Source organism: Lepus europaeus, chromosome 14, assembly GCF_033115175.1.
Source record: "Lepus europaeus isolate LE1 chromosome 14, mLepTim1.pri, whole genome shotgun sequence".
In the NCBI taxonomy this organism is placed as follows: Eukaryota; Metazoa; Chordata; class Mammalia; order Lagomorpha; family Leporidae; genus Lepus; species Lepus europaeus.
Genome location: NC_084840.1, coordinates 73,858,750 through 74,002,928, shown reverse-complemented (window position 1 = coordinate 74,002,928; position 144,179 = coordinate 73,858,750). Strand labels below are relative to the sequence as shown.

The 144,179-nt window shown below is 43.4% G+C and overlaps 3 protein-coding genes across 5 annotated transcripts; 2 read left to right on the top strand and 1 right to left on the bottom strand.

Annotated features, from left to right (window-relative positions):
- The first annotated feature begins 22,269 nt into the window (after positions 1-22,269).
- ITIH2 (inter-alpha-trypsin inhibitor heavy chain 2) lies at positions 22,270-64,515 on the top strand. Its single transcript, XM_062210946.1, has 21 exons — positions 22,270-22,494; positions 23,766-23,840; positions 26,716-26,748; positions 28,118-28,287; positions 33,568-33,672; positions 36,221-36,383; positions 40,820-40,927; positions 41,478-41,606; positions 42,940-43,056; positions 47,864-48,032; positions 48,954-49,079; positions 50,734-50,915; positions 51,773-51,958; positions 52,296-52,435; positions 54,319-54,488; positions 56,325-56,462; positions 59,755-59,868; positions 60,257-60,455; positions 61,013-61,185; positions 62,623-62,734; positions 64,210-64,515. The coding sequence occupies exons 1-21, from the start codon at positions 22,411-22,413 to the stop codon at positions 64,355-64,357; spliced, it is 2,841 nt and encodes a 946-aa protein (XP_062066930.1). The 5' UTR covers positions 22,270-22,410; the 3' UTR covers positions 64,358-64,515.
- A 9,576-nt stretch (positions 64,516-74,091) lies between these two features.
- On the bottom strand, positions 74,092-117,064 carry KIN (Kin17 DNA and RNA binding protein). The gene is made up of 13 exons (XM_062210941.1): positions 116,843-117,064; positions 110,155-110,249; positions 103,123-103,166; positions 102,916-103,038; positions 101,376-101,557; positions 98,379-98,427; positions 97,026-97,086; positions 89,060-89,189; positions 85,750-85,800; positions 82,698-82,766; positions 81,580-81,679; positions 79,095-79,195; positions 74,092-76,356 (listed from the first exon to the last, which is right to left on the bottom strand). The coding sequence occupies exons 1-13, from the start codon at positions 116,954-116,956 to the stop codon at positions 76,294-76,296; spliced, it is 1,182 nt and encodes a 393-aa protein (XP_062066925.1). The 5' UTR covers positions 116,957-117,064; the 3' UTR covers positions 74,092-76,293.
- Positions 117,065-117,164: 100 nt separating this feature from the next.
- ATP5F1C (ATP synthase F1 subunit gamma) lies at positions 117,165-140,304 on the top strand. Of its 3 annotated transcripts, XM_062210942.1 has the most exons (10): positions 117,165-117,273; positions 125,923-125,957; positions 126,476-126,607; positions 130,559-130,763; positions 132,113-132,256; positions 132,368-132,432; positions 133,391-133,546; positions 134,561-134,657; positions 139,468-139,504; positions 140,147-140,304. In XM_062210942.1, exons 1-9 carry the CDS (start codon positions 117,218-117,220, stop codon positions 139,472-139,474), a joined length of 897 nt encoding a protein of 298 aa, XP_062066926.1. In that variant the 5' UTR covers positions 117,165-117,217; the 3' UTR covers positions 139,475-139,504; positions 140,147-140,304. The 3 variants fall into 3 exon arrangements, with proteins under 3 accessions (XP_062066926.1, XP_062066928.1, XP_062066929.1); XM_062210944.1 differs by lacking the exon at positions 139,468-139,504; XM_062210945.1 differs by lacking the exons at positions 139,468-139,504; positions 140,147-140,304 and having other exon boundaries at positions 134,561-134,661.
- Positions 140,305-144,179: the final 3,875 nt, after the last annotated feature.

Here is a 144,179-nt window from a genome sequence, read left to right as displayed (position 1 = left end):
AACCCATGGCAAAGCAGACATGGAGCTGGCGCTGTGGCATAGCAGGTAAAGTGGCCGCCTGCAGTGCTGGCAACCCCTATGTGCACCAGTTCGAATCTCGGCTGCTTCACTTCCAATCCAGCTCTCTGCTGTGGCCTGGGAAAGCAGTAGAAGATGGCCCAAATGCTTGGCCCCTGCACCTGTATGGGAGACCCAGAAGAAGCTCCTGGCTCCTGGCTCCTTGCTTCAGATTGGCACAGCTCCAGCTGTTACGGCCAACTGGGGAGTGAACCAGAGGATGGAAGATCTCTCTCTCTCTCTCTCTCTCTCTGCCTCTCCTTCTCTCTCTGTGTAACTCTAACTTTCAAATACATAAATAAATAAATCTTTAAAAAAATTACCATGACAGGTATTGGCCATGTATGACTCTGTCGGAACCTCGCCAGCGAGGGTCCAACGTAGTCACGACACGGTCACTGTTCATCGGTTCTCAAGGAACTTTCATTTGTGGGGGCAGAAGGAAAGTGGGGAGAGGAGAAAAGAGGAGGGGCGGCGGCCCGCCCAGATCCCAATGTCCCTTTATGCTGATATCGTCCAATCAGATGAAAGGGCGCGTATAGCCTCAGGTCGAAAGTTCATCTGTTTCACCTGGTTCCTTCTAGTTGTTTATGCAGAGTCCGTCCTGCCTCAACTTCATCTGTTTCACCTGGTTCTTCCTAGTTGTTTACGCAGAGTCCATTCTGTTTTATCTGTTTCACCTGGTTGTTTTCGTAGGCCTTGTGGTCGACCGATTGCTGTAAGCTATGTAGATACAAAAATGAGGAGGTTCCCACAGGTGGCCAGCCTGCGGTTCCCCAGACTCATTACATAGAAGTGGGCACACTGCTTCCTTGAATGCAGCTGGTGCAATGGCTGTTGAGGAACTGTTTCTGCCACGCCCCGTTTTGCTTGTGGAATACACCAGTAGGACTTTGATGGGCCTGCACACTGGGCCCACACTCTCTCTCCAATCATATTTTACCATCATCTCCATACTGTATTCATTCTGGCACCCGTAGACCCCACCGGCATGCCCACGCAGCCCTGCTCAGGGTCTTTTGTTTATGCTGTTCCTACCGCAGAGAATTCTTCCTCCACTCCCACTCGTTGAGCCTTTCCTATCTGGGGAAGCTCTAGTCACGTGCTCCTTCCTCCTTTCCAGAGTACCACAGTCATTAGCATCACCTGCTGTGCTTCTTCATGGTTTAATTGTGTGATCCTACACCCTCCATGGAACTCCTAGGTTCCATAAGGCAGGAGCCACACCTTACCCATTGTCATCACCCTCTAAGTTGCCCACAGGGACCAACACGGTACCCAGCACACGATAGGTCCTTGAAACATTTTTGTGCAACTGACCCCTATGGTGAGTTCATAGCAATGTGAAGGATCGTATCATAGTGATAATGACTACTAGTACTTGTATAGCAATAATTATGTTCCATGCAATGTTTGAAATGCTTGGCCAAGAGTGAATTTTCAGAATAACTCTGTGAGGGGGATATCATCATTCCTATTTGACGTACAGATAAGGGAACCAAGGCACAGCAGTTGAGTAGCTTGCCCAAAGTCATAGCCAAGAGAGGATAAAACTCAAGGGACAACTCAGGCGGGCAGACCCGGAGACCATGCTGTTAACCACTCTTCTCTGCTGCTTCAGGGGCAGTATAAAGTCTAACAATGCATCTTGCTCATGGAAGTATTCAACAGTATTGATTGGGGGCCGGCGCTGTGGCGCAGCGGGTTAACACCTTGGCCTGAAGTGCCGGCATCCCATATGGCCACCAGTTCAAGACCCGGCTGCTTGCCGGCGCCACGGCTCAATAGGCTGATCCTCCGCCTGCGGCGCTGGCACACCGGGTTCTAGTCCCGGTCGGGGCGCCGGATTCTGTCCCGGTTGCTCCTCTTCCAGGCCAGCTCTCTGCTATGGCCCGGGAGTGCAGTGGAGGATGGCCCAGGTCCTTGGGCCCTGCACCTGCATGGGAGACCAGGAGAAGTACCTGGCTCCTGGCTTCAGATCAGTGCGGTGCGCCAGCCACAGCGGCCATTGGGGGGTGAACCAACGGAAAAGGAAGACCTTTTTCTCTGTCTCTCTCACTGTCCACTCTGCCTGTCAAAAAAAAAAAAGGAAAGAGAGAAAGAAAAGACCCGGCTGCTCCACTTCTGATCCAGCTCTCTGCTGTGGCCTGGGAAAGCAGTAGAAGATGCCCCAAGTCCTTGGGCCCCTGAACCCATGTGGGAGACCCAGAGGAAGCTCCTGGATCCTGGCTTCAGATCGGCGTAGCTCTGACCGTTGCGGCCAACTGGGGAGTGAACCATTGGATGGAAGACCTCTCTCTCTCTCTCTCTCTGTCTCTCTCTCTCTGCCTCTCCTCTCTCTGTGTAACTCTTTCTTTTTTATTTCTTTTCTTTTTCTTTTTTTTCTTTTTATTTTTGACAGGAAGAATGGACAGTGAGAGAGAGAGACAGAGAGAAAGGTCTTCCTTTTTTCTTTTGGTTCACCCCCCAATGGCCGCTTCGGCCTGCACGCTGTGGCAGGCACACCGCGCTGATCTGAAGCCAAGAGCCAGGTGCTTCTCCTGGTCTCCCATGTGGGTACAGGGCCCAAGGACTTGGGTCATCCTCCACTGCCTTCCCGGGCCATAGCAGAGAGCTGGCCTGGAAGAGGAGCAACCGGGACAGAATCCGGCGCCCCGACCAGGACTAGAACCCGGTGTGCCAGCGCCGCAGGTGGAGGATCAGCCTATTGAGCCGTGGCGCCAGCCAATGAACTCTGACTTTCAAATAAATAAAAATAAATCTTTAAAAAAAAAGTATTGCTTAATTCATTTACTGTGAATGATTATCTACATCTCATGTTTTATAATTACAGCGGGTTAAGCCGCTGTGTGTGATGTCTCATATCGGATGCATCTCATATCGGAGCTCTGGTTTGGGTCCTGGCTGCTCCGCTTCTGATCCAGCTCCCTGTTCATCCACCTGGGAACGCAGCTGAAGATGGTCCAGGCACTTGGGCTCCTGCCATCCACATGTGAGAAGACCAGATGAAGTTCCAGGCTCCTGGCTTCAGCCTGACCCAGCCCCAGCCATTGCAGGCATTTGGGTTGTGAACCAACAAATGAAAGATCTCTCCTTCTCTCTCTGAAACACTGCCTTTCAAAAAATACAATAAATCTTCAATAAAATATGTATAACCACAATTTCTTTCTTTCTTTCTTTTTTTTTTACAGGCAGAGTGGATAGTGAGAGAGAGAGACAGAGAGAAAGGTCTTCCTTTTCCGTTGGTTCACCCTCCAATGGCCGCTGCAGCCGGCGCATCGTGCTGATCCGAAGCCAGGAGCCAGGTTCTTTTCCTTAACCACAATTTCTGAATAATACTTCATACATTAATTATCCTTGTATATTTGTATATTTTGAGTCAGAACCAATCCATAGTAATAGTTGTAATATGTGCATTTGTCCATTTTTTTGGACAGAAAAAAGTACATAACTGGTGCTAGTGATATTGGGTGCGTATCTGGTAATGCCGCTGCAATAAAGCACCTTGTGCTATCACTATTCTAGTCACTACGCTGACAAAATTCTTTGTGTCACCAGCTGCATGGCCTCACCAGTTGCCGGCGCTACTTTGCTTGATCCCTTCCTCAGCACAAATCCTCTGCACCTGCCGGAAAAGGCGAACTCTTTACGCCACCTAGTGGACACACATTCGGGAAAGCCTTTCAAGCGCTTTTTTCTTCACTATCAGAATACCAATATCAACACCATGCTAAAGCCACAGATTGACCCATGAATGAAACTAGCAACAGAAGCTTTGAATAAACCTGGAGTATTTTCCCCTCAATAAGTGGCTGCTCTCAAATTATTCTTCCAACTTTCCCACATTGTTACTTCTTGTTCCTGATTCCACACGGCCATTTCCTACTAAAAAAAAAACCTCTGTTTCTAGACGTACTCTTCAACCCATCGACCACCAGAACTTATTTTCTTTACAACATGATGAAGCAGATCCTGGAAGAGCCAGTGTTTTCACTTGGCTGCTGGGGAAGAGGGGGGTGAGCTGACATGGAAAGTGCAAATTCATGATGTGTAGTATTTTTTTCAGCTAAAGACACTCCTCTTTGCTATTTGCATCAATTCTATTTGTGTTATTCTGTGCTTGATGGCAAGTCCAAGGGCCTTCCCAAGGTTCTTAGAAATATTAAGGCTTATTTATTCACACAGTCACACTTTAAACTTTTTTATTTATTTATTTGAGAGACACAGAGAGAGAAATCTTCCATCCGCTGACTCACTCCCCCAACTGCCCACCATACGCCTAGCAAGGCCAGGACAAAGCCAAGAAGAGTCAGACTCAATCTGGGTCTCCCATGTGGGTGGCAGGAACGGAACTACCTGAGCCAACACAGCTGCCTGCTGGGGTTTGCATTGGCAGGGAACTCGAGTCAGGAGCCAGGGCCAGCCATCAAATCCAAGCTAGGACGTGGGCGTCTTACCCGGCATCTTACCTGCTATACCAAACATCCGTCCCACACTGACTTTTCTTTATGTTCACCTCCAAATCTCAAAGCTTTCGTCCAGCAGTAGACACTACCAGACATCACGATCCAGTTTCCTTCCACTCCCAGGCAGAAGAAAAGGCTGCAATTCCCTCACCAGCAATGGCTTCACTGCTTTGCTGGGACCAATGAGCAACGAATAGAAATAGATGCTTCTTCCAGGGGGAAACAATGAGTCAATGCACATCTCCCATTCTTCCTCTCTCTCTCTCCTCTCTCTCTCTCTCTACCATGTTCTCATCTCTCAGCCTGGGCCTCCAAGCAAGGCCCACATAGAGCAGAGATCTCTCTAAGTCTAAAAAGCCAGCAAATTTGGGGGGTTTGAAGCCACTGGGATTTGGAGATTGTTCGTTACCTAAACATAGCCTAGCCAGTACTGACTAATACACCTCCCAAAGTACTTCATTCCATCCTGTCTCATGCCTGACTTGATACAGCCATGGAATATGAGCCTTCTTTGCTTAATTCACCAAAATACTACTCACTAAAGTATTTGATGATGGCAGGAAAACGTTTTTAAATTAACCCCTATACATTCTTGCTCTTGAAGCTTCTTTGCTCACCATCCCATTGCTAGAACAACCCTCCTTTTATCTCTTCGGCCCTCAAATCCTGCTACAGAGAGAGCATTGTAGCAATTTCTTTGTCATCTTGTCTCATTCTAAACCAGTTATTCTCAACTCTGTTAGATTTCATGTTCTATTTTTTTAGAATATTTTCATACTCCCTCTGCTACTCCAAAATAAAATGCACAGATTATGTGATTTACCAACACACATGATTTTAAAAACTCAATATAAATTCATATTTGTAACCTAAAGAAGGAAATAAGTGCTAATAAAATATGATTTTCAAGGGTGGGCATTTGCTACAGTGGTTAAGTTGCTGCTTGCGATGCCAACATCCCAAGTTCAAGTGCCAGGTACCCTGCTTCCAATCTAGCTCCCTGCTGATGCACACCCTGGGAAGCACAAGATGACAGCTCAAGTACTTGGATTCCTTCCACCCATGTGGGTGACCCAGATTGAGTTCCCAACTTGTAGATTCGGCCTCGCACAGCTCTGCTGTTGCAGGCATTTGGGGAGTACACCAATGGATGGAAGATCACTCTGTGTCTCTCTGCTTTTCAAATAAAAAATGAAAATAATTCATTTAATATTATTTTAATAGGTACATGCTCAGACACAACCACACAAGAAGACATTTTGAAGGAGTCAGATACTCACATTCAAATACAGGTTATGTGCCTATGACACTATGAATTCAGACTGATATTGGTGACTTTGAAACACTAACAACAGCTTTGTCATCAATGATACTGATTTTCAAAACATCAAACTACAATTATACCTTAGCTTACTCAATTGTATGCCCTCAGAATTCTTTGTTTATGTTATAGATTGCATGTTTGTATATGCCCTCAAATTTCTATGTTGAAAGTCTACCCTCCTTGGGGCCGGTGTTGTGCCGTAGTGGGTGAAGCCACCACATGCAGTGCCGGCATCCCATATGGGCACCAGTTCAAGTCCCAGCTGCTCCATTTCCAATCCAGCTCTCTGCTATGGCCTGGGAAAGCAGTGGAAGATGGCCCAAGTGCTTGGGCCCCTGCACCCATATGGGAGACCCAAAAGAAGTTCCTGATACCTGGCTTCAGATCAGCGCAGCTCTGGCTGTTGAGGCCATCTGGGGAGTGAACCAGTGGATGGAGGACCTCTCTCTCTCTATCTCTCTCTGTCTCTCTCTCTCTACCTCTCCTTCTCTGTGTAACTCTGATTTTCAAAATAAATAAATCTTAAAAAAAAAAAAAGAAAGTCTACCCTCCTTGGGATGGCGCTAGAAGTTGAGGTCTTTGAAAGATGACGAATTTTAAATGATTTCCTGAAGGTGTAGTCCTCATTTGGGGATTAGCATCCTTATACAAATAGAAAGGCACAGGGCTTGGCACAGAGTTAAGCCACTGCTTGGGACATACACACCCATATAGATGAAGTGCCTGGGTTCGAGTCCCAGCTCCACTTATGATCCCAGCCTCCTTCTCCTGCAAGGCAGCAGGGATGGCTCCAGTACTGCGGGGCCCCTGCCACCCCTGTGCAGAAGCTGGGTTGACTTCAGCCTGGTGTAGCCCAGCTGTTGTGAGCATTTGGGTGTGAATCGGTGAATGTGCGTGTGTGTCTTTAAAATTTTTAAATGGCAATTTAAAAAAATGAAAGAACAAGAGAACACCAGAACGGCCTCATCGTGTGGAGACTGAACAAGCAGGTAGCTGTCTACAAGCCAGGAGAGGAGCCCTCACCAGACAGTGAATCTGCCGCTGGCCTCATCTTGAACTTGCAGCTTCCGGAGACACGAAAAATAAATGAGAGTTGTTCAAGCCAATAACTTAAAGAATGTTGTGTGAAGCAGAATTAGGTTGTAGGACCGAAGAGTTACAAGCCTGTTTTGGTTTCCACAAATGTCTGGCAAGGCCCTCAAATAACCTGTGGTACCCAAGACAATGCTTTATTTCTGGGCCTCTCCTGTGCATAGCAGGACGGTTAACGCTCCTGGCATTTCACTCCTCACATAATTGATTTTCATTTCCTCATCTTTATTGTCCGCCCTTTCTTTCTAGTATCCATTGTTGTAAGGTGCCATGTGAATGCGTCACGGGGAGGCAGAAGCACTCGGCCGCCTCAGAGTGACCCAGAGAACGCATGCGTAGAGATGAATGGCGGAAACACTGGGAAGCAAGTGATATTGTTGATCGGAAGACACTGTTATGTTTCAGCGGTCCGTGGTCTACAGAACTGCTGGCTAGGTATGCCTTGTGCATATCCTCACACTGTTAGGCTATGCTAACTGGAATTTGAACCATGCTGGTGGGCAGCTATTGTGATCTAACTAACAATGAGATCTGAAATCTATGCTTCTCAGAGCCACAAGAAACAAGCAATGTTTGTTCCATGATATTCTTTATATATATATATATATATATATATATATATATATATATATATACTTGCATTTCCTGGAAAGTATACCACTCTCTTAGAGAAAAAACTATCTTCAATTGGTTGTGATTTTTTGTATCATTTCCCCCATTGACATTGACATAGAATACTCAGGAAGTAGGGGCCTACTATGTAGTTGCATGTACTGACAACTTAGTGTCCACTAAGTAGAAATAAAACTACAGTAAATTTATTTACATAGATCAGGTCCTACACAAAGTCAGGCCATACATGTATATTTACATATTTTACATAAATTTTTACATAAATATTGTCACATAAATATTTTGCACAAATATTTACATATTTAATGGGTCCAATTATTTGTATGTCTGCTGTAATTTAAAGAGTACCATGGAACCACACTGACTGAGACACTTCTCTTTGAGGTTCACATTTTTATGCTGCTCTCCCTTTTTTATTTTTATTTTTTAAAGACTTATTCTCCTGGAGCTTGCAATGTGGCTTAGTAGGTAAAGCCTTCACCTGTAGCACTGGAATCCCATATAGGCACGGGTTCAAGGCCTAGCTGTTCCACTTCCAATGCAGCTCCCTGCTAATGCACCTGCGAAAGCAGCGGAGGATAGTCTAAGTGTTTGGGACCCTGCACCCATGTAGGAGACCCAGAGGAAGTTCCTGGCTCCTGGCTTTAGCTTGGCCCAGCCCCAGCCACTGTGGCCATTTGGGGAGTAAACCAGAAGATAGAAAATCTCTGTGTGTGTCTCTCCCTCTCTTTCTCTCTTTGTAACTCTGCCTTTCAAGTAAAATAAATAAATCTTTTTTTTTAAAGACCTATTATTGTATTTGAAAAGCAGAGAGAGAGAGAGAAAGAGATCTTCCATCATCTGGTCCATTCCCCGAATGGCTGAACTGGCCAGGGCTGGGTCAGGCCAAAGCCAGGAGACAGGAATACCATGAGAGTCTCTCATGTGGGTGGCAGGGGCCATCTTCTGCTGCCTTCCCAGGTGCATTAGCAGGGGTCCGGGCCAGAAGAGGAGCAGTTGGGACTTGAACTGGCACTCTGATATGGAATGCCGGCATTGCAGGCAGTAACTTAACCCACTGTGCCACAACACCAACCCAGCCCTCTTTTTATAAGTTAGCCCAAATATCCTCTCTTCTCAATAGAGCAGGAAAGAAACAATATTGGAGGGGTATGTGTTTTGAGGCCAGTGAGAAATGGGAGGAATCTGTTTTCTAGCTTTCCATTAGATCATAGAATCTTTATATTCCCTGAGAGTTAATTCTTCAACACTTTATATCTCCAATGCAAGCATATATTCTAATTCTCCTTCTAAAATCTGGTCTTGTAGCCTCTGCTGGAGTTTAAACACTCTACTGACAGATACACCCCATTTTCCTTCTAAGAGACACATTTTTTTTTTTTTTTTTGACAGGCAGAGTGGACAGTGAGAGAGAGAGACAGAGAGGAAGGTCTTCCTTTGCCATTGGTTCACCCTCCAATGGCCGCCGTGGCCGGCGCACCGCGCTGATCCGAAGGCGGGAGCCAGGTGCTCATCTGGTCTCCCATGGGGTGCAGGGCCCAAGCACTTGGGCCATCCTCCACTGCACTTCCTGGCCACAGCAGAGAGCTGGCCTGGAAGAGGGGCAACCGGGACAGAATCCAGTGCCCCGACCGGGACTAGAACCCAGTGTGCCAGCACCGCAAAGCGGAGGATTAGCCTGTTGAGCCACGGCGCCGGCCGGAGACACGTTCTTTTTCACTCTTCCAATCAGAGGCGGAATCAGAGCTATCCCTGAGCTCTGACTTGTCCACAATGACACAACAGAAACTCCAAGCATGGACTTAGGAGATCTACGCTTCTATTTTCCCACACTAGAAATGCCCCTTCTTAAAACTCAGGGAGATGGGGCCGGCACTGTGATGCAGCAGGTTAAAGCCCTGGCCTGAAGCGCCAGCATCCCATATGGGCGCCGGTTCTAGTCCCAGCTGCTCCTCTTCTGATCCAACTCTCTGCTATGGCCTGGGATAGCCGTAGAAGATGGCCCAAGTGTTTGGGCCCCTGCACCCACATGGGAGACCCGGAAGAAGCTCCTGCCTCCTGGCTTCGAATCGGCACAGCTCTAACCGTTGTGGCCATCTGGGGAGTGAACCAGCAGATGAAAGACCTCTCTCTCTGTCTCTACCTCTCTCTGTAACTCTGACTTTCAAATAAATAAAATAAATCTTTAAAAAAGAAAAAACCTCAGGGAGAAGCCCGAGTCACACGGGGAGGCTTTTACAGAGGCCAGACGCTCCTGGCAGCATCCAGCCCCACCCACCAGCCTTTGATGAACTGTTTGGATGTTATAAACCAGCTGAGCCTCTAGCTAACCACAGCCCCAGCCAACAGCACATGGAGCAATTGACTGAAGCCAGTCCATCTACAGACTCAGGAGAGAAATTAAGTGGTCGTCTTGAAATACAAAGTTATGCAGCAGGAGACAACCAGAACATTCCAGGTACGACCTTCTGGAAACAGAATGATTAAGCCCACCTCACAAGGCAGTTTGGCTCAACCACTACCGTGAGAACATTGTGCTGGCCCAATTAGTCCTGCCCAATTGCACCTCAAAGGAATGTTCTGGCTGTTGGTCACTGCTCAGGAGGAGAGTCCCAGGATGGCCTAGTTTTATTCACTTGAACTCCCTCTGCTCTCAGCCTTCTGGGTGCAGTACTGACCCTGCTCATTCTTCCACCGCATAGACTGGCCACCTGCCCAGTCTCCTCTAAAGTCCGATTTCTTTGCCTGGATTCTGACTTTGTTCCATCATTCTGGCATGGAGTTGCCAGAGAAAAACAAGCCCACAATGAACCTCCTCTTGGGCCTCATGCTTGGATAGTTGTCGTAGCCACCTCAGCATCTCACTGTCATGCAGCTTTTTCTTGCACTGTGTCTTAATATCATGTCCTCATGTGACCCTGTTCAAATCTAAGTATCCTAATCAGCCACCTGTGGTTTATATTAATTATTAAAGTCCTTCTTAATATTTCATTCAGAATTAGATGGTATATTCCAAAGTATAGTCTACAGTGAGGAAGGCATTGAGAATTTACTATATTACTCCTAGAATTTACGGTCAGCCTAACATCTTTACATCATTCAACTTTATTTCAATTATATTGTATTTGAAAAAGTTTAGTGAATTACATGGCCTTGTTTCTTAAAGTTATTCCTTCAAGTTAATATCAATCTATTAGTCAAAGCTTTCTTGGCTGGATGTGTTCAAAGAACTGGCTCTATAATTAACCAGATAGAAGTCTATTCCATAGTTTTCCAGCAGTTTCCACATTGCAGTCAATCTGTGCTTATCACAAATCTGAGTCATCTGGTTTTGAAATGCCATGACAAAAAAGAAGCAGAATTAGCTCAACTTAACATGGAATCAGCGCTGTCTAATCACTGATACTTTGAGCCATAAATGACTTTTGCCATCTGCATGTTCAATGATCAAGGGAAATAATTTGTGCATGGCACATGGGACATGCTTATTTGTTTGTGTGCCTGTGTGTGTGTGATCAGCTACCAGGTCTACTAACAAATTGGTTGGCCTGGCAATGCCTAGCTGGGATCAGGCCTCCATCTCTGCGTCTGACTAGGGTTGGGCCTAGCATCACCAGTACCTCAGTACGGTTTGACATTTCCTGCTTCCTGATCCTTAAGCACGCCTTGACAGTATTCTCTCTGCATGGCTTGCTTCCCCCGTCTGCTTCCTTGCACTCACCTCTTAGGCTTCAGGGCCCAGACTGACCTCCTCTGCCTTCCACGGTCTATCAACCTCCAGTCTCAGTTTGATTCTCACCACTCAGCAGGCTTCCCACTTCATCCCCATCCCTTAGTCATCAACCCTTCCCACATTCAACGTTATCCAATTGCTTCTCTTTAAAAGGGTCCTCAAACCATCTTGTCAATAATTTAATATATATTTTTTTTTAAATCAAGCCGGCCAGCGCCGCGGCTCACTAGGCTAATCCTCCGCCTTGCGGCGCCGGCACATCAGGTTCTAATCCCGGTCGGGGCGCCGGATTCTGTCCCGGTTGCCCCTCTTCCAGGCCAGCTCTCTGCTGTGGCCAGGGAGTGCAGTGGAGGATGGCCCAAGTGCTTGGGCCCTGCACCCCACGGGAGACCAGGAGAAGCACCTGGCTCCTGGCTTTGGATCAGTGCGGTGCGCCGTCCGCAGCGCACCGGCCGCGGCGGCCATTGGAGGGTGAACCAACGGCAAAGGAAGACCTTTCTCTCTGTCTCTCTCTCTCACTGTCCACTCTGCCTGTCAAAAAAATAAAAATAATAAAATAAAAATCAAGCCAACTTCTGACTTCCCAAGCTATAATTTACAGAATCTAAATTTTGTCTATTTTCTTCCTTTTTTAAAAAAATATTTATTTATTTTATTTGAAAGTCAAAGTTACACAGGCAGAGAAGGAGACGCAGAGAGAGAGAGGTCTCCCATCCGCTGGTTCACTCCCCAGTTGGCCACAACAGACAGAGCTGCGCTGATCTGAAGCCAGGAGCCAGGAGCCAGGAGCATTTTTCAAGTTCCTACGTGGGTGCAGGGGCTCAAGGACTTGGGCCATCTTCTACTGCTTCCCCAGGCCATAGCAGAGAGCTGGATCTGAAGTGGAGCATCCAGGACTTGAACCAGTGTGCATATGGGATGCCGGCCCTGCAGGCGGCGGCTTTACCCGCTACACCACAGTGCTGGCCCCTTCCTCATTTTCAATATTGAAGTAGCCTAATAGCAATAATTCACAAATTCTTCCAATTCGAAACTTCCTTCAGCGCTGCAGGGCATAATAAATATGGTTTATGATTTGCTTGTGCTAGTTCAGGTCAGTCTTACCATCCACATTTCTCTTGGGCTTCAGCTCCCCTTTATCCATCACGTGTGCTGTTCTTTCCAGGTCATACTCCAAGGAAAACCCAAGCGAGGTACATTTTTTTATGATTTATTTATTTGAAAGAGTTACACAGAGAGAAAAGGAGAGGCAGAGAGAGAGGTCCCCCATCTGATGGTTCACTCTCCAATTGGCCACAACAGCCAGAGCTGTGCCAATCCAAAGCCAGGAGCCAGGAGCTTCCTCCAAGTCTCCCGTGAAGGTGCAGGGGCCCAAGGACCTGGGCCATCCTCCACTGCTTTCCCAGGCCACAGCAGAGAGCTGGATCAGAAGTAGAGCAGCCGGGTCTCGAACCAGCACCCACATGAGATGCCAGGACTGCAGGCACCAGCCTAACCCGCTACGCCACAGCATCGGCTCCTGCGAAGTAATTAATTGATAGCAACCCACACACCACTGGTCAATTTTCTGAAATTTTTACCTTGCAATCCAAACACAGTTTTTTAAAAGATTTTTGTTTATTTAGAGTTACAGACAGACAGTGACAGAGAGAGACAGAGAGAAAGGTCTTCCTTCCGTTGGTTTACTCCCCAAATGGCCACAACGGACGGCGCTGTGCTGATCCGAAGCCAGGAGCCAGATGCCTCCTCCTGCTCTCCCATGCAGGTGCAGGGACCCAAGCACCTGGGCCATCCTCCACTGCCTTCCCAGGCCACAGCAGAGAGCTGGACTGGAAGAGGAGCAACTGGGACTAGAACCCGGTGCCCATATGGGATGCCGGCGTCGCAGGCAGAGGATTAACCTAGTGTACCACGGAGCTGGTCCCCCAAATACAATTTTAAAAGTGCAGTTGGTTGTCTGTGTCACAAGTCTCAGATGATTTTCCTCCAGACTTTCTAGCACTGTTCTTTTTTTTTTTTTAAGATGTTTTTATTTATTTGAAAGGCAGAGTTACAGAGAGGCAGAGAGAGATCTTCCATCCACTGATCCACTCCCCAAGTGGCCGCAACAGGTAGAGCTAACCTGATCCAAAGCCAGGAGCCAGCAGATCCCTCCAGGTCTCCAACAGGGATGCAGGGGCCCAAGGACCATCCTCTGCTGCTTTCTCAGTCCATCAGCAGGGAGCTGGATCGGAAGAGGAGCATCTGGAACATGAACCAGCGCCCATATGGGATGCGGGCACCGCAGGCGGATGCTCAGCCTACCATGCCTCCACACCTGCCCCTCTAGCACTGTTCTTACAAGTGGTGCTGCCCCTCTTGGTTATGATCTCTGTTCCAACTCTCACTACTCACCCATGTCAACTTCCATCTCACTGGAAAGGAGGGGTAGGAGTGTGCTCTTTTGCCCTGATGCTGAACTAGAAGGAGTTCAGTAGGTGTGAGAGTGAGGGACTGCTGTCATTCATTCTGCTTGAAGCACCCTTGAGACAGCCTGAGGAGACAAGAGAAGCAGCACCAAGTGAGAAAAGCACAAAGAATTTACCTGGAGAGCAGAACGCCTTGAACTGAACATGCTTTAACACTAATAATTGTAACTAATGTTTACTGAGCACAGGAGTGTTCCAGGTCCTGTTCTCTCTCTCTCTCTCTCTCTCTCTCTCTCTCTCTCTCTCTCTCTCTCTCTCGTTTAATAATTCATTTTAATTAATATAAAGAAAACAGATTTTATGTAGTTCATAGATACAATTCTAAGAATATAATGATACTTCCCTCCCTCTTACCCCCCTCCTTTCTTTTTAAATTTTTGTGATAACATATTGGAGGGGGTTTATTATTTTTAAAGGAATACAAATTTCCTAAGTATAACTTTAGGAATATAGTGATTCTTCCCACCATACCCACCTGCCCTCCCACCCATACTCCCACCCCTCCTCCTCCTCCCTCTCTCCTTACCAGTCCCTTGTCCACTAAGATTCATTTTCAATGAACTTTGTACACAGAAGACCAATTCTATATAAGTAAAGATTTCAACAATTTGCACACATACACACACACACACACAAAAAAACAACTCCTTGAAAACTAGTTTTACAGTTAACTCTCATAATACAACTCATTGAGTACAGAGGTCCTGCATGGGAAGTTAGTGCACAGTGACTCCTTGTGCTAATTTAACAATTAACACTCTTATTTATGACATCAGTGATCACCCCAGGCTCTTGCCACATGAGCTGCCTTTTGAGTCCACAAACTCCATCAGTATTTGGACAAGGCCACAAGCAAAGTGGAAGTTCTCTCCTCTCTTCAGAGAAAGGGACCTCCTTCTTTGATGGTTCATTCCTTCCGCTGGGGTCTCACCCACAGAGATCCTTCATGTAGAACATTTTTGCCACAATGTCTTGGCTTTCCATCTCAGGTCCTGTCCTCAGTGTCCTATAGCATCATGTGCTCATAGGTGGGTACCGCTTGTTATGCCCACTTTTCAGATGAGGATGTTGAAGCATAGAGAGATTTTGCCAACATCATGAAGCTGGCTGGTGAACTCGAGAGGCAGGCTGAGGAGGCAATTGACAGTAGGGCTCTGGAACAAGACGGCTCACTTCAGATGCCATTGGCACTACCAGCCTATTCCCTCCCCCTTTCCTGCCCCCTATACCCGTTCAACATCCAACATCTAGCTGTGTGACTCTGGCCACATGACAATCCTCTGGCCCTCCCTTTCATCATCTTTTCAATTAGAGGCTCCAGCTAGATAACTTGAACATCATCTGTGTCTCAGATATCCAAGTATATATATGCCTTGGAGATAGCCACAGTAACTCCTGAAGGGCTTCTCAGCAATGCCAGGTGTTTTTTTATTTATTTATTTATTTATTTATTTATTTATTTGAAAGGCAGAGATACAGAGAGACAGAGAGAGAGGAAGAGAGAGAGAGAGAGATCTTCCATCCACTGGTTCACTCCAAAAGACCACAACAGCCAGAGCTGGGCTGATCCAAAGCCAGGAGTTTCTTCTAAATCTCCCACATGGGTAGCAGGGGCCCAAGCACTTGGGCCATCTTCCACTGCTTTCCCAGGCGCGTTAGCAGGGAGCTGGATCGGAAGTGGAGCAGCCAGGACTGGGATGCCAGCACCACAGGTGGTGGCTTTACCTGCTACACCACAGCACCGGCCCCCAGATTTTCATGTTATGGTGAAACAGTTTCCAGATACGGCACCTTCCAGATCAGAAATACCCAGACTGCAATGCTGAGGAACAGGGTTTTGTCTTTGTTTTATTTTTCGTCTTTTTTCTTCTTTAAAGTGCTAAACTCGTTACCTAGAATAGAGTTAATCCTCTGTATATAAAGTTAAATGCAAATAGATCTTTGTAAAAAACAGGACGGAGAATGGGAGGGGGAGGGGTGGAGAAGTGGGGGAGAGTAGGTGGGAAGGCAAGTGCAGTGGGAAAAGTCACTATGTTCCTAATGTTGTATTTATGAAATGCATGCAAATAAATAAAAAGAAAGAAAAAATAAATGCCCAGTCTGCCAAGAGCTGTCACACTGGAACTGACCTATCCTGGCTGGTCACTTGGCACCCCTGGGCCTGACTCTGGCTTCTGGGACAGAGAACACAGCAGAGGAAAGAAATTAAATGACTTAACAGCAAAGCCAAGTTTTCATGGCTGAAGAACCAATGAGAAAATCAACTCCACACGCTTTAATTTCACATTTAGAACTTGCAGAAGCTCTATTGAATTGTGAGCATTTTTCTTCTGAAACATGTTAATGTTCTAGCCTGAAATGACACTAACACACACTTGTGCATAAGAGAGGAGAAAAGTATGGCAAAAATAATAGAATATCATGTTGAACAATTCAAATGGATAATCTTTAATGAACATGTAACAAAATATCTTGACTAAGGGTAGGAAGACCTCAAATTTTTGGAGAAAACAGACCTTCTCCAAATGGTGCCTCATCTGACCTAACGAGCAAGCAGATGAGGGCCAGAGAGAGCTATCTGTAAGTTATCCTAGCTTTGACTTTGGACTTCTAAAAATATGCGGATTCATAATTGATAGCTAGGATGAGAGCTGAGTTTTATGAATGAGTGATTGCCATACGGTTAGCTAAATCATAAAGACATGTTCAGATCACAAATCCAGTTCACTGATCGTTCTCAGAATTCTCTGTCAGTGCTACATGAGTTGTTCATTTGTTTAAACATTATAAAAAAAGTTATCTCACATATTTCCTACTGATTTTCATACACACGAAAATGAACATTCCAGTGGCATCTGCGTAGTGATTTCAAACATCAAGAACATTTAAGTAACATCAGATATTTTTCAGTTCACCACATTACAGTAGTCTGGGCACTGGGGGGTGGGGGAAGGTCGTGGGTTCAGGACCCAGTGACCTGAACACACAGCCTAACCCCAACAGGAGCCGTCATGATTCTGAACATCAAGAGAGGACAAACAGGGTGTTTTTTCCCCAAGACCTTGGGATTTGGAGACAGGTTATCAGCATGAAAAGAGAAGGGTGACCCAGGCTGCCCTAAGTTTGGTTTGTTCCAAAGCAATCCTGAAGATCAGATTAAATCGTCAGAGATGAAGTGATCAATGATGTTGCACATCAGAATTACTGTTTAAAAACATCATGGGGTCTTCATCTCGAGAAGCATTATCTCAGCAGAGGATGCAAAATGTTGACGTGATTACGGGGTTCAGCTGAGGCGCCCACCTGGCTTGGGTGGGAGCTTACCCAGTCCATCCTAGACACAGCAAGGGCAGATTCTCTCCCTTCCAGGATTCCAAAAGTTGTGGTCCCCCGGTAGACTTACTGCCCTGCAACTCCAAGGGCTGAGGGAACTCCTACCCAGGAAGGTAGAGACGTTGCTCTGTTTGATACCACGTGACTCGGCCTTGAAACAGAGCAAGGAGCTCAGGGCCCAGAAAGGCAGCCCGGGGGTCGCTGAGTGTGAGCGTTTCCTCCCGGAGCCTGTTTCTGCCCAGAGCTGGAGCTGCCTGTGTCAATGCTGTGTCCAAAGGGACACACGGAAAAGAAAATTCCACCAGGATCGGTGACTATGTCAACTTTCCTCCCGGAGTCAGGCTCCTCATTCTGAAACATGGGAACAGCCTAGCAGCTAATCTTACAAGGGAGGAGAAGCACAAAAATCAAAGAGATATTTAAAAAAAAATCGAACTCGTGAACTGTTTAGAAGCAGCAGAACACTGTAAGAAGGTAGCAGCAATAAAAACGACCTGAGGAAAAGCTGAGTGGGTCGTTCCGCCGGCGCGGATTCACCCTCCGAGCGCAGGGAAGTGTGCCGGGGGGAACTAAACTCACACTGTCACGAATCCGGAACATAGAAGTCACTTTACGGACAAAAATGGCTAATAGGTACTAAACTCGATTCTTTTGTGCCCTAAGTCTTTTCTTCTTTTTTTTTTTTTTTTTTCATTTGACAGGTAGAGTTACAGTCAGTGAGAGAGAGAGACAGAGAGAAAGGTCTTCCTTCCGTTGGTTCACTCCCCAAATGGCCGCCACAGCCAGCGCTGCACCCATCCAAAGCCAGGAGCCAGGTGCCTCCTCCTGGTCTCCCATACGGGCGCAGGTGCCCAAGCACTTGGGCCATCCTCCACTGCCCTCCCGGGCCACAGCAGAGAGCTGGACTGGAAGAGGAGCAACCAGGACTAGAACCCAGCGCTCATATGGTGGAGGATTAACCAAGTGAGCCACGGTGCTGGCTCCCTCCCTAAATCTTTTCACACAGCAATCAACATCCTCCTCTAGTGATTAGTTTGGATCTCTTGTCTATTGAGCATTTAATATGTGTCAAAAACTTTATATCTTGGGGCCAGTGCTGTGGTGTAGTGGGTAAAGCCACCATCTGCAGTGCCAGCATTACACATGGGCGCTGGTTCAAGTCCCAGCTGCTCCACTTCCAATCCAGCTCTCCGCTATGGCCTGGGATAGCAGTGGAAGATGGCCCAAGTTCTTGGGCCCCTGCACCGGCATTGGAGACCTACAGTAAGCTCCTGGTTCCTGGCTTGGGATAGGATCAGCTCTGGCCATTATGGCCAATTGGAGAGTGAACCAGCAGATGGAAGACCTCTCTCTCTCTGCCTCTCCTTCTCTCTGTGTGTAATTCTGACTTTCAGATAAATAAATAAATAAATCTTTTAAAAAAACTTTTTGTGCATTGTCACAACATAGTTAATGCTCACAAACACACACAGACCTTATAGGTGTCTTATCTCAGGCTGCTATAACAAAATACCGTAGACTGGCGGCTTCAATAACAGAAATGTCTTTCTCCCAATCCTGGAGGTTGGGAAGGCTAAGGAAAAGATGCCAGCCAGTTTTGTTTCTAGTAAGGCCCCTATTCTTGCTTATATATGCTGTCTTCTTGTTGTGCCCTAACGGGACAGAGAGAAGAAGGAGGGGAGAGCACGGAGGAGGAAGAGAGACAGGGCCATGAGTATGCTCTGGTCACTCTGTCCTCTCTTGACAAGGACACTACTCCCATGGGCTCAGGGTCCTACCATCATAACCTCATTTGACCTTAACGACATCCTTTCTCCCAACATGGTCAGCCTGGGAGTTAGGGCTTCACAGGAAGCCTCTGAATTCGGAGGAGAAGGGGCACAATTCCACAGCAGTGGGAGATGGTTTTTGTGTGACAAATAAGGCCCCGAGAGGTCCCGGAATCCACCTAAGTTCTCACAACTGCTAAGTGGAGAGAGCAGGCTTATCAATCTACGAAGACAGACCCAGCAAGCCCATGATCTAACTCCCCTAAAGAAGACAGCACAAATTGCCCATAAACCACGATCTAGGGGCTGGTGCTATGGCACAGTGGGTTAATGCCTTGGCCTGAAGCTCCGGCATCCCATATGGGCACAGGTTCTTGTACCAGCTGCTCCACTTCTGATCCAGCTCTCTGCTATGGCCTGAAAAAGCAGTGGAAGATGGCCCACGTGCTTGGGCCCCTGCACCTGCATGGGAGACGCAGAAGAAGCTCCCGGCTCCTGGCTTGGGATCAGCCCGGCTCTGGACATTGCAGCCATTTGAGGAATGAACCAGCAGATGGAAGCTCTCTCTTTCTCTCAACGCCTCTGCCTCTTTCTGTCTGTAACCCTACCTCTCAAATAAATAAATAAATCTTTTAAAAAAAAATACTATTAAAAAAGTGAATGTTGCCATGCTTCTTCCTTCCAACAGTCCTCCATTGAATCCCCATGGCCTGGAGCACAGAGTCCAGCCTCTATACCTTTTTTGTTTTCTTTTTTAAAGAGATATTTTATTTATTTAAAAGTCAGAGTTACAGAGAGAGTTAGAGACAGAGAGATAGGACTTTTGTATCCACTGGTTCACCCCTAAAATGGCCACAACAACCAGAGTTGGGCCAATCCAAAGCCAGGAGCCAGGAGCTTCTTTTGAGTCTCCCACGTGGGTGCAGGGGCCAAAGCACTTAGGCTGTCCTCCGCTGATTTCCCAGGCATATTACCAGGGCTCTGGATCAGAAGTGGAGCAGCCAGGACTCGAATAGGCGCCTATTTGGGATGCCAGCCTTGAAGGTCCAGGATTCAACTCGCTGCACCACAGCCTCCATACCTTTATCATGGTATATCCAGGTCTCCATCCTTCCTCTCTACCGTGCTGAGCCACTGAAAGGCAAGGACTGCCTGTGGCTTATTTTCATGTATTCATATGAGCTTCTTTTTTAATTTATTTTTATTTATTTAAAAGACAGAGAGAGACAAAGGAGGCATCTTTCATCCATTCATCCATTGTACATGTAAATAAAATCTTCATCATAGTATTAATTACTTAATTACATATTTAAAGAAATAACATTTTTAATGAAAAAGATATTTTCTGCATAAATAAACATGAATTATTTTGTATTTCTGCATATCTCTCCTTTTGAAAAAGGGAATTATTAATTTATTTGAAAGGCAGAGTTACAGAGAAGCAGAGGCACAGAGAGAGAGGTCTTCCATCTACTGGCTCACTCTCCAGATGGCTGCAATGGCCAGAGCTGCACCAATGCCAATCCAAAGCCAAGAGCCAGGAGCTTCTTTCAGGTCTCTCATGCAGGTGCAGGGGCCCAAGGACTTGGGCCATCTTCCACTGCTTTCCCAGGCCATAACAGAGAGCTGGATCAGAAGTGGAGCAGCAGAGACTTGAACCAGTTCCTATATGAGATGCCGGCACTACAGGTGGCAGCTTTACCTACTATGCCACAGCACTGGCACCAAGTTTTTTGGTTTTTTTTCTCAATTGCCCCCTAAAACTAACATTTTTAAGCACTTTGAAACAACTTTCTGCATAGCTTTTTTATATCTACTGAGATCATGAAATAATTTTTAGTATTTTTCTTGGTGGTGTTTTATTATCAACTTGCTAGACTAATCCACTTTTAATTATAAAGGATTATAATTTTAGGTATCAAAATGTCCAGAGTTATATTTATTAATTTTACATCTTATTTGTAAGTTAAATTGATCCTAACTTGTTTTTAAATGCTATATTTCTCAGGTTGGAGAATATTGGCCCAATATCTGCCTCATTAAATGAATCAGGAAACACACAGTCACTTTCTGTATATCATATAGGTTTTATATATCCTCTGAAATTAAAAAAAACAGGACATACTGTCTTTTGTATATACATTTTTCTATTTCTGTGTTTTTTGGTAGGTTTATCTCTATATTATGGATATTTTTAATAATAGATTTATTTGTTTGTTTGTTTAGCAGAGTTAGAGAGAGAGAGAGAGAGATCTTCCATCTGTTGGTTCACTCTCCAAATAACCACAATGGCCAGGATTGGACCAGGCCAAAACCAGGAGCCTGGAACTCCATCCAGGTCTCCCACGTGGGTGGCAGTGGCCCAAACACTCGGGCCATCTTCTACAGCTTTTCCCAGGAGCATTAATTCGCAGGGAGCTGGATTGGAAGCACAGCAGCCAGGACTTAAACTGGTGCTCACATGGAATGCTGGGGGTACAGGTGGCAGCTTAACCCACTGCTCTGTAACAGCTACTCCTATAGGACATTTTTAATGTTTTGCATCTCCAGAAGATGTCTTACAAATTTGACATGTTGGTAAATTTAAAAGCAGACCATGGAGCCTAATATTTCAATTTAGTATGAAATATTTTGCACATTAGTCACTGTATGTCTCCTCTTCATTCCTAACTTACTATAAGCTTTAAACCATTTCCCTTTAACATAGACAGCTGATCCACATGCAATGCAAATAAAAGGACCTGACACCAGTGATAAGCTCAGTGAACCTGAATTAATGTTATCGTGAAGCTGGACCATGGATGGGAAGGACCGAGGTGATATGCTTCCATATGGGGCTTTCCCTAATTTCTGAGCCAGTGGGATAGCAGCAACAGACACCATGGCTTTAATCAAAGACACTCCTGAATCACCTCCCGGGAGAGCTCACTTTGTCTCCTGCGCAGCCGCTCGCCGTTCTTTGCATGCAGTACACCCTCCGTTATCAGAGACAGAGAAAAAACAGCAATGAATTCTTGGCTCAGAAAACCATCGTGTTTTGTCTCCCACTTTTTGAAAATTCCCTCCGCTCTCATTTAAATCAAACGATTTTGTCTCCGGAAACTTTTCACCTTAACTTTTCTCTTTCCAGCTCTCTTTCTTGGTGTAGCTCTTCCCTGGGGTCCTTTTAAAAAGATGACAATTATCTTCAGGTCTCTGATTTTTAAGATCAATAGAAATTAACAAAAGCAAAAAGAAAAAAAAAAAAAGCGCAACCACCTGACCCTGATTTGTCCTCACAACCCAGCGACTGCTTTGCCTCTGCTGTTTGAATAACCTCTGGGTGTCCGATCCGCCCCCACAGCTCAAGTTTGAGCTCCAGAACAAATATTTGTCCCGATTCTGAACAAAATTAGAGAGCCTTCTTCGTCGTGGTCTTCTTTTTTCAAAACGCAATGTGCTTCTCTGGTGTTCTTTTGAACGTGGTTCAGTAGGAAGGAGTGGAATTCCCAGACCAACTGCTCCAGGGGGAACTTGGCAAAGCTGTCCAGAAAAAATGAAAGGACTCACGTGTTTTCTTGCCTGGTTACTTCTTTTGGGAGCACAAGCCTTCGAAATCCCCACAAATGGACTTTCGGAAGTAAGTACTTGCCGAGGATGCCAGTGTTGTCCTATGCTCAGAAAATTGCCTATTACAATTGCCTATTATATAAATTACCCATTACAATTGCTATTTAAGGACTTTATTCCGTGTAGGAGGGGAACTTGGGACAGTACGCATCTGAGCACAGGTGTTTGCTGTTACAATCCATGAGCTGTGTATTTCCTCTTCGAACTATTAACAGGCATTGCATGATAATTAAGTCAAGTTAAATGGGCAGGGACCATAGGGCAGAATTTATGGAGCCCAGCTGCTTCCTCCTTTAACTAGAAAATGAGAGTGCTAATGATTTTGTTATGAGGATTAAATAATGCATGTGAACTACCTAGCGTGGTTCAGGGACTAGGATGCACTTATTAGCTATTATTATTTTTAAGAACTATCATTATCACTGTTTTACTGAGAGTATAAAGTCATCATCAAAGCACCATTGTTTTTCACACCTAAGAGAACAATGATTTGAATAAAAAGCACACTGTAAATGCTCCTGTTAAAGGGGCAGATGGCAAGTGGGCTGCCCAAGTGCCGGAATAATTCTCATAGAGCTCCAGTTCTCCAACTGGGACCCTTAGCCACTCTCAACGCAGGAGCTTATTTTATGCCAGAAAAGCAAAGTGCTTTATGAGACTAGCTTAGTAAATGCAGAGTCTTGTAATGTTTGAAGTGTGATTATGTACAAAAATACCCCCCAAAAAAATATGACATGTTTTCAGAGGGAAAAAAATCACTCTTCCTTAGAAACTATCATATTTTCCAACACTTTAAAAGTCATCAGAGCATCTTAGAGATCTCAAACTGAAACCAAGACATCCACATCTGTTTGCCCTTTCTCAGTCATTTCTAACCGCTCTTTCCCTCACACCTGTTTTTAACTCAGGGAGAGATATGGCTCTCATCTTGCCATTCTGACACTGTTGTGCCCCTAAGATCCACCCAAATATTTCCCCAGGCACCTGCCTAATCGCTGGGTCTCTTTGACCCCTACCTGTGTGTCCCATCATGGTCTGGAAAACCACAAAGTGAATTCTTACCTCCAACAAACTTGAAGGTGTTAATTTTCCTTCACTCACCTCTGAAACATCACTGGCAAACATAAAATGTATGACCAAAATAAATCACTGCATTAAAAACAATAAGATAGCCCAGAGGCAGAGGACAGAACACAAACTAAGATATTGAATAATACTAGCTGCCTTGGTTTGCTTTAATTTCTAAAAAACAGAAATAATCATCCTACATTTTTCTTTAAGTTTGCAGAATATGGCGATCTTGTAGAACTGGCCCCAGGCAAATTTCAATTTGTTCCAGACAACGGGAGATACCAGGTACAGTAAGCTTTCCTTCCAAAAGGGAAAACAAATTAAAGAAATCATGATTGAAGATGTAAGAGAAGTGTGAAGATGCCCTTTTGCTAGAGGCCTTTTTTTTTTTTTTTTTTTTTAGCAGTGGAGAGTTTGACATTGTTACACTGGAATGAAAGCATTGTCAAGGTGAAATAAGGGAAGACCTCCAAACAGCTGTCCAGAATATATGATCGTGTATTTTCTTATAAATTTTAGGTTGAGGACTGTTTTCATTAGCTTGTAAGGAAGGATTTACTGTTAGGAGGACTTTTCCTATTCCAGGAGTGGCTGACGCTTCCCTCTGTGGCCACACATTTTCCTTCCTTCAGTCATTCCGTCTTGGGGAGAAGTCCAAAGAAAGAGAACTGGCCATCAAAGGCAACGTAGATAAAAATCCCTTAATCAATGGGCTTCTCCCACAAAGGCTCCAGAGGCTGAGAAAAGGTATTGATGGGAAAAAATGCTAACCTGAACAGTGACTTATTCCATATAAGTATGAATTTTTTTAAGATTTATTTATTTTACTTGAAAGCCAGAGTTACACAGAGAGAGAAGGAGATGCAAAGAGAGAGAGAAATGTCTTCTATCTGCTGGTTCACTCCAAAATTGGCTGCAATGGCTGGAGCTGCACCAATCTGAAGCCAGGAGGCAGGAGCTTCTTCCGGATTTCCCACGTGGGTGCAGGGGCCCAAGGGCTTGGGTCATCTTCTACTGCTTTCCCATTCCGTAGCACAGAGCTGGATAGGAAGTGGAGCAGCCGGGACTTGAACCATTGCCCATATGCTGGTACTGCAGGTGGCGGCTTTACCCGGGTATGAATTTTTATTTTCTAAAAATCCAAGTTTTTTGTAGACCAATAATATTAAAATCCAGTAGGCAAGATCTTAGGTCAGTGTCTTCGTCTAGCCACAAAGAGAGAAAACTTAATCATTCGATGGGGCCGACGCCGTGGCTCACTTGGTTAATCCTCCGCCTGCAGCACCGGCATCCTATATGGGCACCGGGGTTCTAGTCCTGGTTGCTCTTCTTCCAGTCCAGCTCTCTGCTGTGGCCTGGGAAGGCAGTGAAGGATGGCCCAAGTGTTTGGGCCCCTGCACCCGCATGGAAGACCAGGAAGAAACACCTGGCTCCTGGCTTCGGATAGGCGCAGCACTGGCTGTGGTGGCCATTTAGGGAGTGAACCAACAGAAGGGAAAAAAAAAAACTTAATCATTCGATATTGACTTTAAAAGTCTAAAATAGGGAACGAACATTTAGCTCAGTGATTGAGACACCGAAATCCCAGAATTCCTGACTCCAGCTTCCTGCCTACGTAGGTCCTAAGAGGCAACAGTGACAAGTCAAGTAATTGGATTCCTATTACCCACATGAGAGACCTCGATTGATTTCCTAGATCCTAATTTTGACCTCTAACCTAGCCTAAGTTATTGTGGATTTTGGAGAGTGAACCAATGGATGGGCTCACTCTTGCTCTCCCTCTCCCTCTCTTGCTATTTCCCTATCTCTGTCCCTATCTCTCTCTCTCCTCTCTCTCTCCCTCTCAAATATAAGTAAATAATTTTAAACCTGAAATAAGGTAATTGTTGATTTTGCTGTATCACGTAGCACCCACTAAAACCTCCCCCCTCCCCCCATTAACTGGCAAGCTTCACTTCTGGCCAATGCCTGACATTATTTTATGATCTGTCAGATAGACATTAAACCATTCAAATTGCAAAGGCAAAGGTATTACCTTTGTCCCCTCCCACAAGGCAGTCACCTCTATGGCCCCTTCCCTAGCACAGTGGCTAAGAGCATGGAATTCAGGTGCCAGCCACTGTGCTTGTCTCATAGAAGAAATATGTTAAAGTCTTTCTCTCATGCAGCTTAGTCTAAGAAGGAGACAGACCTTGATCGAACCACCCCTCCAATAGAATGGATAATTGTAAAGCAAGGTGGACGCCCTGAAGGAAGGAATAGTCTGCTCTCAAAACAGTAAAGGCAGGGCTGACACTCAGGCATAAAAGGTGAAACCTCTGCCAGCAGCGCCAGCATCCCAAATGGGTACCAGTTCGAATCCCGGCTGCTCCACTTCTGATCCAGCTCCCTGCTAATGCTCCTGGGAAATCAGTAAAAGGTGGCCCAAGTCCTGGGTCCCTGCACCCATGTGGGAGACCTGGAAGAAGCTCCTGGCTCCTGGCTTTGGCCTGGTCAGCCCTGGATATTGCAGCCATTTGGGGAATGAACCAGCAGATGGAAGATCTGTCTCTCTCTCCCTCCCTCCCTCTCTCTCCCCTTCTCTCTCTGTATCTCTGCCTTTCAAAGAAATAAATAAATCTTTAAAAAACAAAAATGGTAAAGGCACTGACCGTGTCTGGGGCGAGGGGGGAGGGTATCAGAGAATTTCACAGGAGAACTCCGACCAGAGCTGAGACCAGAGTTGGGGAAGGGACGAAGGAGCATGGCAGGGGAGGAGCACTTCAGAGGTGGGACCAGCTTGCACAGAGCCAGGTGGCAGAATGGCGCATCCAGCTCATCATTCAACTAACGAAAGCATGAATCAGACAACGACAGTAAAGGGGATGTACTTGAATGCTACCCAGTGTGTTTGGTTGAATGTTTTCATCTAAATACATCTGTTTTCACATTATTTCAAAGTGTGAAATGTGTGCAACCAAAAAGGGCTGAGAAACTTGTTCAGAGAAACTCACCAGTAGGAAGATCATTTTCAAGACTATTGATATTTATGTCTTGGCTCTCATGAACAAATTACAGCTCAGTGTTGAAGAAACATTTTTTTTTCTTGTGAGAAGCTTTTCCCCTTGGGGTAATAAGTAACCTACAGTTGAAGAATGATTGTCTAACTTCCTTTCCGCAGAGAAGCCTTCCCGGAGAATCAGGAGAAGAGAGGGTGAGTTGACTTTGATTTTGTTACAAATTGATACCCAAATGATTTTCCTGTTAACTATTATCTGGAAATCAATCCACATGACTCCTCTGTGTTCAGCCCTGAGAGTATTTACCTGACTTTTGAAACACTGCCTTGCCCAACTCAGCTTGGAAATGTTTCTAAAGTTTGGCATTGGAGAGCACAGCATTTGCAGGCAGGAGAGAAGTCACCAGGAACTGAACATGTCCTTTCTCTTTATTTTCTTGAGTTTTGCCAACAGCATAGGTTTCATCCAACCTCATGCACTTATTCTAACTTAACAGTTTTGATTTAAAATAGGACACCTGAAAGTTCTGGAGAATAAAAAGCATGACTGTGGGAAAGGAGCTCTTAGGCGTGAAATGGCCCAGTTCTCTGAGCTGTTCAAAGTAGACCTTCCTGTGGCAAGAAAACACCCACAGGAAGTGGCTTATGCTATGCTTCTTGCTCTGAACGGCCAGCAACACACACTCCATGGGCAAGAAGGGCAAATAAATGAGCTTGAATTTTATCTTAGCTGGAGGTGAGCTGGATGTTAATGTTGGATGGCAAAGTTTGCAGGAAACATGGAGTGTTGAAATGAGCAAATCCTTTTGGAGATAAAGCAAAATCCAATGGGTCACATAGCTGTCACTGACCTGAAGAAGCACGAAGCTCTCGGGCACATTCTCAAAAGCGTGGGCTTGCTGTTCCTTGCCTTGGAGGCTACGGGCAGACTGCGATTTTGTTTTACACTGTGGCTGCCTTAAATCAGCGGGGAAGGATCAGGAAAGGAGGTGGAAGAATTGTGTCAGAATGCCCTGTCCAGGAATTGTGTCAGAGTCCTGGTCATTGTTCATCCTCATCCGTGTCCTTGGAGTTTGCTTTAATGTGAGGGAGGAGAAGAGGAATGAAGACCAAATTGTGAGATAAGACTGAAGAAGGTAGGTGGTGTTATGGGGTGTGGAGGGCCCCAGGCCTACCTTTGCCACCACAACACCACTGCCTGGTCACTCCTCACACTGAAGATACAGCTTAGGTCTCTTTCCAACCCTGCAATGTGTATCCTTTTCCTAGTCCTGTATTTAAAGTTATTTCTTGGACATTAACCACTCTTGCTTCCCACAACTATTTTCCGCTCGTGTCCTCATACAAAATCATTATAAATAGACTCAGAGAGCTAAAAGACATCTCCAAATGAAAGTCAACTTCTGCTCATGGGAAAATTCCAAGAAGTTAGGAGAATGCTTAGTAATACCTGAGTATATACTTACCACGGCCTAGAATCATTTACACTGAAGGTAGCATCAATTACATAGTGAAGCTCTGTGGGTTTTCGGTGAGTACAGTTATGCTTTCTTGTCAATTTCAGGAAGATGTTGATCAACTAACTCTTTATAGCTATAAAGTCCAGTCCACTATTACTTCTCGTATGGCAAATACCATCATCCAGAGCAAACTGGTAAACAACTCGCCACAGCCTCAGAATGTCGTGTTTGATGTTGAGATTCCAAAAGGAGCCTTCATTTCCAACTTCTCGATGTGAGTAACTCCTTCATGTAGCCATACACTGGATATGCTCTTCTCACTGGATTAAAAACCCTCCTAGTTAGAAAGAAACTTAACAGTCAACCTTTCCGGTGGGCAGAGCTTCCAGAGCTGTGGACCTGCACTAGACATTGAGAATCATTGTAGGTTTAGTCTCAACAATTTGTTTCTGGTCAACTTATCAGGATTTGTGAATGATTGGCTTTTCACTTCCAATAAATTAAAGCAAACTTAAGACTATCTCTTCAGTGTTGACCTTCCATGTATGTGTATTTTAACATGATTTCTTGGAGGCAGAAAAATATATGGCGTTGCCTAGCTTATGGAAGCCATGTATGATACAAGTCAGTGTCACCTGCCACACATCTCTCTCCACAAGGGAAAAGATTCAGAATCATTGACTTAATCCAATCACTTATCCAGTGCTTAAATCCTTCTATTATACCACTGACAAGTGGGTTATCCAGGCTTGACTTGACTGTCTCCTGAATGGATAAACCCACCACTCCTCAAGGAAACCAATTCAATGGTTGACAGCTCTGTTAGAATTCTTATTCTTAATTTAAATATTTTCCATTTTCTACCCAATGACTCTAGTTCTACTCACACAGCATTTTAAAAATTCTCTGCAAAATATATATTGAAGTGTTCATGGATGAAATGATATACTACGAAAGACTGGCTTCAAAGTAACTGAGGTACAAAGTGTGGGAGTACAGATGAGTTAAGATTGGCCAAGTATTGATAATGACGTAGCTCAGTGATAGCTTCATGAAGTTCTCTTGTGTTATCCTATTTTTTGTATGTTTGAAAATTTACATAATAAAAAACTTTACTACTCTCTCTCTCTCACTATCCACTCTGCCTGTCAAAAAAAAAAAAAAAAAACTTTTCCAAAACATCTTTCAAATAATTAAGACCAGTTACTTTGCCTACTTGCAGGCTTTGTATATGAAGGCTTAATACCCTATTCCAGCCGGCGCCGTGGCTCAACAGGCTAATCCTCCGCCTTGCGGCGCCAGCACACCGGGTTCTAGTCCCGGTCAGGGCACCGATCCTGTCCCGGTTGCCCCTCTTCCAGGCCAGCTCTCTGCTGTGGCCAGGGAGTGCAGTGGAGGATGGCCCAGTCCTTGGGCCCTGCACCCCATGGGAGACCAGGATAAGCACCTGGCTCCTGTCATCGGATCAGCGTGGTGCGCTGGCCGCAGCGCGCCTACCGCGGCGGCCATTGGAGGGTGAACCAACGGCAAAAGGAAGACCTTTCTCTCTGTCTCTCTCTCACCATCCACTCTGCCTGTCAAAAAAAAAAAAAAAAGATTTATTTATTTATTTGAAAGCCAGAGTTACAGAGAGAAAGAAGGAGAGGCAGAAAGAGAGATAGAGAGATCTTCCATCCAATGGTTCACTCCCCAATTGGCCACAAGGGTCGGAGCTGCGCCGATCTGAAGCCAGGAGCCAGGAGCCTCTTCTAGGTCTGCCACATGGGTGCAGGGTTCCAAGGACTTGGGCCATTTTCTACTGCTTTCCTAGGCCATAGCAGAGAGCTGGATCAGAAGTGGAAAGGATGGGCACCGGGTTCTAGTCCCGGTTGCTCCTCTTCCAATCCAGCTCTCTGCTGTGGCCCGGGAAGGCAGTGGAGGATGGCCCAGGTGCTTGGAGCCCTGCACCCGCATGGGAGACCACGAAGAGGCACCTGGCTCCTGGCTTCGGATCAACACAGTGCCAGCTGTGGCAGCCATTTGGCGAGTGAACCAATGGAAGGAAGACCTTTCTCTCTCTCTCTCTCTCTCTCTCTCTCAACTCTACATGTCAAAAAAAAATTTTTTTTTAATTAAAAAAATAAAGAAGTGGAGCAGCCAGGACTCGAACCGGCGCCCATATGGGATGCAGACACTGGAGGCAGCAGCTTTACCTGCTACACCACAGCACCAGCCGCTCTTATTCACTTTTTTAAATTATGTATTTATTAATTATTATTTATGTATTTATCTTATTTGAAATAGAGTGAGACAGAGGGAAGACAGGGAGATCACTGGTTCACATCTCAAATGCTCACAACAGGCAGAGATGGGTAAGGGCAAAGCCAGGAACCTGGAATTCAATCTAGGTCTCCCATGTGAATAGCAATGATTCATGTACTTGGGTCATCAGCTGTTGCCTCCCAAGGCGTGCACTGACAGAAAGCTAGAATCAGAAGCAGAGGCAGGACAGGAAACCAGGCTCTCCAAAATGGGCCATGGGAAACAAGTACCATCTTAACCAGTGATCCAAACTCCCACTCCCTCATCCAGTTTTGCCTCACCCATTGAGGCATGAATTATAATTGTGAGTAAATAAATGAAATAAAGGGTTGAATTTTGACCATGCACTGCAGCTGCTAAAAGCTTCAGAGCCATTGTTAACTATATTTTTCTTAAGAAAGCAAAGTAGTGGGGAAAAGCACTCTGCAACTTTCATTGCCTTTCAGAGTACAACTTTTTAAAAAGTCAGCCATTGTTTAAACGTACAGGGCGGGGCAGTTCCTGTGCAGCACATTAAGCTGCTGCTGGGGTGCTCACCTCCCATATCCTGGTGCAGCTTTCAGGCCAGCTTCCTGCTCATATGCACCTGGGAGTCACTAGATGATGGTTCAGGTGTTTCCTACCACCCACATGGGAGATTTGGGAGGAGTTCTTGGCTCCTGGCTCCCACCTGGCCTGGCCCTGGCTGTTGTAGGCATTTTGAGAGTGAATCAGCAAATAGAAGACCTTTCTTTTCCCTCTCTCTCTCTCCCTCTCTCTCCCTTTCAAATAAATTAATATGTTTTTAAAAGGATAAGAAAATGCTTTCTGTTGTGGAATTATATGATATTATGTGTAGAGGTTACATTTAAAATTATTTTTAATAAGTTCTTCTTTTTAAACTGCATAATCAGAGCTTATTTTAAGTTTCTCTTCTTTCTGTATTTCTTTATTTTTTTTCTTCCCCATCTCATCCCATAGAATATATGAGGTGATGAAAGACAGAACTGTGAAATATTCATTTTTTTTCTCCTTCTATGCAGGGCTGACTTTACAAAACCAGGGAAGATGGCTGTTAGTCATCACTATTTAAATTGAGTTTCACAGAACTCCGTACTAGCCAAAATATATCTTCTGCCTTTTTAGCACGGTCCCAAATATTCTGCCAAAGGAGAGGATTTCCTTTGGTCTCAAAGACTTCTAGGTGTTTGATCCTTAGAGCATGCTAGCAGAGGGCTTCCTGGACATGTGGACTTCCAGACTCACTCTGATCTGCATCAGCTGTGTGACCTTGGACAAGCCATTTGTCTCTGTTCTAAAAAAGACAAACCTGGAAGCTGTGTCTGAACGCACAATGCTGTCATCATTTGGGGCAGCAAACATCCTGACTAGAGCTGTCCCTCAGGTTGTGTCATTCTTGGTGTCCATCTGTAAATGCCAGCAGCACTTTCCAGCCATCAGAATAACTGGAAATTTCTCCATCCATTTATAAAGTCCTCTTTAAGAAAGACAGTGCCCATTTGAGTACAATAAGTTTCCATAGACTTGTAAAGTTCTATAATTCTGTCTGAATTCTGGCCAGTCATCATGGGGTTAGTGTCAGGTGCTAGCTTAAAAAAAAAGAAAAAAAAAAAAGGTGGGTAGAGACAGCGGTGCAAAAACAGGTGTCCCTATGGGAGATTTTCAAGGAGATAAGCAGAAGTTCCCAAGGTCTGGGTCATCTCAGGCTGACATAACAGAGCTAACAGAGCACCCTAGTCTGGGTGGCTTATAAACAGCAGATTGTTGTTTCTCATAGTTCTGGAGATTGAGAAGTCTACAATTAAGGTGCTGGAAAATTAGGTGTCTGGTGAGGGCATGCTTCATGGTTCACAGACATGGTGGGAAGGGGCAAGAGGGTTCTTTGGAGCCTTTCTTATAAGGTCATCCATCCTATTCATGAGGGTGACAACCTCATGTCCTGATTATCCTCCCCCCGACCCCAAAAAAAAAAAAAAAAGACCTCCTTTCTAATACTATCCTATGGGGGAGGGGTTGGAAATGTATTATTTGAATTTTTAAGAGATGCAAACATTCAGTCCATTGCATACCCTGAGGCCATGCCAAATTCTTTAAAAAAAAAAAAAGAGTTATTTATTTATTTGAAAGGCAGAGAGAGAGAGAGAGGTCTTCCATCAGCTGGTTCACTCCCCAAATGGCCCCAACATCTGGATCTAAGCCAATCCTAGGCCAAGAACCAGGACTTTCTTCCGTGTCTCCCATGCAGATGCAGGGGTCCAAGGACTTGGGCCATCTTCTACTGCTTTCCCAGGCCATAGCAGAGAGCTGTATCGGAAGTGGAGGAGCTGAGTCTGGAACCAGCACCCAAATGGGATGCTGGCACTGCAGGAGACAGCTTTACCCACTGTGCCACAGCACCAGCCCCACCAAATTCTTAACTCACAGAATAATAATCTAATGAATCAAATGCAAACAAGATCCTTAGTGATTTATCAATCATCTCTCCTTGTCAGCTTTCAATTAAAAGAACTACTCAATTTGTGAACTCAAGAGGCTTCCATAGCCTTGGCAGCTCATGACAAGAGCCTTGGGTGATTACTGATGTCATGAATAAGAGTGTCAATTGTTAAATCAACAATAGGAGTCACTGTGTACTTGCTCCCCATGTAGGACCTCTGTCCTTAATGTGTTGTACTATGAGAATTAACAGTAAAACTAGTCTTAAAACAGTACTTTATACTTTGTGTGTCTGTGTGGGTGCAAACTGTTGAAATCTTTACTCAGTATAGAGTTGATCTTCTGTATATAAAGATAATTAAAAATGAATCTTAAGGAAGAATGGGAAGGGAAAGGGAGTAGGAGATGGAATGGTTTGCGGGTGGGAGGGTGGGTATGGGGGGACGAACCATATAATCCAAAAGTTGTACTTTTGAAATTTATGTTTATTAAATAAAAATGTTCTATTAAAAGAAATACTCAAAGAAAATACGACTTAGTCTGAAGGATAAACTTTGAAAATGAGGAGAAAGTTTAAATGCAAAGGTGCTTCAGGGAAATCTCTTAGGGTCAGAGCCTACCTAGTCCTTCTATATTCAAATTGTCAACAGAGTCCCATTGATGAATTATTCAAACGTCTTCCTTCTTGTTTCTTATAGATGCAAAATGATCATTGCATCATTCATTAAGTCTGTCTCATAGGATTGGTTGCTTGTTGTGTGTTAGTTTTGCTCGAACTACTCTTCTAACCAACAGATTGCCTTGTATCATTTTCCAGGACTATTGATGGCACAACATTTACCAGTTCCATCAAGGAGAAAACTGTGGGCCGGGCTCTCTATTCACAGGCAAGGGCAAAAGGCAAGACAGCTGGATTGGTGAGGTAAGGGCCGGGCCAGTGGGACTTGCCTTCTCATCTCAATTGCTGCTTCCTGTCATAACCCATTTCCACAACAGCAAACCAGCCTCCAGCAAGGCAAAGAATCCAAGCAAATGCCAAACTTTTACAGTCAGATGGTAGAACCAGGTCTCACAATGTCTGTTTCTGTGAGGGCCTCTATTCAATCATGGGAACTGAGGAATCTTTCACAGATGGATGTTCTTTAAATAAACAAACACTGATCTTTCTAGAGTGCAGGGAGGAACTACAGAAATATTGATAATGTTGTTACAAAACTCAACATAGGTACAGAAGAAAAGGTCTGGAATTTTAAAAAAAAAGATTTATTTATTTGAAAGGCAGAGTTACAGAGAGGCAAAGGAAGAGAGAGACAGAGAGCGAGAGAGATCGGTCTTCCATCTGCTAGTTCACTCTTCAAATGGCTGCAATGGCCAGAGCTGGGCTGATCTGAAGCCAAGAGCCTGGAGCTTCTTCCAAGTCTGCTATGCAGGTGTAGGGGCCCAATCACTTGGGTCATCTTCCATGGCTTTCCCAGACCATAACAGAGAGCTGGATTGGAAGTGGAGCAGCTAGGTCTCAAACCAGTGCCCATATGGGATGCTGGCATTACAGGCAGCGGATTTATCTGCTATGCCACAGCGCCAGCCCCTCAGGATTCTAATATAAGATATAGATGTCCCGAGCAGCATCTTAACAACTACACCAAACACCCACCCCTGTCGTGCTTTTTTCTTTCATCTTCTCTTCTCTATACTCAAACTTACTTTAATTGAGTTTTTTCATTTACTTCATGCCTTCATCCATTCAGTCAACAAAAATGCATTAGATGTCAGCTCTATATCCAGTTCTAAAAGAGATGAGTACAGAGGCCGGCGCCGTGGCTTAACAGGCTAATCCTCTGCCTGCGGCGCTGGCACACCGGGTTCTAGTCCCAGTTGGGGCGCCGGATTCTGTCCCAGTTGCCCCTCTTCTAGGCCAGCTCTCTGCTATGGCCCGGGAAGGCAGTGGAGGATGGCCCCAGTCCTTGGGCCCTGCACCTGCATGGGAGACCGGGAGAAGCACCTGGCTCCTGGCTTCGGATCAGCGCGATGCGGCGGCCGCAGCGGCCATTGGAGGGTGAACCAACGGCAAAAAGGAAGACCTTTCTCTCTGTATCTCTTACTATCCACTCTGCCTGTCAAAAAAAAAAAAAAAAAAGAGGTGAGTACCGAACCCACCAGCACGAGGCAAACACCAAACATACACTGTGAAGGAGACAGACAAGGAAATGATGCCTGCACTGTTGATGGTGGGGTAAACGCTAGTGTGGAGGAGATTCCAAACATTGTGAGAGTCCCAAAGACCAGGTGTGCAGTTGTGTTGCAGAGGTCCAGAAAATATTTACTGAGGTCTGATGTTTGAGCTGGGTCCCAGTAGCTTAAAAGGATTCGTAAAATGAGGAGAGGAAAGAAGAAATTGCAAGCAGAAGGGAAGCCTACAGCCTTGCTGCTGGTTAATCCGTTCTTTTGTCTTTACAAACCATTCTTCCCACTTTTACCTACCATTCATTGGTTCACTTCTTCATCCCACAAAGCTTTTAAAAATAACAAAAACTTTCTGGGCACTGGAGATACAGCAGAGAACACGGAGTCCCCCTTCCAGTCTACCCTTCCGGTAAACATGGCCTCCCAGGGCATGTTCTACCTTGAACATTCCAGCAGGCCATGTTCACCTTTTTCTTCAACTACCAATGTCCCAAGCCAACTGCGCACAGATGGGCTGATTATGCCCAATCTTCTTATTCTTTTAGTGATTTCGTGCAAAGAAGAATCATGTTAAAAATTATTCCTTGTTAATCCTAATTCTGGAATCACCTTTATTTGTTCATCTTGCTGGTTTCTCTTCAAAACCACAAAAAACCTCCAGATCAAGGATCACATGGGACTCAAAATGTACAGTAACTAAATAAGGCCGCATGCTAGAAATACAAACTCAAATTTATGGGAAAATAGAATTCTTCTTTCTGAAGACTTTAACAAATATAAACAATTCCTAGAATGGATCTCAAATGTAGCGTAAGAAATCTGCGCTGTCTTTGGGGTCCCCTAAACTTAGGTTGGGGTCTTAGTCTTGCAACTGAGTAGCCATGGGATCTTGAGAAAGCTACTTCTCCTCAATGACTCTCACTTGCTGCTCCCGCTTGTTATCTGAACAATGAAGGTAACGATGTCCATCTTGCCATCTCGGAGGTGATACAGAGCAAGCTTCTGGCAGAGGTGGGACCCATCAACGGTAGCTTTTTCCAGGTGACACTCAAATCTGCACGAAGCCCTGAAAGCAAAAGTTGAAGTTGGATGGGAGACTACAATTCTTGGGGAGATTAATTTAACCAGAGGTTACTCTTATTTCTATTGTACCTACTATTTATTTTCATGGACAAATAATCAGGTCTGATCATGCAGCCAAGACCAGATGCCCTCTGCGTAGATTCTGAGCCTTCCCACTCAGCTGTGCATCTGATGGCTAATTCACTGGGGACTCCCACCTTTAGGAGCAAGGCCCTTGACATGGAGAACTTCCAAACCGAGGTAAACGTCCTCCCTGGAGCAAAGGTGCAGTTCGAACTTCATTACCAGGAGGTGAAGTGGAGGAAGCTGGGGTCCTATGAGCACAGACTTCACCTAAAGCCTGGAAGGCTGGCCAAGCACTTGGAGGTGAGCATGGATTTGTACTTCCTCTGATGGTTCCTGTCCTCTGATTTATACTTGCTCTCCTTTCCACTTACCTAATTTCGTTCTCACAACATTCCCCCAGAGAGGGCAGTTAATATACTGATAAGAAACCTAAAGGCTTGGGAAGCTAAGTTTTCATGCTCTTTAGCTTAGGGTATGAACCAGGATGCTTTTTATTAATTTTGTCTTAACATGTGATACTTGTACACTTTTATGGGGTAGAGTGCAATATTTCAACACATATACCCAACAAAAAATTACCAAACAAGGCAATTGAACTTTCCATTTCCTTAGATTTTCTTTGTGTTTGGAGCCTACCAGCTCCTCTCTTCTAGTTCTTTATATAGAATATAATGCATTATCATGAACTATAGTTGCACCACTATTCTGCAGAATGTCAGACCTGGCTACCTTCACGCAATTGCATTTTGTTTCCCATTGTCAAATCCCCCCTCATTCCTCTTCCCTCCACACACATGTGATAAAGAATACACAGTATTTGTCTTTTTGTGTCTGGCTTATTTTGCTTACTTTTTTTAAAAAAAAAAGATTTATTTATTTATTTATTTGAAAGGCAGAGCTACAGAGAGGTAGAAGGAGAGAGAGAGACAGACAGACAGACAGACCCCGTCCATCCACTGGTTCACTCCCCAGATGGCCACAACGGCCAGAGCTGAGCCGATCCGAAGCCAGGAGCCAAGAGCTTCATCCAGGTCTCCCACACGGGTGCAGGAGCCTAAGGACCTGGGCCACCTTCTGCTGCTTTCCCAGGCATAGCAAAGAGCTGGATCAGAAGCTTCCATTTTTTTAAAGCTTCTTTTATTTATTTGAAAGACATAGTAGGGGGGGGAGATAGAGGGAGAGATATTTTATTCACTGGTTCACCCCCCAAATGGCTGCAATAGCCAGGGCTGGGCCAGGCCAAAGCAGGAATCACAAACTCCATCTGGGTCTGCCACATGGGTTGCAGACACCCAAGTATTTGAGCCGTCGTCCGCTGCCTTCCCAAGTGGATCAGCAGGGAGCTAGAGTGGAAGCAGAGCAGCCAGGACTCAAACCAGAATTCAGATATGGGGTTACTGCCAAGTGACAACTTAACACACTTTGCCACAACACTAGCCCCATGGTTTATTTTGCTTCTTTTGTCTTCACTATTTGTGGTGATTGTTGCCATGCAACTCTGCAACACAGTATGGTGCTCTGAAGAGCTTTAGGCTTGGAGCCAACCTCACTGCTTCCTTCCAGAATTCAGTTCCAGTTGAGCTCCTTGTTAGCTTTGGCCGTTTTCTGGAGGTGCCCTAGCAAGTGAGCACAGACACAGAAATATAGCCTCACTGCATCTGGAGGACATAAATCTGAACTCAAAGTGTCAGCGGAGCTGCGCTTCCTCTGTGGCTCTAGGGGAGCGATCTTTTCCTTGTTTCTTTTGGTGCCTGGCAGCTGCTGGCACTCCTTGATGTACTGGCCCCACATGAGTGATCATTCTGATCACTCCCTCCATGGTCACACTGCCTCCTCCTCTGAGCACCTCAAACCTCCCTTTGCCTTTCTCTCATGAGAACACTGGTCATTGCATTTAAGGCTCACCAGGTAGGACAGGATGTTCACAAGATGCTTCACTGAACTACATCTGCAAAGAAGACCTCTTTTCCAAATACGTTCACATTCACAGGTTCCAGATACTGGAGGTAAACATAGCTGAGGGGTGGTGGTGAGCACCATCCAATCCCCAACACTGCTCTTCAGGGACAAACTACCCTGGGTCTCACTTGTGAACACCACCCATACTTCCCTTCCTCAATTGTCAGTGAGATGAACTTTCAGAAATAATTGGCAAATAGCAGGAGTTCCACGAATGATAAGTTCATTGTCTTCTGCTGCCAATCTACACACCCCTACCTCATCACCTCAGTGCTTTTGGCAGTCACTTTGTATTCTATTTGACTTAAATACACCTTTGCTGTCATCTTCATTTCTTTCCTTTTTTTAAGATTTATTTATTTATTTGAAAGGCAGAGTTACAGAGATCCAGAGGCAGAGAGAGAGAGAGAGAGAGAGAGAGAGAGAGAGGTCTTCCATCCACTGGTTCACTCCCCAGGTGGCAGCAATAGCCGGGGCTGGGTGGATCCGAAGCCAGGAGCTTCTTCTGAATCTCCCACAGGGGTTCAGGGGCCCAAGTGCTTGGGCCATCTTCCACAGCTTTCCCAGGCCATAGCAGAGAGCTGGATCGGAAGAGGAGCAGCTGGACTAGAACCAGCGCCCATATGGGATGCTGGCGCTTCAGGCCAGGGCAGTAACTTGTTGCGCCACAGCACTGGCCCCAGGAATTCTTCATTTTTAAAATATGGCAGACAGGGTTTGGTATGTTGGAAAGTGTTAGGCCAAGAGGCAGGTTTCTTGACTTCTGGCCCAAAGTTGCCACAAACTTGGGATCTAGGCAGTAACTTAACTTAAATTAAATTAAATTAAGTAAAATTTCATTAAGATATATCTGGCCTTAATTTTGTCATCTTTGAAATAGAAAAATTGGAGCAGATGACCTGTAAGATAATTTCCAATTCCAACATTCTATGAAATGTATCAATTCCCAAAGAGATTCAATATTACCCAGAGATAAATTAAGGAGAAATATGAAACTATGAATATTTACCTAGTCTATATTCCTGAGGCTTCTTTTAGAAAGATTTATTTTATTTGAAAGACAGAGTTACAGAGAGATGCAGAGAGAGAGAAAGAGAGAGAGAGAGGTCTTCCATCTGCTGGTTCACTCCCCAGATGGCCACAATGACCAGAGCTGAGCCGATCCGAAGCCAGGAGCCAGGAGCCTCTTCTGGGTCTCCCACGTGGGTGCAGGGGCCCAAGCACTTGGGCCGTCCACTGCTTTCCCAGGCCATAGCAGAGAGCTGGATCAAAAGAGGAGCAGCCGGGACTAGAATCGGAGCCCATATGGGAAGCCAGTGCTTCAGGCCAGGGCTTTAACCCACTGCGCCACAGTGCCGGCCCCTCCAGAGGCTTTTAATCACCATCTGAAGGGCCCCCAAATTGGAACTACCTCCTCCCCCACAGAAACCAAGGAGAATAGGCTCTCTCTTAAAATCTTGTTGTGTCCAATGAAATGAGGGAACCTTTTATTCTGACTCTTGTAGTCCTTTGAGAAAGAGCAACAAATACTCAACAGATACTCAACAAATACTCAACAAATGACTCAAGGCCAGTGGGGGCTGGTCCTGACCTCCCAGCTGAACCAATTGTGGGGCTTCAAGCACATACTCCCCAAAATGTTCACTGTCCCAGCAGAGGGGGAGGGGAGTCTTACCAGATTTTACAGTCGTATCTGTGTCCAGTTGAACACGGGATTGCTAAAGGCTTCTGACCTCTAGGGAAAATTCTCCTTCTATCGCGAATCCTCTCACAGAGGAGTAAACCTTGTCCCGAGGCCCTGATACTCATTTATGGCTGGAATCTGTGGAAGAATGAAAGCCAAGGCCTCAGTTCTCTGCAGTTCCCCTGGGCTTTTTCCTTCAAGAGCTTCTCCACTATCTACCAGCAGTGGCTGGGTCAGATCCAGCAGGGAGACCTCTGGCCCATTTGCTTCTACTAGACAGTTCTTGCCAGCATGGGGAACTATAGTTGATCTTGTGGAGGTAGCAGAAATCTTGGAAGCAAGTCAACTTCACATCATCTTGTGCTGGGAGTGTAAGAACCAGGAAAGACAAGTTGCTCTGCTCAAACCAGGGCCATGATATTTTTCACAAATTTTTTAAAGAGAAGATGTAGGTCTGATTCAGGGCCTTCCAATAGGAAGATAGCTCATCACAGTTGCAAATGATCCTAAACGAGGAAGAGGCAGGGTGGAAAGGCATGTGTGTGTGCACTAGCTAATGACCTCACACTGAAATGGGTGTATCTCATGTGAAAAATAAACCCCAGGACAATATTGTGCATGAAACCTGAACACTAGTGCAACAATGCTATCTGAGAAGATGGTGCTGGAGATGATTGTTCAAAGTCAAGTCCTGTGTGCAAGGAATCAAGAGCTCAGGCTCTGAGCTTGAAGCCTGGCTCTGCCTTCATAACCTGAGTCAGTCCCTGCTTCTGCATCTGTAAAAGAAGTCATAACAAATACTAACCACAGCAAATAATAATAATAGTGATGATAGTGGTGGTGATGGTGGTGAGAATGAAATGGATTAATCCACGTGAAGCACAATACTGAAAATATGGCAAGCGTTGAAGAAGCAGTAGCTATGGCTATGGCTTTGCCAGGAGTCCTAGGGATTTGCCCCTATGGTCTGCTCAAAACAATAAGATACAGAAGGAGTAAAAAGATCCAACACAGGGAGGAATATGGTCTATTTTTGACAAATCTGCAGAGTAAAATCATTCAATGCTTTGTATAATTGTCTTCCCATCTCTAGGTAGACGTGTGGATAATTGAACCTCAAGGACTGAGATTTCTTCATGTTCCTGACACATTTGAAGGCCATTTTGATGGTGTTCCAGTCGTCTCAAAAGGACCCCAAAAGGTACCCTAACCACTGCGTGTTGCAAAGCATTGAAGTGGCCACTAGCTCCTAGGTTCCTTTCTCCTGCTGTGTGCTCTGGAGGGTAGAGGATGGTCTGGGCTTGAATGCAAGACTCTGTAGGAAGGAACACTGATTTCTAGTGAGAGCGCAGGGCCTTCCACAGGATACACACAAAATGGCATTCCCCATTTTAACCAGAGACTGTCTCTTTTGGAGCCTCATTCCCCTCAGTCATCCAATTGACCAGTAGCTAAAAGACAGCTTTGCTCTAATAAATGATAGATTTTTATTAATCACAGCAAAATATATTCATCTCTCTACTGCAGCAGCCAACACTAACCAGCTATGAATGCCTCTTGAAACCTTCCACAAACCTTTCCAGAGCTGGCAGATGCTACCCTGGCTCTGTCCCTTGCATCAGTAATGGATGGACCTACTAATGCTGACTGGACACAGAATGGCCATTGGGCAACACCTGTTTGCCTGAGCAGGTGCAGCTGCCAAGCCCTCACCTGGAAGGGGCAGATTCTAACATCACTGTTCTTCCCAGGCACATGTCTCCTTCAAGCCCACAGTGGCACAGCAGAGAAAGTGCTCCAACTGCTCGGAGACTGCGGTGGATGGCCAGCTGGTGGTGACGTATGACGTGAACAGAGAAGAGAAGGCGGGTGAACTTGAGGTGCGTGTAAACACACTGCAGTAGAACTACCACACTGTGGCTACAGAACTGGTCCTTGTTGCACAAACTCCCTCGCTTATACATAGTTTCCAACTGCTGGGGCAAGTGTTGAGGCTGCGGGGACGGGATTAAAACCATATTTCTCTAATATGTCACAAAATATTCTCTTTTCTGTCATTAAAAACTAAATAAAGGGTCTTTGGGTCTCATGCTTTTTTCCCAGATGAAAATTACAAAATGAGAATTTTGGCTAACCTCCCACAGTCCTTTGCACATAGATGATTCAAAAAAAAAAAATCACAAAGATTATGGGGCAAGGAGAAACACACAACCAAAGTCTAGAGAAAGGCCCAGAGGCAGTGGTGAATTCCATGGCCCAGGTTTATTGTGAACTGTCTTGAAAATTTCCCTCTCCCCTTTTGTCGCGTCTTCCCTGTGTCCTTGTGCTAAGGTAAGAGCCCTTAGGGCATGTCAAAGCCTGTGAGTCTGCCAGGACAGAAGGTGAAGTGTGTTGGAGGCCACAGCCACCTGCCCTGAGACTGGACACTAATGTCCCCACAGAAGCAACCAGCAGGCAATGGAAAGAAAATAAGGCAATCCAGTTGGTAGATGACAGAGTAACCAGAGCCCAGCTGGAGCTGCCTCCCGTTGACTTTGAGGAAAATCCCAGTTCTCTAAAATAGTACAGCGAGATCTTCCATGATCTGTCCTACTGATTCTCCACCCTGATTTCTTGAATTCAAGGGCCCCCTGGTGTTGAACTACTTATAAAGCCCCCAAGTATGCCATGTTCTCTCACAGTTGCACTGTCTGGAACTCTCCTCCCTCCTTCACCACCCTACCCAGTGCCCACAAAGTCCAAGCTCACCCTCAGGTCCTTTTTCTTAGGGAAGCTTCCCTCCATGGTGTTAGATGAGCCTCCATCAAGAGCATCTCAGAGCCCTTGGCTCTCCTAAGCATGACATGTACATTGTGCTGCAAGTGGCCCGCACTGCCCCACATCTTCTGCCAACCTGTGAGCTCCGTGAGGGCAGGGACTCTGCCCGGTTCACAGCTGGTTAGCAGAACGCTGGGGACAGACTGGTGATGAAGACAGTGTGAAGCAGAGTGGGGTGGGGTGGAATTCCCTGCTGAGCGAGAGAACCATAGGAGCTGGAGGAGAAGGGAGAGGCTGATGGGAGCCAGTGGCCACCGCTGTTCTCTTCTTTATGGGCAGCAAGACTCCTTCTTCTTCCATGCCTCACCCCTGCTCCTTTAGCCCCCAAGGCCCCTTGTCTCCTTGTCCCCTAAACACTGGCCATGATTTGACTCACAACCATGTTCGATATTTCAGGTATTTAATGGATATTTCGTCCACTTCTTTGCTCCTGACAACCTGGAACCAATTCCCAAGAACATCCTCTTTGTCATCGATGTTAGTGGTTCGATGTGGGGAGTTAAAATGAAGCAAGTAAGTACCCCCTTGCTGGCATTGATATGGGGATCCTCTCCAGAGAATGCAATCGCCCAGCCCCTCCTCCCCTCCTAGTGCTAGAACTTGGGGCTGAGCTTACTGAGTCAGAATGCGAACTCTTCCCAACACTTGATGGTATTTTATGTTCACAGGACGAATGCCCCAAATACTCCTGCTCATTCTTTCCTTGTCCACTCCCCTTAACTTCTCATCTCCCCTTTCCTACCTCCTCTTCCCCCTCTTCCTCTCTTTTCTATTCTGTATCCAGCATTTCTTTGCAAAACCATCTCAGAACACCCCTCTGAAAAATTTCCTCCCTGCATAACCTCTTTTCACTCTGATCACTCTTCTGCACTATATACTTATATTTTCAATTCTTCTGTGTAATATTTTTCTTTAATATCTTGCTACTGTTCACAGTAACTTTTAAATTTTCATATGGATATTATTTCTAATTATGTTGTAATTGCTTGAGGGTGGCTATCCTGTCTCATGGCTTCCAGTTTGGGGCTTCATGTAGTCTTACTGAGAAATGGGAAAGGTACAATTCCAGCAAATAAGGAAATGTCTTTAGTTACCCACTAATCCATCCATGTAACCAATTTGGATGAGTTCTCACTCAGTTGATGAGTTCTCACTTCACAACTGTTTTTGACCACCCACGTGTTCACTAGTGTTCTAGAATCTGTAAGGAATGCAAAAGAAGTCCATGTCCTTCATGGACCCCAGTACATGCATTTGTGCCCCAATACAGGGTTGCATAGCTGTTGTTGGCACTACTGACATTTTAGACTGGATCATTCTTTGTTGTGGGAGGGCTGTTCTGTGTCTTGTAGGATGGTTAACAACCGCCATGATCTACCCACAAGATGCCAGTGGTGCAATCTCCAAGGTCACAACAATCAAAGATGACTTCAGCTATTGCCCAGTATCCTTGGGGAAACTCATGGCCCTCAACTGCAAACGAATGCTCTAATACAGTGATTTTTTTCATCACTGTCTTCCTTCCATCATTCATTCATCCAACAAATATTTGTGAAATACCTCCTGTGTATCAGGAGATTAGTTTATAGGAACCAAAACAGACCAAAAGCATGAACAGAAAAGAAGAAAAATCATCCCTGCCCTCATAGAGTTTATAGAATGTAAATGGGGAGAAGAGGGGGTACAGGAGGAACAGAGAATAAATAGCACATGTGATAAATAAGCTTAAACATATGTCCAATGGTAGTGTTATCAAAAAAAAATTTTTTTAAGGAAAAAGTATAGGGACCGGTGCTGTGGCACAGTGGGTTAACGCCCTGGCCTGAAGAGCCAGCATCCCATATGGGTGCCGGTTCTAGTCCCAGCTGCTCCTCTTCTGATCCAACTCTCTGCTATGGCCTGGGAAGTAGAAGATGGCCCAAGTGCTTGGGCCTCTGGACCCACATGGGAGACCTGGAGGAAGCTCCTGGCTCCCGGCTTCAGATCGGCACAGCTCCGGCCATTGCAGCCATCTGGGATGTGGGCCAGCGGATGGAAGACCTCTCTCTCTGTCTCTACCTCTCTCTGTAACTCAGACTTTCAAATAAATAAAATAAATCTTTTAAAAAAAAAAAACAAAAAGTATAGACAGATGTTGTGGCTTAGCATTTGAGACACTCTGTGAGACTCACATCACATAACAGAGACCCTGGGTTCCAGTACGAGCTCTGCCTCTGATTCCAGTGTCCTGCTAATGTGCACCTTGGAAGGAAGCAGGTGATGGCGCAGGTAACTAGGTCCCTGCCACCCATGTGGGAGACCCAGAGTGAGTTCCAACTCTTGACTTTGGCCTGGCCTAGCTGTGGCGGTTGCAGGTCTTTGGAGGGTAAACCAGTAAGCAGAAGAGTCTCTGTCTCTCTCATCTCTCTCTGTATTTCAAATTTCAAATAAGTAATTAATAAATAAAAAACAATTTTTAAAAAAAGAGGGAGAAGTGTGTTAGGGATGAGAAGTGCCAGTTTCAGGGAAATGAAATTTTAAGTGAGTTTGTCAACTAAATAAGTGGTCTCATTGAAAAGACCCTTGAGGATGCCCTGAGAAGATGAGGGGAAGGTTGCCCAATATCTAGGGTAAGACTGCCAGAGGTAGAGGTAACACCCTGTGCAATGGTTCTAAGTGCATGAGACATGTGCAGAACAGAGAGAAAGCCAGGGGAGGAGACTAGTGGAAGATGAGGCTTGGGAAGTAAGGGGCAGGGCAGACCATGGAAAGCTTGCCAAGTCCCCATCAGAACTTTGACCTTTACTTAGAGATAAAGAGCTACAGGGGAGGCAGAGGCAACACATGGAGGAGTGACATGATCTGATGTGTACTGAACAGCCTCTCTAGCTGCTGTGCTGAGACCAGATTGGTGTGGAGGAAGGAGGGGCAGCAGGGAGATAGAGAGCGAGGGATCAAAACAGAGACAGAGAGAGATCTCCCATTCACTGGTTCACTCCTCAAATGCCCACAACAACCAGGACTGGATCAGGCCGAAGCCTGGAGACAAGAAACGGAAACTCAATCCATATGGGGTGGGGACTCGAGTACTTGAGCCATCACCTGTTGCCTCCCAGGGAACACATTAGAAGGAAGCTGGAATCAGGAGCAGAGATGGGACTTGAACCCTGGCACTCTGATAAGGGAGGCTGGGGTTGCAAGTGGCATTTGAACTGCCGCACCAAATGCCTGCCCTGGATACATTAAGTTGGAGATACTTATTAAACATCCAAGCAGACATGTCAAGGAGGGAGTGGATTATACAAGTCTGCTGTTCAGAAGTGAGATGTGGAGTCATCAGCATAGAGAGGAAATTTACAGCACTGAGAGTATGTGAGAATGCCAAGGAAGAGATGAAGAAGGAACCAAGACTGAACTATAGAGCACTCCAGGGTTAAGAATTTGTGGGGACTGGTGTTAAGAGAAGGAGGACTGGGGCCAGCACTGTGGCGCAGTGGGTTAACGCCCTGGCCTGAAGCACTGGCATCCCATATGGACACCAGTTCAAGACCTGGCTGCTCTCTGCTATGGCCTGGAAAAGCAGTAGAAAATGGCCCAAGTCCTTGGGCCCCTGCACCCGCGTGGGAGACCTGGAAGAAGCTCCTGGCTCCTGGCTTCGGATCGGCACAGCTCCGGCCTTTGGGGCCATCTGGGGAGTGAACCAGCAGATGGAAGACCTTTCCCTCTCTCTCTCTGTCTCTCTCTCTCTCTCTTTGCCTCTCCTCTCTCTGTGTAACTCTGACTTTCAAATAAATAAATCTTTTTAAAAGAAAAGAAAAGGAGGACTTAGAGTGCCCATGCCCCATGTCAGGTATCAGGCTTTGATACCAGGTTCTGTTCCTGACTCCAGCTTCCTGCTAGTGCAAGACCCTGGGAGGCAGTGATGCTGGCACCAAAATAAATCTAAAAAATTTATAGAGAAGAAGAAAAATCAACAGAAATAGTACAAAGCAACTCGTAAGAGGAGGAGAAGAACCCCTGGAAGAGGCAGGAAAGATGCAAATGATTAGTTCAAATGCTGGTGGTGGACTGAGTTTCACGAGAAATGAAAACAGTGCATTAGATTTTATGTCAAGGTCATTGGTGACCTTGACAAAGGCAGTTTCAGTAGTTATAAAAATGAAAACCTGAATGGAGTGGCTTTAAGAGAAACAGAAAGAGAAAATCTGGAGACAGTGTGATCAGACAATTCTTTCAAGGAATCTTACTGCAAAGGGAAGCTCAGAAATGGAGACAGTGGTTTAAATAAGATTTTTATTTTATTTTATTTTATTTTTTTTGACAGGCAGAGTGGACAGTGAGAGAGAGAGACAGAGAGAAAGGTCTTCCTTTTCCGTTGGTTCACCCTCCAATGGCCGCCGCAGTAGGCGCGCTGCGGCCGGCGCAGCGCGCTGATCCGATGGCAGGAGCCAGGTGCTTATCCTGGTCTCCCATGGGGTGCAGAGCCCAAACACTTGGGCCATCCTCCACTGCACTCCCTGGCCACAGCAGAGAGCTGGCCTGGAAGAGGGGCAACCGGGACAGAATCCGGTGTCCCGACCGGGACTAGAACCCGGTGTGCCGGCGCTGCAAGGCGGAGGATTAGCCTAGTGAGCCGCGGCGCCGGCCTAAATAAGATTTTTAAAGGGGTGAGAAATAACAATATTAGTTATGTTTATGGAAATGCACCCATAGAAGAGGGAAATTTAAGAGGCAAAAGAATTGCTAGAGCCATATTCTTCAGTAGATGAGAGGGGATGAAGTCTAGTTCACAATGCATGGTTTTACATTTGGTAAAAATATTGCTGGTTTCTCCGTATTACTAGGCAGGAAGGAAAACTATACAAGGACAAACATTGGCAGCTGGAAGTTTATGGTGGTGGGAGTCAGAGGAAATTTTCTTCTGATTCCTTTGGTTTCTCTATGGAGATCATCAGTTGCGATACCTGAGGTAGGAGATTTTGGTGGTTTAAAGAGAAAGAAGATGAGAAAGAATTTAAAGAGAGGGTGAATAGACTTGAGAGACATATTTGATTTTCAGGCACCACAAGTAAGCTCCTGAAGTTTGTGATTCTTAACTTTAACTAAGACCAGGCAAGCCTCTTGTGCATAACAAAATATACAGTAAAAGCTTAAGTCCAAAGAAGCCAACGATACATGTCCAGAACACACAAGGGAGGGTCTAAGGCATTTTCCAGGGGAAGTCTATATTGAGTCAGTGTTTGTAAGATGGTGAGGATCAATGATCAGTCTTGCTAGTTTCGTTGTAAGCTTAGAGTTTATGTAATGAGACCCCTCTCCCCTTCACTCTCTTTTGAAATAGACTGTGGAAGCAATGAAGACCATTTTGGATGACTTAAGAGCAGAAGACCATTTCTCTGTGGTTGACTTCAACCACAACATCCGAACCTGGAGAAATGACTTAGTTTCAGCCTCTAAAACACAGATTGCAGATGCCAAGAGGTACATTGAGAAAATCCAGCCCAGTGGAGGTGAGTGGTATTGGCCTAAAGCCCAATAAGAAACTTCTATATGGATCAAATCTTGGTCCACTTAAGGAAGCATCCTTAAGAAAGATTACTCTCTACCACAGGGGTCTTTGCCCAGCCTGCAATGGTCTATCTTAAATAATACACTTACCAGCAAATGCTGAATGCTAAGTTGGTAGTGAAAGTACATGTAATTCAGACTACACATGTTTTTAACCAATCCAACCTTTCACAGAAAAGTGTTCAGTAAATGGCACTACCCTTCCTTATCATCTGCATAGCACAAAATGTGACTGTCTTCAGAGTATCTCAGCAAAGTTGATTGAGGACCTTTAAGTTGGGTGTTTAACAAAACAAACAGCTGATGCTTTGAGAGAGCTGATTCATCTCTAAAAGGCTAGTTTACCTAGTTTATGCACAGTGAATATTTTTACTGCACAGGAAGATCTGGACCAGGATAAGCATAATTTATGTCACCAGGAAAGCAATCAAAGATTTTTTAATTAAAAAAAATATTAAGAGACTGACAGAGATCGCCCATGCTCTGGTTCACTCCCCCAAATGTCTGAAAGAGCTGAAACCGGACCAAGATAAAACCAGGGTCCAGGAATTCAATTCAGATTTCCCCCAAAGGACGCAAGGATCTAGGCTCTTGAGCCATTACATGATGGCTCCTAGGGTGCACATCAACGGGAAGCTGGAGTGGAGAGAGGAGCTGAGACCTGAGCGCGGGCATTCTGATACGGGATGTGTACATCACAAACAGCAGCTTAACCACTGCACCAAGTGCTGTCCCTCAAATGCTTTTATATTGAATAAATTATACATAAGTTGCCACCAGACAGATGAATCTGATTCCAAGATGCAATGTTTGTGTGTACAGAAAGAAAGCATATGCAACCGCACACTGTATTCCTTCAACAGGCACAAACATCAACGAAGCACTCCTGCGGGCCATCTTTATTTTGAATGAAGCCAATAACATGGGACTACTGGATCCCAACTCTGTCTCTCTGATCATTTTAGTGTCGGATGGAGATCCAACCGTAGGCAAGTATTGCTTCCATTTTCTCTAGGCGAACATTTTCAATGTTGTGTCTTACGAACGGCATTTGCTTAATGGAAACTTCAATGGCATCTGCCCGAGTTTCTGTAACATTTTATGCCTATGCTTCCTAAAAGACTTCTGACCCTGAAGTACTAGCCTCCCTCCCCAATCCTCAGATACCTTCAGAACTGCTCCTTTTAAAAAAATTATTTATTTAAAAGTTACAATTACAGAGAGATCTTCCATATGTTGATTCACTACCCAAGTGGCCACAACACCCAAGGCTTCTTCCAGGTCTCCCAAGAAGGTGCAGGAACCCAAGCACTTGGGCCATCTTGAACTATTTTCCCAGACCACTAATGGGAAACTGGATTGGAAGTGGAGCAGCCAGGACTCGAACCAGCACCCATAGGGGACGCCAGCATACCAGGTGGCAATTAGCCTACTATGCCACAACATTGGCCCCTGGAGATGCTCTTCACTGCCTCCATTTCACCCTCAAATATGAAGACATTGAAGTTTGAAGTGTACTGGCATGCTGTGAGGATCGCTGGTATACACTTGTGAAATACACTGATTTCCTCAATGGGAGGTGTATGAAGGTTTGGGGGTTGTGAACGATGGGTATTTCTCCCAGTAGTACTTCTGGAGGCCGCAGTAGTATCTTATCTCTTATTCTCCACCTTGCCCCCAGCTGCAGCTAGAGAAGTGACAGCTCTCAGATACCATCTAACCAAATCATTTTTCTTCTCCACAAAATGGTGTCTACATCTCCCTACTCTATTCTCTATTCTTATGTGCATTGTGTCTTTACACTGATAAATGTAAGTAACGATGAATGTGAGGTTATGTTGCCTGAGTGTGTTGTCAGGTAGGCCAGCACTGTATCCAACCCATGCCTGACTTGGCTAAACAGGACAAAATCAGATGTGACAGTAATAATGGCATTGTCTTTGAGAAAGACAATGAGAAAATAATTTCATTAACAGTGAGACTAGAATAGAAGTTATCATGTACTTATCATAGACTCAGTGTTTTCTTCCTTCAGATCCGTTTACTTTTAAAATTCAAATTTTGAATAAAATCAGAAGGAACAAAGAAAAAATTGGCAAAAACAATTAAATCTGTTTCTTACTTCTGTCCCCCATCTGCCTGGTTCCTGTCTTGGAGTCAGTCACTGATTCCATGTATGAATATCCTATTTGTATATACAAAATATATGCATATTTGCACACATATCTATATCTATGTACACACATACATATTTGCATGTATGTATATAAATACATTCCACATACGCCAATATTTATTTTCCTATGGAAAAAAATGTGTTTTTGAGAATATTTGCTATAAATGCATGAAGAGACACTATGTTCTTTTTAATAATGGCATAGTATCTCTCTATTTATAATATAACAATTTTGCCAACCTTCCTTATTGGTGAACACTGCTATTCCCAAATTGTGTTGCTATGCACCACTGCCTACACTTCATTTTCAACATGTATGAGTGTGCCTGTAAAAAAAATTTGTAGGAGTTGAATTACTGAATCAAATAGTAAGTGCATTTTTAATTTTGACAAATTTTGCTTAACCGTCCTCCTTGGATTTTTCAAAAATAACTCATTCCTTTTCTATCTGTCATCATCAATTTCAGGTGAACTAAAATTGTCAAAAATTCAGAAGAATGTGAAGCAGAACATACAAGACAATGTATCTTTGTTCAGTCTGGGCATAGGATTTGATGTTGATTATGACTTTTTGAAGAGACTATCCAATGAAAACCGTGGAATTGCTCAAAGGATTTATGGAAACCAGGACACATCTTCCCAGCTCAAGGTAACTTTTTCTTCTGTTCTTTTTTTAAAAAAATTCACTCAAAATCATCCAACTACGTGTATTTGGTGTCTGAAAAGTATGGACAAATTTAACTCAAAATTGTCATTATTTCAGCCATGTTCTGTCACAAGGATCAAGGGTGCATTGGCTCCCTTTCTTGCCCATTACCCTCTGCTGTAGTGTATTTCTGCACAGTGACATGTGAGGTGGTTGAGCGATGAGGATGCACTTCCCCACCCATTCAACAAGGTCTGCTGAAGCACCATCAAAGCTTCTGTGCCCATGAGTCCCACTGAGAAACTGGTGTTCTTTAACTCCTTGCCCACCTGTTTCCCCTTTGAAGTGCACGGGCATCTAGGACATCAATTTCTTTATCATGTAAAACAGATCATCCTGTGGCCTACACACTTCCTTAAATATAAGATACAAAATTCCTGTTTATTTTGATGAAATGGACATGAAAACAGGGTAGGAAAACAACATACTTTCCCTGCCCTCTATTGGCATCAGGCACCATATTTAAACTTGGTCACCAGGAAGGGATAAGATTCTACTATGCAGACCACCAACCCAGCTGGCTTTTATTATTATGAACACCCATGAGTTTTTCATACTGATCATAAGAGAAAGAGGGAAAAAATTCTGGGCTTTAAATCAGGGGCAATGTTAAGTGTTTGTCTTCTCCATGTCTCACTTTTTTCATCTAACATTAATGAATATTTTCCCTTGTCCCGGAGATCTCATGACAATAAACTTTGAGATATCTGCTAAACATATGAAGAATCTCAGAAAAAAAATGCTTTAGACCTACAAATCAATAATGATTTTTCTCTCTCTCTCTCTTTAATTACTTGTAGAAATTCTACAACCAAGTCTCGACTCCATTGCTCCGGAATGTTCAGTTCAACTATCCCCATACATCAGTAACAGACGTCACTCAAAACAGTTTCCACAATTACTTTGGAGGTTCAGAGATCGTGGTGGCAGGAAAATTTGACCCTGATAAGTTGAAGCAAATACAAAGCATTATCACGGCAACTTCGGTACTTCTGCTTGTTGATTTATTCTGAAAATGCTAACTGTTCTCCCTGTGTACAGTCTGTCTTTTATGTTAGCAGGTTAATATTCTGCACTCCCAGAGAATTAATAATGAAATAAAAGGCATGGGGATATCTCTGCCATCCTCCTAACTATTCCAGAAATCCTTACCTTTCACCCAGCCCTAATCCCCATCTCCATTTGTGTGTGTGTGTCTGTGTGTGTGTTCCTTTAAAGTGCATACCTCTCTTGCTTGCTCAAAGCAGACACTAGAGATGTGAACTGATTAACTGTACTTCTGCTCCGCCCTGGTGAATTCTAACTGAACCTTCCATTGTCCAGGCAAACACGGAGTTAGTCTTGGAAACCCTGGCCCAGATGGATGACTTGGAGGAATTTCTATCCAAAGACAAGCACGCAGATCCTGATTTCACCAAGAAATTATGGGCCTACCTAACAATCAACCAGCTGTTAGCTGAGCGGTAAGAAGAGTGTGCACATCACCAGTAAGACTCACACCAGTCTGTAAGACTGAATTGCTCACTCTGAGTGTTTGAAGTCAGACACAGAAGGAGTTTAGAATGAAGAAAGACAGCAAATTAACAATACAGGATTTGTATTATTAACTTCCACTGATGCTAGCACTTCAAATAAAGTTGGGTTCAGTCTTTTTTTTAAGATTTATTTATTTATCTTAAAGGCAGAGTACAGAGAGAGAGAGAAAGAGAAAGAGAGAGGTCTTCCATCCGCTGGTCCACTCCCCAAATGACTGCAATGGCTGGAGCTGGGCTGATCAGAAGCCAGGAGCTAGGAGCTTCTTGAGGGTCTCCCACATGGGTGCAGAGGCCAGAGGGCTTGGACCATCTTCTACTGCTTTCTCAGGCCAGTAGCAGAGAGCTGGATTGGAAGCAGAATAGCCAGGACTCAAACTGGCACCCATATGGGATGCTGGCACTGTGGGCAGTGGCTTTGTCCATTATGCCACAACGCTGACCCTGGGTTCACTCTTTGTTGTAACTGAGGTATAAAATACATGCTCAAAGTATACCAAGTGTACAATTTCATGAGTTTTTGTGTATGTCACCCATGTGACCATCGCCCTGATCCAGATGTAAAAATACTCAACATGCATCCCCCCACCCTCCAGTGGAAACCACTATCCCACATCTGTTACAATCCATGAGTTTTGTCTACAAAAGAAAAAAAAGAAAAGCTCATGCAATAGTAGGGTTGTTTTATTTCCTGGCTTCTTCCATTCAGTAGAATGCCTGTGAGGTTCATTCATGTTCTTGGGTGTACCAGCAGTCGATGTGCATTTACTCTCAAGGACAGGTTATTGTCCAAAGAGAAGTGTTATGATTATGCAATTGCGGTATCACCCAAGGCAAGGCTTCCTAATGCTTGTGCATGTCACCTCCGTCTTCTCAGCCAAATTATATCTGGACTTTCCAGACATAATAAACTCATCTCCCTAGAGCACCTGCATCAGAACTCTGTGGGACTGTTGGACAAAAGTCACTATTGCAGAGCCCTGTTCCACCTTATCGATCAGAATCTCAGGAGACAGAACAAGGTCATCTGAATTAGGTTGGGAAGATGCAATATGATCGTGTACTTGGACTCACAGAGAAAATCCCTAATGTGGATAAGATGATAAAAAAAAAAAATACGCAAAACGGAGCTGTGACTTTCAAGTAACTGAGGAAACTCCCTGCCCTTGGACAGAAGCGCACTGGGTGTATTTAAATGCATAGAGTAAATTGCTGCAGTTCAATATTGATTTAAAAAATAACAGTCCAGGTCAAAAAAAAAAAATCAGTGGTTGCTGGAGGGTTGTGAGGGTGAGATGGGGATGAAGAGATGCAGCCAGGAGGATTTCTAGGGCAGTGACACTATTCTGTCTATAACTACGATGATGGGTGCAGTCATAATGAACTTATCCAAAGCATGGACCACGCAGCACTAATAGAGAGTCCTAACATGAGCTATGGATTTTGGGTAATTATGTGTTAACGATTGTAGCAAAAGTCCCACTGTGGTATAGGATGGCACTGGAGGAGGAGGCTGGATCTATGTGGGACCAGGGGGAATATGGAAAAATATCTTGGTGTCTTCTGCTCAATTTAGTAGTGAACTTCAAACTGCCCTAAAAAAATAAAGACTTCTAAAAACAGCAACAACGCTTGGGACTGCATAGCTAGATAAAAGACTAAGCTTCAAGAAGCCAGGGTGTTTTGCTCTTACCTCATGTCCTTCATCCTGCCCAAGTGGACAGCAGAAGTTGGGAGACGGGGGAGGATTGTGGGATTTGAGTCCACCTTTCCAAATGGTGACATTCTTTAATGCCTCTGTTTCCTGAACACAGAAGCCTGGCTCCTACAGCTGCTACCAAAAGGAGAATTACAAAAACCATCCTGCAGATGTCTCTCGAACATCACATTGTGACGCCACTCACCTCGATGGTGATTGAGAACGATGCCGGGGATGAGCGCATGCTGGCCGATTCCCCTCCGCAGGACCATTCTTGCTGTGCAGGTCTGTGTTTCTTAGCTTAAAAAAAAAAGAACAAGACAGGAAAAAAAAAACTGGAATGCAGAGAGACAAAGACAGAAAGCTCCCATCTGTTGGCTGAGTCCACCAATGTCTATAAAAACTGGGAATGGGCAGGTCAAAGCCAGGAGCTGGGAACTCCATCCAGGTTTCCTACATGGGTAATGGGACCCAAGTACTTGAGTACTTACCTGCCGCCTCCCATGGTGCTCACTGTTAGGAAGCTGGAAACAGGAAGGGAGCTAGAACTCAAACCAGGCACTCCAACATGGGATACGGGTGTTCCAAGCACTGTCTTAATCTCTACACCAAATACCAGTCTTCTCTACACTCATTTTTTGAAATCAACAGTTAAAATTTTTCATCTTGTTTAAACAGTTGCAACAAATATATTTGTGGTACACGGTAAATATTGATCTTTTAAAATAAGCAGTGACATCAGTTTTAATTATATCAAGTGAAATAGAATGCAGAGCTTGGTACTTGCCAACACCTGCTAAAAAAAAATTCTATTTTTTTAAAAGATTTATTTATTTATTTGAAAGTCAGAGTTACACACAGAGAGAAGAAAAGGCAGAGAGAAAGAGAGAGAGGTCTTCCATCCACTGGTCCAATCCCCAACTGGCAGCAATGGCTGGAGCTGTGCGGATCTGAAGGCAGGAGCCAGGAGCTTCTTCTGGGTCTCCCATGCAGGTGCAGGGGCCCAAGGACTTGGGCCATCTTCTACCACTTTCCCAGGCCATAGCAGAGAGCTAGATCAGAAGTAGAGCAACCAGGACTTGAACCGGTGCCCATGTGGGATGCTGGCACTGCAGGCGGCGGCTTTACCTGCTATGCCACAGCACCGACCCCAAAAAACTATTTTAATTATTGGAAATGTTATATTGTTTTCTTTTTCTAGTTGAACTTGTATTTCCATTTCATTTTCCTGACAGAACTATACCACAACCTAATATATTTTTACATATGAAAGTCTTTTATTGATCACCCTATTTCTCTGCTGGAAAGATATATTTACAAATTTTAATTTAAACATTTTTAAATCTTAAAATTATAATCATAAGAGTTTCTAATTATCAAAATTTTCATCTAGATCAGCTTTTTTTTTAAGGATTTATTTATTTATTTGAGAGGCAGAGTTACAGATAGAGAGAAAGAGAGACAGAGGGAGAGGTCTTCCATCCACTGGTTCACTCCCCAAATATCTGCAATGGCTGGAGCTGAGCCAATTGATCCAAAGCCAAGAGCCAGGAGCTTCTTCCAGGTCTCCCACATAGGTGCAGGGAGCCCAAGCACTTCGGCTGCTTTTCCTAGGTCAACAGCAGGGAGCTAGATCGGAAGTGGAGCAGCCAGGACTGGAACCAGCGTCCATATCGGATGCCAGCACTGCAGGAGGCAGCTTTACCTGCCCTGGAACTCTGCTTTCTGACATCCCAATTGCAATAGGCTGGAGCGTTTTTTGTGAAGGACAGACAGACTGAGCAACAAACCTTTTGTGGGCGGGCAGCATAAAATCTCTCACCAGCAAGGACCTCTTTGGGCAACTGAACTGCCGTGGTTGTGTGCTGAGTTCCAGGAAGCTGCCTCGAGGGATCTAGGACCACTGCTGGACGTTGTCACCCTGGCCGGTGTGGTCGGCATAAGGCCCTGGCCCAGCTCTGCAGAGGGGTCCCTCCCCTGTAGACCCTCACTTAGGTAAAAACAGGAGGAGGAAACCTTGCTTGAGAACTGGAGACTGTATACAACAGATTCTTGCGATTCTGACCAACTTCCTGGGAAAAGTAAACCTGGAAACTAACAGATGCGGGTGTTTCTACACAGGTGCCCTGTATTACGGTGAAAAAGTTCCTTCGAATGGGATCCCTTCTTGGGCCAACGCTGCCCCGACACCAGTGGTCCCCATGCGTTTGGCCGGAGCTCCGGTGCTGGAGTCCACGCCCCCTCCACATGTGATGAGAGGTAAAAAACAAAAACAAAAAAAACCTCCAGTGCAGCTTCTGCCTCCTACACAAATCAGAATCCTGGGCAGCATTTAAGTGCATTAAGAAAATATAAGTGTGTACTGGGAAAACAGGTGACTTTTTTTTTTTTCAGATTTATTTTATTTATTTGAAAGACAGAGTTACAGAGAGAGGTAGAGACAGAGAGAGAGGTCTTCCATCCGCTGGTTCACTCCCCAGATGGCCGCAACGGCCAGAGCTGCGCCAATCTGAAGCCAGGAGCCAGGAGCCTCCTCCAGGTCTCCCACGTGGGTGCAGGGGCCCAAGGACTTGGGCCATCTTCTACTGCTTTCCCAGGGCATAGCAGGGAGCTGGATCAGAAGAGGAGCAGCCGGGTCTCAAACCGGCACCCATATGGGATGCCGGCACTTCAGGCCAGGGCTTTAACCTGCTGCACCACAGTGCTGGCCCCAACAGGTGACTTTTAACAAGCATCATTGCCTTCCAGTGAAAGAAGAAAGCTCCACGCATTAGCCTGCTGGAGCTGCCATAGCAAAGCGCCACAGACTTGGAGCGGGAGTCGGGGGTGGGGCTTGAAAAACAGGCATTTCTTTCTCACTGCTCTGGAGACTGGAAATCCAAGATCAAGTCTGAGCCAGGTAGGATTTATTCCAAGGCCTCCCGGCTTGACTTGCAGACAGCTGCCACCTACCTGGATGCGCACACGGCCTCTTCTTTTGACGTGCTCATGGGGAAAGAGAGTGGAAGGAGAGAGGGCCCTAATTTATCATGACAGCTTCATTCTCATGACCAACCACATCTAAACTAAAGGACTCCCCAAGGGCCCCACTCCAAACACCAACATGCAGAGAGCCAGGGCCTCAGCGTATGAGTTTGGAGGGATGGGCAATTTGGGTTATATCACTGCATTTCCAGCTGTATGAGAGAAACCCTCTGAAATGGAGGGGGGTAGTTGGGGTAGTAGTGGAAAGAATATTCTTTTAAGTTCCTTAACGTTTCTGTTCTCACTTCCTTCATACTGAAACTAGGCATAATCCTATTTATACACATATTGATAGCTAATAGCCAATGAAATGCAAGACCATGTCTAAAGAGCTGGCAAATAATAGTTGCTAAGAAAGGGAGCTATTATTAAAGATGAGGAGCTACACATTTTAAGATCAAAATGCATTACAGTCGTTTCCTATATGAACATGTTATTTTGCAGGATTTTTTTTCTATTGCTGCCGTATAAAAGTCCTAGTTTTGCTCCGTCACAATCTGTCTACAAATGGTTTCAGTGGGAAGCAGGGGTAGTGGGTGTATCACCTCAAATTCAGTGAAATGTGTTATTTTTCAAATATTTATTTATTTCCATTTTTATTTGAAAAGCAAAGAATCAGAGAGACAAACAGAAAGACCTGCCATCTACTGGTTCACTCCCCCAATGCCCACCTGAGCCTCACCTGCTACCTCCCAGGGGTATGCAGTAGCAAGCAATCTGGACTGGAACAGAGAAATCAGGACTTGAACCAGGCACTCCTACGGGATGTGGGCACCCTAAGCCCGCTACCTACCACACTGTGCCACAATGCCCGCCCCAAGTGCAATGTATTTCTTTGTGTGAGTTTTGCCTCCTCGGCTTTCCTGTGCAGTTGTAGATTGCTTTGCCCTCCTCTTGTCAATCTCACTGGCCTCTTTTCTGTCAAGCAGTGAGACAGAGGAGCCACCTAAGTGGGAGAGACAGCATCCATCCACACCCCAGCTCCTCCGGTGCTGCCTTCATCCAGAGATGACAGCTGCCTGGCAATTGGCTAGCCCTGTGGAGGGGGGAAAAAAAAAAACCTATGCACACTTACCTCTCCCTTCTTGTTATTGGGACTGAGTCAGTTTCAACAGTCAAAGAGAGAGCATGTCCCTCCCCCTTTAGAAAGGTCAGAAGCTGAGCTGCACTTGAGTTTTTGAAATGTAAATAGAAAAGAAGCTCTCGTGATCTCCCATGGATACAAGCCATGGTTTTAGTCTTTTTCTACTTTCTTCAAGAACATGTCCTCTGGCTGCATTTACTTTCTTTTTTTTTTTTTTTAAGATTTATTTATTTATTTGAAAGTGAGAGTTACACAGAGAGAGGAGAGGCAGAGAAAGAGAGAGGTCTTCCATCCTATGGTTCACTCCCCAATTGGCCGCAATGGCCGGAGCTGTGCCGATCCGAAGCCAGGAGCTCCTTCCAGGTCTCCCATGTGGGTGCAGAGGCCCAAGAACTTGGGCCATCTTCCACTGCTTTCCCAGGCCATTGCAGAGAGCTGGATCAGAAGTGGAGAAGCCGGGTCTCGAACCCGGCGCCCATACGGGATGCCAGCGCATTAACCTGCTGTGCCATAGCGCTGGCCCCTGCATTTACTTTCTAAACAAACTATCCAGTGTTCTGCCTCCATACTGTTCTTGTTCTGTCTACATAGAATACAATCTCTTTTATCTTTTGTCTCTCTTCTCCTACTTTCAAGACTTAGTTCAAAGCCAAACCCCTCATACAGCCTTGCTGGGTTTGCCCAAGGGGGAAGCTAGCCAACTCTCCTTAATCTCACAGTATTTCACTTTGGCCATTATTGCACCATTGGCATCATTCAACCTTACACTAGTGGTTGTGTCTGCCTTTTTGACTGTGCAGATCATGACTTCCTTTATACCTGCACCAAACGTTGCCTAAGTTGGTGTTTCGCACATAGGTTTTTATCCCCTCACCAAATATCTGTTAAATGGTTAAATGGGAGAGGATGTTGGGCAGGGGGAGGGAGTAGGAATGATCCCGCAGGATAAAGATGTCCAAAAAACAAAGCAGCAGTTCCTTGGCCTTAGCCTGATTCTTGGCTGCCCTTGGAATTGATTAATATTGGTCTGTATGCCAAAAATAATATATATTTTTTTACTTTCCTTTGGCAACTTCCAAAATTACATTTCTACTTACCTCTGCTTAGATACCCATCCATGTGTGTATTTCCTTATATAACTGTGTGTGTTTTTTATTTTTTGGTTTGTATTCATTATTTATCTCTAGCATCTCTAGCACCTAGCCCACTACATATGTGATTGTCTTTGTAAAATTGTCTTTGTAAAATAGCATAAAGCTCTGGAGGAGGCTCTGTGATGAAGAGACTGGAATATGAACCACTGGTCCCTAACACCACCTATCACAGAGTAAAACACAATAAATATTTGTTCTGAGTAAATTAAAGGTATTTAGTGATAAAACACTGTTAGCAAGCTCCTTTCTTCTGATTTTCTTTGTTTTCCTTTTCCTTGTTTATTTCCAGTTGAAAATGACCCACATTTCATCATTTACCTTCCAAAAAGCCAAAAGAATATCTGTTTCAATATTGACTCAGAACCTGGAAAAATCCTCAACCTGGTTTCTGATCCGGAATCAGGTAAATTATGTGTGACTGCGATCATTAGATAACTGTGATGGCTCCCCTCACTGAGATTTCCTTCTTTCTCACCTTAATAGAAGTTCTGCATTTTTCAAACTCTCATAATTAGTGATAAATTAATCATAAATGTATTCCTAAATGTTTTGAATAATTATAGTTCAAAACACACACCCTGATTATGAACTGATCTCATTGTGATATATATAATTAACCTAAACCATAACAAAATACATCAGCTGCGACAGTTATTAAAAAGTATATAAATTCTGAAGCAAAATCATAATCATTCTCATTTTATCAAGTTTTAGATATTTGAATCACTGTGTCCACATATACCAAAAAAATGACACCCAAGAGAGAAAAATCTTTTTATTTTTTTTGGTAGGGCTTTCAGTCAATGGCCAGCTTATCGGGGCCAAGAAGCCCCAGGCTGGAAAACTGCATACGTATTTTGGAACACTGGGACTTTATATCCGAAGTGAAGACACGAAAATAGAAATCACCACCGAGACCATCACCCTGAGCCACGGCTCTCATACATCCATCCTGTCCTGGTTGGACACGGCCCACGTGGCGTATCAGAGGCAAGTGTTACTCCGTGAGAACTCCAGCCTGTCCTTGACTTACTTGTCCTTACACGACTGCCATCCTCAACAACACAGAACTTAAAAATCATCATTTTAAATGTCAGGAAGTCAAGGTTCAGAAAACCAGTTTCTACTCATGACCCTGCTCTTAGGTGTAGGAACTACATCTTTGGGTCACTGTACGTTTGTTTCAGTGACTGGCCTAGTGCATGACACTCAGTACTCAATACATACATGTTGTGTCAATGAATAAGTCCATCAACTGAAATCCACAGCCTACGTCACATCAAGGAGTGCATTCCAATCATGCCTTAAGCATAGTATCTTCTCAAACAGGGTCTGTACATTGATTGTTTGCAAACATGTAAATGGAAGACTCTTAGATCGGGGAGCTAAAACAGCACAGCAAAAAAATACAATAACACGCTTAGAAAATGAGTGGAATTGAGCTGGGAAGAGTGGAGAGCTCATTTTTAGGGGCAAAGAGAGCGACTTTCTAAAAAAGTGTGTTCTGGAACTCATTTAATGTTTAATCCCATTGACTTTCACAATAGGGTGCTTGTCTCAGTGAAGAAAGAAAAAACTGTGACTGTCACTGTCAATAAAGAGCTGTCCTTTTCTGTTTTACTTCACCGTGTTTGGAAGAAGCATCCCATTAACGTAGACTTTCTGGGGATCTACATCCCGCCCACAAGCAAGTTTTCTCCCAACGCACATGGACTTATAGGTAAAGTGACTTTCAACCATCTGGCAATTTTAATATTGCTCATTTATTTGTGTAATGGCTTTACATGTGGATATTAGCAGTGTAAACAATACCACATAGTTGAGAGGTCTTTAGCGACATTGCGTGACAGCAGTGAGAAGCTGGGAAAGTGGTGAATGTGGACTCAAGGTTGGAAGACCCAATGCAGCAGCACATCTGACTGATAATGCAATAGCCAAGACCATTGGTCTTTCCAAGGCCAGATGTCAGCATCATGAAGCTGGGCAAAGTAAGAAAAGGGCCAGCTACATTTTTTTCTTTTTCTTTTTCTTTTTCTTTTTTTTTTTTTTTTTTTTTTTTTTTTTTTTTTTGACAGGCAGAGTTAGACAGTGAGAGAGAGAGACAGAGAGAAAGGTCTTCCTTTTTCCATTGGTTTACCCCCCAAGTGGCCGCGCGTCGATCCGAAGCCAGGAGCCAGGTGCTTCTCCTGGTCTCCCATGTTGGTGAAGGGCCCAAGCACTTGGCCCATCCTCCACTGCCTTCCCAGGCCACAGCAGAGAGCTGGACTGGAAGAAGATCAACTAGGACAGAATCCAGCGCCCCAACCGGGACTAGAACCCAGGGTGCTGGTGCCGCAAGTGGAGGATTAGCCTAGTGTGCCACGCCGCCAGCCAGATACATTTAAGTTGTATGCTGAAGAATTTTTTTTTAAGATTTACCTATTTATTTATTTATTAGAGAGAGAGAGAGAGAGAGAGTCTTCCATCCACTGGTTTACTCCGCAGATGGCCGCAACAGCCAGAGCTGAGCCAATCAGGAGCTTCTTCCAGGTCTCCCATGCAGGTCTCCCATGCAGGGGCAGGACTTGGGCCATCTTCCACTGTTTTCCCAGGCCACAGCAGAGAGCTGAATTGGAGGTGGAGCAGCCAGGACTCGAACTTGCGCTCATGTGGGATGCTGGCACTTCAGGCGGCGGCTTTACCTGCTAACAGTGCTGGCCCCACTTTTTTCTAACTGAAGAGAGGTGAACTGGGGTAGGATTTCTCTGCTGATAAGCAGAACATCCTGGACAACCATTCCTTGCATTGGAAGAAGGGTTCAAACCCAAGCATCTGACAACACAAAGCTTGTTCCTATGACTTGAGCTATGTTCCCAGGTGCTTGTCTCATCCCAAGCCATCAGGGAGGTCAGTTTACTGATGACCCAGCAGATCAACCTCAGGTATACAAAAAAATGTCCGCAGGGCATTTGATTTCAGGAAGGGCCCCGCCCTCCCGGGCCCCTCCTTTTTCTTCCGGGCACAGCTTGCTTGCTCGCTCAGAAATCCAGGAGGGAAATGCAAAAAATAAAAAAAATAAAAAATTAAAAAAAAATGTAGCTTGGATTCAGTGATGAGCTCTTCTTTTTATTTAACCTTGGACTACTTGTAAATAAATGGCTGGATTCTGTTTCACTAGGCCAGTTCATGCATGAGCCAAGTGTACGCATCTTCAATGGAAGACCAGGAAGAGACCCCAAGAAACCAGAGGCAAGCATGGAGGTGAAAGGACACACACTGACTGTCACCAGGTAGGCCTTGGATGGACAAGACAATACCCAACAGGCCCCTGTTAGGACTGGACTCAGAGCAAAACGGAGTAGCAAGAAAGGCTGTGTTAAGCACTGTCTCTGTCAAAGGAAACACTTTGTCAGGAACAGACCCATACTCAATATCGGCACAAGGACATTTCAGATCGTCCACCCTCAGTGCACACATCTGCATCAGAAAAATGATGCCAACCCTAAATAATCTGTTCTACTCATCTGCACGCATTCGAAGCCCTCGGGCCACAAATTGGATAATAGAAAATGTTGGTCCCAAAGGAAGGAATCATAAAAATAATCACGAACCACAGAGCTCAAGGACAAATGCATATTTTATGTAAGGCCTTCTTTCTTGGAGCAGATCTACCAAATGTATTTTTGTATAGCTTTTCTCACAAAAATAATATCCATATGCTTGATTTTGACATGAGAACTTAGATACTTACAAAGATTCTGAATGTGAAATTCTTATATAAATCTTTATAATTTTTCCAGTCTTTTGCAGTTGTCTTACCTATGCCTTATTAGATATCATTTTAAAGTATGTTTGTCTTTTTAGAGTTTTTACAAAGCAGTCAATTTTGCTTAATTAGAAATGAATCTATTTGCATATAGACATGTCATTGGCTTCTACATACTTAAGTCATAACATTCTAATAATAATTAATCATAAAATTACAGTGTCACCCCAAAAATAGATCTGTGAACTCACACTATGTGTTCTCAGTGTATATGCCATGCAATGGGTATCGCTTTACTAGATAGAGAACAGTGAGTTACCAATGAGTATAGTGAGCACATTCTATAGCAGAAATGGTGAGCACCAATGAATAATAGTAACAATATAGGAAGTTGGTAGAAGAGCATCTACTCCACTCTAATGACAAAAGGCAAATGTCCAACCTCATTTCCATCTACCCCGAGACCTCATGATGCGTAGATTAAATCGAGTTGCACTTACTGACTTTCAATGCTCATTAAAGGCAGTGTGCCGGATCTCTTTCAAATCATTGGCTTCCTTGCCCTTCAAGTAGAGGGTGTGAATTTGCTCCAGACCTGCTGCCATCACGCCCATAAGGTGAAGGCAAGGGGTACCTCAGATTCACTCTTCAATGATTTTATGAGGCTAGCCTACAACACTCAGGAGTTCTGTTCCTGACTTCTGACCATCCGAGTTCATTTACTGCTCTTCACCTTGCCAGAAAAGTCCAAGTGGGTCAACCTCTACAAGGGTGACTTGAATCATCTGAGGACATACTGTTAGTTCTGTGCCTCCAACACCCTGCCCCAGGTTCTGATGTTTCATAGGACCTGGGGAGCTGGGGTAGACGGTGGGCAGGCGGAAATGGTGGTGGAATTGGAACAAAGATTAGCCAGGGAAAGGAGTGCCTTGTTTTCAGATGTGCCATGCTTGCCACGCCTTGATGCATATGCTCACCATACCTCCGTTTTCCTTGCAGAGGCTTACAGAAAGACTACAGGACGGATATAGTGTTCGGAACCGACGTGCCCTGTTGGTTTGTACACAACAGTGGGAAGGGTTTCATCGATGGACATTACAAGGATTACTTTGTGCCTCACCTCTACAGCTTTCTCAAACGGCCCTAGAGCTTTATGGTTTTGGAAGTTGTATGCACAAAGATACTGTATTCCCCCTACCATTTTGTAGTCATTCCTTAGTTCAGATAACTAAAAGCAAACCAGGTATCATGGTGACTTATAAAGCCTATTCACAGATTTGAAGGAAATAAATATTTTGCAAGGAAGCGTGAGGATTTTGTTGCATTTTCAGATGCTAAAGTGTGTTATCAAAATGATGCAAGGAAAGCTGCTTTGGCAAGTCAAACTGGTATCTTGACCAGAGTCCTAGATTTGACATTGACTGTGATCATTTCACTATTGTTTGAATGGCAGCTCCTCAACATTGCACACTGAGTACAGTTTTACATTGTTAAGTTACCTGGGAAATTCAGTTATAAGATTATTTGATGAGCATGGAGCCTGAACAGGGGAAGTTACTTGATCACTGATGCTTTGGAGGAATTTATACTACAAAGCCCTGTTCCCATCTGAAGGGATAGCCTTGCCAAAGTGACAGTGCTCCGTGGTGTTGGCCCCGAGACCCTTCTTAGTGCATGAAGCCTGTGGTCGCCACAGTTCTCCAGAGGGAAAGAACCAGTAGAAGACTTACTGCAAAGATTGACTTACATGATTGTGGAGGGTGTGAAACCCAAAATCTGCAGAGAGGCCGATAGTACAGGAAATCCAGGGGAAAGCCGATGTTGCGGTTCAAGGACCCTCAGGCAGGAAGAGCCCACGTTGCTGACAAAGGCTGAAGGCAGTCCTCCAGAAAATTCCCTCTTGCTCAGGGATGTCAGTCTTTTTGTTCCATTCAGGCCTTCAACTAAGTGGATGAAGCCCACTCAACACGGGCAACCTACTTCACTCAAGTCCGCTGATTTAAATGTGAACGTCATCCAAAAACATTCTCACAGAAACATTCCCAGTATTGTTTGTTGTCCAATTATCTGGACATCGATGGTGCAGGCAAATTGACCCGTACAATTAACCTTCACAAGGCCTTAGTGTGGTCAACCTCATTCTGTTCACGCAGCCAGTCTCCAAATAACATACAATACAATGGGTTGGCAACTGCTTCTTCACTAACAACCACACAATGCCCGCCTCCCTCACTTTATTCTAAAATTTTGCTACTCTAAAATTCTTTCTATGCTTAAAGTCACCCCAGATGACTGATGCTAACATTGCTAACTGAATTCCAGAAGCATAATTCTCAAAGCCTCTCTAGAGGCCGCCTCTCTGAGACAAGTTTCGCACAGAGACTTTACCACGCCTTAGAGAATTTTTATTTTGTTTGCATTTGAAGAATTACTAAGAGTGATACCATTTCCAGTTTAAACCTTGTAGTAAACTTTACTACAAAACAAAGTAGCAAATCATGTCAAAACAAAAGGCTAACAACATTTATAAGGTAGAATAAATGAACAGCAAACTTAAAATGAAATCAGGTGATTCTATTAAGTCTGCATTAACATAGTGGATTTGGGTGGTAAGGTATGCAAGTCTGGTCCATTATAATTCTGTGCTCTTTTTGGTAACTTTACTTTAAAAATTGATTCCTTAAATGGGATAAAGGAATACATTGGGGAAATTGCACTTTAAATTTTTTAAGGAACATCTGCATGAAATTTCCTAAAATTTGATGAAAATGATTTTTCACTTTAGATGCTAGGCAGAACCCCCTCCTTTCGGAAATATCCAACCTGTATTGTTAAAGTAAGCCTCTCTAACCTAATTGTGAAATATTAAAGAAATGTGATGAGTTCTGTAATCTAAAGAGGACTTCAGCGCACAGCAGGCAGAGGACAGGGACGTGGTTTTGATCTTCGATAGATAATGGTCACCTATGACACATTTTTAAAAATTTCACTACATTTTTCCATTTCCTATTTCAAAAATACCAATCTTAAAGTGGTAATATTCAGCATAAATTTCCAAAGTGGGTTCATGTTACTAATTCTGTTACTCAGTAGAAATCGTGGCTGTAAAACTTTTACCTTTAGATAAACAAGGAGCTTTCCAAGATGGGATGCAGGGGTCCAAGTGCGGTCCCAATCACTACGCCAAACACCTGCCCCGCTCTTAGCAAACAATCTCCAGGGAAAACTAGGACCTAACCAATTGTGAGTTGATTGTCACATACCTACATTCTGTGCATTAACAGAAATTTGTCATTTCTGCAAACGTATCCCTCCTCATGGTAGGATTTTTCATGTATATTAACAGACCCAAATACAGGTAGTTTCTCTAATGCATACGAAAATAAGATTCAAAAAATATATATAATTTTAAGCTTAAAAAAAAAAAAGAAGGAGGGCTAAGGAGTACATGGAGGGTCTAGCATTGTGGCACAGAGGGTAAAGCTGCCGCCTGTGTCACCGGCATCCCATATGGAGACCGGTTCATGTTCTGGCTACTCCACTTCCCATCCAGCTCCCTGCTAATGTGCCTGGGAAAGCAGCAGAAGATGGCCCAGGTGCTTGGACTCCTGCCACCCCTGTGGGAGGTCTGGATAAAGCTCCTGGCTGCTGGCTTTGGTCTGGTGCAGCCCTGGCCATTTTGACATCTGGGGAGTGAACCAGTGGAGGCAAATTTGTCTGCTTGTCTCTGTCTCTCTCTGCCTTTTAAATAAATCTTTAAAAAAATTTTTTTTCAAAAAGAGGGGAAAAAAGAGAAGATTCAAATAAAAATAGTGAAGGAAATAGAGACAGAAAATCTCAGCAAGCAAGCTATGACATACTTTAACATTGTGCAAACTCAGCAAAAGAGAGAGCACTGTAACATTTGATAAACTAGGGGCTGGCATTGAAGTGCAAGGGTTAAGCCGCCACCTGGGACATCAGCCTCCCACATGAGCACCAGTTCAAGTTCCAGCTGTTCCACACCCAATCCAGCTCCCTACCAATGTGCCTGGGAAAGCAGCAGATGATGGCACAAGTGCTTGGGCCCCTGCCAACCACATGGGAGACCTGGCTGGAGTTCTAGTCTCCTGGCTTCAGTCTGGTCCAGCCCTGGCCATAGCAGACACTGAGGAGTGAAACAGCAGAGAGAAGATCTCTCTGTCTCTCTCTCTTTCAAATAAATAAATCTTTAAAAATATGAAACTAGATTTAATATCAAATCCACACGTGATTCGAATTATCACAAACTTTATTAATAGCTGATGTTTTGAAATTCATTGCCTATAATAACTATCTGACATGGAATCCTTCTTGAGACCAGTAATATACCTTCTGTATAATTTTTTTTTTAAAGATTTGTTTGAAAGTCAGAGTTACACAGAGAGGAGAGGCAGAGAGAGAAGAGAGGTCTTTTAACTGCTGACTCACTCCCCAATTGGCCGCAACGGCCAGAGCTGCGCCGATCTGAAGTCAGGAGCAAGGAGCTTCCTTCGGGTCTCTCACATGGGTGCAGGGGCCCAAAGACCTGGGCCACCCTCTGCTGCTTTCCCAGGCCATAGCAGAGAAGTAGAGCAGCCAGGACATGAACTGGCGTCCATATGGGATGCCGGCGTTTCAGGCCAGGGTATTAACCCGCTGCGCCACAGGGCTGGCCCCAATCTATAATTTTTAAATAACAAGTGAATAATCAACTTTGGATTTAAAATGAAAGAAATACATTAATGGGAATAATTGGAAAGGAAGGAATTATTCTGTGGCTTGTCTGCAGATTAGCTTCTGCCTTTCAGTAATTAAATAAAAATGACAATGACCTATTTTGTATTTGTTTATTCTTTGGCACCTTGCAAACAGTTAGTGGTTTGTCAATATCTATAGATATTTTGTATAGGGTTTTGGTATTTGATTTGAATCTCAGCTGGGGCAGTACAAGGCTGCTGTTTGTAAGCTGTATCAATCAACTTTAGAATAAATGTGTAGGCTGGTGCTGTGGCATGGAGGGTAAAACCTCTGCCTGCAGTGCTGACATCCCACATGGGTGCCAGTTTGAGATCTGGCTGCTCCACTTCCAATCCAGCTCCCTGCTAATATGCCTGGGAAAGCAACAGAAAATGGCCCAAGCGCTTGGACCCCTGCACCCAAGTGGGAGATTCAGAAGAAGCTCCTGACTCCTGGCTTTGGCCTGGCCCAGCCCTGATCATTGTGGCCATTTGGGGAGTGAACCAGCAGAAGGAAGATTCATTTATCTTAGCCTCTCTATCTCTGACTCTGCTTTTCAAATAAATAAATAAATCTTTAAAAATAATAATAAAAGGATAAATGTAACCTATTTTCAAAGCTTAAGTATCAATCTACATAATTGCCATTACTTCAATTAAACATCCAAGTCTTATTGTCAGAAAAATGTAAAGTTTATGTTTGAGAAAAATCATATTCTTGGTTCAGATCATACTCTGATCATAAGTTAAGACTTGTTTTTAAATTACTGAGAACTAAACAAGTTTTCTTAGAGTTGTAAATGTTGGGGTTGGTGCTCTGGCACAGTGGATTAACTCCCTGGCCTGAAGCATAGGCATCCCATATGGGCACCAGTTCTAGTCCCGGCTGCTCCTCTTCCTATCCAGCTCTCTGCTATGGCCTGGGATAGCAGTAGAAGATGGCCCAAGTCCTTGGGCCCCTGCACCCACGTGGGAGACCCGGAAGAAGCTCCTGGCTTCTGGCTTCGGATCGGCGCAGCTCCGGCCATTGCGGCCATCTGGGGAGTGAACCAGCGATGGAAGACTCTCTCTATGTAACTCTGTCTTTCAAATAAATAAAATAAATCTTAAAAAAAAAAATGTTGTATCCAGAGAAACAGATGAACAGAATTTAAATGCATCCCAATCAATGTGTATCAAAAACGAACTAGAATTGAGAGTTATTCAGTATCTCCTGGTATAAGTTGTTACCCAAATCACTTTACGTGCTTTTTTTTTTCTTTTTAAATAGCAAAATGCTTTATTTAACCCAGACCTTGGAAGGCAGTGGGACTTTCTCAGCTAATCAGAGGTGCACAATGAAATCCTCTGGTCCAACTTCTTCATTTTTTTAAGGTTTTTATTTAATGAATACAAATTTCATATGCACAGCTTTTAGGGATATAGTGTTTCTTCCCTGCCCTCCTACCCCCACTCCCATCCCACCTCCTACTCCCTCTCCCATTCCATTTTTCATTAAGATTCATTTTTAATTCACTTTATATACAGAAGACCAATTCTATACTAAGTGGAGATTTCCACTGTTTATACCCACACAGACACACAAAGTATAAAGTACTGTTTGAAGACAAGTTTTCCTATTAATTCTCATAGTACACTTCATTAAGGACAGAGGTCCAACATGGGGAGTAAGTGCATAGTGACTCCTGTTGTTGATTTAACAATTGACACTCTTAATTTTGACGTCAGTGACCACCCGAGGCTCTTTACATGAGCTGCCAAGGCTATGGAAGCCTTTAGCTCACGTGTTTTAAAAGATCACTTAATACCGCTAAGTGGCATCTTCTCTCCAGCCTTAGTCTTACTAAAAGATGTGACTCCAAAGATACAGTAAAAGCGAAGCAAAATCACTCGGTGGTCTGGATGTGCTAATTTATAGCTTATATGCTGTAAGTATTTAGTACTATTTTTCTTAACATTTTATCGTTCTGGTCAAGTCTCTTTGGTGACTTTTTCTGAATTACCCACATAAGAGAAAGAAAAATAAAAGATGCTTCTCCCAATACTGCAGGCTTTGGAAACTACTTTATACTAAGTTATTGATGCAATTTGATATTTTTTCATAATCTATAAACAAAATTACAGTATTGCACCAGCTTTTCTAAATTCATCTCCATTAAAAACTTGCCTTAAGCTACCAGATTGCTTTTGCCACCATTAGCCAACTGTATGTTTGTATGTTTTAATTTACTTTCACAATAAACTTCCATGTAGTGAAAAAAAATGATTCAGTCATACAAATAACACTTCTAGAATCATTTGGTTAATTTACGACATGGCTGAATCATATTCTAATACTATCATTCCATTTGCCCTGTGGGAACTGAGGTGTATCCTATTATCAGTTAATGGTCTCTTAGGCCTATCAGGGTTAATGTAGATTTTTTTTTTAAGATTTATTTATTTATTTACTTGAAAGGCAGAGTTACAGAGAGACAGAGAGAGAGAGAGGTCTTCCGTCCAGTGGTTCACGCCCCAGATGGCTGCAACGGCTAGAGCTGAGCTGATCCGAAGCCAGAAGCCAGCAACCAGGAGCTTCTTCCAGGTCTCCCATGTGGGTGCAGGAGCCCAAGGACTTGGGCCATCTTCTACTGCTTTTGCAGGCCATAGCAGAGAGCTGGATCAGAAGTGGAGCTGCCAGGACTCGAACTTGCGCTCATATAGGATGCTGGCAGTGCAGGCGGCACCTTTACAGGCTATGCCACACTACTGGCCCCCAAGGCAGATTTTTAATGAGCTGCTCCAGATTATCAAGATTGTCCTCATTGATCTATCATTTCATTTGAATGTATGGAATGGTACTAATTGATAAGCAATACACACCTTGCATCTGTGGCTGTTTCTCACTGTTGTATCCCCAGCGTTCAATGGAGTGACTTACATATTGGAAGCTCTCAGTCAGTGTCTGCTGAAAGAATGTGACTCAGCCATGTCAGGAAAAACTGATAGGCTGTTAGAAGCAGACGCTTGGCCGGCGCCGTGGCTCAACAGGCTAATCCTCTGCCTTGCGGCGCCGGCACACCGGGTTCTAGTCCCGGTCGGGGTGCCGGATTCTGTCCCGGTTGCCCCTCTTCCAGGACAGCTCTCTGCTGTGGCCTGGGAGTGCAGTGGAGGATGGCCCAAGTGCTTGGGCCCTGCACCCCATGGAAGACCAGGAGAAGCACCTGGCTTCTGCCTTCGGATCAGCGCGGTGTGCCGGCAGCAGCGGCCATTGGAGGGTGAACCAAAGGCAAAAGGAAGACCTTTCTCTCTGTCTCTCTCTCTCTCTCTCACTGTCCACTCTGCCTGTCAAAAACAAAACAAACAAACAAACAAACAAAAAAAAAAAACAGATGCCAGAAGGCAAAGAGAAAAAACAAAAAAGTAACAGGATCCTGTTATGGGATTCCAAGAAAGAAAACTTGGAGAATTTGGTCTTCCAGGACATGAATCCAAGAATCTGATATGACCTCAAGCAAGATGAAGAGACAGAATAACTTTCAAAAGAGAGAGGGAGAGAGAGAATGAGAAGACAAGTCACAGTCTAGGAGAAAACATCTTTCAAAAGACTGGTATCCAAAATATATAAAGAACACTTAAAACTCAATAATAAGAAAATGAATGCCCTAATTTAGGACAGGCAAAAGACCTGAAAAGTCATCTGACCAAAGATGTACAGATCCCAAACAAGCATATGCAAAGATCCTCAATATCCATATGTCACTAAGGACTGCAAATTAAAACAGTGGGGTATCACCACATGCCTTGTCATCATCAAGAACACCAGTACCACCAAATGCTGATGAGAATGTACAGCAACAGTAAGACATTTGTGGCTGATAGGAATGCAAAATGATTCAGCCACTTGGGAAGACATTTTGGTAGTCTCATAAAATCAAAAACACTCTGATCATATAATCCAGCAATCAGACTCCTTGCTATTTACCTAAATGGGATGCAAACCTGCACACAGATGTTTATAGCTGTTTTATTTATTAAATGTCAAAACCTGGCCAAGGCATTCTTTAGGAGCTGAATGGATAAACTGTGCTACATCCAGACAATGGAATATTATTCAGCATTAAGAATAAGCTGGGGCCGGCACTGTGGCTTAGCTGGTAAAGCCACTGCCTGCAGTCCCAGCATCCCATATGGGTGCCGGTTTGAGTCCTGGCTGCTCTACTTCCGATCCAGCGCTCTGCTGTGGCCCGGGAAAGTGACACAAGATGTCCCAAGTGCTTGGGCCCTTGCACCCACGTGGGAGACCCGGAAGAAGCTACAGGCTCCTGGCTTCGGATTGGCACGGCTTTGGCTGTTGGGGCTATTTGGGGAGTGAACAAGAGGATGGAAGACCTCTCTTTCTCTCTCTCTCTGCCTCTCCTCTCTGTTTAACTCTGACTTTCAAATAAATAAATAAATCTTTTAAAAAAAATTAGTCTGTAAAGGTTACATACTATAGGATGTCAACTATATGACATTCTGGGAAAGGCCAAACTGTGGACGGCAGACAAAATTAGGGGATGAATAGAATACTTTCACAGGGCAGCTCCCTGCCAATGCACCTGGGAAAGCAGCAGAAAATGGCCCTTGGACCCACATGGACGACCTGAAAGAAGCTCCTGGCTCCTGGCTTCAGCCTGGCCCAGCCCAAGCTGTTGTGGCCACTTGGGGAGTTAACCTGTCAGGAAGATATTGGGAAAATAATTAAACGTGAAACACAGGGATAAAATGTTTAAGTTTTGGTTTTATTCATTTGAAATAGGGGTAAGAGAGACAATTTTCCACGTTTTGGTTCACTCCTAAAATGTCCACATTAGCCCAGGTTTGGCCAGGTTGAAGCTGGGAATCCAGAACTGCATCGGGCTTCCACGGGTGGTAGGAACCCAAGATCTGGTGCCTCCCAGGGTGTGCATAGTAGGAAGCTGGATTGAAGTGGTGGAGGGATCTGGACCCAGGCACTTCAGTATGGAACACAGGTGTCCAAAGCAGCGTCTGTAGCACTGTATTACAATGGCCTCCCGTAAAATACATACATATATATATATATATATATATATATATATATATTGGACAGGCAGAGTGGCAGTGAGAGAGAGAGAGACAGAGAGAAAGATCTTCCTTTTTCTGTTGGTTCACCCTCCAGTGGCCGCTGTGGCCGGCGTACCGAAGCCAGGAGCCAAGTGCTTCTCCTGGTCTCCCATGCAGGTGCAGGGCCCAAGCACTTGGGCCATCCTCCACTGCCTTCCTGGGCCACAGCAGAGAGCTGGACTGGAAGAGGAGCAACCAGGACAGAATCCAGTGCCCCGACTGGGACTAGAACCCGGGGTACCGGTGCCACAAGTGGAGGATTAGCCTATTGAGCCACGGTGCCGGCTAAAATATTTTTTTACAGAGAAAACCAGAGTTGATTCCAAACTTGCAGATTTGGGGGGAGGCACACGTAATTTGCCAAGCTTCTTCACACTGTTGTTAACGACTCATTCTCCTTAGGAAAAGTCCTCAGGCTAGATTTACACTAGGGCATGTCTCAAACACTTGGTTTCATAATACCTTACAGGAACACATCAGGTTTTGTAATTTACACATTAAGATATTAAAATCCAAGAACGCTAACCTGCCAGGATTATAAAGCTGGTAAATCCAATGGCCAAAAGTCAGTCTAAAGTCTGCCATAATCCAAAACCCAGGCAGTGTTCTTTCCGTGATACTATGATGGCAAGTTATTTTGAAGAACCTTAATTTCTCCCTGAAAGACATTTCTTATAAAGCTACTGACATCATATTTCCTTTTTAAGATTTATTTATTTAAAAGAGTTATACTATAGAGGGCCGGCGCCGTGGCTCAATAGGCTAATCCTCTGCCTGCAGCTCTGGCACCCCGGGTTCTAGTCCCGGTCGGGGTGCCGGATTCTGTCCACGGTCGCTCCTCTTCCAGTCCAGCTCTCTGCTGTGGCCCAGGAAGGCAGTGGAGGATGGCCCAAGTGCTTGGGCCCTGCACCCACATGGGAGACCAGGATAAGCACCTGGCTCCTGGCTTCAGATCAGCGCAGTGTGGCGGCCGCAGCGCGCCGGCCGTGGCGGCCATTGAAGGGTGAACCAATGGCAAAAAGGAAGACCTTTCTCTCTGTCTCTCTCTCTCCCTGTCCACTCTGCATGTCAATAAAATAATAATAATAAAAAGAGTTATAGAGGACACACACACACACACACATACACACATAGAGAATCTTCTACCTGCTGGTTCACTCCCCAAATGGCCACAATGGCCAGGGCTGGGCCAGATCACAGCCAGGAACCAAGAGCTTCTGTCCAAGGGCCCTAGCACTCAGGCCATCTCCTGCTGCTTTCCAAAGTGCATTAGCAGGAGGCTGGATCAGAAGTGGATCAGCCGGACTTGAACCGGCACCCATATGGGATGTCAGCAAAGCAGGGGGTGGCTTTACCCATTATGCCACAGTGCAGGTCAAAAACCACTTTATTTCTTATAAGCTTCCTCTGTTCCTGCTGCCAGCATATATTCTCCCATCTTTTGACAACAGAAGAAACCACTCCTCCCCCACTCCTAGTGCAAGTGAGACGGTGGCCCAAGGATATGACTGGTCTGGCTAATCAGCCGATTCCATCCTTTTCTTCAGTGACTTGTCCAGGTGTGATCCCTTAAAGAGTCCATTTGGGGCCTTTTGTTTGAAGTGTTATAGAAGACAGTCTTCTGAATATAGGGTAAGATGCAAATCTGGACAGGCGGGGAGTCAGCTTGCTGTTCTGAGAGCGTCTGGAAATGCAGCCAACACCGAGGCGGCAGAGATGCAGAGAGCAGCTAGGGTCTGCTCCTTTTCAGTTACATGAACCACAGGCTGAGCAGCCCTAACCTGCAATGCTCCAAAACCCCAAATATCCCAAATTTTAAAACTTTTTGAGCACCATTTTCAGAGTAGGGAGGCTGATGTGATAGTCTATGCAAATATTCTAGAATTTTAAAAACTGAAATCTGAAATACTTCTTCTGGTCCCAAAGACTTCAGATAAGGGATATTCAACTAGTATAAATTCCCATGGTTTATAGGGTAGGGAAATATAAAGAAGGATGAGGTGGGTTTCATGTCTTTGGCAACCCAAAATAATGTGTTTCCTCTCTTTATTGATTTAAAAAACGTACATTTCAATATTGCTGGTGGGATTGTAAAATGATGCAACTACTTTGGAAAAAAGAATTTCTCAAAATATTAAACATGGTGTAACAGTTTTTATGAATTGAAGTGTATGTCCACACAAAATCTTCTATGTGAATGTCATAGCAACATTATTCATAATAGCTGAGAAGTGGAATTCTACCAACTGATGAATGGATAAACAAAATATGGTATATCCATACAATGGAACAGTATTTGGCAATAAAGTGAAATGAAGTACTTCTATGACACAATGATACATGTGAGAACATTAGGCTAAGAAGGCAGTCATAAAAGGTATATGTTGTTTTATTCCATTTATATAAAATGTCCAGAAGAGGTAAACCATAGAGATAGAAAGTAGATTAGTAGGGTCTAGGGTTTAGAATAGGGATTAACTGTGTAAAAGGTTTCTGTGTGGCGAAATGAAAATATTCTCAACAATTAGCTGAAATCATCACACAACTCTGTAAATATGCTGAAAATTACTCAATTGTATACTTTAAATTAGTGAATTGTATAGTGTGTGAATTATATGGCAATAAAGCTGCTTTATATCTATAGTTTGAAAATTTTAATAATTAAACTTTACTACTAAAAATATAAATTTAGAATACATGAAAGATTTCAATTATGTTAAATTGTCTTATATACAATGCTTTACAATAACATTCTTCAATGAGAATTTAAAAATCATCAAGAAATATTACAAAGGAACCAAAAATAACAAGGATAAAATCACACTTCAGATACTACATGAGACATAATTAGATTTTTCCATTAAGTTTAGCTAAACAAGTATACAGTAATATTTATATTTTTAATTAATTAATTTATGAGGCAGAGAGACAGAGAGCTCCCATTTGCTGGTTCACTCCCCGAATGACTCGAACAACTAGGCCTGGATGGGTCAAAGCCAGGAGCCAGGACCACAGCCTAGGTCTCCCTCACGGGTGGCAAGGACCCAACTACTGGAGCCATTACCTGCTGCCTCCCAACTTAACCACTAGGTGAAATGCTCACCTCATATAGTAACATTTAAATAAATTCATTTGCTTTATACAAAAGAAACACCCTAACACAGTAGAGTTCTCATAACGCCTTGGCAAACACCAATTTGATGTTCTAGGATTTTAATGTGTTGTTAACAAATTTTCAAACTCAGGCAAGTTTGGAAATGTCTTCATACTGAATTCCTTCAACTCTTCGTCCTTTTAAAGGTCCCTATAAATGACAATAATTTGAGAAAAGATTAAAAATACATCTGTAGCTTTTTAAAAGATAAGAAAATGATGCTACACTTAGGGATACAAATTTACCTTTTCCACATTCCTAAAATACTATTAAGGTAACTAACATATGCTAATGAAACGTGTTATCATTGGATACCTCAGTGCAACCTTGCTCTGTCTCTTCTCTGTTGACAGGGTAGATAGCTACATTTCTTAGTCCCCCTTGTGGTTAAGCAAGGCCACAGCCATGCTGTCGTCTCATATTCATTTCATATTTTAAGAGGGGGAACTTGTAGTATTTGTGCCATTATCCATGTTGGAGCACATGGATAATATCCATACTGTAAGCAATACAGGTATTCAAACACATTTGTCCACTTCAGCGGTGATTATCTATGTGATCTATACTACAGAAAATGATTCCAATTTTAAATATGTATTTTTTCTTCTGTTCATATTCAAAAAAAGGAAAGGGGAAAATGATTAATGAAGGACAGTATCTATCACAAAAGTGGATCATAGCTGGCACCACAGAAGGTAAGAACATGGGCTCAGGACTGGGACAGCCCAAGTTCAAATCCCACCCTCAGTAAGTGACTTAATTCCTCTCTGCTTGTTTCCTAATCCCTTCCGTGCCCCATTATTCCTGGTTAGGATAAGAGCAGTGGCAATAAAGGTGCTCAGGACAGTAACTGGGACTTAATGATTATGAGCACAACAATTTTCTAATTACCAAGTCTGATGAGGAAGAGGGAGAGGTCTCCAACCCCAGGCTGAAATTTTATTTTGAAACCTAAGAATCATAACTTTCCTTAAAACTGCTGTATTAAATGCCATCCTTGGAAATAAATTCCCACAAAAGTATAACCCTGGCTGAAGTTTTCACTGCACTTGAAGGTGTAAAATCAATTACACTCTCTGATAAGAGCTATGAATTTGGAGAATAAAAACGAGCTAGACATCTGGGTTCAACGATCAAATAGCTAAAAGGTTGAGGATGTTTGGAACAATTTATTAGCTGTTAAAAATGTGCTTAATAAATGTATAAATCTCAAATATGATGACAGCTGACATGAAAGTTAAGACACCAAAAATAATAAAAATAAGAGAAACCACTTGAAAAGTTCGAGTCAAAGATGAGGACATGATAGACACATACAGAAATATGCACACACAGATTTCTTTGTTTTAAACAGAAGCAGGCTCAAAAAGAGATGGGGAGAGAGAGGGAGAGAAAGAGGGGAAGAAAGAGGGAGAAAGACACACACAAACACCATATTAGGAGGTGAATTTTCTCTCCCAGAAACACATGTTGCTTTACAATCAACCTGAAAGGCTTTTTATGTGTCTCTATTCAGGGGTTCTACCTCGAGACAGCCTTGTAAGCAATTAAAGAAATAAGAAGGAAGACAGAACTGTGAGTTTACTAAGAGTATGAAATTAACTCTTGAAAATCATACAAACTGTGAACCAAAGATATTCTTTGGTTCTACTAAAGTATAGGATCTAATATGTGCTCAACAGGGATTGGTTGTCTTTTGTTTCCAGCTTAGATGAAAACATAAAGTGGGACCTGTACTTGGTAGATATTTATGAAATGAGAGAGTGAAGGCCAATCAGTATGTGAAGTAAACATGAGGGAGTTCTCCCAACACCCTGTACCGTGTCATAGAAAATCGGAGTTTTCCAAATGAATTCATCTCTTGATTGCGTCAAACAGAAATACTTCTCAGTGCCAGGTGAGATTCCCTTTTCCTTTTTTCCCCCTATAGTTTTATTAGTGACAGTTTTTAAGTAGTCTGAAACACAAAGTTTTTTTTTTTTTTTTTTGTAATTCACTTAAGTGTGAATTCTCTCAAATAAGGACCTAAGTGGCTTTTCTAGAAAACCTTTCTTAGATTTATATTCTCAAACAAGTCCATGACAGGGTTTAGGGGAGAAGAACTAAGAAAGCACATAAAATATGGCAAGAATGGGTGATTTCATGGAAACAGTCTAAACTTTAATTACTCTCTCCCAAGGGCTCTCATTCCCCCTGCAAAGACTAAAATTGTACTTGAGATGAGAAATTCTTTCATTTAGAGTAATGAAGATATGTAGAACAGTAATTCAGAGTTCTAAGAAGAGTATTTCCCCATATGAAGACACTCTGGGCCTCACTCACAGATGAACTATCAGTTCTAAATCAATAAATGATTTCATTTATGTCAGAATTCTTTAATTATTTTACTGACCTCTGCCACTTTAAATCCCTTTAAGCAGAGAGAATATTAAAAAGAAAAAAAGTTGATCTCTGTGGATCCTTTCCCATTAACTATACTTCCTCCATTAATTTTCTTCTGCCATACTGAGTTCTATATTAGCTATGAAATTAAATAAAAAAGGCCAGCACACAAAATTACATACATTGTATAAAGGCTAGAAAGAAAGAGATTATTAATGAGGGTTATTACTGGGCTTGGGCAATAAGGGCAATTTTTAGAATTATTTATATCAGATTATGCTGTTTAGATGTTATACAGTGAGTATGCATTTTTGTAATCAGAACATAAAATAGTTTAGCAATGGTAAATGTAGGTAGTCGGCTTACAGAGTACAGATTTCCAAACAGGAGAGGAGGCAAACCAAACATCCAAACTCTAAAATAAAACAAAGATCAAGCCACTAAAAGAAGAACTACGGCACTTTTTTAAAGCATTTTGAAATTTCTGTCTTTGTGTAAACACTTACTGTTTCAATGACAATAGTAGCTGAAAAAGTCTTTTCATTGATGGATTCTAGGATCCCTTCATTTCCTCTGTAGCCTCCATTTAAAACCAGAATTTTTTTTCCTACAACAGAAAAGAATACAAAAGTTAATATGAAGATGACCTTTCCCCTCTACCTTGTTACACCAAATGAATGAAAAAACCCCTTCCTTTAGAAGTTCTTGCTCACGTAAGAGCTGCAGGATTCTAAAGCATAGTGTGGGGATGTCGGCTATTCTAACATTAAGAGTCCTCATTTGGGGCCGGCACTATGCTGTGGTAGGTTAACCCTCCACCTGTGGCACCAGCATCCTATATGAGTGCCGATTCAAGTCCTGATCCAGCTCCCCGCTAATGCTCCTGGGAAAGCAGTGGAAGATGACCCAAGTCCTTGGGCCCCTGCATCCATGTGGGAGACCAGAAGAAGCTCCTGGTTCCTGCTTCGGATGGGCCCAGCTCCAGGTGTTGCTGTTATTTGGGGAGTGAACCAGTGGAAAGACGACCTCTCTCTCTCTCTCCCTCCCTCTCTCTGTAACTCTGCCTCTCAAACAAATAAACAAATATTTAAAAAAAAAAAAAAAAAAAGAGAGTCCTCATTTATATTAAAGGAATAGATTTTAATTTTAGAAACCAAGGATAATAAGGTACTTGGAGAAAATATTCAGAGTCTACAAGTAATAAGAGAATGGCTTTTTTATCTCTTTTTAAAATTCATAAGCTGGTATGGCAGTTTAAAAAATATTTAAACTTATGCTGCCATAGGACTAAGCCATTCTAAGTATTTACCCAAGAGAAAAGAAATCATATATCCACACAAGACTGGTACATGAATGTTCAGTTTTATTTTTAATAGCACAAAATAGTAAGTAACTCAAACACCCAACAGGTGACTGGATGAAAAAAAAAAAGCCTGCAGTATATCAAAATGGCATACTGCCTGGCAACAATACATGGTGACAGACACACGCACAACATGGGGGAATCCAAAACAATTATGCTGAAAGAAGCAAGATAACAAAAATAAATTTTCATGATTTGATTTTATTGTTAAAAATTTCTAGAAAAATGCAAACTAATCTACACAGACAGAAAGCAGATGGATGGCTGCTTGAGGAAAGAGGGGGGGGAGATTAGACAGAGAAACAAGGGGATATATTCTCTCTCTCTTTTTTTTTTTTTTTTTGACAGGCAGAGTGGACAGTAAGAGAGACAGAGAGAAAGGTCTTCCTTTACTGTTGGTTCACCCTCCATTGGCCGCTGGTCTCCCATGTGGGTGCAGGACCCAAGGACTTGGGCCATCTTCCACTGCACTCCCGGGCCACACCAGAGAGCTGGACTGGAAGAGGGGCAACCGGGACAGAATCTGGCGCCCCGACCAGGACTAGAACCTGGTGTGCCGGCGCCGCAGGCAGAGGATTAGCCTATTGAGCCACGGCGCCGGCCAAGGGATATATTCTCTTGATTGTTATGGGTTCAAGGGAGTCATCACAGGTTAAAACTTATCAGATTGTGTATTTTGTATATGTGTGTGATCTATTGTACATCCATTATACCTTTATAAAGCTAAAAAAATTTTCTAATTTATTCTTTTTTGTTTTTTTTTTAAAGATTTATTTATTTCTTTGAAAGGCAGAGTTACAGAGAGGCAGACGCAGAGAGAGAGAGAAAGGTCTTCCATCCACTGGTTCACTTCCCAAATGGCCAAAAGGCCAGAGCTGGGCCGATCTGATGCCAGGAGCCTGGAGCTTCTTCTGGGTCTCCCATGCAGGTGCAGGGACCCAAGGCCATTTTCCACTCCCTTTCCAGGTCACAACAGAGAGCTGAATTGGAAGTGGAGCAGCCAGGACTCAAACTGGCACCCATATGGGATGCCAGCACTGCAGGCAGTGGTTTCACCTGCTATGCCACAGCGCCGACCCCTCTAAACTATTCTTAAGAAGAGTTTTTTTTTCTTTAGGGAGAAGAAGAAGAAAAGATATGAAAAGTGGAAGTTTGGAGACTGACAGCATCAATGCACCAGCAGTGATACCACCAGGGATTTTGAACCAGAGGCAATACCTAACCAAAAGAGTGTTTTTACTTAGAGATGGGTAAGTAGAACTCAAATAGCAGACAGTTAAGTAAGGAAGGGAGAGCAAAATAACATAGACTTCTATTTTTATTTCAGTTAGGTAAGAAATATATTAGTAATAAGCCTAATATTAATGACTTTATCCACAGATGTCTGTGTTTGGCTTCAAGAAAGAAAAAAGTATTGTAGGTTGGGGAAACCGTTCATGCCACAAAATAACCTGATCAGAGGACTGATAAGCTATTATATAACCAGATGTCAAATGAGGATCATTTATACTGGCAGTTAATATCTCTGAAAAGGTAGCCTATCTATAGCCAACAAGACATGTGAACGAACCATGGTTTCAAGAATGCAAAGGCTCTCAGTGTGTGAAAGGATCCACAAACAGATTTACCTGGTGCTGGAATTACTGTCTCTAAATGAGTCTGGTCGAGTTTCAGCTTGTCTCCAGAATCAATCATCTTTACAACAGCTGTATACTTGTCAATTACCTCCTGTCATGTAAAATGAACACTTTTATAATAAAAGAAATAGGCGAACACTCATTTAGAAGGGTGAAAGCAAACGAAATTCCAATCAAAAAGTAAGAAGAACTCCCTCCATGAATGACACTGATTTCTCAGTCTACAGTTCTTAATAAAGACCCCAATTCAAAGCTAGAGAAGGGGGCCAGCATTGTGATGCAGAGGGATATACTGCCACCTGGAATGCCCTAGTAGTCTGAGTCCCAGCTGCTCTACTTCCAATCCAGCTCCCCGCTAATCTATCTAGGAAGGCAACAGACATCGGCCCAAATGCTTGGCCCTGCCACCCATGTGAGAGAACAGGATAGATGTCCTGGCTCCTGGTTTCATCTTGGCTCAGAGCTGGCTGGTGCAGCCATCTGGGAAATGAACCAGTAGGTGGAAGATCTCCCTCATTTTCTCTTTCTGTTGCTCTTTCAAATAAACACATTAGAGGAAAAAAAAAAAAACTTTTGAGAAAAAAGTTTAGTTAAGGCTTTCATCTGAAACGAATAAAAGACTGTTGATTTTGGACTAAGAAATTAAGAAATCTAGCAAGAGGGGTAGCTTTGTCTCGTTCTAAGTTGGCAAAGGGTAATTTATGCACATACAAATCTGGGTACTAGAAAGAAACAGCATTTAGGAAAGGCAACAGAAGAGAAAGGACGCAGTCAGAACAGCCTGAGAGCTAAAAAAAGGTGGTCTCTCAGGAAGACATAAGAAAGTCCTAAGAGCAAGGCATGGGTGCTGAGTTTTTAAGAGATGCCAATTAGATTTCATATATACTATTTGCTCCAGTAAAACAGACCAAAGTTAAGCATAGATTATGGTTGGAAAAGAAATATTTCTCCAACAGTTATGAATTAAGCTTTCATTTTATAGAATATTCAAGAACTTTAAACACTAGGGCTTTTCCTACTTAAACTTGATTATCAAGGAATAAGAGTTTCACTGGATCCCCCACTATCTTCTTTTTAAAAAAATTATATTAAAAAACTCAGATTCTCACCTTAACAATACCCTTTTTCTTATGATATTTCTCTCCAAGTTTTTTGGTTATAATTTTCACAATGATTTCCTAGAAAATAACAATAACAAAAACCAAAAGATGAAAGGAAAGATGCATATTATCTTTTCAGTTTTAGTTCTTGCTGTTAAATCATATTCACCAACACCACAGTAAAATGTAACTGCTCTGCTAAATAAATAACAACAGAATTCTAAGCTTTCTGAGAATGGGAAAACATTTCCTCAGTAACTCTTTCTGCCTTCCTCCTCTTTTTTTCAATATGCTTACCAAAGGGACAAACCAGGGGCTGGTGTTGTGGCACAGTATAGTCGTAGCTGTGATGCTGGCATCCCATATCAGAGCACCAGCTCAAGTTCCGCCTACTCCGATTCCAATCCAGCTCCCTGCAAATGCACCTGGGAAGGCAGCAGAAAATGGCCCAAGTGTTTAGGCCCCTGCCAGCCATGTAGGAGACCCAGATGAAGCTCCCGGCTCCTGGCTTCAGACTGGTTCAGCCTTAGCAGTTGTGGCCATCTGAGGAGTGAACCAGTGGATGAAGACCTCTCCCTCTTTCGCTGTCTCTTCCTTTCTCCCCATAATTCTGCCTTTCAAATAAATGTCTTTAAAAAGAAGAAGAAATGTTTCTTATTGTATAGAGAGATAAACCAAGACATGGAACCAAAATTATGAGTTTCTTTATACTCTTGGGATAATGACTAGAAGACCTGAATTGGAACTTTGGACTGCTCCACTTCCACGTCTATTATTAATCTTATTTTTCAAATAAAAAATTCTCCTACTGTTGATCAAACTAGTTTTTTTAATATTTATTTTGAAGATTTTATTTGTTTATTTGAGAGGTAAAATTATAGACAGAGAGAAAGGTCTTCCATCCATTGGTTCACTCCCCAAATGGCCACAACGGCCGGAGCTGCACCAATCCGAAGCCAGGAGCCAGGAGCCTCTTCCAGGTCTCCCACAAGGGTGCAGGGGACCAAGCACTTGGGCCATCCTCTACTGCCTTCCCAGGCCACAGCAGAGCTAGACTGGAAGAGGAGCTGCCAGGTCCAGAACCGGCACCCATATGGGATGCCAGCACCACAGGCGGGGGATTAAGTTACTGCACCATGGCACCAGCCCCCAAACTAGCTTTTTTAGATTAACTAGGGCACTCTGAAAGGTTTATGAAAACTTCACATCTCAGTAAAACAGAAAGTCAATAGACAATAATTTTGGAGACAGTTTTACGTGGGGCAGATGTTTGGTCTGGTGGCTAAGAAGCCTGTGTCCCATATCAGGGTGCCTGGGTTCGAGTCTAGACTTCGCTCCCAATTCCAGTTTCCTGCTGATGCAGACTCTAGGAGGCAGCAGGTAATGGCTTACATACCTGGGGCTCTGCCACCAACATGGAAGACCCAGACTGAGTCACCAGGTTTTAGCTCTGGCAGACTGTTGGGCACTTTGGGAGTGAATCCAGTGTATGTAATTGTGCTCTCTGTCTCTCTGCCTTGGAAATAATTATCTTTTTTTTTTTTTTAATTTATTTGACAGGTTGAGTTATAGACAGTGAGAGAGACAGAGAGAAAGGTCTTCCTTCCGTTGGTTCACTCCCCAAATGGCTGCTACAGCCGGTGCTGCGCCGATCCAAAGCCAGGAGCCAGGTGCTTCCTCCTGGTCTCCCATGCGGGTGCAGGGGCCCAAGCACTTGGGCCATCCTCCACTGCCTTCCCGGGCCACAGCAGAGAGCTGGACTAGAAGAGGAGCAACTGGGACTAGAACTCAGCGCCCATATGGGATGCCGGCGCCGCAGATGGAGGATTAACCAAGTGAGCCACGACACCAGCCCCAGAAATAATTATCTTTTAAAAGCCATGGTAAGGCCATGACTCACTTGGTTAATCCTCTGCCTGCAGCGCCGGTATCCCCTATGGGCACCGGGTTCTAGTCCCAGTTGCTCCTCTTCCAGTCCAGCTCTCTGCTGTGGCCCAAGAAGGCAGTGGAGGATGGCTGAAGTCCTTGGGCCCTGCACCCGCATGGGAAACCATGAAGAAGCACCTGGCTCCTGGCTTTGGATCGGCGCAGCGCCGGCCGTAGTAGCCATTTGGGGGGTGAACCAACGGAAGGAAGACGTTTCTCTCTGTCTCTCTCTCTCTCACTGTCTATAACTCTGTCAAATAAAAAAAAAATAAAATAAAAGCCATGGTAAATGTTAAAATGTTTAACAAGGAATAATAAAAAAGCAATAAAATATGAAGCCCGAGACTGTAAAATTAAAATCTGTTCTTTCCTACAAAATGCCTAAACAGGTATTATTCTAAATTCAACAGGCTGTAAATTATAAAAGCAATACCTCAGCATTTACAATTTTACCTTTTAAGTTCATTTCTGAAAAACACAGTCTTTTATGTTACAGCAAAACCTGAAAAAAATTCCAGGCTCAAAATCAAGAGGTTCATAAACAAATTTCTCACTGAACTCAAGGAATATTACAGGCCTCTAAACATGCTGTAGTCCTCTAAGCCAGCTGCAATCAAAAATTAAAGATATGCCAGCGCCATGGCTTAACAGGCTAATCCTCCGCCTTGCGGCGCCAGCACACCGGGTTCTGGTCCCGGTTGGGGCGCCGGATTCTATCCCGGTTGCCCCTCTTCCAGGCCAGCTCTCTGCTACGGCCTGGAAAGGCAGTGGAGGATGGCCCAAGTACTTGGGCCCTGCACCCGCATGGGAGACCAGGAGAAGCACCTGGCTCCTGGCTTCAGATCAGCGTGATGCACCGGCCGCAGCGGCCATTGGAGGGTGAACCAATGGCAAAAAGGAAGACCTTTCTGTCTCTCTCTCTCACTATCCACTCTGCCTGTCCAAAAAAAAAAAAAAAAAAAAAATTAAAGATACAACAAAGAAATGTCATTCTGAATTATAACTCTATCTATATATAATTTATACAGATTTTGAAATTTACATAAGTTTAGAAATTTAGAAATATTCAAATGCTATGTAAATCATTCACTTACAGGGAGATCTAGAACTTAAGAAGCTCCACCTGAATACTTACGGGCTGTAGCCAGTAGTCTGTTCGGGCAGTTCTTTTCTTTTCCTCCTCAATCTACAGAACACACAAAAGACACACTTTACAGAAGAACAACCATAAAATTTGCAAACTCTGATAAATACAAATAAACATTGCTTGTAATTAGTTTTTTATTTTAAAATATATATAATAAAGTCAAGTGATCCAAACAAAATCCCTCTCTAGTCACTACTACATGGTTAGCACTACCTCACTCTCGTTCTGCTTTCTCCCACGTAACTGTTAGAAGCTGGTAAACGCATGAAGTTTTCACATAGTAAAAACACAACACGTAGACCAATTTAGCACATCATGGTTACATATAATCTGATAGCAAAATGGAGCTTCCCTGTTTAACAATTATAGTAAACTTCCTGACGGAAAGGGAAGAAAAACACCCTAAGAGAACTATAAATGAGAGTGTGACCAAAGAAAAAATGTTGTTTGGGCAGTATGGCTATATATGTCTTTTCTTTCTTAACCCTAAGTACTAACTTTCATTAAGATCCAATAATGTAATTCTTTGATTGGTTCTACACTTCATTTAATATTTTTCAACTTCCAATTTCAACAAAGAATATTCTAGATGTAGTATGCACTGTGGTTAAAGTAGGGAGATGGGGCTTCTCATTTTATTTTGAATTAAGTTCAAACATTCCCCATCATAGCATGTAAGATTTCTGCAATAAACTTCCTCTACTGCTCTGTCCTCAAGTGCTATCATCTTTTTTTTTTTTTTTAAAGATTTATTTTATTTATTTGAAAGACAGAGTTACAGAGAGAGGTAGAGACAGAGAGAGGTCTTCCATCCATTGGTTTACTCGCCAGATGGCGGCAATGGGCAGAGCTGTGCCACAGGAGCTTCTTCCGGATCTCCCATGTGGTTGCAGGGGCCCAAGGACTTGGGCCATCTTCTACTGCTTTCCCAGGCCATAGCAGAGAGCTGGATCGGAAGTGGGGCAGCCGGGACATGAAATGGCACCCATATGGGGTGCTTATGCTTCAGGCCAAGGCTTTAACCCACTGCAACACAGCACCGGCCCCAAGTGCTATCATCTTATGCTTCCTATGCTCTAGTTACATGGGCCTTTCCTTTTGTGCTTAAACTAGCCGAGATACTTCTTGAGTTAGCACTTTTCATAATGCATTCCTCATATCTCCTTTGCACTCAGCATTTATTCAATACAGATGCTCCCCAACTTATCACAGGGTCATATCCTGATAAACCCATCATGAGTTGAAAATATTGTAAGTCAAAAATTTATTTAATACACCTAACATACTAAACATCATAATTTGGCCTAACCTACTCCAAGCATGCTCAGATCACTAATAACATTAGCCTACAGGTGGGTAAAATCATCTAACACAAAACTTATTTTATAATTAAGTACTGAATATCTCATGTAATTTATTGAACACTGTACTGAAAGTGAAAAAGAGGTGCTTATAAGCACGCTTTTGCACAATCATAAAATTGGAAAATTTTAATTTGAACCACCGTAAGTTGGGAACTGTGCATGTTTATTCATGGATCACCTGTTTCCTGAATGGCTCTCTCATTAGGACGAAAGGGCCATGACAAACTTGGACAGTGTTTTTGTCCCTGGTATACAATCCATAACTTTACCCAAATACTCAGAATGTAACAGTGGCTCAATATTGTTGAATAATGAATTACCACCATTTCATAGTGTATTCATCTTGTAAACACTAGAAACTTTCCAGACTGCCATGCATAGTGTGAGATGAGTAACACAGAACCATGCATGGTAATCTCCCACCCCTTCACAACAAAGAAAAAACACGGAGAGATGAGAAATAATTATATTAAAAGAAAAAAATTTCTTGTGTTCATATGCCCTTTCTCTTCTCTGTTCTTCCTCTTTTCTTCTACTTATTTACAAATTATTTGATAAAGTAAGTCCATGAGTTAGAAGAGAGAACGGAATATTTAGGAGTACATTAAGAACCTTCTATGAGCCAGTGCTGTGGTACAGTGGGATAAAGTCCTGGCCTGCAGTGCCAGTATCCCATATGGATGCCGGTTTCAGTCCCAGCTTCACTTCCAGTCAAGCTCCCTGCTAATTCACCTGGGAAAGCAGCAGAGGATGGCCCAAGTGCTTGGGCCCCTGCACCCACAGGGGAGACCCAGAACAAGCTCCTGGCTCCTGGCTTCGGACTGGCTCAGCTCCAGCCATTGCAGCCATTTGGGGAGTCAATCAGCATATGGAAGACCTCTCTCTCTGTGTGTCTAACTCCCTCTTAACGCTTAAAAAAAAAGAAAAAAAAAAAAAAGTGCTGTGGTTCTGTGAGTTAAGCTGCTGTTTGCCACACTGGCATCCTATATCGGGGCACTGGTTCAAGTCTGGTTGCTCCAGTTCCAATCCAGCTCCTTGCTAATGTGCCTGGAAAAGCAGCAGAACATGGCCCAAGCACTTGAACTCTAACCCCTCATGTGGGAGACCCAGATGGAATTCTGGGTTCTTGGCTTCCATTGGGGGCATCTGGGGAGTAACCAGCAGAACGAAGATCTGTCTCTCTCTCTCTTACTATACCTTTCAAATAAATAAATAAATCTGAAAACCAACCCTTCTACAGATTATTCTAGGATACATGGAGGATCTTGATTTCAATTACCATTAATCCCTCCTAATTGAATTCTACTAACCATAACGTATGCAGAGTTTCAAAAACAGCACTTGAAGCAAGAAAATAAGCCTATTTGCTCCAGGGTTGCCAACTCTGTTTGGATAAAACTGCATTTAGGTTCCCTTTCCCCAGCCTCATATGTGAAAGTTTTTGACTTTGTATTCATCTGTATTAATTGGGGCCGGCACTATGACACAGAGGGTAAAGTCGCCACCTGCAGTGCTGGCATACCATATGGGCGCTGGTTCAAGTCCTGGCTACTTCACTTCCCATCCAGCTCTGCTATAGCCTGAGAAAGCAGTAGAAGATGGCCCAAGTCTTTGGGCCACTGCACCTGTGTGGGAGACCTGGAAGTTGCTCCTGGTTCCTGGCTCCTGGCTTTGGATTGGCACAGCCCCAGCTGTTGTGGCCAATTGGGGAGTGAACCAGCAGATAAAAGACCGCTCTCGCTCGCTCTCTCTTTCTCTTTCTCTCTCTCTGCCTTGCCTCTCTCTGTGTAACTCTTTCAAATAAATAAGTAAATCTTTAATAAAGAAAATCTGTATTAATCTATAAATGGTTAAAAAAAAATGATTGAGCTTTTTAGGTTTGAACCACACTATTCCAGTTGCTAAAGCATCCATAAACAGCCCCTAAACCATACCTCCATGATTTCATCAAGCGCAGATTTCTTTTTCTTCTTTTCTTTGGCCTGAGCTGAGCTCTGGGAAGATTCTTTTCGTTTCACTGCTGCTGCACTCCCTAGTGTCTTCAGTGCACTCGGCCCCAAGGAACTGATCAACAGAACCATGCTCGTTAATAACAACTATACACAGTCAGATGTTTCACAAAGTGCAAAGTTAACTATACAGGATAAACTCCTTATGTAATTCATAGCAGTTAATCAGGATGATGAAGGGCCTGGGTGCTTGTCCTACCGGACTACCAGCAGTAAGAGAACACGTAGCCTGTCCTGTCTAATTCCTCGCACTTTCTCCTTATCGTTTCAATTGTGCTACTACAATTCATACAGCCGAAGGATAGTAGCACAGGGTGCGGTGTCGGGCAGGTCGGGGTTTGAGACTATTTCTTTCAGGACCTGGGCTGATTCACTGATCTAAGTCTCAGGTCTTCACCTATAAATGGGGAAATTAGTATGACCCAACTTCTAGCTAGACTGCATGGATTAAATGAAATGTTTTAAAATGATTAGCAGTCTAGCACATAACTATCAGTTGTTTTTAAAAGCAAAGATCTAAACACGCCACTTACAGCATAAATTAAAAATTCTTTAGTGTCAATCTACAATATGAATCACAGGCCCAAGAATACCCACTTATCATTACCCCTGACCAATGACACACACCGGCCATTGTGACCATTTCACTATGGACTGCTACTATGTGTTTCAAGACTGAGAGTTTGCATATGTCTCATTTTATAAATAAAACAGTCTCCCTTTTTATCTCCACTTTTTGAAATTCTTTTTTAAGATTTTCATTTATGGGGCTGGCACTGTGGCATAGCAGGTAAGCCTCCACCTGCAGCGCCAACATCCCATATGGGTGCTGGTTCAAGTCCCAGCTGCTCCTCTTCTGATCCAGCTCTCTGCTATGGCCTGGAGTAGAAGATGGCCCAAGTTCTTGGGCCCCTGCAACTGTGTGGGAGGCCTGGAAGAAGCTCCTGGCTCCTGGCTTCAGATTGGCCCAACACCAGCCGTTGCAGCCATTTGGGAAGTGAGCCAGCTGATGGAAGATCTCTCTGTTCTGCCTCTCTGTAACTCTGCCTTTTCAATAAATAAATAAATCTTTAAAAAATTTTTTTTATTTATTTGTTGGACAGGCAGAGTTAGAAAGACACAGGCAGAGAGAGATATTCTACTCAGAGAGAGGGAGAAACAGGCAGACAGATAGAGATATTCTACCCAATGGTTCACTCTCCAAATGGCTGCAATGGCCAGGACTGGGCCAGGCCAAAGCCAGAAGACTGGAAACACATCCAAGTCTCCCGCATGGGTGCAGGGGTTCAAATACTTGGGCCATCTACCACTACTTTCCCAGGCACATTAGCAGGGAGCTGGAATGGAAATGGAACAGCTGGAATTTGATCTGGCCACTTGTATGAGAAGCCAGTGTCGCAGGCAGCAGCTTAACCCACTGGGCCACAACACCAGCCCTCTGTTGAAATTCTTTAAGATCCATTCTTCATGAGAATTGAACTTCCCTAGCATCTTGTGCCATGGGTGACATTCCACTTGAAGTATAATCATATGTGCATATGTGACTCCTCTCTTACAGTAAGGGAAGGGGCTGTATTTTTTACCCCTGTAAAAGTACCTTATAATGTACATAAAATAGATACTCTATTAATATTTGCTAACTCAGTCACTCTTATCTGTCTAGTCATTTAATGTGTCATTCACAGAGGATGAAACAAAGGATAAATATTTACATAAAGTTACCTTGAAGACAACCAAGAAAAAAATACAACCAGTAGCAAACACAATAGAATTATTTCGGTTTATTTGGATATTTATGGTGGCGTTGGATTCATTAGTGCCAGGTTACTTTCAGGACTCATGTTCGGTTTGCAGTCAACTAAAGTCTCTGGTTTTTCTACACAGAGGATTGCACTTCGGGAGTCCCCCACTCTATCTTTAAAGAAGATGGTTTCTGTGTATATAAATTAAGGTTTTGCCTTTGGAAAGCTTCACTTACTGAGTCTTTATCCCATAATTCAATCAGAAATTAAATATTATAGTTACCAGGGCATGTTATTTACAGCTGTCCCAAACTTGGAAAACATGGTCATTAACAATTAAAGCAAGGGCAAAAGACTTGAACACACAACCCTGCAAGGAAGATACACGAGTGGCTGATAAGCGTCATGAAAAGATGCTCAACTCTCACCGATCATTAGGCAAATACAAATCAAAATCACAACGAGGCCGGCGCCGTGGCTTAACAGGCTGATCCTCCGCCTTGCGGCACTGGCACACCGGGTTCTAGTCCCGGTTGGGGCGCCGGATTCTATCCCGGTTGCCCCTCTTCCAGGCCAGCTCTCTGCTATGGCACGGGACGGCAGTGGAGGATGGCCCGGGTCCTTGGGCCCTGCACCCCATGGGAGACCAGGAGAAGCACCTGGCTCCTGGCTTCGGATCAGCACGATGCACCGGCCATAGCGGCCATTGGAGGGTGAACCAACGGCAAAAAGGAAGACCTTTCTCTCTGTCTCTTTCTCTCTCACTATCCACTCTGCCTGTCAAAAAAACAAACAAACAAACAAAAAAAATCACAACGAAATGCCACTTCACATTAGAAAGAGTGCTATGATTAAAAACACAGAAAATACAAAAGTGTTGGCCAAGCTGTGGAGAAACTGGAATCACTCAACATTACTGGAAGGAATGTAAAATCTTGCAGCCAATATAGGAAAATGGTATGATAGTTGCTCAAACAATGAAACACAGGAAAACCATACTGTCCAGTAATTTTACTCATGAGTATATATACACAAGAACTAAAAGTAAGGTTTTGGAACCAATCTGCATACCAGGGTGTAAGTAGTAACATTCACAATAGTCAAAAAGTACTGACCCCAAATGTCCACCAACAGATAAATGGGTGAACATAATGTGGTATGTCCATACAGTAGGGTATTATTCAGCCTTACATAAGAATGAAATTTTAGTGCATGCTACAAACATGGAATAACTTTGAAGACATCATGCTAAATGAAATTAGCCAGGCACAAGCAAACATATCAGGATTCCACTTGTATGAGGTACCTAGAGAACAGTCAAACTCATAGAAACAAAAAGTAGAATGGTAGCATTGTTTACAGGTGCTTTCTCTCTATAAAAGCAGAATTTAGTGCTTGTGACAAAAACATATGGCCAAAAAATGTTTGAAAAGGTACAGAATTTCAGTTTGAGATAATGAAAGTCCTGGAGATGGATGGTGGTTACATAAAAGTGTGGATGTACTTAATCCAACTGCACTGTACATTTAGAAATGGTTAAAATGGCCAATTTTATCTACACACACACACACACACAAATAAACCTAATGGAAAACTGTCTATGAAGAAATGAATTTAGCATTATCAAATGCATAGAATGCAACAAGCAATGAAGATAAGATGATCAGAACAGCCCAGTAGCATTTCATGTTATAGTGGAAGAACACACTGGAAGGGCATTCTAGAAAGTAGGAACAGTAGATACAAAGGCAAGAAAGATGAAGACCCTTCAGCAGAATCAGGGACTAAAAAGAACTTCATACAGCTAGGGTGCGAAGGGCAGGAGACATCCCAGATCACAAGGGTCATATAACAGTATGTAAAAAAAAAATCAAAAGCAGCTTATAGATACTGGACATGGGGAGACTTTACTTGGAGAATGACATGGTAAGAATATAAGTTTAGATCTTTCTGCTTGGCATATCAAGGTTCTATCAGAGTGGTGAGAGATTGAGACAGGGTTAATATGGGTTTAAAATCAAGGCAAGATATGAGGATTAACAGATTGGACGTGGAAGGTACAAGCCTCTGGCACAGCCTAGATTTCTATTTTCAGTACCCAAGAGGATCTTAGAGCTATGAAAGGAGATAGAGAAATCCAAAGGAAAACAGAAAGGGAATTAAATAGTCCTTCTTCAAGCAGTGGAGAAGCTGGGCTTGTTTTAGGTCTCAACATAGCCTCCAATGTCCATTTTGATACTTACATTATTTAGTTCATTCTAGGTTTTAGATACACCAGGAGAAAAAATCCCAGCATCTAAAAAAGTGCTCCATAATTCCAGAAAAGAAACATTTAGCTGAGTCATTTAAAGGTGCTACCTGTGACACTATGTACATATTGATATATGTAATTGAGACAAAATTCACAGAACTTTGATCAAAAAAAACTAATATTTTTACTGATAATGTCAAGGTTCGGCCTAGGAGTATAGCAGGTGAACAGATGCCCCAAAGCTACCAGGTCCTCACCCCTAACAAATATTACTGTATTTGGAAAAAACGGTCTTTACAAGTGATATTAAAGACCGTAACATGATATTATCCTTGATTATTACAGCAGGCCCCCAGTGCAATCACCCCTATTTTTTAAGAGGATGGCAGAGGGAGATTTGACATGTGGAAAAATCCACATGCAGAAGAGCAAACACAAAGTTGTTGGTATTGACTGGAGGCACACAACCACAGGCCAAGGAAGGCAGAAGCCAAGAAGAGGCAAGGAATAAATTCTCCCCAAGAGCTTCTGGATGAGGAAGCACAACTGTGCAACACTGAATTCAGAAGCCGGGCCTCCAGGGACAGATTTTAGCTATTCTAAACTACCCAGCTTGTGATAATTTATGATAGCAACTACAGAAAACTAATACAAAGATGACAGATCTGGGATTCACTGGAACTAACCTTAACATTGATCTACAACTAGAAATAACAAATCATAAAAGATAATAGAGGCCGGCGCCGTGGCTCACTTGGCTAATCCTCCGCCTAGCAGCGCCGGCACACCGGGTTCTAGTCCCGGTCGGGGCGCCGGATTCTGACCCGGTTGCCCACAGCTCTCTGCTGTGGCCCGGGAGTGCAGTGGAGGATGGCCCAAGTGCTTGGGCCCTGCACCCCATGGGAGACCAGGAGAAGCACCTGGCTCCTGCCTTCAGATCAGCGCGGTGCGCCGGCAGCAGTGCGCCAGCTGCGGCGGCCATTGGAGGGTGAACCAACGGCAAAGGAAGACCTTTCTCTCTGTCTCTCTCTCACTGTCCACTCTGCCTATTAAATTAAAAAAAAAAAAAAAAAAAAGATAATAGAGATAAAAGCCTAAGAGTCTAAAACTTTAAGGCATGTGTGTTATGATACAGTTTTGAGTTTGTGTTCCAGGTGGTTATCACACCAACATTAGCGAATTCTTTCTAAATGTAATACATGCAGAAGCCAATTGACCAATTTCTAATGTAGGTGTTCAGTCTGAAATATTTTCATCTAAGTTAGGACATCTGGCAAGTCATTTTCTTAAAAATGTTCATTATTTATTTTGACTTATTGGTAAGAGCAACAGAAACAGCCAGACAGATGGCGAGACTGTCCACCTGCTGGTTCACAGGTAGAGCTGGGCCAGGCTGACTCCAGAAGCCAGAACTCCATCAGGCTCTCCCACATGGATGGCAGAGACCCAACAATCTGAGCCACTGTGTGTTGCCTCCAGGTTGTGCATTAGCAGGAAACTGGATCAGAAGCAGAGCTGGGACTCAAACCCAGGCACTCTAATATGGGAGGCTGGTATCCTAGGCTGGGGCTTAACCTAAGTCATTTTGAACCCGAGATATAGTGGTAACCCAGCCTACCTGCTTTCATCAATTCTCCTAGCCACTTATTCAGACATACAAATAAGTACTAGCCTACAAACAAAGCAAAACACAGAGCTTCACATGTAAACTACAAAGTAACATAAAAAACATCACCCAGCATAGGACCAAATCCTAGTAGATACTGGTACTTCAATATATTGTCTTATTCATGTTTTTTAACCTCCATAACAAAACTGGATGCATTATCCATCGCAAACAGCAGATAAAAATTTGATGAAAGAATTTATTACAGCTGCAAGAGAAGATAATGTGAAAGGATAGAACTGCCTTACTACCTGCTATACCAGGTTTTGGCAAACTATAGCCTCAGGGCTAAATCCTACCACCTAAAGCCCACAACCTGCTTTTCCAGATAACATTTGATTAGAATACCGATGAATTGAATTCATGTAGTATTGTCTACAGCTGCTTTCTCAATAGGAAAGGAGAGTAAAGTGGTACTGACAAAAACATATGGTCAAAAAACTGAAATACTTACCATATGGCCCTTTACAGAAACAGCTTGCCAATCCTGCTTTGTACTATGCCATCTAAAAGGGAAGGCAATTATGACTGAGTACCTACTAGTGCATTTACACCACACTGGGTGGTAAGAAGATAGATTGCCAACAGTTTCTATTATCAGAAAATCACATTACAGGGGCGGGCTTTGGACGTAATGGTTAAAGATGTGTTGGCGATGCTCACATACCACAGAGTGCTGGGCTCTGAGTACAGGCTGTGCTTCAGATTCCAGCTTCCTGCTAGTGTGCACCTGGGAGGCAGCGGGTGAGGGCTCATCCATGCTGGAGAGCCAGACTGAGTTTCCAGCTGCTGGCTTTAGCCCGTCTGTCTCCAGCTATCGCGGGCATCTGGGGACTAAACCACCGGGTGGGCATTCTCCGTCTCTGTGTATCTGTCTATCCTGTCTTTTTTTCTAAAGATATTTTTTATTTATTTGAAAGGCAGAGCTAGAGAGAGAAAGGGGAGAGACAGAGGGATCTGCCATCCACTGGTTCACTCCCCAAATGGCTGCAACAGCTGGGGTTGGACAAGGCCAAAGCCTGGAGGCAAGAACTTCATCCCATGTGGGTGCCGGGGCCCAAGCACTTGGGGCATCTTCTGCTGCTTTCCCAGGCACAGAAGTGGAGCAGCCGGGACTGGAACCAGCGCCCACATGGTATGCCGGCACTGCGGGTGGCAGCTTTACCGGCTACACCACACCTGTTCCTCTCTTGTCTTTCCAAATAAAAAACATAGGGACCGGCACTACGGTGTAGTAGGCTAAACCTCCGCCTGCGGCACCAGCATCCCATATGGACACCAGATGCTCTCGGATGCTCCTCTTCTGATCCAGCTCCCTGCTAATGCTCCTGGAAAAGCACCAGAGGATGGCCCAAGTGCTTGGGCCCCTGCACTTGTGGCCATCTGGGAAGTGAACCAACGGACGGAAGACCTTTCTCTCTGTCTCTTCCCTCTGTCTGCAACTCTACCTCTTAAATAAATAAACAAATATTTTAAAAACATGAAAATAAAGAAATATTTTTAAATAATCTTAAAAAAGAAAACAGAAACAGCAAATAAAACAGAAAAATGTACACCTTACCTAACATTGAGACTGGGCTAAGTAGGTTATGATAAGAAAATAAATAGCATTAAATGGAGAATGATTAATGGAGAACCAAAAGGTTCTCTGTGTGAAAGTATTTGATAAAAATGTGCTTTTCCTCAGCACAGAAAACCATCTCATCACTGTCAAATACGAACACTTGCTAAAGAGCAAACAAAACCCCAACCAACGCACAAAACAAACCAATAAAGAAGAAAATTGCAACCAGACAAAAATGATTCACAATACTTCAAAATGTAAGCACAGAGGCCAGTGTTGTGGTGTAGTGGGTTAAACTACTGCCTTCAACATCAGCATCTCATATGAACACTGGTTAGAATCCCAGCTGCTCCACTTCCAATCCAGCTCCCTACGAATGTGCCTGGGAGAGCAGCAGATGATGGCCCAAGTGCTTGGGCCCCTGCACCTGCATGGGAGACCCGGAAGAAGCTCCTGGCTCCAGGCTTTGGATCAGCCCATCTTTGGCCATTGTGGCCATTTGGGGAGTGAACCAGTGGATGGAGGATTGCTTGTTCTTTCTCTCCCTTTCTCTCTTTCTCTGTAACTCTGCCTTTCAATTACATAAATAAATAAATCTTTAAAACAAAATGTAGGAATCAACCCTTCACAGAAATTCTGAAGTTTTTAGGCAAGTTCATGGAACCCACCTTGATTTGGAAGATGTTGCTCCTGCTGACGTGCATGCTCCTTTATTCAAATTAAATGTAACTGGAAGAAAGAGTGTGTTAGTCCATGTATGTTTCAGGAAAATTCCAATAAACTTGTGGTCCGATACCACGAGGTATTCACATAAGCAGTCACAGACATTTTTAATTAGTGAGAGCTGGGGCTGGTGCTGTGGTGCCAGCATCCCATATGGGCACCGATTCTAGTCCTAGTTGCTCCTCTTCCTATCCAACTCTCTGCTATGGCCTGGGAAAGCAGTACAGGATGGCCCAAATCCTTGGGCCTCTGCACCCAAGTGGGAAACTTGGAGGAAGCTCCTGACTCTTGGCTTTGGATCAGTAAAGCTCCGGCTGTTGCGGCCATCTGGGGAGTGCACCAGCAGATGGAAGACCTCTCTCTCTGTCTCTACCTCTCTCTGTAACTCTGTCTTTAAAATAAATAAATCTTAAAAAAAAAATAATAAGTGAACTAAAAAATGCTCCGATCCAGAAATCGATCTCAGGTTACTATATAACAGGAGAGGAGAACAGCTTCTCTGCCAAGGGCTATTTGGATATTTATAATATCACTCACAGGCCATACAAAAATCACCAACTTAAAAATTAGCCTGCAATAGATCTACTGAGTTTCGAGTCCCGCCTGGGCTGCTTTGGCAGGGTCAGACCAAATGACTCTGCAGACATTATATGGTGGGGTCAGATGTTCCCCATCCCTGCTACAAGGTGTCCTAGGCTGAAGCCTGGAGAGCTAAGAAACAATCTTACGTGTCAACTGCTGAAGAGGTCGGCTGCCTTGCTCCTCTACCCCCGACTTGACCGACTAGTCACACTCCAGTCTTGTTTAGCTGCCCATACCTCTTGCCCACGTGGTTCAGAAGATATAACAGCATCTTCAGCTCTTCAAGCCCATCAACATTATCTCAGTGACTTAAGGTAGACTAAGACGCAGTTCTGGCCAATGACCTCCAAAAGGAAATCCTCTGATGGGAGAAGTGTCTTCCAGAAACTATTTCCTAGATCCTAAGAGGACTCCAGAAAAAATGCTCTCTGCTATCTTCTTGAAAATACTGGGTCTAAATGTGATGGCTGGAGTGCTGGCAGCTACCTTGTATGGCATGCAGAACCAGTGAACCTCCGGGATTCTTATTATGGTAAGATATTTCTTTATTGTTGAGGTTAAACTTAGGAAATGTTATTACTTGAGCTGCAGGCATACCACCCAATTTATTAGTATTATTTTCATTGTACCAATGACAACAACGCACCTCAAATTGCTGGTTTTCAGCACAGCCAATACAAAAGCATTATATTAAAGAAAGAAAAATTTAAAATTACCTTTCTCTTCATCATTTTCTCTGCTTAATTCCGTGAAAATAGGGACCTCCTATAAACAAACCAAAAAAATGAAAATGAGAGGTTTGAAGGTTTCAGTTTGCAGTATATTTACTACCAATATTCAATAGGTCTATATTAGGGCTTGGTACCTGTGATCTAAGATGCACTCTGAGGTGTGATGTCCACACATCATAACTGAGAAATTATATGCCCTGCAAATAATCTTCAAATTACTTTAAAGGGCAAAAAAGTAATTATTCTGTACCAAACTGCAGCTTACTTACATTTTTATTTCTGTTACAATTTAAACAAGAAAAAATGAAAACATAAAGCAATAAACTTCAGGAATCTTAGCTACAGATAAGTACAATTATTATTAGTGGCTTTAGACCAAACTCAAACAAAACTGCACATAAAATTTACCTCTGCAATGTTAGTCTCGTCATCTCCCATAAGCCTCACTTATTCCATCTCCAAAGCAGAGATAATGTACATATTTAGAATTATAAAAGTGTTAAGTGGCATAATGTATAGAAAACACTTAGCACAGTGCCTGCCTTAAAAAAATACTAATTGTATGGGGCTAGTGCTGTGACGCAGTGGGTTAAAGCCCTGGCCTGAAGCACTGGCATCCCATATGGGCACTGGTTCTAGTCCCAGCTGCTCCTCTTCCAATCCAGCTCTCTGCTATAGTCTGGGAAAGCAGTAGAAGATGGCCCAAGTTCTTGGGCCCCTGTACCCACGTGGGAGACCCAGAAGAAGCTCCTGGCTCCTGACTGGCACAGGTCCAGTCGTTGTGGCTATCTGAGTAGGGAATCAGCAGATGGAAGACCTCTCTCTCTGTCTCTACCGCTCTCTGTAACTCTTTCAAATAAATAAAATAAATCTTAAAAATAAATACTAATTGTAGTATTACATAAACATTAATTGTTATTTCTACTAATTTAAAAAGATGCTCTTAAGATCTAACTAAAATGATGTCTCCTTAGGTAACACCCATACAAGATTTCCCACAGCAAGGGGAAAGAACATAATTTTACTTTAAAAATGACGGATTAAACATGGAATAAGGATGTACTTTTAAGGTTTGCCCTGCCTTTTACAGTAAAGTTATGTTTATACCCAAACAGCACAAACTAATATGAAGGTTTTAGCAGCACTAAGCTAAAACATAACCAAGCAATATTATTCCAAAAAGTAAACTATTTTCTTCTGAACAAGTAGTTATCTTTCTTAATTTCTCTTTTTTATCTTTTTTTTTTTTTTTTTTTTTTTTTTTTTTTTTGACAGGCAGAGTGGATAGTGAGAGACAGAGAAAAAGGTCTTCCTTCTGTTGGTTCACCCCCCAAATGGCCACTATGGCTAGTGCGTTGCGGCCGGAGCGCTTCGCCAATACAAAGCCAGGACCAGGTGCTTCCTCCTGGTCTCCCATGCGGGTGCAGGGCCCCAGGACCTGGGCCATCCTCCACAGCATTCCAGGGCCACAGCAGAGAGCTGGACTGGAAGAGGCACAACTGGGACAGAATCCAGTGCCCCAACCGGGACTAGAACCTGGGGTGCCGGTGCCGCAGGCGGAGGATTAGCCTAGTGAGCCGCGGCATCGGCCAATCCTTCTTAATTTCCTCAACAGGAAATTATATTACTTCACTGAAAACACAGAATATAAAGGTTTCCTTCTTAAGCAGGAGTTGAAATTTTAAAGTAATAGCAGCTTAATGTTCGCTTCTGTTTTCATTCAATGAAGAAAACTCCTAAAGATTATTTGAACACGTGTAGATTAATGTGAGTAACAATATGATAGACATACTCACTTACAATTAACATGGTATAAAGCTGAGTTTCATACATTGGCAATCAACTAATGCTTTAAATCTTATTTCCTGCTATTTCCTACATTACTCTTTATATTAAATATCTTAAACAAGACATGCGTAATGATGATCACAGCTGCTGTTTTCATAATAGGCAAAAGCTGAATACAAGCCCAATGTTCCTCAACAGAAGAATATTCGTAAAATCAGGGAAGATGCATCAATTAAAAAAATAGTGAAATACTGACAGGAAAGAACACGAATGAATTTCAAAAACATTGTGTCTAAGTTAAAGAAGTCCTACACAAAAAAGAACATACTGTGACTCCATTTTCAAGAGCAGACTGACCGAGTCAATAACTGTGGTGCATCAGAACAGGGGGTGTGGGAGTACGAACTGGGAATGAGCAGAAGGGAACAGGAACATCTGGGACACTGGAAATAATCTCCATCTTTCTCTGGGTTGTGGGTGTATAGGCTCTCTCTCTTCTCTCCCTCTCTACACAAATGTGTATGCTGATGTGTAAGCTGATGGAACTGTACATGGAAGATTAAACACATCAGACATTGTATTTAATGTATGTTACAGCTCAATAAAAAATTTTTAAAATACTTAAGTGGCTGGAAGTTGTGCAAGCACACCAGGCTGAAATTTCCTGCTGACACATAGTTGTTAGAATGCAAGCTCCATGAGGGCGGTGTGTTTTCTATCTTGTCCTGGCACACAGGAGGCACCAATACAGAAATAAACGCCTTGACTAGTGACTCTAACATCAAAGCTTTTCCAACCTCCTCCCCTGCGGTTCACAGGCATGTGGATTCCTCCAGTCTTCGCTCAGGGGTGGTATCTACCTTCCAGCATGAGGCTAGAGTAAATGTGGGCCCCCATGTTCCCACATGCTATGTTTACTCCCGGCACCGCATTAACTACAACCAGGTGAATGTACCTCATGGGTACTGCCTCTACTCTAGAGATAAGAAGGGTGAGGTTTAGGAAGATTATATAATTATGAAGATCATGAAGCTGGAGTCAGGAGTTAAGCACCAAAGCCTACGCCTTTACGTAAGAGAAGAGCCAGGCTCTTGCCCCTCCTGAATAAGGAATGCTGACTACAAACGCTCCACTCAATGCTTAGCTCAGCTTTCGCCTCTTCTGCACTGCCTCTGGGATGACATTGTGGCCCACCTGTTCCTTCCCTTCCAGACCTCTTCTCACTTGCTCTTCAATGAATTTGGCAGTCTTTTCTTCATCATCAAGGTCTTGTTTCTTCTTTTTCTCTAGCTCCAGTTGTCGGCGGATAGTTTCTGGATCTCGGTCTATGTACTGAATATACCAGCCTTTTGGTGTCTCATCCACTTTGCACAAGCCTTTGGGAGGTAGGGGGAAGACATCACAAATTTGTATGCACTCAAAGCAAAATGTAAATATAAACGTGTCATCTGCAACCTCTCCAGTATTTTCTTCTGAAAAAAAAAAAAATTTTTTTTTTATTGACAGGCAGAGTTAGACAGTGAGAGAGAGAAAGGTCTTCCTTCTGTTGATTCACTCCCCAAATGGCTGCTATGGCCAATGCACTGCGCCAATTCGAAGCCAGGAGCCAGGTGCTTCTTCCTGGTCTCCCATGCGGATGCAGGGCCCAAGGACTTCAGCCATCCTCCACTGCCTTCCTGGCCACAGCAGAGAGCTGGCCTGGAAGAGGGGCAACTGGGACAGAATCCGGCGCCCCGACCGGGACTAGAACCTGAGGTGCGGGCGCTGCAGGCGGAGGATTAGCCTAATGAGCCATGGAGCCGGCCTTTTTCTGAATTTTTTAAAAAAAATTTATTTCAGAAATAGAGAGAGAGACTGGCACCGTGGCTTAACAGGCTAATCCTCCTCCTTGCAGTGCCGGCACACCGGGTTCTAGTCCCGGTTGGGGCACCGGATTCTGTCCTGGTTGCCCCTCTTCCAGGCCAGCTCTCTGCTATGGCCCAGGAAGGCAGTGGAGGATGGCCCAAGTGCTTGGGCCCTGCACCCGCATGGGAGAGCAGGAGAAGCACCTGGCTCCTGGCTTCGTATCAGCGTGATGTGCCGGCCGCAGCGGCCATTGGAGGGTGAACCAACGGCAAAAAGGAAGACCTTTCTCTCTGTCTCTCCCTCTCACTGTCTGTAACTCTCTCTTTCAAATAAATAAATAAAATCTTAAAAAAAAAAAAAAAGAAATAGAGAGAGAGACAGCTTCTAGCAACTGACTCACTCTGTAGATGCCTCCCAAAAGCCAAGGCTACCAGGAGCCAGGAACTCAGTAGTGTCTCCCATGCGGGAAGCAGGAACACAAGTACCTGAGACATCATGGCTGCCTCTCACGGTCTGTGCTATAGAAGGCTGAAGTGAAGAATCAGAGCCAGGAACTGAACCCAAGCACTGCAACATGGAACCTGGGCATCATAACTGCTAGACTAAACGTCTGCTCCTTCCTCCGATTTTATCTATTATTATTAATTATTAACTGTATTTATAAGAAAGGCAGAGAGACAGACGGAACCAGGACTCGAACCCGAACACTGTGACATGGGAAGCAGGTATCACAGGTAATGTAACCACTGCACCAAGCACTTGCCCCTCCCCCAGGTTTTTAACTGCCCTACACATGCTGTTTTCCATGAGTTTCGACAGGAATTATGACAATTCTCTCTGTTGTCAATGGTACCACAGAATAACTCCTCAACTGATCTCCTCTCCTTACCTTCTCTGCCCAGCCACTTAGTAAAATCAGTCAGGGTTTCCCACTGAGTGGCATTCATATGGATGTGCTCTCGGTGGCTGATATACTCATTGTAGACGATGTTGTTGTGGACTCTCTTCGTGCCTGGGAACAAAATAGGACAGCGTTGATCCTGAGAAGACTGCCTGGGTATAAAATTATTATTTGCACAATACATAAGATATTTACCAAAGCGTCTTCTGAGAAGTTCGAGAAAGTCATTTCGGAATTCCCTAATAAAAAAAGAAAGCATTAAGGACATTTCCGTAAATACACAGCATCATCTTACATCTAAAATGTAAGCAACTGTACAGTTTTAATGACATACAAATATCTGCTGTGAACCTATAAAAACCGAACAAGGAAAGGATGCTAAGAGGTTATAGCCTTTAAGGGCTAAAGATAAAAAAAGTCTGTTTGAAACTGAAACTTTCTCTCCTGGTAAGACAGCAATGTACCTTTGGAGAGGATCCTTCACAAAGTCTCTTAGCAGTCCTGAATATGGTACAATAATCTCACTCTACCTATGATCACCAAATTGCCCTTATACAATATGTCCCTCTAAACTGTATACTGTGTTAATTGCTATATAACAGGTGAATAAAACGTAAACCTTGACCTTCAAGGAGGTTACAATCTAACACTTATAACAATTATAATAATTATAATGATAACCCAATTATAACAGAAGTTAAACTAAAAAAGTAATATATAAAAATATCATAAAAAGAGTTGAGGGAGACACCCACAGTGATTTAATTTTTTAAAAAATATTTGTTGGGGGCTGGCACTGTGGCTCACTTGGTTAATCCTCCCCTTGAGGCGCCGGCATCCCATATGGGCGCCGGGTTCTAGTCCTGGTTGGGGCGCCAGATTCTGTCCCGGTTGCTTCTTTTCCAGTCCAGCTCTCTGCTGTGGCCCGGGAGGGCAGTGGAGGATGCCCCAAGTGCTTGGGCCCCTGCACCTGCAAGGGAGACCAGGAGGAAGCACCTGGCTCCCTGCTTCGGATCGGTGCAGTGCCAATCTTGGTGGCCATTTGGGGAGTGAACTAACGGAATGAAGACCTTTCTCTCTGTCTCTCTCTCACTGTCTATAACTCTACCTGCCAAATAAATAAAAAAAATTGTTGGGGCTGGCATGATAGGTAAAGCTGCTGCATATCACTCCAGCATCACATATGGACACTGGTTCGTGTCCCAGATGTTTTTCCAATCCAGCTCCCTGGAAAAAGCAGGGGAAGATGGCCCAAGTGTTTGGGTCCTTGCCACCTGCATGGGGGACCCATATGAAGCTCCCAGCTTCAGCATGGCCTGGCACTGACTGTTGCGGCCATCTGGGAAGTGAACCAAATGATGGAAGATCTCTCTCCTAGTTTCTCCTTTCTCTTTCAAAAGAAATAAATATTTATTTATTTATGAGGCTACAAGACAGAGAGAGAGAGGGAGAGACAAAATTCCTAACCATTGGTTCACTCCCTAAAAGCACCATAAAGGCTGAGATAGGGCTGAGGTTGAAGGCAGAAGCTAAGCTAAGCTAAGTTCGTGTTCCGTGGGTGACAGGAACTCAGTTACTTGAGTCACTCATGGTCTGTAGTGGCCGGAAGCTGGAGTCAGAAGCTGGAGCTGGGAATCCCGGTACTCCAGTGTGGGACTCAGCCATCTGAACTGGGGCCTTAACTGCGAGGCTAAATGTCTGCACCTCTTTAGAGGTGATCTTAATGTGCGCAGAGAAGTATAAAACGGACTTTTATAGGTGAAGAGGAGGCGAAGGCCATTCTCAGCAGGCATGGATATGAAAACATCAAGTTAGAGAAAGGATACAAAGATGATGGTGATTGGGGGTCAGCAGGGAGGAGAGTTGTGGCTAGAAAATAAAAATAAGGTTTGGGTTAACTTTTGAAGTATCTATATGTTGTAGCGGGCAGGTTTCATGCAGGCAATGGAAAAGCGCTAAATAATTTAGTATCAAAATAAATTTGTTCAAATCTGTGGTTTACAAAGATAATCCTGGCAGACGGTAGACAATAATAATTCTCAGACTGTGGTTCCCAGGCCAGCGGCTGCTGCATCCCCTGGGAACTTGAGAGAAACACAAAACTTCCAGCCCTGGCCTACAGAGCTGGAAGTGGGGTTTGCTGACTTGCCAAGAAGCCTTCCAATTTTGACACAAGGAGGGTTTTGAGACACACTGGTATAAACATGTATAGGACGAGCTGAAGCTGCAGCCTGGAAACTAGTGAGGAAGTCACTGAAATACTTTATGTGATGGGGCTGGTGTCGTGGGGCAGTGGGTTAAGCTGCTACCTGTGAAGCCGGCACCCTATATGGGCATCGGTTCAAGTCCTTTTGACCCAGCTCCCTGCTAATGTGCTTGGGAAAGCAGCAGAAGATGGCCCAAGTACTAGGACTCCTGCATCCACATGAAGACCCGCATGAAACTCCTGGCTTCAGTTCAGCTCAGTCCTGGCCTTTGGGGCCATTTGGGCAGTGAACCAATAGATGGAAGAATTTCTCTCTCTCTCTCTGCAGCTCCACCTTTCAAATAAGTAAATGAATATTAACAAAAAAACAAACAAAAAAAGACTTTAGGTGAGAGATGCTGAGGACTGTTACCATTGCAATGAGAAAGGAAAGGACCCCAGTTTAAAGGCCATCACGTAGAACTGACGAGAGGGAATCCTCAGAGAATTCAAGGTTTCTAGCTTAGGAGGCTGCATAGACAGCTTATTAGCCAACATAGAGTAACAAGCAGGTGTGAAGAATGGGCACCGTGGTACAGCGAGTGCCTGGTTCAAGTCCCAGCTACAATGCACTTCCAGTCTACCTCCCTGCTAATACACCTTGGAGGCAGCAGATGATGGCCCAAATACTTGGGTTCCTGCTACTCACATGGGAGACCCAGACAGAGTTCTTGGCTCCTGGCTTTGGCCTGGCCCAGCTCTAGCTGCTGCAGGTATTTAGTTAATGAACCAGCAGATTGAATGAAGATACATCTCTCTGTCTTATCTTCTCTCTATATCACTCTGCCTCTCAAATAAATAAACTCTTATACACACACACACACACACAGAGAGAGAGAGAGAGAGAGAGAGAGAGAGAGAAACAGGTATAGCAGAAAAAATACTGAGTTCAGCTTTAGAAATGCTCACTTTGAGACAGGCATCTGAAATTCAGATTAAATTGCCCAAGGGGGAACATCCAGCTCAAGACAAACACCAGGAATGAACATGAAGATTTAGGAGGCACCCACGCATAAAGTAAACAGAGGGCCAGTGAGATTCAAGGAGACTAGGTAGAGTGGGATGAAAAGCAGCCAAGCAGGCAACTTGAAGGACTTTCCCAAAATGAAGAGCTGGGTGAAGAAAAGGAGTTAATGCACAGAGAAAGCATAAAGGAAGTAAGTAGGAAAACCACGAAAGAAAATAAAACAGTGATGTCTTCATGAAGAGTTATGAGCGTGACCCACTGAAGAGAGATCCAGAAAGATGAAGATGCAAAAAGGTACAGGTGACTCTTCAGGAGAGTAAAGTGGCAGAAGTCAGCCTGCAGGAGGTTCAGGAAGGCAGTGGGATGGACAACCTCTCTCTCTCTCCCTCTCAAATAAATAAATAAATATTAAAAAAAAAAAAAAAAAGCAATGGAGGGTAAACCTGTTGGGAGCTCAGCACACAAGGGAAGGCAGTGGGCAGCCACATCACACTGCAATAGCAGTGTATTCCTCACCACCATGAACACGTAGGAACAACCAAGCAACTTCATCTAGAATGTCCTTGATGAAGCACTAAAATTACTGATTGTATTAAATCTTAATCCTCAAAAACACATCTGAGGGACTGGCATTGTGGTGTAGCAGGTAAAGCTACCAGTTGCAATGTGGGCATCCCATATGGGTGCTGGTTCGTGTAGAGCTGCTCCACTTCTGATCCAGCTCCCTGATAATGACCTGGGAAGAGCAGCAGAAGATGGCCCAGGTGCTTGGGCCCCTGTCACCAACATGGGAAACCTGGAAGAAGCTCCTGGTTCCTGGCTTCAGCCTGGCCCAACCATGGCTGTTGTGGCCATGGGGGCAGTAAACCAGCAGATGGAAGATCTTTCTATCTGTCTCTCTCTCTTTCTTTGTGACTCTTTCAAATAAAATAAGTAAATCTTAAAAACTACTTCTGCTGCTATATACATAGCAGTTGTCTTGAGAAAAACACCTGCATGACTGGATTGCAAACTGAAATATTTTTTACAAGGAATATCATTTTACCTGAAGAAAAAACAAACAAACAAAAAAAACCCTGACACATAAACCGCTGTCATGCCAAATTGAGTATCTGGTATAACTTTTCTCAAAATAAACAAAATCAGCCTGTCACAACAAGGAAAACAAATGAAAGCTGCCAATGACAAAATTTAAATTTTTAAGCAAAAATCAGAGTTTTGAGGGCCAGTATTGTGGTGCAACTCCAGTATCCCATATGGGTGCCAGTTCAGTCCCAGGGTGCTCCAATTCTGATTCAGCTCCCTGCTAATAACACCTGGGAAAGTAGCAGAAGATGGCCCAAGTCCTTGGGCCCCTGTACCCACGTGAGAGACCTGGATCAAGTTCCATCTCCTGGCTTGGCCTCGCCCAGTCATGGTTGTTGTAGCCATCTGGGGAGTCAACCAGCAGATGGAAGATGGATCTTTTTCTCTCTCCCTCTCTCTCTGATAAAAATTAAAGTTTTGACTTGCGGCGCCGGCACACCGGGTTCTAGTCCCGGTTGGGGCACCGGATTCTATCCCGGTTGCCCCTCTTCCAGGCCAGCTCTCTGCTATGGCCCAGGAAGGCAGTGGAGGATGGCCCAAGACCTTGGGCCCTGCACCCAAATGGGAGACCAGGAGAAGCACCTGGCTCCTGGCTTCGGATCAGTGCGATGCGCCGGCCGCAGCGGCCATTGGAGGGTGAACCAACGGCAAAAAGGAAGACCTTTCTCTCTGTCTCTCTCTCTCACTATCCACTCTGCCTGTCAAAAAAAAAAAAAAATTAAAGTTTTGATAAATGAGAATCTAGCACTGTGAGCCTGTAACACTTCTGAACATTTAAAGACGTTTCTGATGACATTAGTGTTGATATTAAGGAATATGGTCTTAGGACATTATATAATGAAACGTGTCACTACCTGGAAGATCTGTGTAACTCAGTGCACCAGTATTTTTCAAATGACCCACACGTTACACAATCATGCATGGGTAAAGATCTACTCAAAGAAATCGACAGTAGATTTTAATTTAAAAGAATATAAAAAGTTGACTGATCTGGTTTCAGAATCTGCATGCAGCTAACGTGTAAGAAACTGCACAGGGCCGGCGCTGCGGCGCAGCAAGTTCAGCTGCCACCTGCCGTGCTGGCATCTCATGGGAGCACTGCCCGTGCGTCCTCACTGCTCCACTTCAGCCTCCTGCTAATGCACCTGAGAAAGCAGCAAAAGATGACTTGAGTACTTGTGCCCCTGCCATCCTGGTAGGAAACTGGATAGAGTTCCTGGCTCCTGGCTTTAACCTAGCCCACCCCTGGCCATTGTGGCCATCTGGGAGTGAACCAACAGATGGAAAATCTCTCTCTCTCTCTCCATGTCTGATTTTCAATATACAAATCAATCTTTAAAAAAAAAAAAAACTGCATACACTGTGTTTTGCACAGTATCAAAAGACTATCCAAAATTATCTGAAAAGATTATTAAAATACTCTCCTTTCCAACTATGTATCTATGCCAAATGAGGCTTTTTTAAATGTGTTTCAATCAAAACATTTTGCAATGACTAAATAAAGAAGATATCAAAATCCAGCCATCTTCTATTAAGTGAGACACTAAAGAGATCTGTAAAAATATAAAGTAATAATACATGTTTATTTATGCAGAAACTTTTAAATTAAAAATGTTTATTTAAATATGTAATAAATGTATTTTTTAAAAAAGATTTATTTATTTATTTGAAAGTCAGAGTTACACAGAGAGAGGAGAGACAAAGAGTAAGAGAGGTCTTCCATGCAACTGGCTGCAACAGCCGGAGATGCACCAACCCAAAGCCAGGAGCCAGGAGCTTCTTCTGGGTTTCTCATGTGGGTGCAGGGGCCCAACGACTTGGGCCATCTTCTACTGCTTTCCCGGGCCACAGCAGAGAGCTGGATTGGAAGTTAAGCAGCTGGGCCTCGAACCGGCACCCATATGGGATGCCGGTGCTTCAGGCCAGGGCATTAACCTGCTGTGCCACAGCACTGGCCCCAAGTGTATTATTATTTTTAAATGGACTGGTAAAACATTTTTAGGATATCTCAGTTTTACTTTCTAAATGTTACTACATATAATCTACATAAACAAAATTTCTGTGGTATCTTCAAATCATTTTTAAGAATGTAAAGATATCCTCAGACCAAAGATCTAAAAGCTTGAAAAGAGACAGATAGAAGCAAGGGTAAATATTAATGATAATAATTAACAGATGATTTTTTAAAAGACATTTATTTGGGCAGCAGAGAGACAGTGAGCTCCCATCTCCTAGTGCATTCCCCAAATGCTTGCAATGGAGAGCCAGAAACTCAATCCAGGCCTAGTACATGGGCGGCAGGGACCCAATTACGCGAGCCTTCACTTCCAGGATCTGCATGAGAAGGAAGCTGGAACCAGAAGCAGAGCTGAGACTGGAAGGCAGGCACTCCAATATGGAAGGCAGACATGCCAACCAATGTTCTAACCACTAGGCCAAATACCTGTCCCTTTAACAGATGATCTTAATCCAGGAGGGGCACTTTTCGAAGTACTTTAAAAATACGAGGTATAAACTGATTTACTCTTCCCATAAATCCTCCAAAGGATCAGTTTACAGATGAGGAGACAAAAGCACAGATAAACTTAAGACGCTCATCCAGAGACAGCGCTCCTAAGTGGAGAAGGATTTGAGATCAGGCAGTCCGATAATATGGCCTGCATTCCAAGTCACAAGTGTGTTAGAATGAAAGACAGTTTCCTAGTTTCCCAGTTGAAGTGGAAGGAAGGAAGGATAACTGAGAAATACTTTTGTAACCATTTGGTACTGTGACGAATTTTCAAAAGATGAAAACTAGGCATACAGAGAATACAGCTATCATGCTAACACATAAGGAATAACAGAACCTCCAATGTATAAAACATTAAGCATCTATTAAATGTTCAACTGAGTAAAGCTTATGAGATAAGGATGTCTTTGAATTACTTACTCTGAAAAATAATCCATAAACTGCTGAGGATTCTCTGAAGCCAACAATAGTTGTCTCTGATGAGATTCTGACATACAATGACACTTAAAGCCATTCTACAAAAAAATGCAAAGGTAACACTGAAATTCTTATTTAAGTCATCAAAATGGACTCTAAATAGAAGTATTTAATTAAACCCTAACATTTGCTCTTTGATGTTAAATTGTAAAAAAAAAAATAATAATAATAATCAAATCACCAGTTATAATCACTCCACAGTTTATTTTTAATGGAGTTGAGTTTTGCAACTCTGCTAATCAAAATAATCCCCGAGATCAAAGAGACAGAAAAACAGTGCTATAGAAAACAGACATTAATAGCAAACACTACTGAGCACAGTAACAGAAGAGTGATTTCATTTTTTGTACTCAATTTAACCAATTCTTACTGAGCACATACTTCACAGAGGGCATTATGCAAATAGTTCAAGGAATAAAATGAAGTAAAAATGGGTCATTTGTGAATTTCCACCACTCAAACTATCTACATTGGCCTTCTTCTCCAGCTCATTATCCAAAATACACTGTTGCACATCACACAAATCTCCTTAACTTACATCAATCATCAGTAAGATGATTGTAAAAAACATACACGTTTTGACTTAGCATTTATTTATTCTGCTTAATACCCGAACTTGATTCTTCACTACTCTGTAACAGAACTGGAAACTGTGCCTCTTACACGCTCCCTGTCACTCAGTGAACCACACCACCTCATGGCCAGCCACCCACGCCAGGATAGACAGCGTCCAAGATTCTGCCTGCTTTGACGCACAATTTGTTGCTAAGTCTGTCCAGTCTTCTTAATAGTTCATATGCAGCCCCTCTGTTCAGTCCCACTGCCACTGTCCCGATTTCGACACACAGCAGTTTCCCACTCTTCAGTCATCCAGGATCACCTACACAATTTTTGCTTCATCGGAGCCCTACCTGTTAAGAATCACAATTAAATCTAACTTGAAAGGATACTTAGTATTAATCTCATAAAGGAACAACAACAACAAAAAACCAACCCAACATCATTATACAAATTTTAGAAATAAATCAGTAAAATTAAAATGAAATAATGGCATTAAATCCTACACACCCAAAGGAGTAGATGGGGTGGAGAGAAATACCCTGATTCCAACCTTCCTCTCCATTCACCTTCCAATACTGGAGGATAGAAAGCAGGAGAGGAAACCTGTAGGGGTCAATTTCCTCCAGCCTTAGGCTACTGTCCCAGGTAGGGAAGGGTATGAATTGCTCTCATGGCAAACACGCATTACTCTGAAAATTGGTAATTAAAAGAAAGAATTAATAACTTGTTCGCTGGGGCCAGTGCTATGGCATAGTGGGTTAGGTCTCTGTCTGCAGCACCTATATCCCACATGGGCACCGGTTCATGTCCCGGCTGCTCCTCTTCCAATCCACCTCTCTCCTGATGGCCTGGGAAAGCAGTGGAAGATGGTCCAAATGCTTGGACTCCTGCACCCGCATAGGAGGCCCAGAAGAAGCTCCTGGCTCCTGACTTTGGGTCAGCACAGCTCCAGCCATTGCGGCCATTTGGGGAATGAACCAGTGGATGGAAGATTTTTCTCTCTGTCTCTCCCTTTCTCTCTCTCTGAAACACTGCCTCTCAAATAAATAAACAAATCTTTAAAAAAAACAAACATCCAGCACTGTGGCGCAGAGGATTAAAGCCCTGGCCCAAAGTGCAGGCATCCCATATGGGTGCCGGTTCGAGTCCTGGTTGCTCCTCTTCAATCCAGCTCTCTGCTGTGGCCTGGGAAAGCAGTAGAAGATGGCCCAAGTCCTTGGGCCCCTGCACCCACGTGGGAGACCCAGAGGAAGTCCCTGGCTCCTAACTTCAGATCAGCTCGGCTCAGCACCGACCGTTGCAGCCATATGGAGAGTGAACCAGCGGATGGAAGACCTCTCTGTCTCTACCTCTCTACCTCTGCCTTTCAAATAAATAAAATGAATCTTTAAAAAACAAACAACAACAAAAAAAACTTGTTCTTTTCCAATAGGAATTACATTTCAGGACAAAGTTTAAACATAACCAAACAGCCCAAGTTGATGAGCAAAAGCTCATTTTTACAAAAGAATAGCTTCAAATAATAAATGCACACATAACTAGAAAACCACTTTGCGGGCCGAGTGCTGTGGTGCAGAGGGCTAAAAGCTCTAGCCTGAAGTGCTGCCGCACGATCCCATATCGGTGCTGGTTCAAGTCCCAATTGCTCCACTTCTGATCCAGCTCTCTGCTACGGGAAGTCCTTGGCCCCTGCACCTGCTTGGGAGACCTGGAAGAAGGTCCCAGCTCCAGACTTCGGATCGGCCCAGGCCGGCCACTGTGGCCATTTGGGGAGTGAACCAGCGGCTGGAAGAGCTCTCTCTCTTTCTACAACTCTCTGTAACTCTGTATTTCAAATAAATAAAAATAAATCTTAAAAAAAGAAAAAAGAAAACCACTTTGCAACTCCTAATGAAATAACTGACTCAGATAAGGATGCTACAATACACAGGTAAAAGGTTAATGGGGCCGGTGCCGCGGCTCACTAGGCTAATCCTCCGCCTTGAGGCGCCGGCACACCGGGTTCTAGTCCCGGTCGGGGCACCGATCCTGTCCCGGTTGCCCCTCTTCCAGGCCAGCTCTCTGCTGTGGCCAGGGAGTGCAGTGGAGGATGGCCCAAGTGCTTGGGCCCTGCACCCCATGGGAGACCAGGATAAGTACCTGGCTCCTGCCATCGGATCAGCATGGTGTGCCGGCCGCAGCGCGCCTACCGCGGCGGCCATTGGAGGGTGAACCAACGGCAAAAGGAAGACCTTTCTCTCTGTCTCTCTCTCTCACTGTCCACTCTGCCTGACAAAAAAAAAAAAAAAAAAAGGTTAAAGGGAAATTAGATATGCGGACATGATTTCAAATATTAACCCACTAGTAAAGTTGCTCTCACATAGGGAAAAATATTTCTTTACAGGCTGTCACCCTTATTTAATCATCTTAGCATAATTAAACAGTACAGACTTCCTTATGTGAGCCAATATGAAACACACAGGGCCACCTACAAAATATTCTTCCTTAAAATGTTTAACCTGAACCTAATCAAGCCTTTATATCCAAGTTCCAGCTGACAGGAACTATAAGAGCTAGAAGATGAAGGCCAAAGACAACCAGAAGGAAGCAGTTCATAGCATGGGAATGCTACAGACAACTGATTGGCCTCCTTCACAAATCAACACAAAGAAAAAAAATAAGAAAAGAAGAAATTTTTTTAAATTAAAGAAAAGAAAAAAGGGGAGAGGGATCCTGTTACAAATTTAGAATTGTGAGAGAATTAAAAGTTCCAATAACCCAAGACACAGAAGATTTGGGGGGCCAGAAACTACTCTGTAAGATGCTATAATGGTGGATTCCTATCATTATTTAAGCTCACAGAATGTACAACACCAAGAGTGAGCCTTAATGTAAGATGGACTTTAGATGGTAATGATGTGTCAATATAGGTTTATCCGCTATAACAAATGTACCATTCTAGGGAAGGATGTTGTTAAGTAGGGGAGTGTTTGGGAGTGGGTTCCAGCTGCTTTTTGCTATAAACCAAAAACAACATAAAAACTAAAGTCTACTTAAAATAAAAAAAGTCCTAACAACCAATCCAATTTATGGATTTTAACTGAATTTTGGTTTGAAAAAACTGCTTTTAAATAATTTGGGCAACAAGCAGGAAGCGTGAATACAGAGTGTGTAGATGATAGGAATTTACTAGCTTTGTCTTGTTGATGACCTATATTGTGGTTATCTTGATACCATATTGATTGATTGATTGATTAACTGATATTTATTTGATGGGCAGAGATGGGGGGGGAAAAGCTCCCATCCACTGCTTCACTCTCCAGATACCTGCAGCAGCCCCTCAATGGGGCAGAGGCTGCCAGACGGCAGCTCAGTTCAGGTCTCACGACCGGCAGGAACCCAATTTCTTGAGCCATCACTTCTGCCTCCCAAGGTCTGTATTAGCAGGAAGCTGGAATGGGGAGTGGAGCCACATCCTGACCCAGGAACTCGACCTGATGAGGGACACGGGCATCCTTACGGTGTCCTAGCTTCCACCCCTATGTCCTGACATTTCAGAAACGCACACTTAAGTACTTAGCGGTGAAATACTCTGATATTTATAACTCACTTTAAAACACTTCAGTGACATGTAAGTATGGCAGGGTGAGCATTTGGCCTAGTGGCTAATCACCACTTGGGACACCTGCCTCCTACACTGGAGTCCACATCCTATATTGCAGAGCCTGGTTTGACTCCTGGCTTTGCTCCTAGTTTCAGCTTCCCTCTAACACACACTCTGAGAGGTAGCAGGTGATGACTCAAGTGGCTGGGTCCCTGACACTAGAACTGAATTCTTGGCTCCCAGCTTCAACCTGGCCCAGCCCTAGCTGTTGCAGGCATTTGGGGGAGTGAACTGCCTCTCAGGTGACATTTTTTTAAGAGAAAATATGGCAAAATACATCAACCGTTAAAGCTGCATGTTTGGGGTTGGCACTGTGGCATAGCAGGTAAAGCCGCCGCCTGCAGTGGCATCCTATGTGGGCGCTGGTTTTAGTCCCGGCTGCTCCACTTCTGATCCAGCTCTCCGCTATGGCCTGGGAAAGCAGCGGAAGATGGCCCAAGTCCTTGGGCCCTGCAACCACACGGGAGACCCCGAAGAAGCTCCTGGCTTCTAGCTTCTGGCTCTGGCTTTGGATCAGCTCAACTCCAGCCGTCACAGCCATTTGGGGAGTGAACTAGTGGATGGAAGATCTCTCGTTCTCTGTGTGTGTGTGCGTGTGTGTGTGTCTACTTCTCTGTAACTCTGTCAAATAAATAAAATAAATCTTTAAAGAAAAAACTGCAAGCCTATATCCTCCAAAATTCACAATGAAATCCTAATCCTTAACAAGATGTTAGAAGTGGAGTCTTTCTCAGCCCCGGTCATTGTAGACATTTGGGAGTGAAATCTCTGTCTCTCCCCCTCTCTCTAACTCTGCCTTTTAAATGAATAAATAAATCTTTAAAAAAAAAAAAAAAGTGGAAATGGGCCTTTGGGAGATAATTTTGTTTAGACAAAACTGTCAGGGTCGAGCCTCTATGGTGGTATTATTACCCTTATAAGAAAAAAAGTCTAGAGGGGGCCAGCATTGTGGCATAGTGGGCTAAGCCTCTGCCTGTGGCACCAGCATCTCACATGGGTGCCAATTCGAGTCCCAGCTGCTCCACCTCTGATGCAGCTCTCTGCTGTGGCCTGGGAAAGCAGTGGAAGCCCAAGTCCTTGGGCCCCTGCACCCGCGTGGGAGACCTGGAAGAAGCTCCTGGCTCCTGGCTCCTGGCTTTGGATCAGCACAGCTCCAGCAGTTGCAGCCATCTGGGGAGTGAACCAGCAAATGGAACACTTTTCTCTGTGTCTCTCCCTCTCTCATAAATAAAATATAGGGGAAAAAAAAAAAAAAAGAAAAAGAGCTAGAGCTGCTCTCTCCCCATCTTGGAAGGATAAAGAAGTACTGTCCCCTATGACCCAGGAAAAGGGTCCTCACCAACACCCAGCAATCCCAGAACCTGACCTCAGCCTGCCCAGGCTCTGTAACTGTGAGAAACAGACCACTCGGTCCATGGTGTTGGTACTGTAATCCAAGCAGACGACAACACTGGGGAGTGGACATGTGGCTGTTCACTGTTCTAGTCTCTAGTTTTCTCTATGAGAATCTCACGTTGACTTAGAACGGAAAGAACTAAAGAGAATTGCCAGACAGTAACCGTATAATGAGAGTCCAACCTAAGACGTCTCACTCATGTGCAGAAACTGGATGCGATTATTCCAGTTGCCTCTATGTTCTTTCATTACTATCCAATCTAATCTCCAAAGAAAAAAATATGATCACATCACTAGCCTGCTCTCAAGGTCTTCAATTCTGGGTTCCATCATCCACCTCGCTTAGTGGAAAAGTATAAACTCCACAGCCTGACACACAGGCTTGTTCTAGGACTCCCAAAACCACCTCGCATATAATTCACTGATTTAAAACACTTAAAACAACAAGCCTACAAGGAGGTATAATTATTATTATTTCCACTTTACAGAGAAGTGAACAGGCAAAGACAACGTGAACTGCCCCAAATCACACAACGAATAAGCCACATGGCTCTGCTGCCTAATTCTGACAGTGCAGCTCCGGATAAGTCCACAGTTTCGACCAAGATAGAACTCAGCCTATCCTACAGTCAACACTCAACAAATGCTTGTTAGAAATGCAGCGTGGAAGAGCTTAGTTTTCCTTCTGCACCTGATCCTGAATTCTAATCATGCTTTTTCTCTTCAGAGGCAAGTTAAGTCAGAGAGCAGGTTAGTTAGTGCCTGGACGGCTGGCACCGCACTATCCATTTCCACACCCAAGCTGCAAACTTTTCCAAATTCATATCTTCGGGGCAGGTGGATTAGGAGGAATGGGGTGTCGAAGACCCCCAGGTCCCCATGGAGCCGGGGGTGCAGGGAAGATGACTCCACTGAGTTGCGCAGCTGACTCACCCAGCGCAGACCCCAAAAGAAGCCTCACAAGCGGGCCCCTGGGACCCGCACCCTCACCCCAGCCCTCCTGGACGGAGGGAGCCACCCGGGCCCACTCACCTCGTCTCGACACTGCTTCTGGCACATCTGGCAATACCAGCGTAGCTTCTGAAGCCCCTTGGATTTGATCCTGTTGGCGATGGCCTTCGGAGTAAGAAAATCTGACTTCCCCATCACGACCACCGCAGAGACCACTTTCAGAAGCTCAGCGCCCCGGCAACCGGAAGCGGAACTGGGTTGGTGGGGCAGGCGGGACAAAGCCGCAAGCCGGGGAAAAGGTGGGACCTCGGGGAAGGCTGGGCCCCACCACTCGCGAGATTTCGCGAGAGCAAGCGAGACTAAAGTAGCAAGCGAGGTGGGAGGGGCGAGTGGGGAAGCCTGCGCGCGCGCGCAGTAAGCCCTGTCTGCCCGACCTTCAGCAAGGCCGGTGCCACCATGTTTTCTCGGGCGAGCGTCGCTGGGCTGTCGGCCAGGGCCGTGCAACCGCAATGGTATGGCAGCTTATGGGAGGATCGGCAGAACTGTGAAGGGTAGAAGAGCCTGGTCAGGTGGGATGGAGGAGGCGGTGGGGGCGTGTAGGACGAACCCGGGAGGTGCAGGGCCTGGCTAGGCCCCGCGTCCTGCAGAGGCCCCGCGCAGCCCCGGGCTGCAGGAAGCGGCTCCGAAGCGGGAATGGCGCGCGCTGCGGCCGAAGCTGCTGTCAGAGGGAGGAAGGCCCTGCCAAGTCCCCTGAGGCTGGAGGGGTCATTTGGAATCTTGGGACCGAGACCTTTGTCCGAGTTCGGGTCAGGGCGGTCTTGAATTCATTCAGCTAATAAGTACTTCCTGAGCTTCCGCTTCCTGCCAGGCGGCAAGTCTGGGGGAGACGTTAGCCCGGGTCCTCAGGCTTAGGGGTGGGGGGTTATCTGAGCTCAAGCCTAGGAGAAGGTTGAGTTGTGCTCTGTGTCCTTGAAACCTTCCCGTACTGGGCAGAGTGACCCTTTAAGACTGAATCGAGTCCGAGCACATTCATCAAATACGCTCATCGATATGCGACGGGCGCTTCGCTGGGTTACTGGGAAAATGAGGGTGGTGGTCGTCTCTGTGCAGAAGGGGCCTTAAAGGCCTTCCCAGCTGATGGAGAGAGAAGAGCCATCTGTCACCCTCCTGAAACCATCCCCCTGCAAGGTCATGTGATTGCGCCAAGGTCCTCAGGAGATGAATTTTAAGTGGCATTTGTTAACTGTGCAGGTGAAGGGCGCTCCACGTTGTAAAGGTTTTCAACTTGAGTTCCTCGGGGCGGGGGTGGGGGGACCGCATATTAGGCGGCGTCAGCAATGGCCAGATAAAAGTTTGTTTGCGGGTAGTGCTGTATAATGGGATGAAATGCTATGAAGCCAGAGTCAGAGAATATCGGGGTACACAGGGGACTGTTAGCTCTCAGCGGCATCATAGCAAACCCCTGGTGTTACAGTGTGGGGGATTTCTAGGGAGCTCCAGCACTAAACTTGATTCTTGTAATTTATGTGATGGGAATGTGAAGCATTGATTGAAATGGAACTTCTTTCGTTAAGAATTGATGGCCATGTACAATCTTCTCAGGGTAATCAGATAACTAAATATGATGGGGATTGTGTATGTGAAATTTTTGGCCGTGGAAGCTAGATTTTTTTTTTTCCCCATCGAGAAAGAATATTCATAGGAATTCAGAAGTCACATTCTTACATGTGTAGATTTTCCCATTAGTAACTTCTCAGCAAGCATCTGCTAAGTGCTTCCCCTGGCTGGTTGACACTGAAAAGTGCTACACTGTGGTTTGAACAAACAGATGCGGCCTTGGTGAGCTTCCGGCCAGCCATGTAACTCAGCAATCATAGCCTCTTCTTCCCATCTCCCTTTGCATTGATGTTATCTGCTAGTATTTTTAGACTCACAGGCAGTATATTTTAGAAATGGAGAAAAATATTTTACATGAACTTCTAGCAATCACTTTTAAGAAAAACATGTAAGACAATTTAAAAGTCTGTTAATAAAGGTAGGGTTTTTTATTATTATTATTTTTAAAAAGAGCCCTTGGTCTGAGGCAGCTGCATGGAGCCTAAATTGGGACTTCAGTTAGCAAATAAAGGTAGTCCTGACCTTAATACCTTTGGAACTTTTGTTTTAAATTGATAGGATTTGAATATTCATCAAGCAGCCTCTTCACATATTCCGTTGTTTGGATTGAGGTCCTTCTAGCCTCTTCTAGCCTTTGTCTTCCTATGAATTATAATTCATAGAGCAGCTGTTTGGTACAGTAGTGAAGCCACCTCTTGGGACACCCGTGTCCCATATTGGAGTTGGAGTCCTGACTCGCTCTCCATTCTAGCTTCCTGCTGCTGTGCACCCTGCCAGGAAGCAGGTGGGTAGCTCAGTTACTTGCTTCCCCGCCACCCATACAAGAGATGTGGATTGAGTTCCAGTCGCCTGGCTTAACCTGGAGCTGTCCTGGCTGTTGGGAGCATTTGGAGAGTGAACCATGGATGGGAGGTTTCTGCCTATCTGTCTGTCACTCTGCCACAGAACCATGAGAAGATATTTCCTTGGTTCTGTTTTGATTATTGAAATTGAAAGCTTTTGAAATATAATTTGGTATTTTATAGTATTTTTGTTTGTTTTCAGCGAGGTTAACATGTTCACTTTAACTAAGATTTAGACTTAATTAAAATCATTAGACCTAATTAAAAGTTATTTAATAGTATATTTTCATATCAGCAAAGTACCCTCACTTTTTGGAAATTGCGCCAGAAGTAGCATTTAAGAAAATGGATAAGTGAAATTACTGTAAACAAAAATCCCTTCCCCTTTGTATTCACTTGCTTAAGATAATTTTGTGGTTTTTGCCTTTAAATACTGCCTGTAACCCTTGTCCAGTACCTCACTCTCTCAGGAGGGAGGGGTCCGTTTTGCGCAAAACGTAAATAAACCGCCTCTTGCTGTTTGCAAAAAAAAAAAAAGAAAAGAAAATGGAAACAAACTTGAAAAAAGGAGTCCCTGGTTTTACTACTTGAGATCTGGAGAAACTAGATTTTTGTTGCATTAATGTTCAATATTCTCCAAAAAGGAACTGTTCTAAAATAGGAACATCAGTCAATAGCCATAAACTAAACTATATACATGAAAAAAAAGAAAGGTGCGAGGCAACAGAATGTATAACAGGTAGATCCTGGAGCCAAACTGCCAGGGTTTAAATCCTGATGGCTGCCACTCACATGGCTGTGTGACCTTGAACAAGTTACTTAGTGTCTGTGCCGCCAGTCTGTCCTCTGTTAAAGGAGAATAAAAAGAGTGCTCAGTTGGCTTAGTGTAAGGACTGAGTACTTGCAAAGAGCCTAGGAGAGAGGGAGAAATACGGTATAGATTTAAATGTATCAGCTGAAAAATGAAAACAAGTTTGTTTGTTTATTTTAAAGATTTATTTATTTGAAAGGAAGAGTTACCGAGAGGCAGAGACATGCAGAGAGAGAGAGAGCTCTAGACACATGGCGGGGTGGGGGGTGTAGGGGCCTTCCATCCCCAAATGGCTGCAACAGCTGGAACTGCACTGATCCAAAGCCAGGAACCCAGGAGCTTCTGGGTTTCCCAGGACATAGCAGTGAGTTGGATCGGAAGTGGAGCAGCCAGGACTCGAACTGGCACCATATGGGGTACTGGCACTGGAGACGGCAGCTTTACCCACTACTCTACAGTGCCGGCCCAAAAACAAGTTTAGAAGTACAGTTTCTAGATAAAACAGGTAATAAGCGTTATTATACTTGCCAAAGGAGGAAAAGAAAATGCACAAATCACAGATGAGGGAGTTATTTTTTTTGGTGTAGAGGCGGGTGATGGACTTCATAGGCATTCGGTATGAGAATTAGACATACTTCATAATTTTAGAATTAGCCACTGTGGCAGCTTTCTTAATTTTTATAATTATACAGCATTATACACTCCTTAAAAATCTCTAAAACTCAGGTCTTTGATTAAGCATTCCTAACTCCCTCCTCCACTGCCTCTTCTAACAATGCTGTATGATCAGAGTAGATAATGGTAGTCCACAAAGCATTTGAGTCTGTTTTATTTGATAAATTTCAAGTTTCTCCAGTAATCTCCTGAGGAGTTCTCAGGACAGGCTGAAATACTTCAGAGCTTTCCTTATCATCTCATGTTCAGAGCTGTATATTCGTTAGTGCAAGATTTCTCTAATGGTAATTAGAGTAGCTCATGGCTATTCTCTAGTCAAATTACACTTAAAAATAAAATAGTGACATAGTCATCTTAATAGCTAAATGAAGATTAAGCATTGAGCACAGCATGAAGAAATCACAGAAGATGTTATCTGTTCACACCTCTCAGAATGCTTAGGGAAACCCAAACATTTCATGCTCATCCAAATACAGTATGCAATGCAAATTTGTCCCGGGTGATGTTCTCTTAACCAGAAACTTGTATCCATTAAATTGAAATGTCTGTCTAAAACTATAATAATCAAACATCACTTGTTATAGCCTATAAATTTAGAGTGTTTTTTGGGTTAAAAAGTCATCATTATACCAAAAAAAAAAAAAAAAAGGTTGGCCAAAAAATTGTGTTTCCAAGTGCCATTATGATAATGGAATGCCATTATTGATAATGGAACAGTCATTTCTTCAGAAAGTCAGTCCTCTGAAATAGCAGCTTGTATTTCCCAGCTTTTGTCTTTTCCTTTAGGTTATTCTTACAGTCAAACCTATTAATTTCTGTAACTGATATCCTCTTCTTTTTTCTAATTTTCCTTTATTTTTCCTCTGTGGCTGAATACTCAGCCAGGACTCGAACTGGTGCTCCATTATGGGGAGCTATCTTTGCTTATAGACTATTTCTTAGTACAGTTTTAGAGTTGCAGAAATATTCAGCATTTAATATATAGTTCTATATCCTCAACTAGCATTCTGGACAGTTTCCTCTGTTATTAACATATTGCATTACAGGGATACAAGTGCTACCATGAATGAACTAGTATTGTAGCATTATTATCTAAGAGCCCACAGTTTTAATTGAGGTGTACTCTTTCATTATCAGTTCTGTGGGTTTTGACAGATAGACATATAGGGATATATATCCACTATTGCAATATCATACAGAATAGTTCACTGGCCTGAAAATCCCTTCTCCACTTCCAAAAACCTTAGCAATCACTGATTTCTTGCCTGTTGTTAGAATTGTCTATTCTGGCATATCATATAGCGAGAATCATAAAATAAAACATTTCTCAGACTGCCTATTTTCACATAGCAGTATGTATTTAAAGTTTCTCCAGCTTTTATTTGTTGTTATTGCTAATTAGTACTTCATTGTATATGTCCCAGAGATAGGTTATCCATTCATTCACATATTGAAGGGCATCTTGGTTACTTTGATTTTTTGATGATAATGAGTAAAGTTGCTATAAACACATATGCAGATTTTTTATGTGTTTACGTTTTCATTTCAATTGGGTATATACTAGGAGCATGATTGCTGGATCATATGTTAAGGCAATGATAGCTTTGTAAGAAATTACGAAGCCATCTTCCAAAGTGACTGTACCACTTTGCCTTCCCACCAGCAGTCAATGAAAGTTCTTGTTGCTCCACATCCTTTTCATCATTTTGTGTTGTCAGTGTTTTAGACTTTCTCTATCTTGTATGTGTGTAGTTTTATCTCATTTTCTAAAAATTTTTACTTAGATTTATTTGAAAGGCAGAGAATCAAAGTGACACAGAGATCACTGGTTCACCCCCCAAATGCCTGTGATGGCCAAGGTTGCAGTGGGCCAAAGCCAAGAGTGGGGAACACAGTCTAAGTCTTCCACAAGGGTGGCAGGTATCCAACCACCTGAGCCATCAGCTGTTGCCTTCCAGGGTGTACATTAGCAGGAAGCAGGAATTAGAAGCAAAGCCAGGACTTGAACCCGAGCACTCCCAATATGGAGTATGGGCATCCCAAACACTTTTTTTTTTTTTTAAGTTTATTTATTTGAAATGCAGGTTGACAGATAAATACATGTACATACATAAATAGATGTATTTATACCCAGTACACACATATGTATGTACACACACACACATACAGAGACAGAATGAGTGAGAGAATCTGCCATCACCTGGTTCACTCACCAAATGCCAACAAAGGCCAGGAGTCCAGAACTCCACCCAGGTTTGTGGGTGGCAGAGACTGAACCTTTTAAGGAGTCACCTGCTGCCTCCCAGCCCACCCCTGAAGTACTGTCTAACCTGAGCTCCAAATGTCTGCCCCATCTCTTTGTAGTTACATAATGATATGATATTGAGCATTATTTTACATGCTTTTGGCTTGCTATATATCTTTGATGAAATGTTCAAATCTTTGCCCAAATAATTATATATTTCTTTTTTTCTTAAGATTTTATTTATTTATTTGGGAGGTAGAGTTACAGAGAGGTGTCTTCCATCCGCTGGTTCACTCCCCTAAATGAAAGCAACGGCAGGAGCTGGGCCGATCTGAAACCAGAAGCCAGGAGCTTCGACTGTGTCTCCCACACAGGTGCAGGAGCCCAAGCACTTGGGTCATCCTCCACTGCTTTCCCAGGCCATAGCAGAGAGCTGGACCGGAAGAGAAGCATCTGGAACTAGAACCAGTGTCCATATGGGATGCTTGTGCTTAGCCCCCTATGCCACAGTGCCGACCCCTAATTATATATTTCTAGTCTGCTTAGAGGCTTTATCATGAATGGTTATTAGTTTTTTTAAAGAGTTATTTATTTGTTTGAAAGGCAGAGTTACACAGAGATAGGAGAGGCAGAGAGAGAAAGGTCTTCCATCCACTGGTTCACTTCCCAATTGGCCGCAGTGGCTGGAGCTGCATCAGTCCGAAGCCAGGAGCCAGGAGCTTCTTTCGAGTCTCCCACAAGGGTGCAGGGGCCCAAGGACTTGGGCCATCTTCTACTGCTTTTCCAGGCCATAGCAGAGGGCTGGATCGGAAGTGGAGCAGCTGGGACTCGAATAGGCGCCCATATGGGATGCCGGCACTACAGGCGGCAGCTTTTACCCACTACTCCACAACACCGCCCCAAGTTATTAGATTTTATCAGATGATATTTTTTTATTTAGTAAATATAAATTTCCAAAGTACAGTTTATGGATTACAATGGATTCCCCTCCATAATTTCCCTCCCACTCGCACCCCTCCCATCTCCCACTCCTTCTCCCATTCCATTCACATCAAGATTCATTTTCAATTATCTTTATATACAGAAGATCGATTTAGTATATATTAAGTAATTGCATCAGTTTGCACCCACACAGAAACACAACGTGTAAAATACTGTTTCAGTACTAGTTATAGCATTACTTCACATTGGACAACACATTAAGGACAGATCCCACATGAGAAGTAAGTACACAATGACTCCTGTTGTTGACTTTAACAATTTGACACTCTTGTTTATGGCATCAGTAATCTCTCTAGGCTCTAGTCATGAGTTGCCAAGGCTATGGAAGCCTTTTGAGTTCGCCGACTTCAATCTTTTTCCAACAGGGTCATAGTCAAAGTGGAAGTTCTCTCCTCCCTTCAGAGAAAAGTACCTCCTTCTTTGATGGCCCCATTCTTTCCACTGGGATCTCACTCGCAGAGACCTTTCATTTAGGTCTTCTTTTTTTTTCCAGAGTGTCTTGGCTTTCCATGCCTAAAATACTCTCATGGGCTCTTCAGCCATATCCGAATGCCTTAAGGGCTTATCAGATGCTTTTTCTGCATATTTTGGTTATATGATTTTTCTTTTTTAACTTGTTGATGTGATGGATTATATGATTTGATTTTTGAATATTGAACAAGCTTTCCATACCTACAATAAATCCCACTTGTTTGTTGTGTATAATTCTTTTTAATATGTTACTGGTTTGATTTGCTTATGCACTGTTGGATTTTTGCATCTGTATTCATGAGACATTATTGCTAGTTTCCATTCTCATAATATCTTTATCTGCTTTTGATACTGAGTTAATGGTGACTTCACAGACTTAGAAAGTGTTTTCTGTTTGCCTCTCATTCTACTCACCTTTTAAAAAATTTTAATTACTGTCTGCTGATAGTTTTCAAATTTGCGTCTCAACTGTCCAGAACTCATTTTCCAGACCCATTGGGGGCATATCTTCTTATCCTCTTGGTCGTTTGCACAATATCTTACTCAGAATTCATTACCTCCCGGCAGACGTCCACACTCAGAGTTCCTGTCTTGGTTATGACAGCACCATGCACTCGGGTCATTAAACCTATTAACCTATGTCCCAGCATCCTCATGTACTATTCCCCACCCTTCCCTGAACATCACTTCCTCTCTCCAAACTGCATCTTGTTGCTAGGAGTGCCCTTCTTAGGTCCTCTTTTGTGCACAAATTAACTGATTCTTCAGTTCTCCCATACAAGCTTTGCCTGCCAGCACAGGTGCTTAACATGTTATTTCCCGTCTCCCCACTAAGTGGGGCAGAGACCTCTCATATTTATCTTTCACTAACACTCCATTAAGTCTAACCATTTTGACTTTTGTGCCTGAGCACTTTAATTTCAAAGACTAGAAAATAATTTTATTAAATACTATGTAGATCTCAGTTTTCATGAATCTTGTTTATGAGCTAACAATATGCCTCTTGTGATCAGAGACCATGTCCTATTCACCAGTGCTTGGAACACAAAAGCTGCTTGGTAAATGTTTGTTGAAAGAATGGGTTTAAATAAAACTATATTCAGATGCATGTAGTCATGTTAGACTGTATAATTGATGGTAAAATGAGTTTGGGAAGTCAAAGATCCAGCTAGCCTTGATTTTAAGTATGGTTGGGCAGCCTAACAAGGGAAAGGAGTTTTTACATATACAATTTAGGCAAAGATATGATAGTGGGAATATAGCATTTCTGAATGCCATTTCAATTTCACTGGAGGGCTTATATTTGAGGTCTTTGATACAAGGTATGATACCAGTATTAAGGAATTTAAAAATATATTTATTCAAATAGATTCTGAGTCCTGTATTTGACATTTACTTTTGAATGGGGTATTCTTTAAATATATTAACTGAAAGTTTGTCTTGTACGATGATGCCATTTTAATAAAAACTAAAATATTTTTAAAACCTTTCTTCCCAGGGTCCAAGTTCGAAATATGGCAACTTTGAAAGATAGTAAGTATGTTGTTTGTCTTGATGCGTGAATTAAGAAAAACTAAATTTTTGCAAAAATGGTTTCAAAACTAATACTGCATTAGCATTGTATATTCGGTCAAAATTGACAAACCACCTACATTTATTTGTGTGGGAAATTGAATTTGTTTTGGTAAAGAAGCTATGAGGTGACATTGAGAACATCTTGTTCTGATTCTATCGTCTGTAGGATGATCATAGAACTAGGACAGCACTATATTATTTGAGTATATATATATATATATATATGGACAATGTTATGAAATACGTGGTTATGACCATTTTCAGTGCCATTTAATACTCTAAGTGCATAATGTACAGTTCCTTTATTTTGCCGTTTGCTTACCCTAAGTAGCAGCCAGTTGTACCCTTTCCTCTCACATTTTAGGGGTCTAGCACATTGCTGTTTTTTGATGGTCTAGTGCCAATTTTTGTACACTGCACTTAGTTTTTCAGTAGCCTGACAAATGAAATTTTAACACAGCACTTCTGTTTTTCAGTTACCAGGCGACTAAAGTCAATCAAGAACATCCAGAAAATTACCAAGTCTATGAAAATGGTGGCAGCAGCAAAATATGCCCGAGCTGAGAGGGAGCTGAAACCAGCTCGAGTGTATGGAATAGGATCTTTAGGTAAGAAGAGTGCACGTATTTAACATAAGGAAGACTACAGATGACTTTTATTTAGTGCTGACCATGACACCTGGCCTATTCAAATTACTTTCCATGTACTCATTTTTCATGTAGGTCCCCTTCCCATGTATTTGTAGCAACACTTGCAACAGTAGGAACTGTTGCATACTTAAGTAACTTGCTCAGGTTCACTTCTAGTGGGAACTGTTTGAACATAGGTGGTTTGTCATCATAGCTTTTGTATTTTATCAACTGTTATATGTTACTCTGTTAGCTTTAAACATTGTCTGAATTTTTTTCCTAGAATAATGCACTAGATAAAAATTTTCCTAAAAGTATTTGTGACTTTGTCTTGGAAAGAAGCAAAAATTGTGAAGAGCTGGATAGTTTTCATTTTAAGCCTGTAATTATATCCTCTGTCTTAACTCTGCCATTGTCATGCTATATCAGGCTGAATTAAGGCCACCTAAATGAATACTTACTATTATGAGAAATTATACATTAATTTGAAAGTATAAATTAAACAGTGAACTGCCCTTTATTTGCTACCTTGCTGTAAGACTTATCTCAAAACCACCCAGATTTTATGTTGAGGGTTCATATCTTCCTAAAGGGATGTTTTCATTTTAAGTAAGTCCTCTGCTGCTCAGTCTGCTATTGGCTCCTAACCGGGATTCTTGCTTCTGCTCTTGCCCCTTATAGTCTTCACTTGGCAGTCAGAATGATCCTTTTTAAATAGTAAATCAGATCACGATGCTCCCTGCTTAAAACTCTTGCTGGTTAGATTGAAATGATGTTGCGGCCGGCACCGCGGCTCAATAGGTTAATCCTCTGCCTTGCGGCGCCGGCACACCGGGTTCTAGTCCCGGTCGGGGCACCGGATTCTGTCCCGGTTGCCCCTCTTCCAGGCCAGCTCTCTGCTGTGGCCCAGGAGTGCAGTGGAGGATGGCCCAGGTGCTTGGGCCCTGCACCCGCATGGGAGACCAGGAGAAGCACCTGGCTCCTGCCTTCGGATCAGCGCGGTGTGCTGGCCGCAGCGCGCCAGCCGTGGTGGCCATTGGAGGGTGAACCAATGGCAAAGGAAGACCTTTTCAGCCATGGCGGCCATTGGAGGGTGAACCAACAGCAAAGGAAGACCTTTCTCTCTCTCTCTCTCTCTCTCTCACTCACTGTCCACTCTGCCTGTCAAAAAAAAGAAAGAAATGATGTTGCCTTGGCTGCCTGACCAGCAGTATTTCACATGATTCTGTTCTGACCACTGCACTGCTGCCATTTCTTCTTCTGCTCTTAACAGTCCTTCTCCTCACTTTATTCAGATTTCTGTTCACATGCTCCCTCCTGAAGAGTCCTCAAACCACCTTCTCCCAAATGGCATCTCCTTTCGGAGCTTCACGTACTTGAATTATGCTACCCCAATTTTTTACTTTTGCATACATCATTACTTGGAATGTATTCGACTCCTCTGTAGAATAGAAGTTGCATTCCTGCATCCCCAGAACTTAGAACACCCAGCTCATAGTAGGTCGCTCAGTAAATGTGTGAGTGAATCAGGACTACCTCAGTTGAAATGGCTCCTTGCTTTAAAAATGCCATATTTAGTTTTCCCTGACAGGTACAAAGGAGAGTTGATAGATTTGGTTGTAGCCATCTTTATCAGCTCCAACTGTTTTTTTTTTTTTTTTAATGAATGAATGAGTTGCATTCTCTGCTTGCATAATTAGAAGCACAAAGTTGCTCAGTGAAGTCTGGTTGGTTGGTTGGCTGGCTCTCAAGTCTGGCCTAAAATGGGACAATCCTTGACTTGGATATCTAACACATGAAGAATGTGTGTGCTAAGGTGGGCATTCAATAATTGTATCTGTGCCTTGTCTACTAAATACTGATTTTTCTTACTAAGTTACTCAATCTAAAACTATGGCTAAGTCAACTTTGGAAAAGAAAGGCTTCTTTAAAAATTACTCTCTAGCATACTTTTATGAAAAGGGGAAAATCATTTTATTGTTCATATTTATTGTTGATATAAATATGAATAATAAAGTTGTTACCCCCAAAAGTCTCTAAACAAAAAATTAGTCTTTAAAAAAAAGAAGAAATTAGTGTAGATATCTGTTTATAGTATTTTTGGTATAATTTTTTTTTTTAATTTGACAGGTAGATATAGACAGTGAGAGAGAGAGAGAAAGGCCTTCATTCCGTTGGTTCGCTCCCCCAATGGCTGCCACGGCAGGCGCTGCGCTGATCTGAAGCCAGGAGCTGGATGCCTTCTCCCGGTCTCCCATGCGGGTGCAGGGGCCTAAGCACTTGGGCCATCCTCCGCTGCCCTCCCGGAACACAGCAGAGAGCTGGACAGGAAGAAGAGCAACCAGGACTAGTACCCAGCGCCCCAACCAGGACTAGAACCTGGGGTGCAGGCGGAAGATTAGCCTAGTGAGCTATGGCTCCAGCCAGTATAATGTTAAATATTTATGTCAAAACTACCAATCAAAGGCATTTGGGACAGTGGTTAAGTTGCCACTTGGGATGCCCACATCCCATAGGTTTGAATCCCAGCTCCACTTCTGATCCAGCTTCCTGCTAAAGCGCACTATGGGAAGCAGCAGATAAATGCTCAAGTGCTTGGGTCTCTGCAGCCCATGTGGCAGACCTGAATGAGTTCCAGGTTACTACCTTTGGCTTGGCCCAGCCCCAGCTGTTGCAGGCATTCAGGGAGTGAGCCAGTGGATGGAAGAGATATCTGTCTATCATCTATCTCTATTTCTTTCTCTTTCAACAAATAGATAAAATAATTTTTGGGAGACCACCAATCAGTTTCTAAGCCCTTTAAACTAAAAAAATGCTAATTGCTAGTTACTAAATGGTAAATCCTTTTAAATTTTAAAAATTTAAAATAGTCATTTTATGCTGCATGATATAAATCATAAAAAGAGGCTTGAAAGGAGTGTTCTTTACACCCCTGTCAGAGTTAAGCATTGACTTCTTTCTGCTTTTTGTGTGTGTGGATCCTCAGGTACTGGAATTTGAGATTCACTGCTGTGTATTGAAAAAGGAAATAGTAGAAGTTTGGTTGGAATGTGTAAATGTGGCAATTCTGAAAATGTTCCTTGCAACTATAGGGAGCCACAGTTAGTCTCAACTGCTGGAAACCAACCTATATTTGAGCTGGCTGTGTTTCCCAAGGGCTGCTCCTGGTTAGTGACTGAGCTGGATACTAACGCTACTAAAGCCCACCTGTTCTTCATAGACTTAGAGCTCTCCAACAGCTCTGGTGAACTTTTCCTTGAGCTGCCGGTGGTTTTGGAAGCTGCTGCCCAGTCTTTGTTCCTCTCCTTCCAATGGGTCAGACTTGTTTTGTGGTATGAGGGCTTTCTTAGCCACCTACTACTTCCCTCCCATTTTCTCTCACAGGTATTTCATATATAAAATATGTGTACCTTTAATCCCATTTAATCTGCTCTTGGTCTCTGCTTCTAGGAAGACCAGAGACCAACAAAGTGAAGTTGGTAAATAATACCAAAAATAAAGTGTCATTATTATTTTAAAACGAGTTGCTTTTATAAGAATTAAATATGAAGAGATCAGTAAATACTTGCCTGCCTACATTTTTTGTTTGCATTCTTTAGAGGTCTGATATCAATATAAGTGGGAACCTCTATACTTCTGGCCTCTTACAAGTAATTTAAATGTAGTAGAGATTTATTTCACTCAGTATTTGAGATAAACTTGGCTAATAATTGACCCTTAGGAACCTTTGTTATACAGAGATTTAAATATTTATGGTTTTCAGCTTTGGTTGTACAATGAATAAGTGCTGACACTTCTAATTATACTCATGTGTCTCCTAAATTTAAATGCATATTGTGAAAATAGGCAAATCTTATGTCAACTAAGTTTTTGCTATTTGTAAAGTACTTTTTACAAATTCTTGCTTTGTGTGTGTGTGTGTTTGTTAAGCTCTGTATGAAAAAGCTGATATTAAGGCACCTGAAGACAAGAAGAAACACCTCCTTATTGGTGTGTCCTCAGATCGAGGGCTTTGTGGTGCTATTCATTCCTCCGTTGCCAAACAGATGAAAAGTGAGGTGGCTGCGCTCACAGCAGCTGGAAAAGAAGTTATGCTGGTTGGAGTTGGTGACAAAATCAGGGGCATACTTCATAGGTAATTTCATTTTATGTTCAAAGGGGTACAAGCATGAACAAATGGAAGGTTCTTTAATAGTCTGTTTAAGCAAAGTGTCCTTTTTGGTTACCATTTTTTGTATACTCACAGAGTTTTTTGTTTTGTTTTTATTTTTTACTGTATGTGTATACTATATGTTACTTCTCTGATCAAAACCATAAGTTGAATATGATGGGACTAGCAAAAGCTATTGGCACTAAGCTAAAAAGGGAATCTGAGAAGCTATCACAGCCTGGAGATGTTAGAAATGAACAGTAGTTCATCAGTATTGGAAGAAGAGAAATATGAGGGGTGTCCTAAAAGTTCATGGAAAATGTATAATATGGTCAAACTATAGATTTCAAGAATTTCTGCACCCAAACAAGCTCATATTTTTATTTATTTATTTGTAAGTATCAGAGAGACAGAAAAAGTATGCCCATTTACTTGTTTACTACCCAAATGCCCACAGCCACTAAGGGTAGGCTGGGACTGAGACCAGCAGGTGGGAATAATGCAGTCCAGGTCTCCCATGTGTGTGGCAGGAACCCAATTACTTGAGTATCATCACTGGTTCTCAGGGTTCTACATTAGCAGGAAGCTATAGTCAGGAACCAGAGACAAGAGTCAAAGCCAGGTACTCACGTGTAAGAAATGGGAGTCTTTCTAATCCTCCGCCTTGCGGCGCCGGCACACTGGGTTCTAGTCCCGGTTGCCCCTCTTCCAGGCCAGCTCTCTGCTATGGCCCGGGAAGGCAGTGGAGGATGGCCCAAGTGCTTGGGCCCTGTACCCGCATGGGAGACCAGGAGAAGCACCTGGCTCCTGGCTTCGGATCAGCGAGATGCGCTGGCCATAGCAGCCATTGGAGGGTGAACCAGCAGCAAAAAGGAAGACCTTTCTCTCTCTCTCTCTCTCACTATCCACTCTGCCTGTCAAAAAAAATAATAAAAAAAAAAAAAAAAAAAGAAAGAAAGAAATGGGAGTCTTTAATTCAAGACTGAACATCTCCCAAATTTATCTTTTTTTTTTTTTTTTTGAGACTTACTTATTTATTTATTTGAAAGTCAGAACTAGAAAGAGAGGGAAAGAGTGGTCTTCCATCTGCTGATTTACTCCCCAAATGGCTGCAAGAGCTGGACTGGGCCAAAAGCCAGGAGCAACTACAGGTGCCAAAGGAAGGGAACAATCCTGATAATGTGCGGAACAACTTAGGGAGTCAGCACCACTACCCACATCTCTGCCCCCCAAGAAAACTTGATCCATGAAAATGTTTTTAACTTGTTCGCTGAGTTTTTTCAGCAGATGTATTCTATTAACTGATTTTAAGTGCTCTCTGGAATTTCCTACAGGACTCATTCTGACCAGTTTCTAGTGACATTCAAAGAAGTTGGAAGAAAGCCCCCTACTTTTGGAGATGCGTCAGTCATTGCTCTTGAATTATTAAACTCCGGATATGAGTTTGATGAAGGGTCTATCATCTTTAATCGATTTAAGTAAGAAAAACACAGAAATCAGAGATGTTATGTTTTTGTCCATATTTTAAAATAACTAAATGTCTACTTAAAAGTTATTTTGAGATTTACTTATGCATTTGTCATTTCTAGGTCTGTAATCTCCTATAAGACAGAAGAAAAGCCAATTTTTTCCCTTAATACCATTGCAAGTGCTGGTAAGTATTTTTTATATGACAAGTATTTTTGCATGTAGAATTGAGAGGGAAATATTTATCTATTGGGGTCCTCATTAGATGGGTTTTCTGTCTTCAAAGATTAAATTGACTTTCTTATCTATGTGTGGGGACTCAAGTATAATACAACCAAAATCGCATAAATATTTGAACAGTCTTGACAACTAACATAATGTTAACCCATTTATTTTATCTTTTGAGTAAAGTCATCACTGCCCAGTGAAGCACCCTAGAAATTCTAGAACCAATTTTGTTTTTCTAAGGCTTTTCTCCCTTACATTTTAGAATTTTTGAAGTTGGGATGCTTTGCTCAGCCATTGAAACATCATTTTTAATTAGCTATTTTTTCTTAATACCTAAAATAAAAGATATGATAGTACAATCTGAAATTTGATAAAATACAGTACTATAGCATTACTTTATCCTAATGAATGGATTTTGAAATGTACTCCTAAATTTATAGACCATAAAACTAAAATTCATAACAGCTTATAGTTCTCACAAACTTTCATATGCTTAGAAAAAGGTCTTCCTTTCTCACTTTCCAGAATGACACATTCATGTTTCTCTAATAATCAAATGAATAAAACAGAATTATTTAATTCCACTATTCTGCTTTCAATCATTCCATTAATTTGTTTTGAACATTTATTGAGCGCTTGCTAGCCTTTTGATGGGGACTGCTAGATGCTCTCCACTGGATTTCATAACTGTGAAATTCATTGTTATTTTCAATGTCAATGTCTTATTTTTAAGTTAAGCCTCTGAGCTCATATATCAAATGCTTTGTACATTATATTTTGCTGAAAATATGCTATTTATATCATGTAAGTAGATTCTTTTTCTGTTACTATAAAGGGTTGGGTACTAGTAAGTTGTTTTGATAAAATCAGTTTTTGTTCTGTGTGTCTTCAAAGAAATTTGTCACTTGTTTTAACAGAGAGCATGAGCATCTATGACGATGTTGATGCTGATGTGCTACAAAATTACCAAGAATACAATCTGGCCAACATCATCTACTACTCTCTGAAGGAGTCCACCACCAGTGAGCAGAGTGCGAGAATGACAGCCATGGACAACGCCAGCAAGAATGCTTGTAAGCACGTGATCCGGGCTTTTGTGCGCACAGTGCATCCTTCGCTGAACTGTCTGTTACCCAGAGTAACACTAAAAATGTTAACGTAATATTCTCTGCCTTGTGGGGAAGTACATCTCACTTGATAGGCAGTAGGCTTGCAAGTTCTGTAAAAAAATATCCTACTGGAATATGGAAAAACAGCTTGCCTTTTTTTTTTTTTTTTTTTTTTTTTTTTTTTTTTTTTGAGGGGCCACCATTGTGGCATTGCAGGTAAAGCCTCCACCTACAGCACCAGCATCCTATATGGACCCTGGTTTGAGTCCCAGATGCTCCAGTTTCCATCCAGCTCCCTGTTAATGTGCCTGGGAAAGCAGTGGAGGATGACCCAAGTGCTTGAGTCCCTAAACCTACATGGGGGAGACCCTGAAGAAGCTCCTGGCTTCAGCTTGGCCCAGCCACAGCTGTTGCCTGGGGAGTGAATCAGCAGATGGAAGTCTCTCTTTCTCTGTTTTTCCCTCTCTCTCTCTCTAACTGTGTCTTTCAAATAAATAAAAAAGGCCAACTTTGGTACCCAAAAAGAAAAAGAAATAGGATCTCTTATTGATGTATTTTTTTAAAGATTTATTTTGTTTATATTTCAAAGCCAGAGTTACAAAGAGAGAGAGAGAGAATCTTCAATCTGCTGCTGATTCACTCCCCTGATGGTTGCAACTACTGGGGCTAGACCAGGGCAAAGCCAGGAGCCAGAAGCTTCTGGGTCTCCCACGTTGGTGTCAGGGGCTCCAAACACTCGGGCCATCTCCCACTGCTTTTTCCCAGCCATTAAACACGGAGCTGGATCAGAAGTGCAGCAGCCGGGACTTGAACTGGCACCCATATTGTATGCCTGCATTGTAGGCAACGGCTTTACCCACTATGCCACAACGTTGGCCTCTGTCTCTTATTTTTAAATGAAGCAACAGAAGTTAATTAGCAAGTTGTTCTTTTTTAGCTTTAGATTTTGTTGTCTAATCTTTTCGGCTTTCTTTCTAGCTGAGATGATTGACAAACTGACTTTGACATTCAACCGTACCCGCCAAGCTGTCATCACGAAAGAGTTGATTGAAATTATCTCTGGTGCTGCAGCTCTGTAAGTAATTATAGATTATTGCTTTTTTGGAGGGTTTTTCTCGTTTCTCCCATGTCTGCTCATTTAACCTTGGATGCTTAAAAGGTTTTTGTTTTGTCTGTTAAAATTGAAATGATCTATTACTAAACCTTAACCATCTTACTCTCAGGATATAAAGATTTGGTAAAATGGAACTCCTTTAGTTTATTCTGATGTTTCAGCTAAAACACTGAGGCACAGTTTCTTGTAGTTATTCTATCTTTCACTGTCCTAAACTGTTAGGAACAAAGATGTAGGTAGTATCATTAAAAAAATCTTTAGAATTTAAAGCATTTTAAGCCAAGCTTTCTGAGCTGCAGAACTGGTTTTGAATGATGGTAGGGTTCAGGAATTTTTAGTTATTAAGCTTTCCATATCAGTATCATAAGATAGTAACTGCTTTTCTCAAGAAAACTTCTTTATTGTTGAGATATTTTAATGTTTGAAACAAAAGTTAAGATAACATGGGAGTTTTCTTTTAAAAAGTATGAACCTGGGCCGGCGCCAGGGCTCACTAGGCTAATCCTCCGCCTGTGGCGCCGGCACACTGGGTTCTAGTCCTGGTCGGGGTGCCAGATTCTGTCTCGGTTGCTCCTCTTCTAGTCCAGCTCTCTGCTGTGGCCCGGGAGAGCAGTGGAGGATGGCCCAGGTCCTTGGGCCCTCACCCACATCAGAGACCAGGAGTAGCACCTGGCTCCTGGCTTTGGATCAGCTCGGTGCGCCGGTCGCAGCACACCAGCCGCAGCGGCCATTGGAGGGTGAACCAACGGAAAAAGGAAGACCTTTCTCTCTGTCTCTCTCTCACTGTCCACTCTGCCTGTCAAAAAAAAAAAAAAAAAAGAAAAAGAAAAGAAAGAAAAGTATGAAGCTGCCCTGTACAAAGCTTAAGTTCCGTGATAAGGATATAACCTCTTTCGAGCATTTAAATTTCAACAGGCTAAGAAAAATACACAAGTAATTGAGATGGAAGATGGAATGTGTAGGGTTATATCTCCTTAATCGTTTTCCTTCTTCATGTTTACTTAATGCAGATCCTTGTCATTTCTCTTGTGAAAGAGAGAGAGACAGAAATGTCTTCCATCACTGGTTCACTCCCCAAATGGCTGCAATGGCCAAAGCTGAGCCGATCCAAAGCCAGGAGCCAGTAGCTTCTTCTGGGTCTCCCACGCAGATGCAGGGGCCCAATTGCTTGGGCCATCTTCTACTGCTTTCCCAGGTCATAGCAGAGAGCTGGGTCGGAAGTGGAGCAGCTGGGACTAGAACCAGCACCCATATGGGATGCTGGCGCCGCAGGTGGAGGATTAACCTACTGTGCCACAGCACCAGCCCCAGTTGCTAATTTTTGAAACAGAATATGATAAAGAAAATGATTGAATCCCACTCTATTATAATCATCCTGCAAAAACAACAGCCTGATATATATGATCCTGTGTTTTTTGACTCCCAACACTCTTTCCCATGTAGTCTCTTAACAGTTATCATTTCTTGTTTCTCTCGAACCTCAGCCACCTTTATCCACCTCCTCTCTAGATACATCTTGTTCTTTCTCACCCCTAAGATGATGGCATGCTTGCATTTGCCTGAAATGTCATGTTTCCCCTTCCCCTTGCTCTCTTGCTCATCTGACTCCTTGCTGTTCACCCTTCCTAATTGAGTTTGGAATCCTTTTCTTCCAGAAAACCCTCCCTTATTTCTTTTTTAATTATTAAAAAAAAATTAACATTTGTTTATTTATTTTAAAGACAGTTACAAAAGAGATTGAGAGTGAGAGATCTTGACTGCAATGGCTAGGACTGGTGCTGGGCCAGGCTGAAGGCAGGAAACAGGAACTCCATCTGGGTCTGTCACACGAGTGGCTGGGGTCTAAGCACTTGGGCCATCTGCTGCTGCTCTCCTAAGGACAGATTCTGGCCCTGCTCCATAGTTTGAGTGAAGTAGTCTTTAGCCTCTTAAGCTTCCCTTTGTGTTAGCCCTTATAAGGTTGTGTCTGGAATTGCCTTTTATTTGTGTGTTCTTTGAGAGTAGGATGTGACCATGTCTTATCTCAACTTTTGTATCCCCATCACGTGGTACATAGCTCCTCAGTAATGTTTGTTGAATGAATGAAATCCCTTATTTCTATTAAGAAATAGGCGTTTGGGGCCAACATTGTAATGGGTAAAGGCACTGCCAGCAATGCTGGCATCCCATATGGGTACCAATATGTATCTCAGCTGCTCTACTTCCAATTCAGCTCCCTACTAATGGCCTGGGAAAAAGCAGTGGAAGATGGTTCAAGTGTTTGGGCCCCTCCACCCACGTGGGAGACCTAGATGAAGCTTATGGTTCCTGGCTTCAGCCTGGCCCAGCCCTGGCCATTGTGGAGCTCCCAAGAAGGCTTAGAAGTAAACCAGTGGATGGAAAAATCTCTCTGTTTTTCCATCTCTCTTCTCTGACTTTCAAATAAATACATAAATAAATCTTTTTTCTTTTTTTTAAAGGAAGTAGAAGTAGTTCAGAAGGGGAGAAATAACATTTTATTGGATATGTGAAAATGTAAGAATTGGGCAAAAGTTCATTGTTAGGTTGACTTTTTTTTTTTTTTTTTTAAGATTTATTTATTGATTTGAAAGTCAGAAAGTTACACAGAGAGGTCTTCTATCCGCTGGTTCACTCCCCAAATGACCACAATGGTCAGAGCTGAGCTGATCCAAAGCCAGGGGCCAGGAGCCTCTTCCAAGTCTCTCACGGGGGTGCAGAGGCCCAAGGACTTGGGCCATCTTCCACAGCTTTCCCAGGCCATAGCAGAGAGCTGGATCGGAAGTGGAGCATCCGGGACTCGAACTGGTGTCCATATGGGATACCAGCACTGCAGGCAGCGGCTTTACCCACTGTGCCACAGGGGTCCCTAGGCTGACATTTTAATTGGTTCTTGGGAATTATTTTTCAAGATTAGAAATGAGGCAGAGTGCCAGAGATGGATAATACTGATTGAATCATGGGACTTTTATAAATTGCTAGTTGGATCCATCAATTATGCATCCTTATTTTTTATTATTTTATTTATTTGAAAGACAGAGAAAGAGGCAGAGGGAAAGGCTTCCATCCACTGGTTCACTCCCCAAATGGCTGCAGTAACCAAGAGCTGGGCCAGGCCAAAGCCAGGAGTTTCTCTGGGTCTCACATTTGGGTGCAGGGACCCAAGCACTTGGTCCATCTTCTGCTGCTTTCCTAGGAGCCTTAGTAGGGAACTGGATGGGAAGTGGAACAGCCAGGTCTCAAACCAGAGCCCATATGAGTGTCGCTGGTGTTGCAGGCGGCGGCTTTACCTGCTGTGCCACATCCTGACCCCTTTTATTTTGCTTTCTAAGCATGATTTTGTTAGGACTAACTCACATCCCAGCCTGGTCATTAATGTTAGCATCATAGAATGCAGTCTAATGATATCCAGCTTGATAAACTTGGTTAAGATACTCTTTTTCCAATTCAACCTTGTCAAGAATAACATGCAGGGGCTGGCGCCATGGTGCAGTAGTTTAATCCTCTACCTGCAGCGCTGGCATCCTATATGGGCGCCAGTTCTAGTCCTGGCTGCTCTACTTCCAGTCTAACTCTCTGCTATGGTCTGGGAAAGCAGTGGAAGATGGCCCAAGTCCATGGGCCCCTGCAGCATGTGGGAGACCAGGAAGAAACGCCTGGCTCCTGGCTTCAGATTGGCGCAGCTCTAGCCGTTGTGGCCATTTGGAGAGTAAACCAACGGAAGGAAGACTTTTCTCTGTCTCTCCCTCTCATCTAACTCTCAAATAAAATAAATAACATGCAGACTATTACAAACATTAAATAATAATTCCTTCTTATCCTTGCTGATAATGCTCAGCTGATTTCTTCTTGGATGTGAAGTGTTAGGAGGCCTGGAGGAAAGAGCTGCATTCTGAGAGCCAGGGGCTTTCTGAGATGGAGAACACTTTTGGTTTTGGCTCTTTAAAAACCGAATGTTAGATTTAAAGCCTGAGGATCCAGCTCCTGCAAAATGGAGAACCAGGCTCTCCTTTCTTGATTAGGCATGTGGGACGCTTGACTTAAAAGTAGCAAAATCAAGGGAGAGGAAGGGGAGGGGGATTTGGATATAAAAATGAGAATTTATAAAAGAATCCAGACAGATGGAAATTTACTATTGAATTTTCATTTTCTTTCCTTTTTTTAAAAAAGATTTATTTATTTATTTGAAAGTCAGAGTTACACAGAGAGAAAAGGAGAGGCAGAGAGAGATAGAGGTCTTCCGTCCGCTGATTTACTCCCCAGTTGGCTGCAACAGCCAGAGCTGTGCTGATCTGAACCGGCGACCATATGGGATGCCGACACTGCAGGCAGAAGCTTAACCCGCTATACCACAGTGCCGGCCCCTGAATTTTCACTTTCTAGAAGGGTGGTTTGAATTCTTATATAGAAAGGTAGCTGTGGAGTCCGAAGATCAGATTGTTTATATGAGTGGCCTTGAATTTGCATAACCTATCTAATACAATTAAACACATTTGGCTATTTAGTAGTAAAATATTAATTTAAATTATGTATTTAGTATTGCCTACTTGCCTGAACATGTTTTTATTGCTTCTAACCAGATTGAACTCTGTAACTTTTTTTTTTTTTTTTAAACAACCTTTTTAACAATCATTGAGTTGGTTGTAGAGGAAACATTTTGGTAAGTATTTACATGATATACTCAAGTAAAGAAATGGGCTATGATTAACTGGCATGGATTGCTTTTTGACTTGCTTGTTTTGTGTTTGTATTTTTCTTCTAATATAATAACCAGGGATTAATGAAAATCAAGTTCCATCCTCAGACAAGAGGTAAAGTTGACATGTTCTTCCCATACTCTTAGAAAAGACATGTAGCCAGATATAACCGAGGCTGCTTAGCAATAATGAAACTGCTTCTCTAAGTAATTTAGATTGACAGGATGGTTTATAGTAGCAGCCAACTTGTGGGAACATATGGGCAATGCTAGTGGGCTGGGTTTTTTTTCTACATTTATTAAATGTGTTTGTCATAGGAAAATGTAGATGTCAGGAAATAGCTTTTAGGGATAGAGGATTGCATTATTTTGAGATACTAAATACACGTTGGTAAAGAATGGTGATTTTCAACCTTTACCGCTTAATGTCTGATTTAACAGAGGACAGTGAGAGTCTTGCCTTTTTCTGTATTGATTTTACTGTGATTTCATGCATCTAGAAACTTTCATTGTATGCCTTTGAAGGTGAGAAACAGACAAGTAACATTATGATGAGAATAGTTGTGTCCTCATAAACCCTGTGAAAAGTTCCCTAGACCAAAACCTGGGAACCCCTGGCATATAGTAACATTGTATTATGTAAAGTCAATTCACACAGATGACAAAAACCACATTTAAATTTGTATTGTCTTTTGATGTTATTATTTTCCATAAAGATAGTGTTTGACTTATTACTTCTCTGTACTTTGTTTTTCAGGTAACGAAGGAAAGTTCAGCCAGCTGATTTTATTTTTAGCTTACTGCTGTCTCTGTCAGAAGAAACGTGGTGCACAGTTTGATGTACTAAAGACAGCACGATATTTGTAAATTATCTTACAATAAACAACTTCCAAGAAAAAACTCACTGTCTTCTCTTATTACAAAATGAGATATTGTTAAACCATTAAAAATATTAACACATGCTACTATGGAAGCTTTTGAGAGGAAGATCATTTAAGAGGCTCTTTTGATTTTGTAGCTCTCTCCTGAACTTAAAAAGGCTACCCTCTGTGGCCAAGGGGCCACAGCCCAGAACCTCAGCCCAGGCTTCCATCCTTTTCTAACTTTAAAGACTGTCAACAAAATGAAGTAAAAATGCTACTGGAGTCATTTGGTGTTTCTCATATAAGAGATACAGAATTTCCAGGCATTTAATTACTCTAAATAAACTTTTAAGGATGTTTTTTACAAGCACTGAGAAAAACATTTGAGTATGATATCTTTAGATACCTGTTAAGATTGAATGCCTGAACCAATTCTGTGTACTAAAGTAGCCATTATCAACATAGCAGGTTTTTTCTGATTTGTTTAAAATAGGGAATTAATTGTATTATAAAAGTAATATATATAAGTTTCAAAAAGCAAAAAAAAAAATAAAACCCATCCTTACTTAAAAGTTAGGTGTTTATCTCTTGATTTTTAAAAACCACTAAATAAATGCTTTTTTAAAAAGATTTGTTTATTTGAAAGGCAGAGAGATGGAGATCTCCTATCGACTGGTTCACTCTCCTGATGCTCACAACATCCGCATCTGGGCCAGGCTGAAGCCAGGAACCAGGAATTCCATCTGTGTCTCCTACATAGTGCAGACACCCAAGTACTTGGACATCCACTGGTTCATTCCCCAAATACCTGAATTAGGCAGGTATTTCATACCCACAAGCAGACCTGGGGCAGGCTGAAACCAGGAGCCAAGAATTCCATCTGTGTCCCCTGTGTGGGTGGCAGGGACCCAAGTACTTGTGTCACCTGCTGCCTCCCAGGTACATTATGAAACCCAGATCAGCAGCCGAGGAGGCAGGATTGAAACCAGCACTATGATAGGAAATGCCCGCATCACAAATAACGACTTAACCCACTGTACCACAACACCAGGCCTAGGCTCCTGGGTTGTATCTGCCATCCTGAGAATTCCAAATGTCCTGTGTAGGGCTTCATTTCTTGTCATACATTGCCTCTGTTTATTTTACTTGTACACATCCTCCAGGTTATGAGAGTTAACTTTTTTTAAACATTTTTTCTTTTTTTTTTTTTTTGACAGGCTGAGTGGATAGAGAGAGAGACAGAGAGAAAGGTCTTCCTTTTTGCCATTGATTCACCCTCCAATGGCCACTGCGGCCGGTGCATCTCGTTGATCTGAAGCCAGGAGCCAGGTGCTTCTCGTGGTCTCCCTTGCAGGTGCAGGGCCCAAGGACTTGGGCCATCCTCTACTGCCCTCCCGGGCCATAGCAGAGAGCTGGCCTGGAAGAGGGGCAACCGGGACAGAATGCGGCACCCCAACCAGGACTAGAACCTGGTGTGCCGGCGCCACAAGGCAGAGGATTAGCCTGTTAAGCCACGGCGCCGGCCGAGAGTTAGCTTTTTTTTTTTTTTTTTAATTTTTATTTTATTATTATTTTTTTTTTTTGACAGGCAGAGTGGACAGTGAGAGACAGAGAGAAAGATCTTCCTTTGCCGTTGGTTCACCCTCCAATGGCCGCCGCGGCTAGGGCGCTGTGGCCGGCGCACTGCGCTGATCCGATGGCAGGAGCCAGGTGCTTCTCCTGGTCTCCCATGCCGGTGGAGGGCCCAAGGACCTGGGCCATCCTCCACTGCACTCCCTGGCCACAGCAGAGAGCTGGCCTGGAAGAGGGGCAACCGGGATAGAATCCAGCGCCCCGACCGGGACTAGAACCCGGTGTGCCGGCACCGCAAAGCGGAGGATTAGCCTAGTGAGCCGCGGCGCCGGCCCGAGAGTTAACTTTTAAGAACATGTATGTCTTTATGTCTATTGGTGGAGAAGGCACTGTGGCTTAGTGAGTAAAGCCACCACCTGCAGTGCTGACATCCCAAACGGGCACCAGTTCAAGTCCCGACTGCTCCTCTTCTGATCCAGCTCTCTGCTGTGGCCTGGGAAAGCAACAGAAATGGCCCAAGTGCTTGGGCCCCTGCACCCGTGTTGGAGACTTGGAAGAGACTCCTGGCTCCTGGCTTTGGACAGCCCTGGCCATTGCAACCATTTGGGAGTGAACCTGCGGATGGGAGACCTCTCTCTAACTTTGCCTTTCAAATAAATCTGGGGGGAAAAAAAGTCTATTGGGTCCTCAGAAATAGGAGTTTGGGTATAGATCTAAGTTAGAAATTCATTTCCTTCAGGATTGTGAATGTATTGGCTCATTGTCTTCTGGTGTCCCTGTGATTCTCCAAAAGCCCTAAAGCCAGTTGATTTCTAATTTTCATGGTATTTTTTTCTCTGGAACCTTTTAGCTCCTGCACTGTTCTGAAATTTCATGATGATTCACTGTGGATCCAATTTTATACATTCTGTTGGGTATACATTATTCCATTAACTATGGAAACGTGGTCTCAGAAAACCTAAACAGAACTTTTTACAAAAAGAATTATTTGAAAGAGTTACAGAGGCAGAGAGGGAGAAACTGATCTTCCATCCACTAGTTCACTCAAATGGCCATGATGGTCAGGGCTGGGTCAGGCTGAAGCCAGGAGTCTGGAACACCATCTAGGTCTCCCATGTGAGTGTCAAGGATCCATCACCTGCTGCCTTCCCAGGCACATTAGCAGGGAGCTAGATCAGAAGTGGAACAGCCAGGACCTGAGTCAGCACTCATTGGATGCCAGTATCACAGGTAGTGGTCCAACCTGTTACACCAGTGTTGGCACCAGTACATTTTCATGAATTATTTCATTGATTTCCTCCTTATGGCTATCTTTCTGAAACTTGTTTTTCGGGATGTTGAACTTCTGGGCTGGTCTGCAAATCTTCTGTTTCTAGTTTCCATCTGTTTATCTTTTTCTAATAGTTTGCAAGGATTTTTTTTTTCTATTTACTTTCTAATTATTTTACTTTTCCAGTTATTTCCTTTTTCTTAAACATTCATCTTTAAATATTTTCTTAATATATTACCTTTATATATTGGTAATTTCATTTGATGTTTTTCTTGCCTGTACTATTTCTAGCTTCTATGGTTTTTTTTTTTTTTTTTTTTTTTTTTTTTTTTTTTTTTTTTTTTTTGACAGGCAGAGTGGACAGTGAGCGAGAGAGAGACAGAGAGAAAGGTCTTCCTTTTTGCCGTTGGTTCACCCCCCAATGGCCACTGTGGCCGGCACGCTGTGGCCGGCGCACCGTGCTGATCCAAAGCCAGGAACCAGATGCTTCTCCTGGTCTCCCATGTGGGTGCAGGGCCCAAGGACTTGGGCCATCCTCCACTGCACTCCAGGGCCACAGCAGAGAGCTGGACTGGAAGAGGAGTGACCGGGACTAGAACCTGGGGTGCCAGTGCCGCAGGCGGAGGATTAGCCTATTGAGCCGCAGCGCCGGCCTCTAACCTCTATGTTCTATGTTCTGTGTTGGTAGTTTTTCTGTAAAGAGTGAGATAGTGAATATTTCAGGCCTATTGGGTCACATAAGATCTCTATAATTTGTTTTTCTTTGGTTTTTGTCTTGTTTTATATATCCCTTTAAAATGCAAAAATCATTCTAAGTGACTTGGTCCTGATTCTGAGTTTTCCCCAGATACCTGGTTGTCTGCCCTTGTTCAAGACTGACTGGAAGCTCTTTGTTTGTGAGAGGTGCTCTTTGATCTTGAACCCTTCACTGAGGGGTCATTTATTGTGCCACACCCCATGCCAGTATCTTCAGGTCTTTGCTCTTGTCTCAGCAGATTATTTAGGCAAAATTCTTTCAACCGTGTCCTTGGAAAATAAAGCACTGAGAAACAGCATCTGTGCGCTTAGGATGAGGGAGGTGGGGA

Bases quoted from the DNA above. Each gene is read 5' to 3' on its own strand.
- KIN (XM_062210941.1), bottom strand. From the start codon at position 116,956: ATGGGGAAGTCAGATTTTCTTACTCCGAAGGCCATCGCCAACAGGATC. The intron at 89,190-97,025 runs GTGGGTTCCATG...TCTGTTGATCAG, and splicing joins GCAACATCTTCCAAATCAAG to TTCCTTGGGGCCGAGTGCAC. The intron at 76,357-79,094 runs GTAAGTGTTTAC...TGTCATTTATAG, and splicing joins CTACTATTGTCATTGAAACA to GGACCTTTAAAAGGACGAAG.
- ATP5F1C (XM_062210942.1), top strand. From the start codon at position 117,218: ATGTTTTCTCGGGCGAGCGTCGCTGGGCTGTCGGCCAGGGCCGTGCAA. The intron at 117,274-125,922 runs GTATGGCAGCTT...CTTTCTTCCCAG, and splicing joins AGGGCCGTGCAACCGCAATG to GGTCCAAGTTCGAAATATGG. The intron at 126,608-130,558 runs GTAAGAAGAGTG...GTGTTTGTTAAG, and splicing joins GTATGGAATAGGATCTTTAG to CTCTGTATGAAAAAGCTGAT.
- ITIH2 (XM_062210946.1), top strand. From the start codon at position 22,411: ATGAAAGGACTCACGTGTTTTCTTGCCTGGTTACTTCTTTTGGGAGCA. The intron at 41,607-42,939 runs GTGCGTGTAAAC...TCGATATTTCAG, and splicing joins AGAAGGCGGGTGAACTTGAG to GTATTTAATGGATATTTCGT. The intron at 61,186-62,622 runs GTAAAGTGACTT...CTGTTTCACTAG, and splicing joins CAACGCACATGGACTTATAG to GCCAGTTCATGCATGAGCCA.